Genomic DNA, 110735 nt, shown 5'->3' on the forward strand with positions numbered 1-110735 from the left:
CTGTGCTGAATGTATGTCTTCCCAGCTGACATAGAGAGGAGAAAATAATGGTTGGCTCAAGTCAGCAGGAGCAATCTAAATATAAATAAAAATTACAACAACACAAAATTGTTAGGTAATTATACTTAAATTTATTTGCACTTTTTTACATTGAAAATGATTTACTAGAAATAAGGAGCAAGCAAAGCCTTGCAAAACCCAGGGAGCTGAGACTCAGGGTGAGACATTGCAGGGAGTCATCAGTGTTACCTATAACTGTGCATTTAACCACCATGTGATATGTACTGTATGTGGGTAGACAAAAAAAAAAGTTGTCTGTGGAAACTAAACTGAAGTCACTCTGCAGGCAAATTGAGGCAAAGCAATTTGTCATGACCAAAAAATTCAAGAGTAGGCTGAGACCAGATGCTATTCCCACAATCTTTGTACATCGTCCTGTGGTCAAAAAGAGGAGGGCCCTGCTCCACGATGCACCCCTAGACCTGTGAACATACAAGAAATGGCTGCTGATTACAGCTGTTATTTCAGGTGATTCATATATAATATGTACAAACTCGTACTAGTTGAAGTAATGTGATATTTTCAATATTTAAAATTAGCAATACCATGTATTCTGCCTCTATCAGTTTCAAAGGAAAAGAAGAAGGAAAAAAGAACGAGGACACTCAGAGAAGGTAAAGTGACAGTGAAGAAAAAGGACATGGCTAGAGAGGAGAGACAGGGACAGGTGACACTGCCCAGTCAACCAGCAGCAAGTCAATCAGCAGCCAGTCAGCATTCCAGTGAACCATCAGCCAGTTACCTGGGTCTATTAAAAAAATTAAAGAGACAAGAAAAAAAATATCAAACAATGCAAAGGCAGCACTAAGAAAAATAAAGATCATCACTGATGCTCCATCCCAGAACAGTCCAGTGGCACCACTAATCCAGCCCACCAGCACCCACAGTATGTTACTTTTATAAACAAGTTTAAGTATATAATACAGTTATTATATTAATTATTATATACAATTATTATATAATATAGACAGGTAATAGTCAATGAATCACAATGACTAAAAACACTCCACCCATGTTTTTGCAAACTAAATTCACTCTAAATTTATATCAATAGGGTGTATTTTATTATTAAGGAATTTAATACGTGTAATAAGGAACAAACGTTATAACCTCATTTTTACCACTTCCACTCACCGCTGTCACACGTTATATTGAACTAACGTAATAGGCTATGTAACGTTAGCTAACTTTCCCCACCCTGCAAAAAAAGATGTTTATACTCCTTTTTTTCTAATTCCAAACACGATGGATGAAACTGAATTGAGAGAACAGATTTTACAATTAATAGGGTGTTCGTTACTAACTTTATTCAGCTCCAATCCTAGCCTAATCTGTTATCTGTTATCTGATAACATCCCTTAAATCTACTCATTTAATGAGTAATAATCTACTAGAAGGTTTTAACTTACAATTTATTGTTATTTAGATGTACTGGTAATATACAAGCGTATTATTTTAACGTCTTACCTTTTAAAAGTGCGTCGCAAACGGTTTGTTCTGCTGCATCTCTACGGCACGGCATCGGTTTGCTGCTACTTCCGGGAACTATTTAGAGGCTCCACGAGCCGCCATTGCTGTAAAAAAAGCATTCCATTGGAGTCAATGGAGTTGTCGCAACTCTCACTCTATATGGCTCTGGTTAGGTCATAGCACAAACAGGGGTGCGGTAAAACCTCCTGGAGATTGATTTTTTTGTCTCTCTGTAATGGGACCATTGGCCACTGCTCATTATCTGACCGCAGGCCTCTGGGAGGGATGCACAGGAGAGAGCTGTGGTAGGGGTGTGGAGCCCATGGCTGTTCTAGGCTCTAAACACCAATGATATGGGCTCTTTTGGGTGCAGTGAAAACAAGATGTGTTGCCTCATTTAAATCATCTGCAGAGGTCTGATTGCACATATTGGGAGTCCAGACAGAAGAGCACTGCAATAGTCCAGTCTAGAAATGACAAGGGCCTGGCCAAGAAGCTGTGTTACAAGGTCTGTTATGGGTCAGGTCTTCCTGATGTTGTGTAGTGCAAACCTGGAAGATCCTGCTGTGTTCCAAGCAGGTACCATTGGATCATCTGGTTGAAATGAGAGGCAGAGCTGCGTGTCATCAGCATAGCAATGGAAAAACCATGTGCCTGAATGATGGTTCCCAGTGCTATATGTAGATATTTGTAGAAATCACATCAGTGACAAGAAACACCAGAGCTGTTGGAGGATCATCTGTGGCAAGACAGAAACCTCAAGGACCAGAACAGCTTTAGCAGGAAACTCTGAGACCAGGGAGGCTGAGGAAGGAGCTCTGGGACTGGAGCAGCCTTCGACAAAAAGCTTTGGCTGAGGCTATGACAAGAAACACAGGAACAACCATTGATGAAACTTTTTTGGCAGTGTAGCATGAATTTCTGCACCATCATGAAAGGACGCTTAGTGGTAGACATGATGGGCATCAGCCAGTCATGTCAGGAAACTAGAGCTGCTAGGACCCTCTGGAACTGTAGTGGGTTTCTGGTGTTGCAGCAGCAGGAACTTTTGGGCCATGGCCAGAAGCTCTAGAACAAGGACAGCTCTATAAACCATGTACCCTATCAGGTAACTTCTATGGTGCCTATGATCTCAGACCTCGATGCCTATTACTGTAACTCTTTGTACTACAGTATACAGTATTTAGAAGATGCATTTAAAATTAAACAACTGCCTCTTGATCTTGGATCAAGACACAAACCAGCATATCTGAGAAAGAGAGCATCACTTTGTGTTGTCACTGATACCAAGAGAATAGCATCACATTTGATTTTACATTATTATAAAAAATGTGAAACTGTGAATGTCCCGCTGTAGGATTTCACTTCTCTTCTGCACAGATACAGATTCTCCCCAGATCTCTTCAGTTTATGGCATTACAGTGGACAACGAGGACCAAGAACTTACCAGAGACCTTCTCAAACTGCTGAGACCTCTGATTTCTCTATACACCCTATATGTTTATATGTTTCATTATTTAATTCTAATACATGTATTTTCTTTATTTAAGAAACTTGTTCTATCTTTATTTTAAATAAATGACACTTGATTTAATATTTTTTTAATGCAAAGACATATTCCTATGTGACTTATGGTTTTGGTTAATGTTGTGTGAAATATCGTCAAATGATGGGGTTTCAACCACAAATGGAGTCAGATGGGCTCTCCCCTGACAGTCTATGTCTGGGAACCACTGAGAAAGTCAACAGGGTCAACAAATCTTGCAGAGCACTCGGAAACAACTGCTGAAGGATCGACAAACTGCACATCATCATTCAACATAATTCACAGAACAAGCAGAACTATCCAAACACAACAAAGGAAATGGGAAAGGAAATATAACACAAGGAAGATAGTTCTTATGGAGGGAGGATAACAAGACACCACAAATATTCAGAGAAAAACATGGGAACAAATTAGAGAACTCACTGAGATTGAGAAGTTGTCAAGTTTATGGGAATTTCAATAGAATGTTCAAGGGAACCAGCTATGACGCAGAGCAGCTCCTCTTAACCTTTTATTGTATGCATTAAGAAAAGCAATGATGCACTAAAAAGGTTTGATTTGGTTTTCTTGCGCAAAATAGACCTGGTTATTTAAATGAGTTATATATACATAAACATATATAACTCATTTAAGTAACCAGGTCTATCTTGCGCATATATATACATACATATATATATATATATATATATATATATATATATATAGTGAATGAACAGTGCTCTCTTCCACCCTCTATACCCGTGGCTGAAGTTCCCTTGAGCAAGGCTCTGAACCCCCGGGTGCTGGATATATAGCTGTCCACTGCTCTGGGTGTGTGTTCACGGTGTGTTCACTTCTCACTGCTGTTTGTGTGTGCACTTGGATGGGTTAAATGCACCAATTCTGAGTATGGGTAACCTTACTTGGCAAGTGTCATGACTTTCACTTCACTATATATCTATAAAATATCCATATATATTAGTCTTTCTAATTTCACATTTAATTCAATATATTATACTTGCCATTTCTTTTTAATTGTGAAAATTACTAGATAATAATGTGATTGTAGTATCATCATTCTTTTATTCATTATTCATCATGATCATTCTTTTCTTTTCTTTTTTCTGTGAAATACGTTAAAAACAGATGTGCTGTAATAATGTTTGTTGCTAGTTAGTGTTTTTAGAGAATCAAATCAAAAGGGCCTTTTACCCAGGGGGCCCTTTGGTCCTGTTTCGCTTTCTTACAGTATGTATCTGCAACATCTGTCCCCATTATGTACAAAACTGTCATAGTCGTGAGAGTTAAGACAACAAAACCAATTCATGACAAAAACCAGAAGACATTTGTTTCCATTTCTCAGGTTCTTTTTCTACTCTTAATTTGATCCAAGGGTGTCTGAGAACATTACTTTTTTTCTGTACAGTAATAAGTATTGCTATCTGGTTGCAGTTTCAGTATTTTCTGTGCTGTGTAAATGCTTTTAAGCTGTCAGAGTTATCTAATGGGATGTTTTCTCTTTTCTTTCAGTTTTATTCTGTTTTAGACTAATTTAGTGTGAGTCTGGAAGTAACTAACACACTCTGGTCTATAACAAGAACAAGAAATGTGTTAAAACACAGATGTTTCATACACTCGTTTAGAATTTATGAAAGAACAAGATTCACTATTTGGACTTTCGTTATATATAATTGATACTTTGTGTATTCTGGAAATGCACATTTGACCTGATTTTGCATATACATTTCTATTTTATTGTATTTTGATAAAAAGAAAAAGGAAAAGATAAAATAAAGCAGCCAGATCATAATGGATGCTATTGACCCTGTGACTGCATGGAGAATGATATGAGACAAGAGGTGAAGCGGAGGAGAAGAGGAGAATGTTCCTCAAGCAGTGCTCTGTTCATAGAGATGTTGAAGGTGAGAGGAAACTAGTGTCACTAGTGTGTGTAAGTGTGTATGTGTAGGTGACACCTGCTCTATAATTGTGATAAGATACCAAAAACCCACACACACATGCATGATCTTTCCAACCAGTCCACAGTTATCAAAGGCATACTGTTTACTGCATCAATATTATGGGTGACTTCAAGAGCACATTGTCTTGGGTGTGTTTGTATGCATGTAAGAAAAAGACAAAAGGAGATATGGATACATTTTAATACTTTAATGTATCTGTAAATGTACATACAGCCAGCCTAAAAAGCATAACAATACTGTAAAGATATCAAAGAAAAAGTGACATCTACAAAACAAATACTGTTTGTTTTAGTTTTTTTTTTTTTTCAATTACTTTAACCCTTTTTGTAATTGTATCATTGATTTTTAAGAAACTAGTGTTTTATCATTTAAAACCCAACATTTACAACCTAACCTTACAATCTTAATATTTTTCATGTACGCACAAAAATCATTCTATAAAATAACTGATAAATAAAAAACATATTTTGATATTTTGTTTTCTAATGCAATGACATTCATATGTTTTGGGGTCAATGTATGCATCTGAAGTATTTAGATCAGTGTCTGCAGGCATTTTAACCATGCATGTGTGTGTGTTTGTAGAGGTGTGTCTGATATCTGCAGGTGTACACAGAGTTTATAAAGGTCTGCGCACTTTTGTGAGGGGCTGTGACAGAGAATATTGCTTGAAAAGTTGGGTCAATTATTGAATACATAAGGTAAGTGCAATTAGTTTCACTATTATTGCTTTTAAATGGTAATTTAGTTGTTTTGTTTTTGTCATTTTTTTATTTATTTTAAACTGGGTTATACTGTTATAGATATATATAGTAATATTTATAAAATTATATCCACAGTAACTGCAATTACATGTTAAAATGATATGTTTTAATTTTACGATGAATTTTCATTGAATGCTTAACAGAACTGAATACAAAATGCATTACCTAATGCATTACCTGAATCCAAAACTAAAATGATAATTGCTATAAAACTATGCAAATAGCATACATAATGATTTATAAATGACTGTTGTATCAGTTTTGAGCACAAAAACAATAACACAAATTATTGACTAAACATAAATGATTATTCTTGTTCAATTTACTTTATTTACATAATTCTCAGGTACAAGGGTCAACGCAAACTAACCCCAGACACACACACTCATACACACACACACACCAGATTTAATGGTTAAATGTATCACTCAAGATATACAAACAGCAACATAATGCTAAGCCTTTAACAACAGAAGTCAGAAGGTTAAGTATTGTACTTTTTAAATGATTGAATAATAATAGCTTATACATAGTACATTAGTTTGCAGCATTGCTAGATCAAAATTGCTTGCATGTTATAAAAAAGTTTATGTTGTTTTAGCTATCTACAGTAATGAAGAAACACAAAATTAATTAGGTTTATTGTTGGGGTTTTCATTTCACCTGCATGTTTGCTTATAAATATTATTTCTAGGTGATACATTTCATACATTGTGTTCACTATTTTGCATGCAGTATCAAAGAAATAAAATGTGGAACACACACTTATAATAAAAACAACAGATTTGAAAGGTTTTAAAGATTTAAATTATTCATTTGTCAATTGTATTGTTTCATGACTGCTCTGAATGGGAACATCTAGAAAGGAAACATGCCCGCATACATCCATATTTCAATTCAATTACAGTTTACCATGATTCTAATGTGATTGTTTGTGAAGTTACTTTGACGTGACTTGATTAATATGACACACAAGCACACAGACACGCTCACTGATAAGTTTCCACATTTGCAGTCTGGCTTGTGCCACTCACACTCCTGGTGTTTAAAGGGTAAACATAAACTTTAATTTATCAGTCATCAGTGAACAGGAAACACATACTGTACACACGGTCACACCAGAGGTCCAGCCATCATGTTTAAATTGTCTACACCTCTGCTTTGAATTATATCCTTCAGTAGAGCAAGAAAGACACTTACAGATATTAGTACATGACATCAAGTTTTAACATGCTGTTGTTACCTAGAGAATAAATTTTAACCTTCAAAATATGCAGACATAATTATTAATCAAACTCCTATACTTAAGATTCATTGTGATGTTTAGTGTACTGTACTTACATATGATAGTAACACAATAGTAATAGTTTATTGTTATCTGTGGTCAGGCATATGTAAAAATGAATGAGTCGGTGAAGAACCCAAACCAGCAGAGTTATTGGCAGGAGATGGGACGATGGGTGGGCTTTGAGGAGACCTATGATGTCGAAGCGGGCTGCTGGGGCCCGTCACACATCTCCTACCTCACCTTCAAGAGCCTGGTGCAGATACGCAGGACAATGAACACGGGTAAGGTCATGAGGTCAAATCTCAGCTCAGACTTGCTTTCAGTAGGCTGTAAAGACTGTGTGTAGGCCATACCGACCCAACTTTATTTAAGTAATGTGTTAAGTTTATGAAGTTTATTTTAGTGTAATTTAGTGTAAATAAGTGTCATTTTTAGAACAGCTGAATTTTCAGCATAACTCCCGTCTTCAGTGTCACATAATTCTCCAGAACTCATTCAAATATATGGTGAAACATTTGTTATTATTATAAATTATCAACATCAAAATCAATGATCAAAATCAGGAATATTTGATGAATAGAAAGATCAAAACAAACAAAACAGATTTTTTTTGTAACAATGTAAAAGTCTTTACTGTCACATTTGATCAAATGGATGCATCATTCATTTTTCTTATATAAAAATAATAATAATAACTTACTGACCCCAAACTTCTACACCTTAAAGTATCTTCATTAAATAGTTTATAGACCGGACACACTTCTATTTTATCCAACATTTTAGTAGCTTCCATAAACGTAATCTGTCCAACATAATCAACAGAATGATGTATATGTGTTTGCTAATGACTTATTAATGAAAGTTAATGAAGGTCCCAGTCCTGTTCTGACAGGGTTAGCATGGTTATTAGCTAGTGTGGAATGTGAGCAAAAATGTAACTTCACGTGCACGCTCAGATGAGATGGTCTCACAGTCAGATAGTTAGTGTCCTGAAAAACCAGCTCAACCAGAGCTCTTTAGCGAGTCCTTAGTGTTTATGTTTACTGTAGTATAGCTCAAGCTCAGAGTCCTCTTCTTCTCTTTTTTGGATCAGGTTTAATGATGCTAGACAGAGAGGAGAAGACGCTCTCCAGTGTTATTGAGAAGATTGTGGATACCCTGGTTAGCAAAAAGGAGATTCAGCCAGGGGACAGAGATAAGGTTCTTCAAGCATTAATGCGCAAACAGAGGTACTACACACACCACACATTTTGACATAGAAAGAAATACTTAAATACTGAGCCCTAATACATACATAAATCAAGTCCATCTTGGAGAGTATTCATGTAAATGCAGTTGGTTTTGTCTTAAGTGAAATACACTTAAAAAAATAGTCATCAAAATATTTGATCTGTGCATCAGAACTTAAAGCAACAGCATAAACCTGCAGCCACCGACTGTCATAATAATAATCATCTATATTTAATGTATACAGTGAAGCTTATTTTTACATTTATTACTTCATGAAACGTCTTTAGTAGGTTATTTCTAAAAGCCTTTACCAGGCTACTATCTAAAAAAAACTATTTAATTGTTATTTTTAAAGTAATATATGTATTTACCAATTAGCTTGTAAGTAATACTTGGAGTGTTTAATTGAACTCAGTAAGCTTGAGAATGTTTTATTACATTAGTTTATAATTTTTTGCTTTTGTATTAGTGGCAGTTTCTAGCTTCAAAGAAAAATAATTTTAATTTCAATTAATGTTTTTATGGGTCCAGTATCACCTAGGGTGTGAATTGTTTTCTAATAATTCAAGGACCCATCATCATTTATTCCTTAAATAATGTAATTTATTGTAATTAATGTAACTAATAAAACTAAATAAGACATGTGTGAGTTGCCTGTGACTTATGGAAAGTATAGGCTAAATGTAGGCCTTTTATAGACAGTATGTGCCATTAGACTAGGTTTATTGTCATAAACATCATTATCCTCATTTTCCTCTAAGAAAAAAAATTCAGAATTCGCTTTAGTTCTAGAAATGGGTTTTTAAAAAAACAAAATTTCACCCTTTGGAGTTTTTATGTTTTATGTCCATACATAAACAGTACACACTGACTAAAATTCAAAAAGTGTAAGAGCATATGGGTACCCCTTTAATGCATTTGAGACCTGTTTTCGCTATCGTTTCTGTCCCGGTAAATGTTCGAAAGTATTTCAGTTTTGCACAAAGGTTTGATCCTCCTGAAATCTAGCAAGTCTCTATTAAACTAGAAAGCACAGAATAAGTTGCTCTTTTGGCTATCAAATTATGCCACCATATGTTTTAATAGAAGGTAGCAAAATCTGACAGGGTAGCAGAAATCGTCAGAACATCGACGGAGCACAATAATTGTGACTAAAATACTGGCTACATTTTTGTTAAATATTTTAGATCCAAAAGTTCTCCCATTTACAGCACCATTAACTGTAGGACGTAGAGTGCTTTGCAGTCTGTTGCAGCATGACCGACATTATTAAGACAGAACTATAGTTAGTTCAGTAGCCTAATCAAAAAGAAACAAGAAGCAATTTTGTGTTGTTTTCCCCTCTGTTGTACTGAAGACAATGAACCGTGACCAAGATACGTATCGAATCATAATTTTTGTGCAGGCCTACACTGCACTCCTATTGTCAAGTAGCCAATGACGTACAAGAAGACTTTCATGTACTGTACAAGTGTAACATTACCAAAAAGTCCCACATTTTATGAGGTGTCTTTAACTTAAAAGCCTGTTCAAATTCAAAACCAAGATTTTTTTCTTTCTTTTTCTCTTTCCAGCCAGTCTGTAGAGACCCAGCCTCTGACCTCAGGTGTGGAAATTGAGAAATTCTCTGTCACAGAGAAAGTGAGCACAAGTTTTTTTTTTGTTTTAACTGCTCTGAGTTTAACTTCGACATGTTCATGTCATTTTATTTTATAATACAATAATACAATACAAATATAATAAATAAAAAAATTAGTAATACAATAATACATGTCATTTGACATTTTTTGACTATATTCTCAACTGAAGAGGGACACAGCTGGTACTGCAGAGGCCTCGATGGTGCTTGTAGGTGAGAATAACATCCGTTTCCAATGCATATTTTAATGACGACACTGAGTTTAACATTTTATAACGTTTACATTGAAAAGTCTGTTTTTCGTATGTTTGTGTTAGCAAGCATTGATTGTATTTTTTACTCTATAATGTGCTGGTTTGTGTGTGTAAGGTGCTCTGGAGTTCCTGGAGAGGCCTACGATAGCATTTGTGCGTCTACGGGATGCTGTGGTGCTGGAGTCTGCTCTGGAAACTCCTGTGCCTGTGAGGTTCATCTTCATCCTGATTGGCCCAACCGCAGCTGACATGGACTATCATGAGTGTGGTCGAGTGATGGCAGCACTACTTGCTGACAAAGTAAGAGAACTGACAATTTCAGCCTAAAGGAAAAGAGTGATAAACACTGCATTTTCAGATTTATTTTAAATATAAATTTTTTTGTTTTGCCTACACCTGTCTTTCACAGAAATTTAACCAGGCATCCTTCCAGGCTCAGAGTGACGGGGAGCTGAATGATGCTGTGGGAGACTTCATGGACTGCTGCATTGTGATTCCACCCACTGAGATTCAGGATGAGTCCATGCTAACATCACTCATCCCCTTCCAGAAGAAACTACTGCAAGAGAGACTCCATCCATCTGACCCCACACTCCACCTGGATGTCAAACCTCGCACGCGTAAGGATACATACAGTACAGTACACACACTCCAACACATGCTTAATATAAGTATATAATAACTGTATAAGTGAATATACTTGCAGCAGGTCTTCTACAGCACATGCAATAGATCAGTATTTTCAGTTAACAAATGAAAAGAAGTGTAAGTACTCAAGTGCTTTCAGGCAAACACAAATTTTATGATGATAAATGTGTTCATTATGTAAGAGTATTAAAATTTTAAAATAAATTGCTAAATAATTGTAGTATAAAAGTAGTGAATTTTATTTTCTTGAAATAAGTGACTAGAGAGGTTTTTTTTTTTGTTTGTTTGTTTTTTTGATAAGGATAAAATTGACCATGATTATTCTGGCTTTCATGTGCACACAATTTTAAGCTAGATGTAGGACTGTGGAAATATTGCTACAACCAATAAATTCATTGGCTCATATCTTCCAATTGACCCAATGGAACAATACAGTTTTTGGCATGACTGTATCTAGATAGTACATTTGAATTTTGTGTAAATTGGACCTGTAAGCTAGGGCAAGTTTGGAAAAGTATGTAGATTTCAGGAAAATAAAAAATTGGCGGAAATATTCCCCTAGCAAAAACTGAAAAGCTTGTTATTCAGGAGTATTAAATATAAATAAAAAAAATTTGATCATAGACAGGCACTGTATACACTAACAGTACAAACATTAAGTGAAAATGTAAATTAAATTTGGATACAATAAAAATTTTACTAGATTATTTCATTCTGCAACATTTCCACTATTTTTGTATAACGACACTACACTATAAATCTCCCAGAATTTTTTTTTTATTTGGTTGTGCTAGTTTCTTAATGAAAGCTAGACAATAAAATACTCATATTTATATTGTGTGAAATAATGTACAGTCATTATCACAAAATGAACCCCTTCAGGTTGATAAAAGTCCCTTCACTGTCAGGGTTTATTTTAGGGGGAAAAATCTCACTGGTCACAAAAGCAAAGCACAGACATCTAAAATTAATCGATCTTCCCACAGCTTCAAAATCCTCAGGACCCCCTCCAGAAGATCCACTAGCACGTACTGGTGTTCCATTCGGTGGCATGATTAGAGACATGAAGAGACGGTATCAATACTATGTCAGCGACATCACTGATGCTCTGAACGCTCAAGTTGTTGCTGCTATCATCTTTATCTACTTTGCTGCTCTCTCACCAGCCATCACCTTTGGCGGTCTTCTTGGTAAGTTTAGCCTAAAGAAGGCTTTGTTCACGCTGCACACCAGTCCCATTCATTTCCCAAATCTGATCTTTATGACTGAGCATTCACACTGTCAGGCGGTCACTGTCACACTGTCAGTGGAAATATTGTAAAGCTTTTAAATTCCAAACTCAGAAATCCAGGCTGAAACAAAAACTAGATCATATTATAAAATGTTGAGGAAAAAAAATAAAAAATAAAATAGCTATACAATATGCCAAAAAAACAATTAATTTTGTTACATCTAGATATCTTATTAATTCAAATTTGACAAAAGACTTGAGAAGGTTGCATTACTGGATTTTACTGTTTGTTGTTTGACATTTCTATTTTAAAACAGTTGTCAAATATTAAATGTTTAGCTACTTACATCTCGCACCTTTTATTATTTCATACCTTAAAATGTAAGCACTGTTATGTCGGCTGTCTGTGAATATTTAGGTAATAATGAAAAATTATATCTTCAAGTTTTCCACTCCAAATACAGATACTTTTAAATGGCTCATATGATGTTGCTAAAAAGAACATTATTTTGGGTATTTTTGGTGTAATGTATTTCTAGTCTGATTTCTAGTCATGTCCTCTTTCAAAAGGCCAAAGTAGATTCGCTTACACAATGAAACAGAGCATCTCCACGAAATGGTGGCAACAACAATACTACAGTAAGAATAAAAATGACGCCTTCTTTCTTTGCGTGAACATTTGGGCGGTGTTATGCAAATCTTCCCACATAGTGATGTAGACATGGGGGAGCGTTAGAATGAGACATTTTAAGTAGTAGGACTTATTGACTCTTAAATTAATAAAGAATATCTTTTTGGATTTGAGACTTAACTCTTTGCAACTTTACAGATCTTCTTTATTCACCAAGAGCTTGTAAAACTCCAAAGAGAAAGGAAAATTGAAATCGCATCATATGACCCCATTAAAGATATAAAATAATTTTTCATGTGTAGTATATACTCACATTATATACTTTTACTTGGTTCTCTTATGCTTTTCTCCACAGCTGATAAGGTGGATAACATGATGGGGGTTTCGGAGCTGATGATCTCCACGTCAGTACTAGGAATTATCTTCTGCCTGATCGCTGCCCAACCTGTACTAGTTATCGGCTTTTCTGGGCCACTGCTGGTGTTTGAAGAGGCTTTTTTTAATGTTAGTGTTTCTCTCTCTTTACAACATCTATTTGAATACAGCATCAACCTTGTGTAATTGCTGGTCAGTTCATTTAAATTCTCCCATCATGCCTTTCCTCCTGACTGTAGTTCTGTAAGTCTCAGGAGATTGAGTACATCGTAGGCCGAGTGTGGGTTGGTGCTTGGCTGGTGGTCATTGTTGTGGTCATTGTTGCCTTTGAAGGAAGCTTCCTGGTCCGCTTCATTTCCCGCTTCACTCAAGAGATCTTCTCCATCCTCATCTCCCTCATCTTCATCTACGAGACCTTTGCCAAACTTGGCAGGGTACACACTTTTTTATTTGATATTTTCATCTGTATTCTACTGCATCTTTAACATGCAACCATTTCTGTACTTTTGTATCTTTTGGCTTCGTACGTTTTGCCTCATTTCATTTATTTATTTATTAAATTTATTTTTAGGAATTAAGTTAACCAGAGACAGAGACCATGATCAGCTCATATCACATGCAAAATGCAAACGACCTAGAGAATATAATTTAATTTACTTTATCAAAATGTATGTGTCCTAATAGTTTTTCAACAGTAATTACTCTAATACTAATACTAATATTACTCTGGTTTAATTGGACCAACAATTGGGATCTTTTGCCTTGGGGTAGTAATAACCACCTAGCAATTTGTAACCACTCAGAACACTAAAGCAACTACGTAGCAATGAGTTTGCATGGACAAGCGACTTTCACAAAATGATAAACTTGAAATATTTTGAGCGTACAGTACTGGTTAAAAAGTTTGTAATCAGTAAGATATTTTTATGTTTTTCTTATTTTCTTACATTTTTCTTTGAAATTCACCAAGGCTTTATTTGATCAAAAATACAGCTAAATATGAAATGTTCTTACAATTTCAAATACCTGTTTTCTGTTTTATATACATTAAAATTAAAATCCTTTGATACAAAGCTAAATTTTCTATAGTTATTTCTCCAGTCTTTAGATCACGTAAACCTACTCAATTTTTGTTGCTGCTCAGTTATTAATTAAAAACCTTTTAGCTGCTTAATGTTTATGTGGAAACCATAAAACATATTTTTTAGGATTCTTTTCACATAAGAAGAAAGTTCAAAAGAACAGTATTTATTTGAAATGGAAAACATTGTAACTTTTGATCGATTTAATGTGTCCTTGCTGATTAAAAATATGAATTTCTTACTCCAAAACTTCTGAATGGTAGTGTATTATGGCTTCTACAAAAATATATGACAGCTAAAACTGTTTTTAATATTGATAATAATAAGAAATGTTTCTTAAGAACCAAATGATTTCCGAAGAATGATGTTACTTTTAAAAATAGCTCAAATAAAAAATTTATTTGAAATTGTAATAAAATTTAACTGTGTTTTTAATTAAATAAAGCAGCCTTGGTTTACTTGGGTTACTCACTCAAGACATTAATTTAATATACTATAATACTGTATAAACTTTTATCTCCATTTCATCCTTAGGTTTTCAAAGAACACCCTCTTATCCTGAATTATGAGCATGTAAACACTACAGCTGAGGACCCCTGGAACTATCAGAGACTCCTGAACAATGTTACAGGCAATATGTCTGTTTTGAGGACCATTACACAGCGGCCTTATCCCAACACAGCCCTTCTGTCCATGTGTCTCATGTTTGGCTGTTTCTCTATTGCGTACTACCTACGCATGTTCAAGAATGGCAAATTCCTGCCAGGCAAGGTAAACAGACTGTAGCAGACTGTGATCAAAATTTGACAAACTGACTTTATGGCAGTCTTCACTAAGTTCGTTCCATTAATATAAAAAACGGAATGTTTGATGAATAGATTCGGCGTTTGCTTGGTGACTTTGGAGTTCCCATTGCAATTTTTCTCATGGTTGCTGTCGATATCAACATTGATGACACATACACTCAGGTATGCTTGTAAATATGATTTAATTCTAAAAGAATTCTAAAAGAGAATTCTTATTTTAATTTCAGATTCCTTGTTATTTTTGGTTGATGATGGGTAATGGCTGGTTTTAGACAGATGACACTTTTATGATACCAATTCAGTTCCAATCTTATAAAGTTACTGTCTTGACCTCTCTGACCTTTGACTTGTGCCACAGAAACTGGTGGTGCCTAAGGGTCTTCAGGTGTCCAACCCTAAGATGCGTGGATGGTTAATCAACCCTATGGGTGAACACAAGCCCTTCCCCATATGGCTGATGTTCGCCTCTGTTATCCCAGCTGTGCTGGTCTTCATCCTCATCTTCCTAGAGTCCCAGATAACCACGTGAGTGAAGTTTTCTGAAGGCAAATGACTGAAGGTTCCATGAAGAATCAACGAAGCAAAGTTGAAACAAAAGAAATTGTCTCTGAATAATGATATGATTTATTGGTAACACTTCAGGCACAAATTCTCACTGTTAACAAGTTGCTCATTGCAACATATTGGCTGTTTATTAGTAGTTTTATGAGGCACATATTCTGCATGACCACATTCTACTTCCCAAATCTTAACAACTACTGGTTACACTTCATTTGAAAGTGTCCTTGTTACAGTTTAATTTTACATTGAAGTACTGAGTAATATTAATTGACTTCATCTAGTTATATGATTGGGTTAGGATCAGAGTTTGGCTTAGGGTTACTTGCATGTAATTATGCACAATGTATTGTTATAATTATAGTAAGTATGTGTAACAAAAACACCTTAAAATAAAATGTTACCCAACAACCTTACTATTAATGAGCAGCAAATTAGGAGTTTGTCGAGGCAAAAGCCATAGTTAATGGTTTGATAATAGTGAGAATCAGACCTTTTAATATTATGATTATATTTATAAACAAATCTTTTCACTTGTCTCTTGTTTTTCAAGACTAATTGTGAGCAAACCAGAGAGAAAAATGGTCAAGGGTTCTGGCTTCCACATGGATCTCCTCATCCTGGTGAGCATGGGAGGTCTGAGTGCCATATTTGGGATTCCTTGGTTGAGTGCTGCAACTGTAAGATCCGTATCTCACGCCAATGCCCTGACTGTCATGAGCAAGGGCCCAAAACCTGAGATTGAGAAGGTTCTGGAACAGAGAGTCAGCGGTGTAGTGGTGGCTTTGCTTGTTGGTATGTTGACTTCTATACTTCTTCTAAACATGGTTCTCACAATCCTGCACTTTCTTAAGGTACATTAACATCTTCATTGTCTGTCCTTTTGCAGGTCTGTCCATTTTAATGGAGCCCATTCTCAAAATGATTCCAATCACAGCTCTGTTTGGAATCTTCCTCTACATGGGTATCACATCCCTCAGTGGGATTCAGCTTTGGGATCGAATGCTGCTCCTCCTTATTCCCAAAAAGTATCACCCAAATGAACCTTATGCTACAAAAGTATGTGTCTCACAGGAGTTCTCTATTACTCTGTTGGAGTACACTGCATTTCAGTTGTCCTTCTTGTAAATGTTACATTCTAGAGGTTGTTAAAAAACCAATTGATCCTGGTCTCTGTCTCCCTCTACAGGTCAGCACCAAAAAAATGCATGTGTTCACTGCGATCCAGATGGTGTGTCTGGCAGCCCTGTGGATGGTGAAATCGAGCCCTGTGTCACTGGCTCTACCATTCGTCCTGATCCTCACCATCCCTCTGCGCATGTTCATGACCGGAAGACTTTTCACTGAGCAAGAGATGAAATATGTAAGTATGCACTGACTGAAACAAACACAGAAGTTAATTGCAAGTTAAAGGCAAAGTATTCAAGTATTCTCTGTTGAATAGAAAGTTCACCGGAACAACAGTATATATTTAAACATTAGAAATGAGTCCCAGATGCATATACAGTATTCGTTTAATTACACATTCACTCTTATTCAAAAGCCTAATAAAATGTTTAGCTATCAATTAACATATCTCAATATTTTCCTTTCTACCTAATATCTTCGATACAGCTTGACGGCGATGAGACAAAGGCAACATTTGAAGAAGAGCCTGGAGTGGATATGTACTCTGAAACCAAGATGCCGTTATAAACCATTTTCCTGGAACCAAACTCATTTTTCACAATCAACTTTTTAGAGTGCATCCAATACAATTTTGAAAAGATGATACCAAACTTCAACCCAATTTTTATGCAACTTTGACCAAATTAAGTTTTATCGTTTTTAGTGTTTTTTGGGAGAGGGGCTCTCTGTTAATTGTCGTTACAATGGTCCATTACAGTTCTTACAAGATGACATATCAGCATGACATGCAAAATTGAATGTATATTCAAGTTCCTTTTATAACATTTGCACTGACCTTCATTAGTGCATTATGAAAATACACAGATAACCAGCACATCACAAAGACATGATATTGTTCTTCCATTATAAAGAAATATTTTTTTTAATAAATACTTTGTGTTTTGGAGGAGTAGATACACTTCTCCCTAAAGATGTGCTATTACCAAGCAAGCAATATCAAACAAGCTTATTTCCTCCCCATGTTACAGGCAAATAAGACAAACAGCCAAGGTGACAGCATAAATGTGAAATATTTAAAATATATATATTTAATAAATTCTGAAATAATATGCCTGATAGTTTGTTGTTTTGCTGTATTATCAAAACAGTCAAAAATGATATAACTTATTGGAGCCTACAGTTACCTCAACATTTCAGGTGCAGCTTGTCATTCACACGAACAAACCAATGAATTTTGTATTGAAAAACCACAACATTGTACATTCTTATGGTTGTAAAAAACATAGAAATGTATGGTAGGGTACTTTGATGACCAATAATATTTAGAAGAGCTTTAACCAATATTATTTAATTATCTACCATATGCAGAATTATAAGCATTAATGATAAACTAATTCATGTAAAAATCAGTTGCATATTATACACAGTTATATACTATCCCAAGCTTTGACAGGCCTTTACTGTAGCTGACTTCAGTAGTTGTTTGTTTCTGGGTCAAGTGCAAGTGATGTAAATGAAATGCATTCTCAATCGGGTTGAGATCAGGAGATCTTTATATAACTGTAACTTTAATATGTTTTGGGCAGCAGCTGTAATAATTAAAATTGTGCCTTTGTCCAAATATATATGGACACTTACTGTAGATATTCTCCATAGGTTGCCAATACAATAAATAAATAAATAACAAGATAAAATAAATTAGCATAATGCAAATCAATTTTTAAAGGAAAAATCAAATACAAATCATTGAAAATTTTTAAAAAGTATACATTAGTGAATAAATAAAATTAAACAAACAAATAAATAAGAAAACAAACACAAAAAAGTAACACAAAGGCATTTTCAAAGGACAAAAACAAATCTCCTAATGTAATTATTTTCAATTAACTTAATTTGAATGGAAATTAGATTTCAGTCAGCATGTTTGATATGTTGTTAGTATATTTGATGTGCTCTATGTATGCGTATTGTTCCAAATGTAGCTAATTAAAAGGCTAAGTTAAATCTGTTCATTAGGCAATTGTGTCCGTGAGACATTAACTGATCGATTCTTAGGTCTTTTATGTCTTTATAATATTTGTGTAATGGTCTTTCAATAGAATGACAGAAGTTTTTTTTTTTAGGGTTCATTTAAAATATTTAACTTGTGTTTTTCGAAGATGAATGATCTTTTTATGTGGGTGGTTTGGAAAGACATGAGGATGAGTCTTTGAAGAGAGGTTTTTTGATCTCTTTTAATTTCAGATAGTTCCTTCGATTATTTACTACAAAACCTAAATACACCATGTTTCGATTATAGTTTTACATAGAACTCGACATTATTATGTGTATTGTTATATAATAGCGAACAAAATAGCAAATTTTGTGCAAATTCCGAATTAAACCTGGCCAAATTACGAATACAGGTCAAACTTTTATGAGTTTGTTTCAATTTTCCTTCTATCAGACCTGGCTAGGAGATTAATCGGTGAGGCGTTCGGAATAAGTTGAGCGGGGATCGATTGGTCAGGTCTGGGTAAAGGGAAATGGAAGTCCGCAGACGGGGATAAGAGATTGAAATCCGAATGTGGAACTTTTTTGTTTTTGTCTGTGAGGAAATACTTTTAGGGAAATGTCTCTTCGGACCTTTTGTGTGTGATACCTTTCATGTGCAGACCATTAATTGGACAAAGAACTAGTAGATTCCTATCAGATTTGTTTATTGATTTGATCAGATGAGCAGCCTCAGTAAGTGCAGTGAACAGACCGACAACAGAAACAGCCTCCATTCCAGAGCTGGTGAGTGACAGTAGTGAACATATAATGCAGATAAAAAATATAGATCACGTCAAAGCATGTGTTGGGATTTTCGTAATCGTTTTTTTTAAGTATAAATTCGTACGACTTGATTTCAAGTCCGCTAAATCCACTAACGTTAGACGCAAACCTTACCTTGTGAACTTCCTCATAATTATACAGTTTTTGCATCAATCATCTTTAATTATCTTATCTTGTTTTTTATTATCTTATTCCATTAAAGATCTTTAGTTTGTGTTAAAGCTACTGAACGGAACCTGATATTTCAGTATGTACGTTAGGCGAGAGACGGGGTGTAATCTTACATGTTATTGTGATCTGTTTGATTTATGATATGATGTTTCTTAAAGCTTTTACTATGAAACAGAGTTTATCATTGCGATAGTCGTGTGTTTGCAGTGTAAACGTCTGTTATTCAAGGCAATGCAATGATGTATCATTGGTTCCTCTAGCTGCAGTTGGTTTATACAGTAGCGTGTATCGTTGATATATTCGGTTATTTATAATATCACAAGCAAATGCAGAACTACATGGTCTGGACTTTCGTTTTCTATTACTTTTTAAAGCCAGGCGGAATCATACATTGCTGTCTCATGCCCTGCCTGCGTCTTCCTTTGTTTGGGTTGTTGTTGTTGTTTCAGCCTCTCCTCAGCCCAAGACTGCTGCACTACAGCATGTAGACTGCAGTGCTTTCTCCTGGAGCTTTTGCAAATGAAAATGGAGGACGTGTCTCTGTCCAGTATGGACAACAGTAAGATGGAGGTGAGTGGGTATGCCTTTGTTTTCCATATGCTATGTTCTGCATAATTAGATCTGTGTTGAATAAACGAACACATGTGGGTGTATCACCTCTGTGTCATGAAGCCCCGTGTCCCGTGGTATACATTTTACACACATTTCATTGGTGTCCCCAGCTGAAGTGTCTTGTGAGCGCATTGTGAATGTGATGTTTATCCTTCTGAAGGTTACAGTGTGTTTCAGTGTGTTGTGGCTTCTTCCACAGGGCGTTGCTCAGGAGATCCTGTCTGACCTGGTGGAGGATGCCTGTTTGGGGCTCTGTTTTGAAGTTCACAGGGCTGTCAAACAGGGATACTTTTTTCTGGATGATACAGACCAGGAGAGTATGAAAGACTTTGGTGAGAATCTCACGTTTCTTAAATATGACATTGAATTTGCATTCAGGGTTAGTTCACCCAAAAATGAAAATAAGCACATAAATTACTCAGCCTCAAGTTATCCCAGGTCACCTAGGATAGGTGAATATAGCCCCTTTCACACTGTGATTCTGGAAAATTACACGGGTAATGTGTCCTGGCAATTGTTCCCGGGTCGCTAGATTTTGCCCCTTTCACACTGACAGTGATTATGCAGAATATGTGCGTGCGTTCACACACAAACCGTAAAGATCCTGTAAAGACACGTGACATCAGGATGTTACGTGTACAGGGCTTCAAGCTCTCTAGTACCGTGCCACATCTCCTGCGTGCAGCGTTTGTCTGTGGAAAAAAATAATGCTACGTTTAAAAAAAAAAACTTTTGAGGCCATGTTCGAATGGTATGAGAGAAGCAGCTTTCACTCTCAACCAAACTAACATTACTAGCCAATCAGAATGTTTTGCTTTTATAAACACGAGACGTGCATAATTGTATCCAACTGCACAGTCGCGGCCCTGATGAATGGAGAAGTGTGACAAAAAGCTGCGAGGCGCAATCATTAAAGATGTCCATCTAGTGCATATTTATATAGAATAACTAATTAAAAGGCAGCAGAGCTTGTAAACAGCTCAGAATAATCATGTCATCTCCATAAAAAAAATATGATTGTCAGAACATATTTATTGGGATTTTTTAAATGGTCCTGTTCACAAAAGATCTATTAATAGTAATTTACCATAGACTGTATAATCGAAAATGGGCAAAAAGGTGGGAGCTGGTTGCTGAAGCCACACCCACTCTGTCACTCAAGTGACCACGCCCTTAATTACGCAGAACTTTAAGGCTTAATATAATTTAAACGGATGAGTTATAAAAAAAAATCACACTCCTCACAGTTGTCATCTAAACATGTTTTATCCTGCTGTAAAGCTGGCCATTTTAACATGGGGAGTTTAACAATAGGATTGACTCCCTTATGCAGCCAGCCTCAAGTGGCCAGTCGATGAATTACAGTTTTAGCCACTTCCTTGTTGGCTTCAGAGAGAGAGCAGGAGGTTGCTGCTTGTAACTTACAGGCAGCTAGGAAGTCGACCGGAAGTTGAAGTTGGCCGGGTGCCGCCATCTTGTAGCAGAACTTCACTTGCGTTAGCATCCCATTGACATCCTATTCATTTTGGCGTCACTTTGACAGCGAATAACTTTACATCAGAGGCGTTTAAAGACTCAATTTGTCCATTATTTATTTCTAAAGATGCACAACAATGTATAAAGGGCTCCATTACCTTCTATGTTACATTATGGCCCCGTAGAAACAGTTTTTGTAAAAATAGGCTAACGATTGCGTCATAACCACTCGACTCTCTGTCGCACAGTAGAGAAATTACCGTACAGACAGGAGGAGAAGCTCGCAGGCAATTAACTTAATATGGCGTACTGGCGTTACATTTTAAAATACTATACAAAATAATTAATCAGAATACTTACTCCTGCTCACTCACGCCAAATAACTCCCCGCTCAAGCTCGCCGTCTCTGCAAGATTAACGATGGCAGTTTGCACTCACAGCCACTTAGAAGATTTACATCTGTCAGACAGGTTGCTGACGTCATCAAGCTTAGTTTGAGTCTGCGCGTCAGAAACGGAAGTGCTAAAAAAACGCCGTGATTTAGCTCATAATTTTCCATGTGTATGATACAGTTTTCATTCTTCAGGTCAACCATATATTCATGAAAAAGAAAATCAGTTTGAATAAAGAAACCAATAACTTTACCATAGTATCCTTTCAAATGTTAAAGTGTCACAGTCATTGCATGTATTGCATATGCTGCCCCACCCCGTCCTGCACCCGGAGGAAAGTTCAGGCTCAGGACTTTTTTTTTCTATTAACCCCTGCGTGTAATGTATGAGTCGAAAACGCTAGACATGTTAACGTTCACATAAGCTGTTGAACGATCTCAGCGTCAGCGCAGTAAGTAAGGAACTAACTGATCTCTGCTTCATTTTAAGTTTTCACATTTTTTTTTTTCGTCGCGAACGTTGCTCGATCCCGGAATCAATCCTAAGCGACCCAGCAATTTTCCGGGTCCAACATGCAGTGTGAAAGGGGCTTATGACTTTCTTCTTTCAGACGAATCCAGTCAGAGTTACATAAAAAATTGTCTTTGATCTTTCAAGCTGTTAAATGCCACTCAGTGGGTGTTGTATGCATCTGTCCAAAAAACATTAAATAAAAAGCGCCCATCCATAAAAAGGGTCTCGCACAGCTCCATGGGGTGAACAAAGGTCTCCTGTAGCAAATCAATGCGTTTTCGTGAGAAGAATATCCATATTCAAAACGTAATAATCACTTTAATAAGCTAAATAAACTTTGCTTCCTTTGCTCATGTTAATAAACATTGGTTTTCATGAGACTCATCAGCACATGTGCAACGCTGACCTCAATACGTCATTTCCCTTGAGCTGCTTCCATGTACAGCTGTTAATGCTAGATTAAAGTGCTTATGATTTGAATATGGGTATTTTTATTACAAAAATGAACCGTTTTGCTACTGAAGACCTTTGCTCACCCACGGAGCTGTGTGAGACCCTTTTTTTATGGATTGGTGCTTTTTATTTAATTACTTTCGGGCTGATGTATGCAAAAACTGGCACTTAACAGCTTGAAAAATCAAAGACAGTTTTTTAAATAACTAATGCCTGGATTCTCTGTAAGAAGAAAGTCATATACACCTAGGATGACTTGAGTGTGAGTATTTTATGGGCTCATTTTCATTTTTGAATGAACTAACCCTTTAAGGCCCGTTCACACAAAGAATGCTAACTAAAACAATAGCTTTTAGTGTTAACACAAAGACACAATAATATCCCATCTATTATAAGCACTTTGCTTGAGCTCTTTAAAGCAGGACGGATTCTGTCAAGTTCAGTGATATCAAGTTTAGTTAAGGTGTGATCACAGCTAAATTTTTCATTTAAAAATGTCCATTGTCTAATGTCACTATTATTCTAGTGTGGGGATGTATAAATCACAGCTCACACAGAAGTCACTTTCAAACTAGTCTTGCGTAACCAGACCATTAGACTGGCAGCTTTCATTGGCCAAGTCCCACCCATGAGGCTGTTTGACCGACATGTCAAATAACCAGTCACAGTTAGTTTCATTCAGCTGAGACTATTTTCAAACTAAGCAGCTTTCAGTTGGTCAAAAAACAAAGTGTATTATTTTATTTTGAGCCTATTACTACTATTATTCTGTGAACCACAAAAACGTTGTTTTGAAGAATGTTCACGCTGCTCTTTTCCATCAAAAGAGTTGTGCATCCGGGTTGGTAGGATGAAGTGAATACTTCCGTTTTTCAAACTCTGATGCACACTTGTAAACTCAAAAACTGTTTGCCAAACTCACATTTATGGCATATTGACATTAACAACCCCATAAACATTATCGTCAGATTGTGTTTAAAGGCATATATTTCATATATTAGTTTAGCCAATATGTATGTGCAGGACCAAGGGCAAGTACTTTCTCCTGTTCATTGGAATATGAGAGAGCCATCTTGGTATATGCAGCTTTTTGGAAGAAGCCACCTTTAATCTTGTTTCCCACTATTATTTGTAGAAATCGTGGACCAGCCTGGAGTAGACATTTTTGGGCAAGTGTACAACCAATGGAAAAACAAAGAGTGTGTGTGTCCCAACTGCAGCCGGAGCATCGCTGCCTCACGATTTGCTCCTCACCTGGAGAAATGCCTCGGCATGGGCCGCAACAGCAGTCGTATTGCCAACCGCAGGTATTATGACTGAACATTGCCATAAGAAAAATTGAATGTAGATGTCACATGAACTCAAGGCAAATGTTCATGAAGGGTTGGTGCTTGCCTGAATGTCTGGGATCCGTTTTTGATAATGCTGGTCATGTAACTGCTATTTTGGAACATGTGAAGGTAATATGCGTAAATGTATATTTAGAATTGCGAGCGGCAACAACACGAACAAATCAGAGAGTGATCAAGAAGACAACGATGATGTCAATGACAATGACTGGTCTTATGGGGCAGAAAAGAAAGGTAAGTCTGTTATATATCACCTTTCTATGCAATATTTTTTATATGATCAGTAAACCACTCAAGTGATTTCACTGCATAACTATTTATGAATGTATGCATGTTGTATTATTTTAACATTTAATATTTTGCTTTCTAGCCAAGAAGAGAAAGTCAGATAAGGTATTTTTACATTGTTTGAAACAACCTGTACACTTGGTAAGTTTGTTTAATGTTACAGATGTTCTGTTTGCTCTTAGATGGCCTCTCAGCATTTGTAGCCACAGGATCTGGTGCAAGTTAGATGTAGAATTAGTTTATTAAAGGACGTAGAGTTCTTACCCACAATTCCTGTCAACAAGAATGCTTTAGCTACTAGCTGTTCATAGATTTGCTTTCTAAAAGGTGTTGGACTGTAGCATATTGTACCTGCCTTTTACCATTACTTTGTCCTTTTAATTGGTTTAATTTGCATATCCTGGCTGCAGGCTAATGTTTGATTGTTATTTTTCTGCTCAGAATCCAAATTCACCAAGAAGATCCAAATCCATGAAACATAAAAATGGTAGGTATCTGTTTTTCTTTCTTGTGTGAAATTGGTAATATTACATTCAATTTAAGGGCCCGATATACTCACTGCAAAGTTCTTTTTCATTCTTCGGTTAGAGGTTAAAACAAGTTTGAAAAACTTGAGCAGCAGTGGTAAACTGTTATCAAACATGCCAATGCTGCCCACGCTGCTGCTGATAGTGGCATTTAGATCAATATGTAAATATGTACTGCATGCTTTTCTCGCAAATTAAAAAAATAAACACAACAAAAACAACAGCAATGCAGGGAAGAAATCTGATCATATTTACGTGAATGTCAAAAGTCAAGTAAAATCAATTATAAAGCATTTTATACAACAGATTGAAGTGAAAAGCTAAGCGTTTGTAAGAAATTCGTCATTAAGACATTTTAAACATCAAACTTTTGCTTGTGGCTAAAATATGAGTCCTTTATCTATAATATTGCTTTCTCTATTGAAAATATTGTCTTTTGTGAATCAAAAGAGAAATATGCACTAGGGATGCACGATACTCGATTTTGCCGATATCTGATATACCGATATTTTTCAACTAATTTTGACCGATATCGATATATTTCCTTTTATTTGGAATTAACACCTAGTCTCTACTTTGCAGAAATCAAAAGCAGAATATTTTTTTAATTTTGGTTAGTTTTTTAACAAGAACTTATTTGTTATAATTAAATAAACTGTAGCTATGTTTCCATTCACCTATCTCTATGCGTATTTTGGATTATTGCACAAAATAACGCTAAATGGAAATGCCAATATGTGCATAAATTCTAAAAATGTGCATAACTGAGTAGGATCATATTTTTAATCCGATTAGAAAAAATGTGCATAAACTACGATGGAAACACATTTACCAATTTACACATTTGGACCGCATTTATTGATTTATATCTCTCTGAAGAGAGATCATAGAGTAATCTATTACATATAAAAAATATTATATTCAGTGGCTTCTCCTAGTTTTCGTAGAGATATTTAGTGCCAGTTTATCAGGAAGTGATGTTTTTGTTCTCTTTAACTCGTTGGATGGAAATGGTGCTTAATTCACAAAAATTCACGTTTTGCGCATAAGTTAAATTTGCATATTTGGATGGAAACATAGCTAATAATGAAGTTTTTTTTTTGTTTTTTTTGACAGTACACTGAAGCTTTGAAAATAACTAAAAATAAACTATATATCAATCGCTGCATTTTTTTCCCCCAGAAAGATGCAGTGTTTACCCTAACATTTTATTTTGATTTAACATTTGTAGATGGTGTAAAGTAAGAGTTGTAAAAATTCTGAAGCTATGATTTGTTTAAAAAAATAAAACGTATTACACGTAAATGAATAAATCGGTATATATAAAATTATTTACAATTTACAATTGTCATGTTTTTTTTTCATGAAATATATAGCTTTTGACCTTTTAAATCAAAACATACTCATTATTTTATGACATTAATTACTGATTTAAATAATCATAAACAGTTTAAATGTTATTTGTGTAGGTTATTTTAAGTTTCATTTAATTAGAAGTTGGCCAGCAGCGCAACCTTCAGATTAAAGCTTCAAGAATGAGTCACACTGCTGAAATGATCTAATCATCAGCACACCCTGAGCACATATGAGTTAACATATTGCTCTTATCAGCAAGACATATCGACACAATTTTAAATATCTGGCTGATGCCAATATTTATATTATAATGCTTATATCTGCTGATTCCGATATCACACAGATCAAGTACCATTTGCAACAGTTCTAAACATTAATATCAGTGGGTTTTGATTGAAGAGGACAACTGGAAATTGACTTTTTTACTGGAAGAAGAGTTATGAACTTTTGAATTATGAATATTCTTTGGTGAACTATTCCTAAAACGTCCACTGTGTCAGTGTTGTTTACAATTTCTGCTATAAAGCAGCTCTCCAGTGTGATCATGTATTTACTCACTTCTAACCTCGACAGACTGAACAGAAGAAAACAAACCGGAGAAAATTTCATCATCAAAGATGGCGGAGCAGCAGAGTGCACCTACTCATTATGTAATCGTCACGGACCATTGGTAGTTCGAAGGTGTTTACCAGCCTGAGCAAACTTTTCCAGAAAGTTGACTTTGGATTTTGTTCAAAATGGCATCACAGCAGTGCGTTCTTCAATTTCGCTTGAAGTATACGGGGCCTTCAGGGGCCATTCACACAGCGTGTGTTTTTGCATTGAAAAACATGAAGTGGGAAATGGGGAAAACGCAAAGAAGTTTTTCTTTAGCTCAATTATCAAATATCCATCTAGTGCATGTTTACAAAGGAAAACAGTGGAACGCAAAAACACAGTCCGTGTGAACGGCTCCTTAAGTTACATTCAGCAAGTTCGAGGTCCATTTTAAATGATATACAATGCCAGTTAAAAATATTATAAGCGATAATGTATGCTAACAGTCAACCGTCTTTAAGACTTTTAAAGTTGACAATAATTTAAGACATTTTAATTAAATGTCTGGTGAATGGATTTCTTGAAGCTTTGCTGGGTCCTAAAAGATGTGTGGAGAACCAGGACAGTTTGTGCGTGTTGCTAAGGGAGGAGACATTCTCTCAGTAACACTGTGGGTATCAGGAGTCACTCACTACCCACAATGCCACACTGTTCACCTTATCAAGGGATTATGCTAATCAGTGGAGGAGATGTGGACTAATTCTTCTGTCATTCAGTTTACATAATTTTTTTTTACATTTTCAACTTCAGAATTTTTTTGCACAATCTCTCATATCCTGCTCGTGCAGCTTTAATGGCTGGTTTAAAAAACGACACATCTAGAATAGAGGAACTTGCACGATTCTCTCAGGGAGGAAGTTAGAACTCATCATATCGGCAGACAGACGCTGGGCCAGTTGAGCTCTCCCATCACTAAGGTGCAGGATTCTTTCTAAATGAAATTGAAATGAAATTCTCATTCTGGGAGGATTTTACAGCAGTTAATAATGAAATCGTTAAAGATTTAATAGCAAAAAAATTAAGATCATAAATCAGTGTGAACAGTGTTCCGTCGGGTAATTACTACACAGTTTCTTATTACATTGTTTTGGAGAATCATGATCCATTGAGTATTTTCTTTTCTCCGTAGTTTAATAGCCAAAGTATGATACAGTTGTACTGTATTATGTCACTAGTTCTATAGCACATTATCATACTACATTTTTTTTTTTTTCTCAGTAGTAAGTTATTGGTTACAAAGAGAGGACAGACAGTTTAGCATAGACCTCCAAAAATAATTAAGGCTTCAGAATATGTTTATCATTGTATTTTTTTTTTTCTCAATTTTTCTATGTATTAGATGTTTACAGTGTAAGGTGTCCTGTGAGGTCTCACTTTGTGACAGTGTATATTTGACTAGGTGAAAGATGCTGCTATCCTGACCATGAGCCATACGCTTATGGGCATGTCATCAATGTAATAAAATATCAGAACTCTGAACATGCTTCAAGTGTGTGCTGCAAATAGTTATTTCTGAAATATGGGTGTTGTAAAGGCAAAAAAAAAAAAATGTTCCATCCAGTCACTTCATTTGGTAAAATGCTATGATTGAGGCTTTGGCTTCTTTTGGAACCTTCATGTGTTGGCCGATAAGGAATATATAATTAAGTGTACACTTTTTGTCAGTTAGTTCTTATTCACAAAACTGACTGTATGAGCTACCATCCCAAGACTCCTGATATTTAATACAAGATTAGGGAAATTGTAGGAGGAATGCAATATGTCCCAACAATGGCAACATTGCAGATGTCGAACATCCGTAATTCATTACTACTACTCATATGCATTTGTTTTAGAATGTATGCTTTTTATCAGCCACAAAAGTCTTTATGTAATGTAGTACCTGCTCTGTCTGTGATTTTGAATGCAATGTGAAACTTTTCATTGATCAAGGGAAAAATGTAATATGGAAAAACATCGCTTTTGAGTAAGAAGAGTAGGACAGATACCCTTAGGAAAAATGTGTTTGTTTGTTTTACTGGTCCCAAAATATATAATAACCACTACAAATTAGGAAAACTTAATTTCTTAATTATATTATATTTCTTTACAATATTTAATTACTTAATCCTTGTGCGAATATTTTTGACGATGTTTTGAGTAACATTTGAGTAAGTACATACTGAAATAAATGGTAAAACACCTGTTTATTCAACCTCTTTATGCCAATTTTTTTTTTTTAATTCTGCATAATTTTGCATGCAATAAAGAAAGAAGCACAGTAAACGCACAAGAACAAAAATATTTTGTAAAATAATTATTTGAAACCGTTTGCCAGTATTTTATTTTAAAATAAGCACACATTTACACTTGTTCATATCCCTAGAATGTCGATTCTCTAACTAAATTAAATAGATTTACTTGGCACTGAGACAGACCAGATTAAAAATGTTACTCTTAAAAAATTGTCAACAAATTGAGCAACACCAAGAACTGAGCGAGGAAACTACACACTACACAGCCGCGTTTTCATGTTCAAAATATCTTTGTATACTAAATTAACCCGTTTACGAGTATAGAAGCCTGGAGGATTTGAGGGAAAGTTATTTGGCAACCCAGAGGGAGGAGATCTGAGAAGGCACACACACTGATGACTGTAGACATTGGTCAGGATTTTAAAATGTTGTTGAAAGGAAACCATTATGATAAATGGGTGGTTGATATGCTTTTTGAGGACGAGTTGACACACTCAACCGACATCGACCGACACTTAGCGACAGAAGAATATATAGAAATTTGAACGCTATGCGGAAACACGGAACTTCAAAAAAATAATTGAGTGGCAGTAACAATTTTGGATTAGTTTCTTAATTATTAGCGGGGCGGAAATAATATAAAATGGCTTCTAGATCGGTTTTGTCAGGTTTCCCCGTTAACCCCAGTACCCCGATAAACCCCATGACCTCGGGTCACAGCAGCGCCATGAGAATGCCAGCAATGCCGCAGAATTCACTCTTCAGAGTGATGGGCAGTACCCCAAACCAGTACCACCAGGTAAGTGAAGGGACCATTCTTTATTTGTTCTTTGAAGCGTTTAGCATCACGCCTTAGCTCCAAATCCCTTCTGCCATATATAGGAAGTGTCATTGCATTAGCAACAATGACGATATTTATGAAAGTAAACGTTGTCATAAAATATAAGGATGCTCCTTTTGTTTTTTTTTACAGAAATATAAAGAGAAAATACTGAAATTTTGAATTCTTTTTAAGAGCTCGAAGAACAAACATCTACTTCCGCGTTTGAGTCACACCATGAACACAACACGCGTGCTTTACTTTGAATATAATACCTGCAAACTATCGGTTCAGCCACTGACAAAAAATTGGCATGGTAATGCTATTACATTTTGTAATATAAAGTGGTGATACTTTGGACTGGACATTGTAATAAGGTGTTCGAACGTAAACCATGTAATAGTATTTACTGCATTGAGTACCATGAGTATCATTAAAGTTATCTAACTATCCCATTAACTTAAAAAGTTAAAAACCGTTTGTTATCATTACTGTACCAACCAGGTATTTTGTAAGTTTCTATTACTTAACAACTAAAAAATCAACAAAAGCGTATTATGTTTCTTACAGTATTACTCTTTGTTAAAATTTGTAAATTCTATAATAACTTTGTTCTTTGTTAGTTCATGTTAGCACAAGTTTTACAGATACAACATTTGATTCTAATAATAATTTATAAGAGGCCTAGTTCACTCATACATGAAAATGTTGCCATCATTTTTTTCACCTACCACTTGATCCAAACCTGTATAAGTTTTTTCCTTTTTCTGTTGAACACAAAAGAAGATATTTTGAAGAATGATGGTAATCAAACAGGTGACGGTAACCACTGACTTCCATATATTTTAAAGGGCTCATCGGATGCACATTTTCCACAAGTTGATATGATTCTTTAGGGTCTTAATGAAAACTCTGTAACATAGTTTGGTTTAAATTTCTCAATGGTTGTGTAAAAAACACCTTTTTTACCTTGTCAAAAACAGCTCTCTTCATAGCAAACAGTTTTTAAGCTTTTTCCTTTAAATGTTAATGAGCTCTGCTGGCCTCGCCCCTCTCTTCCAAGCTGCTATCAGAGGCACGGTTTACTTTAGCTGCATTCATTGTGAAACTGGCTAATTAGCACATTATTAGGAAAGGTGATTTGCAAAGATGTATTTAAAAAAAATTATACTCACTTAATTGTATTCAAAGCTGGACCACGAATAATTTGCGCGAAGATAGACACATTTTGGTAGATCAGGGGCGCATTCCCTTCAGAAACCAATATAATCCACTGCATCTTCAGCGACTCAGATGTCAGGAGTCGATGATGACTTCTATGTTCATTATTACATTCAACAACGAAACACCTCAGTCGCTTAGCAGACATTCTGGTCTACATCTGCTCTGGCGGTGAAACAATGGCAATATAATTTAAACTGAGGAGTTATAAAAAAAAGTTCACCCCCCTCACAGTTATAAATTAGCTATATAGGGCAAAATTAGCTGGGGGGGTCTTTTGGATTGACTCCCTCTATCGGCCAGTTCACTTCCGTGTTGGATTCACAGAGAGACCAGAAGGTTGCCACTTGGCTACAACGCTACTGTAAATCAAATTATCGTGGGAGGGGCCTGTCTGTGTGACATCATGACATGAGATCGGCTCAATTTGAGAAAGGGGTAAAGAATTTAGTATATTTTAACAAAAAAAAAAACACTGGGTGGATTTTTAACATTATAGGGTGGTTGTGTTCACACACTGCCAACACATATTTCAATTTAAAGGTGCTGTAGGGAACTTTTGTAAAAAAATATTTTTTACATATTTATTAAACCTGTCATTATGTCCTGACAGTAGAATATGAGACAGATAATCTGTGAAAAAAATCAAGCTCCTCTGGCTCCTCCCAGTGGTCCTATTGCCATTTGCAGAAAGTCATGCGCTCCCGGTAAAAAATAACCAATCAGAGCTGTGGTCCGTAACTTTGTTTGTGTTCAAAATGTAGAAAAATGAACATAATAAGCGAGTACACCATGAATCCATTTTCCAAACCGTGTTTTTGGCTTGTCCTGAATCACTAGGGTGCACCTATAATAAGTGTTTATATTCGGACTATTTTAGATTGCTTCTGGGGTACCGCGGCGGAGTAACCCAGTACCATTGTGATTCTTCATAGACATAAACAGAGAGAAGTAGCTCCGGCTACGATGTTCTTCCGCAAGAAGCAAACAGTTCTGTTTATTAACCGCTAGAGCGTCAAAAGTTCCCTACTGCAGCTTTAAATAACTTGTAAAAGTGCATGTAGCATCCGATGACCCCTTTAAGTCAGTGGCTACCATCAGCATTCTTCAGAATGTCTTCTTCTGTGCTAAACTTGATGGTGAGTAAATTACAGAATTTTCATTTTTTTAGGGGAACTATCCCTTCAGGTAAATTATGTAATTAGCTAATTTAGTTAGCTCTTTCTTGTTAACTTAATGTTGGCAATGTTAAAAATGGAACATTGCAAAATTATAGGTGTATTTGTCATACTTAAACTATAATAAGTCTGCTATTTGTTAGTGTCACAGTAGTAATCACAATAGTAATCCTCAAATCCTACAGCCGTACCCACAGCGCTCGAGTATGTCACCCAGCCGAGGAATGCCAATGGGGGGCATGGGGTCTATGGGTTCCCCTCTGCCCGGTCCGTCTTATAGTGGAGCCATGCCCATGCGACCCGGGATGCCTCAAGCTGCGATGGACCCTGCACGGAAGAGACTCCTTCAGCCGCAACAGCAGCAACCGGGGGGTCTTATGGGTCCAAGGAGGGGGTTAGTACATTTTGTATCAATATTTGTGCATGTAGGACCACACATTTAAAGATACAGTATAGGGCCGGGCGATGTATAGAATATTAGCGATAATATTAGAATAATTTTGATGATGATGAAAAATGTGAAAATATTGTGAATATAGAATATTTCAAATTCAAGCATACTTTCCAAAAAGAAAACGCCAAATGTCCAAAAAGGGGAACATGTTATTGCGGACTGCTCTTCACTCCTCTACTATGTGAATGCTCATACGTGCGGTTGCCAGATATCAAGAGTTAAAATCCCTGAATCAGAGCTTCGCTGTTTTGCATGTTTTGCTTCTTTTAAGCAATCTGGCAACCATGCGCACACAAACGCTCGTCCCTCACTGCAGAAGCGCTGCCGCTATATATATATATATATATATATATATATATATATATATATATATATATATATATATATATATATATATACTTATCCCAGTTTAATTATTTCCCCCAGTTTTTGTATTGTTTAAATGTAAATGCAAACATATTTTGATAATATTTGACAATATCGAGATATAATTTGTTTTCATAAATCGCCCAGCCCTAATACAGTAGCATTCATATCACTTCAGAGTTCCCATTGAAGTCTGGGTAATGAGGCCTTATAAACAAAGGAAGGTTTCAGTTTTGGAGCCCTCAGTAAAGTTTGTATTAGATGATGTTAATAATGTGGCATAAAGTGGTCTGGTTCTACTATAGAGCAGGATGTCAAGTATGATATTAAATATAAGCAATACTGAAGCCAAAAAGTGTCATCTGCCAGCGCGGTTAGGCATTTGTCTCTGAAGACCAAAGACTTCTTTGTCCTTCTCTCTGAGAGACTCATTTGTTTCGTTTTGCCAAAGAAGCATGGCATAGCTGTGAATTTAAAAAATGGTTTAAAGATTATATTAGAAAAAATGCTAATGCGCAGGGCAGATTAATTTCATATTATTGATGTTTGCTGAGGCATTTTGAACACCCCAAATGGTAATGTATTAGTTGCTCACTCTCACGATGTTCCAAACCTGCATGACTTTTTTTATTCTGTCAGACATAAAAGAAAATGGTTTGAGAAATGTCTCAACGTGGTCACCAAAACTGTTTGGTTACCCATATTGTTCATAATATAATCTTTGTGTTCTCCAGAAATAATCATAAAGGTTTGGAAAGACATGAAGGTGAGGAAATGATGATGGAATATTTATTTCTGGGTTAATCATCCCTTTAACCATAAATATTAAATTTGGGGATTTGCGATACACACATGAACAACTTGCATTTCAAATTAGTATCAAGTTGAGGAAAGATGGGCTGTTGTTGATCCAAGCAGTTAAATGATTTTTGGTTTCCACAGATATAAGGAGCATCTTGAAAAAATTTAGCAGACAAAATAATCCGGTCACTTTAAAAGGAATCCATGGGATTATCAATTTCGCATAAGGCCAAGGAAGTTGCCTACCAAATTTTGCTCATTCAAGTTGGTCTCACAAAATCTCTGTATTGACCAACATAAAAATACTTGTTTTGAAAGAAACATTTGTGAAAAGTGACATGCATCACCACTTTAGTGAAAGTGGCAGTGGACCACTATAGAGTAGATGTGACCACACCTTTACAATTATGGGTGGACCTGAGGATCAATTGTTTTACTTTTTTGGTTATAAGCAGGCCAAATGGAATTGGTTAATTTGTCTCTTTCTTGTTTTTTGTTTTGTTTTGTTTTTCTTGGTCCGGAGAATTATTTATAGATACAAAACATTACTAATTTAGACCAAAATATTTAATAAAGTATTTCTGCACATTTAAGCTCAATCAGAACTTAAGGAAAGATGCAGAATAATAATTGTTTCACTGTTAAACTTAAGAGGACAACATTATATTTGTTTAAGAGTATTCATGTGGCAAACATTTCAGTACTTTAAACTGTGCACACTGTAATTGAAATAATGTTTTAACATATGTTGTTGTTGAGTCATGTTTCTTACACATCTGCTCTACATTTTCAGGGTGAAGAGGCGTAAGATGGCTGACAAAGTTCTCCCACAAAGGGTGAGTTTAACCAGAATAGTACAAGTCTGTTTTTTTGTGATGCTGAAGTACATAGTTTCTCATGATTTTGGTGTTTTTCAGATCAGGGATCTGGTCCCAGAGTCTCAGGCTTATATGGACCTTCTGGCCTTTGAGAGAAAGCTGGACCAGACCATTGCACGCAAACGAATGGAGATCCAGGAGGCCATCAAAAAACCCATCACGGTATATGCAGTGTAGTAATTCAGAAACCCATTCTTAGTTACATTATACATTATAGTTGTTCCAAAAACAATTTCTGTCATTTACATGTATGCCTCACATCACTGTCATTATATACTCAACCTCATATCATTGCAAACCTATATGGTCTTCATTCTTCCGTGGAACATAAATAATTTAAAGAATGTTGTTAACCAAACCACATTTTAATGACCCATGACTTAGAGTGACATGGGTTGAGTAAATGATGATAGAATGTCCTTTACCACTCACATTTTTTTAGGAAAAGTAAAAATCTATTTATTATTTCAATAAATAGATTTATTATGTATTTATTACCTCACTGCTCTTTGTTCTACTCTTCCAGCAAAAACGCAAACTGAGGATATATATTTCTAACACCTACACGCCAGCCAAGCCAGAAGGAGAGGAGGCTGAAAAGGTTGCATCCTGGGAACTTCGAGTGGAAGGCAAACTCCTGGAGGATGTATGTAATGAGTTTGATTATGTGTGTGTTTATTTGCATGTGTGTGAAACAAGGTGAGGATCACACAGTAAAGAACTCCATGTACAGTGTTTCACGGCTAGTTAACAGTGTTCGATAAAGCTGAATGTGCCGCCCCTATGCTTAATGCCTTTTATTTGGCAGTCTTGAGTGTCTTGGTCTGTTGGCCCGCTTAACTGCACTGGCTCATGTCCTCTGCTCACTCCTTCAAACCAGATGTACTGTAAGCTGTTCCATGTTCCCAAACTCTGAGGAAAAGCAATTGAAACTTTTGGCCATTTCGTGAAATTAATCCAAAAAAGGGAGGGACAGGCAAGGCATTGTGCAAGCACCTACTGATGCAATAGCTGTTTGTGACTAAGTGTGTGCTGCTTCTAAAATAACTTCCTCCAGTGCGGTCAGCTCCGAACAATGCAGTATCAATCAATAGCATGAACACATTGAAAAAAGATCTTGTGTTCTCTCTCCCCTTTTCTCTACTTATTTATCTTTATCTTTGTCTTTATCCTTAGCCTGGAAAACAGAAAAGAAAGTTTTCATCCTTCTTTAAAAGCCTGGTTATTGAACTGGACAAAGAACTTTATGGCCCAGACAACCACTTGGTAGAGGTATGATATAATTGAGTTATATGCTCTTATTTTATATATTACAAGTCTGAGTTAATATGTCCCACAATATGAGTAAATCTACTTGAATCACCATGTTCATGATGACCTCATCAAACACAACATGAAAAATCTGGCATTATTTACTCACCGTCATGTACTTTCTTACAGTAACTTCAGCCGTTACTTCTGAAGTCATATCTTTTTCTGTATGTTTTAGTGGCACAGAATGCCTGCGACTCAGGAGACAGATGGATTTCAGGTGAAGAGACCAGGGGATGTGAATGTGAAATGTACTCTCCTTCTCATGCTAGACCACCAGGTATATCATACACACACACTTATAAAGTCTATTTATCAGGCTTGGGTCTAAAGATGCCATCAAAATGAACACAAATGCTACCCAAATTCAAGATAAGGGCAAAAAGGCAAAATATGCCCATGCATAGTTATATGACATGAAATGTATTAATAAGGTTCGGGAGGAGCGCATCAGATGCTTAGCCTAATTAGCACAGGGGGAGCGCACTTAAAGGGTCACTTCATCCAAAAATTAAAATTATGTCATTAATGACTCACCCTCATGTAGTTCCAAACCCGTAAGATCTCCGTTCATCTTTGGAACACAGTTTAAGATATTTTAGATTTAGTCTGAGAGCTTTCTGTCCCTCCATTGAAAATGTTTGTACGGTATACTGTCCATGTCCAGAAAGGTAATACAGATATCATCAAAGTAGTCCATGCGACATCAGAGGGTCAGTTAGAATTTGTTGAAGCATCGAAAATACATTTTGGTCATTAAAAGTCATTAATGACAATTTTAATATTTGGGGGAACTAACCCTTTAAGTTAATCAACACCATGGTATAAATACAGCTGACTTACCTCTATCCATTGACGGTTTGTCAGTATCCATCCTCCGCCCCATCTTCTCACTTCGAATTCATATTTCACTTATATGGGGGGTACTCTAGGTTCGGCCATTCCTAAGTTTGGAGCCCTTTGCAGACAGCACGCCAAATATGCATTACCATACTTCAGCTAATTATATGTAAGTGTGAACTTGTGAAATTTATTGTGATGGTTGTGCTTGAAGTGAAATTTAATGAAAATTGTTGATAACGAGATTACATTCAGTTGTAAGTTTTTGAAGTATAATTTTGACCATTAGAATACAGTTAAAAATATGAATGCAATGGCAAATCAGAGCTATGTCGTTTAGTCATCAATTATGATTTTCTATTTGAGGGATTTAATAAATGTACATTTTAACAGCTAGACAAACTCTTTAAAAAAAAAAAAAAAAAAAAGTTACTTTTGCAGACACAGACTAAAAGCCAAAAAACTAATGGGGACTTTAAAAGAAAATCAGACTTCAGTTTTATTCATTTCCTAAGTTTTTTTGTTACAAAGTTTATAGCTACATCTCTACTGACATGATGAACTATCATCTTACTTCTCCTTCTACTTGACTTAGCCTCCGCAGTATAAGCTGGATCCACGCCTGGCACGACTGTTGGGCGTGCACACTCAGACCAGAGCCAGTATCATGCAGGCCTTGTGGCTTTACATCAAAAACAACAAGCTGCAAGACTGCCATGAGAAAGAGTACATTAACTGCAACCGATACTTCAGACAGGTACCAACATTTTTAGCCCTCTTAGCAAGAAAGTACATTTAGCTAATTAAAAATTTCTTCACAAAACCCAAAACACTAAAGCTCAGTTTAAAACTTATGAGAAAAGAAAAACTCTGCTGAAACCCTATATTTAAGCTTTTTATTTGGCACTGTCTGACACAACTTGCTTTCACTTGCCTCTAAGCCATTGGTATTACTGGAACAGCTGTGCACTGGTTCACATTGTACCTAAGTGATAGATAGCAATTTGTCTTTTTCCAGAAGTAGAAACTTTCCACTGCTACTGTCCAGTCAACAGAGGCATCCCCCAGGGCTCTGTTCTTTGCCCACTTCTCTTTGTAGTCTATTCACTTCCACGTAATCAGAATTCCTTGAAACCAAGGAATCTGATTACTTGTTTTCACTTTCCCATGTTATGTTTACACTCAAATCTGCAGTAGTTCTTGTGTTACCAACTCCTAACTCAGAATCTTATTTATCTTTAGAAACCATGATCATTTCCCTTTATGAATTTTTTTTATTTTTTAATCTTATGTAAAGTGAATTATGATAGGAAGTTTCTGTAATACAGCTCTTGAAATTAATGAAGACTTGGTAGGTCCCACCTAGCAATTCCCCCTTCTACTTTATTGAAACACCTTGTTTAGTGCCAGTAGTTTTGCTCCACTCTCATTGTCTTCAGAATTCCGTACCAGTTTGGCTATACCCGCTGTAGAATAGGTCATTCCAGGATGATATTCTGTTTTTAATACTAGCAGTAGATCCTCAAACATGTTCTCTCTGCCAAAACCCTTTATCTCTAAAGCATTTTCTATTAGATTGTGCTGGTTTTAACCCTGTGAGAAATGTTTGGTTTTTTTTTTTTTGTGAAAATTAATTTTGAAAACCTAATATAATTTGTTATCATTTTATTTCTCCATGAAAATAGCCACAGAGGCTTGCATGGCATTAAACACAAACAACCAGACAAACTTCAGAATCAGGTTTAGAACTTGATATGAGATTATTATTGCATTCCTTATGCAGAGGCAACAAAGGGAAGGGTGGTTATACTCGGTGGTTATACTGCGTCATGAAACTGAACCGAACTGCTGTAATCCTGCAGATTTTTGGCTGCCACAGGATGAGATTTTCGGATATCCCTATGAAACTTGCCAGCCTCCTTCAGCACCCTGAACCCATCATCATCAATCATATCATCAGGTGTTTGTACAAAATATCTAAATATTTAAGTCCGGTGTTCGTTAACATTAATGTTTCTGAATACAGTTTATATCTCTATATGAATTTCTTATAAAGAGTAAAATTTTGTCTATTTTAAATGGGTGAATTTACCTGAATAGGAAGGGAAAAGCAACTTGTGTCCAGCATACATGTGAACTCTTTTAAGAAAAAACTTTGTAAGAAATGTTTATTTGTTTAACAGTTTTGGTATAAAACTGTCATATAATTCCCATACCTTCATCTCATAGTTTTAATGACTATTCTAAAATCTAAAATGTGTAAAATTGTTAGGTATAGATTTGTAGATTGATCTGAATGTTGTTGTTTTTTGTCAGTGTGGATCCCAATGATCAGAAGAAGACTGCATGCTTTGATATCGATGTTGAGGTGGACGACCCTCTGAAGGCTCAGATGACCAGCTTCCTGTCGTCCACAACTAATCAGCAGGAGATCAGTGCCCTGGAGATGAAGGTGTGTGTGCAGGGACATAAAATAGACCTAATGTTAAATATCTGACACCAATTCTGATGTTACTAACATATATAGTTTTTACCTAACTTTTTCATTCTCATAAGATCCATGAGACCATTGAATCCATCAACCAGTTGAAAACCCAAAGAGACTTCATGCTCAGCTTCAGCAACAACCCACAGGATTTCATCCAGGACTGGCTCAAGTCTCAGAGCAGAGACCTCAAAGTACTTTCAGTTTCCCTCAATGGATTTCCTTCAGGCTTCTTTTATTTGCCATCTGAAATTCATGGATGTTTTGTCTTGGTTTATGCAGTTAATGACAGACATTGTGGGAAATCCAGAGGTGGAGAGAAGAACCGAGTTTTACCACTCACCCTGGGTCAAAGAAGCTATTGGACGCTATGTATTTTCAAAGGTGAGCATTACAAGACACATCAGTGGTCAGTTGCATAACCTGCTTAGACTAGTCTTAAAAAGTTGGTCATCATTTTTTACAAAGTAGATTGGTGTAATGTGACTGGTCTTAACATAGTTGCTGTGTTTATGCAACTGCTATAGCATCTATAATAGTGCAATGTTTGATTTCCAGGTCCAGCAGAGGAGACAGGAATTGGAGCAGGTACTGGGAATCCGACTCACTTAAGAGGACTTAAGATCTCAAATCCGCAGTCAGCCGAGGAATTGGCTCAACAAATACAGATGCGAATGAAGCTTTCTGTTTGAAAACCAGTGGAGGAACTTCATGTAGAAGTTTGAGTGCTGGCATTGTTTAGTATGTTGCTTGTCAGTTTTAGCACTTGTACTATTACACATATCTGGCCATATACATTTCAAATGGTTTTACAGTAACCGGAACTTCAGTACATACTATGTATTTTTCTCTTTGCATTCATTTTCTGATCTTTTCTGATATATTATAAAATGAGGCATCATTTTATATCACACTCATCTTTGCTGTTATTACATATTTTGTATATTTTACAGTAAGATATACAGTACTGTAGCTTGTTGGCTAAAACCCGTATAGGTAGCTAATGCAACACAACTCTTTGTTCATAAATGTTGTGTTTATAGTAGTAATTGCCAAACTCAATTAACATTTGCCATTTAGTTTTTGAAGGTTTCCAATTCTGACTGCAAAGGGTATTTTTTACAATTCAATTGCACAGTTTTTGAGTTTAGATGCAGTTACTTTTAAATAAGTATACTAGTAATGAAATGCTGTTTTTCTTCAATTTTCAATATTGTGGAGTGTTCCATTTGGTCTCTCAGGAAAATATGTGCTGCACTGCATTCAAGAGCCATGTTTTTGTATTTCCACCCCAGCGGGAAATCCAGCACATTTGGTTGTCCAGATGTTTTAGTTCATTGTACCAGACTTTCTGTCTTCATCTTGTTGGTGTGTTTACAGATTTTTTTTTTTTTTGCGTTGAAAGTCCACTGAAGTTGCAGAGGCCATACAGCAGTGACCAAATTTGTGCCATTTAGTGCATGTGAACCATCAGCATATTCTTATTTCTTTCAAGTATTCAAGCCATAATTTAACTTTGCTAGTAAGTAGTTCAGTTCAGTTCAGTGTATACTTCTACATTCCATACAGCTAATGGAAAGTTTCTCTTTAAGTTGGATTGAATATGTGTATTCATATTGGTGGAGTCATTTGTGTTTTAAAGTATCATTAATGACAGCAAATTAAATTTTCCTTTAAGTAATATAGCAGGTTTAAGCTGATTACCACAGAAAATACTTTCAGTTCATAAAGCGGTCAAAAACAAAATGTGTTGATATTTATGTTTTTAAAATGAAATTCTAACTTTTAAATGCATTTCTAAGGAACGGGTTGAAACAATTCTGTGTTAATTGACAGCATGTCACAGGTGTCGTCCGTAGAGCTGATCTGAAAGGCAACACACTCTTGTTCCTTTGATTTTTGTATAAATGCATTCTTACAACTTTAGTTCTGTTTTATATTTTTGTATCAATCAAATGCTTACCTTTTGTACTGGGAAATCAAAGTATTTTAATAAAGTTTCCATAAAGGGGAATTCACAGGTGAATGCATTTTTTGTATAACATATTTTTATTATATGTAATGTTCTGAAAGACTGTTAACTTCAATGAATTTTAAATGTTATCATCAGATAAAATATTTAATTCAAAAGTAAGAAAACCAGGTGTGTTTCTGTCTACTTGAAGGTAGACCATTTGCTGAAGCCGAACACTGATCATGTTGATGCATGTAGCGTCTGGTTAATCTGGTAATACCTGTCTCCATTAATACCTCACCTTTTCTACAGATTTGGAGTGGTGCATTTTAGAACTGTTTGGGGGGGGTACTCTCATAGTTACTGTACATCTTGTAACACAAAACGAATATGGGAGACTAATTTTGCCCTTACCTCATTCAGATTGATATGTCATGCACTGGAGACAGTGAAGGTAATTTCACCAAGTACAACATGTTGCGGTAAAGGATTTGTGTGTGTGTGTGTGTGTGTGTGTGTTTGAAGAGCCGAGAAAAGCATTTGACATCTATTTGTAGACAAAACACTTTTGTAGGTTTTAAATATCCTGTGCATGTAGTGCTTCATCATTTATATCATGACATTTGGGCCAAGTGTATTAAACAGCACCCATAAACAGTAGCTATAAGAAATGTTACAACTTGTAAATTGAGGAAAGCATAATGCTATGTACTTACTGCCTCAGCGCTGATCAACGCGATGATTGGTTACGTTCAATAGACAGCATGCACATGCTGAATGTAAACAATGCTCAATATATTGATTGTTATATATTCAGTTCAGTTCACACACAGAGATTTTTGACAGATCCCCATAGAAGTCAATAACAAACAATGGAAGTACTAGTCACTATTTACTAATTAACTACTATCTAGTAGTAACTAGATACCATTTCACTATTGAGTAGCAACTAATTACTACTATCTACTGTACAAAAACATATTTAAAAAGTAACTAATAAAAATGAGCTCTGCCTTAAGAATAAGCACTAGTATCTATCTAGTAGCCTACCCAATGAAATAGATAAGCAAAAAATAAGTACTAATAGTATAAAATAGCATGCAAATGGAAACTAGTACATTTCAAGAATTAAATGTTAAAAATGCATGCCATAACTCTGACTGGCCCCTTACCGTTACCAATTCTGCATTATCCATCGTGGTTAATGAAACGTCAGGAAAACTCTCCAGCGTGACGATGGCGCTAGAGGGCACATCCTTCAGTCGGAATTCTGCCCGAGGAAAACAAAGCGGAAATAGCGCAATTGACGGACGGAAGTTTGTATGTTCAAGATGGCGCTGGACGGAACCGAGCAAGTAAGTGATATTTTTCTATTAAATCGTAAAATATGAACAGCAAAGTTAACTGTGTTTTATAAATCAGCATCAAATATTACATATTAGGAACCTGTTATAATTGTAATGTTTGGAAATGTAAGATAAAACGGCTGACGTTCAGACGCGTTGAAGCAGAGTTTGCTGTCTCATTGTGTCACACTGACTGAGACTGATCAAAACATGGTATAACTGGTTATAACATAACATATGTTTGATGCATGTTTTGTTATATCACGCGAAATCACTAATTAAAACAAAAGAAATACGTTATGTCTTGTGATAAGAGAAGACATCTCCGAAAATCACATCTTTGAGTCTAATCATCTTCACACAGAATCGAAATCAGTTCATAACATCATAACCGAAATCTCGAAATTACTTTCGAGGCATAACATGAGAAATCTCAAATTACTGATCATAACATGTTAAATGGATAATTTCTAATAAAACGTCGTGAACAGTCAAATTACTTTACCTGGCACTGACTGTTAATAAACCGATGTTTATGTTATTAATATTATTGTTAATATTTTTTTACAGATGGATATTGAGGACAGTAAAGGAGGATCTGGTCTCCGACAGTATTACCTCTCTAAAATTGAGGACCTTCAGGTAAGAATTTAATCTGTAGATATTAAGGGCTTTTCTTTTATGTTTATTACGAAAATAGTGTAATTTTAAAAGACTTTACGTTAACTGGATGTAATGTTTTCAGACACTTAATTGCATGTTATTTTCAATTTAAATGAGAATGTTTTATATTTTAAATTTTTTAAGCCCAGTTAAGTATATCTATGTATTTTCATAATTATATTGTTTTAAAATATGGTTAAAATGTGTTGCTGAATGTACTAACTAGCATTTATGATAAACTAAAACATAGTTCAGTGTCATATATTTAAATATTATTGTAATTGCATGTTTGGTAATGATGAACCTAACATTTAGAACATTTAAAATATTACTTTTCAGTGATGTATCAAATAAAATGCTAATCAACAGCTTTACATGTGCTTCGTTATTCAACACATTAAAGTTCTTTAAAGCACAACAGTGATTTAAAACAAAACAAAAACTTTAAAATCTCCTTAAACACACTTAACTGGCCTTTTATTTAATTTTTTCTACAACTAAAAAATATACTTTTAAGATCTGAAGTATACAATTAAGCACATTTCTTTTTCACGTGGGTATGTTATGTCTGAATGTTCCTTTCTCTTTACTTAGTTGACAGTGAATGATAAAAGCCAAAATCTCAGACGTCTACAGGCTCAAAGGAACGAGTTAAATGCCAAGGGTAAGGCCTTTTTAACCAACTTTCTCATGAATGTCACTTTGTGGGGTTCAGTTGCATAAGCCGAATAGAATATGTTAAGACTGTCACCAGTATGACATGACCTGTTTCTTTCAGTGCGCCTCCTGCGTGAGGAGCTTCAGTTGCTGCAGGAGCAGGGCTCTTATGTAGGAGAGGTGGTGAGAGCCATGGACAAGAAGAAAGTGCTGGTCAAGGTTGGACAGCCATTGTTTACTGCTTAATCACATGAGTATGATTTGTGTTGACATGTTGCAGTGCAGTTTTGTTAATAATTCGTATTTATGCTATGTTTTAGGTGCACCCTGAAGGAAAGTTTGTGGTGGATGTGGATAAGAACATTGATATCAATGATGTAAGTGTTTTGTTTTGGATTAGCTGTTTAAACTGATGACCATGATTATGTTTTATTATGCATTTATAATCGCAATTATTAATTAAGTTTATTCTGATTTGAGACATCTCTTTTTGCGTTTCCTCACAATTATTGCACTTTTACGTAAGCACAAATTAAGAGAGCATCAGCTTGTACACAGGGTTTATTTGACCTCATCTGTTTTCTTTGTGTGTTCTTTTTTATCATATACATTAACACGTTGTCTACATTTTAAAACCTTGAAAAACAGTAAGAAATATCTCTCAAAAGATAAAACCATAAAATTCCATTTAATCATTTATTAACAAACTATGTTAGCATTTTTCTCTTAAAATAAAGACTTTATATTGTGGCACACTGAGGTTGCATAAGCATTTATTCAGCAACAACAATTGCAAACAATATAGTTGAGAATCATGAAAAACAATATAGTTGAGATTAATATATTGTATAAATTAGTTCATCACTTTTGCTTGCAGATTTAGTCACCGCAAAAAGCATGTGGTGGGCCGAGACTCTTATCAGGCGATAAAAAAAAAATATTGCCGTTAATCTATTCTCAAAGTTGGGTTGGGAGCTGGGTCTATACTAAGCAAGCTGTGATGACTTTCACGTTGATATTTTATATAACCGACTGGCTGAGGCCAGCCTAAAAAGATGCTCAGGACAGTTGACGGGCCACTGCTGCGCATCGCCACGAAAGCTTATCTTTTTCACGTGTTGTTAAGCCTTGTCGATTTAAACATTAAAAGCATCCAAACACAAGATTTGGAAAAGATGAACAGAGTAGCTGTTACTCGCGTGCCGTGTTAGGTGCAGAGAGAGAGAGCCGCATATCACTGACAGCAACACTGAACCGAGCTCTCTAATATATATATATATATGTGCCTGTATGCCTTTTATTAGAGCAGAACATCACAATTTGATTTATTTTTATTGTATTTATTTGTTTGTTTTTTTGCAGTGCGATAAGATTGCATGTGTATGGTTGTCAAATTAAGAAGATAAAGTAAAAATGTGTCCATTTGGACGAAAAGTTCTAATTGGAGAATTTAAAATCTTAACATCTGGCAAACCCAGTATAGAATAATAAGTATTAATTTATCATAAACAGCCAAAATCTTAATGTCAAATTACAGTTTGTGCATCCTAGTTTTTACAGTCATACACAATGCCTCAGAATTTAAGAAGAGGATGCAGTTTTTGCCTGGTGGCTAATAAAATAGAAAACAAATTCAACCTTTACTGATATTGTAGCTATTTTGTATTAATGTTGATAGTAAACTGAATCCTCACTTTCAACAGGTAACTCCAAATTGCCGTGTAGCACTTCGAAATGACAGTTACACACTTCACAAAATCCTGCCAAACAAAGTTGACCCGCTCGTCTCACTGATGATGGTTGAAAAAGTGCCAGATTCAACGTATGAGATGATTGGAGGGCTGGACAAACAGATCAAAGAGATCAAGGAAGTAATTGAGCTTCCAGTCAAGCACCCAGAATTGTTTGAGGCTCTAGGAATTGCACAACCCAAGGCAAGTGGCACAAATGGCATAATTAATTATTGTCAGGATTATTATTATCATTTATTATCATGTAAAAGAGTGCAACCTTTTCAATAGTTGGTCTATTGGCCTACCAGATCTGCTTCATGTTCTGTGATGTGGTGATCTGCAGGGAGTGCTGCTGTATGGACCTCCTGGAACAGGAAAGACTCTGTTAGCCAGAGCCGTGGCCCATCACACTGACTGTACCTTCATCAGAGTGTCTGGATCAGAGCTGGTGCAGAAATTCATAGGAGAAGGTTTTTATTTATTATTATTTTATTTTTATTTTTTATTTTTTTGTGTAGCCCAAAAAGAGATGTTTAGTAGAATGTTCCTACTGCTCTTTTTCTTATTATAAAAGCATATATTGACCAGAGCCTGTCATGCTCCAAAAAGCTTTGAAAGCTTTTTTTTTTTTTTTTATTGTTAACATTTTTCAAAATTGTTCTGATATGTTCTGGTTTGTCTCTGTGTGTATTCCAGGAGCACGTATGGTGCGAGAGCTGTTCGTCATGGCCAGGGAACACGCGCCCTCCATCATCTTCATGGATGAGATCGACTCCATCGGCTCATCTCGGCTGGAGGGAGGATCAGGAGGAGACAGTGAGGTGCAGAGAACTATGCTGGAGCTCCTCAACCAGCTGGATGGGTTCGAGGCCACCAAGAACATCAAGGTGAGAAGCAAACATCTGTAACCTATTTGCTGATGCTAACATGAGAAGTCTCTCATCTCTGGTTTTAGAAGTTGGTAGCTTTTGATTGAATTCTTAAAGTCCATTTGGTTTTCTGTTAGAAATAAAATCTCTGTATTTCAACATTTGAAAGAAATTTGCAAGTTATAAAAAAGTATTATAAATAGTGTTTCACACAGACTTACAATCTATATGTGGCGGCATTTCACCCGGAGGAAATATATATGTACGTAATGTAAATATAAAACCACAGGCTTATTGAAAATGCAAGTTCATTCTCTGCCAGCAGGAGGTGCTTAAGAAGCGGTAGAAATAGTGTTTTCTCCTATAACGGCTGTAATCAAAACAGCACTGCATTACAGGAAAGATGAAAGGAAAATGACATCAAAACTTTTGTGAAGACAGTCAGTTCCCTTCAAAGATACTTTCAAATAAAAACACACGTGCCGCGTTTTGAAACGTGCAGTGCTCGTTTATTCAATGAAGCCAAAGCATTTTGGAAAATTTATTTCTGGCTGACAGTGTTGATATTGTGGCAGGCCGCCACAAATAAATCAATGTTTAGAAATCACTGAAATACTTAATTTACCATTTAAAATGTATATCTATAATAATAAAAATAGTATTTATTATTATTATATTACTATTCAAATATTATCATTTAAATAAAAAAAAAACTTGAGCAGCAATTAAAAACAATTTAATGACAATTATTATTAAATGCTCTGAATGAGATTTGTTTAGAATTTACTTTTTTTTTTTTTTTTTTTTATAGTCATACTAAATAGAGAGCACTAAGCATGCTTTCCTTCTTTTTTTTGTCTTTTGCTGATTACATGTCCTAGTACTATATAACGTTGTTTGCAGTTAGCACCAACTGGTCAAAGGGTATGATTACCATTGCTAGGTATGGTTACATTGCTCATTCAACTGCCTTTCCAAACATCACCAGCAGGGGTGCTGTGACAAATCAAAACTACTCGATCTTCTATTAATACTTTTTCTGTGCTTGGCTCCAGTTGTATTTTTATCCTTTTCTTTAAGGAAAGTCTGAGTTTTCCGAATGTTCTTTTTCCCCTCAGGTTATCATGGCAACAAACCGTATTGACATTCTGGACTCGGCGCTTCTTCGACCAGGCCGCATTGACAGGAAGATTGAATTTCCCCCTCCTAATGAAGAGGTAGGCTGGAATTGTTATATATTTTTACATTTTCAGCATCTACTTGATTCTGAATTACACCCGACTGTATTAGTCTGACTCTCTATTATTGAAAGTGTAAATGCAAGCATTAACCTTGTAGCATTATGTTGTTCTGCTCAGGCCCGTTTGGACATTCTGAAGATCCACTCCCGGAAGATGAACCTGACGCGTGGTATTAACCTGCGCAAGATTGCCGAGTTGATGCCAGGAGCGTCTGGTGCTGAGGTCAAGGTGAGGTCACAGTCTCAACCTGCGCATATTTCCAGGCATTACGTATTCAACAAGCTGACTTTATTTGTGCTTGTCTGACAGGGTGTCTGCACAGAGTCAGGGATGTACGCCCTGAGAGAGAGGAGAGTCCACGTAACCCAAGAAGATTTCGAAATGGCAGTAGCAAAGGTACTAAAATCATTTTCTTATTTGTGACCCTGGACCAGCAAATAGCCAACTTTACATTGTATGGGTCAAAATTATTGTTTTGTTTTTTTATGCTAAAAATCATTAGGAAATTAAGTAAACCATATGTCAAAGGAAAACTTATTTATTCAGCTTTCAGAGGATGTATAAATCTCAGTTTCAACAAATTGACCCTTATGACTGGTTTTGAGGTCCCGGGTCACATTTGATTGTGCCCTTGGTACAAATGATATACAAACATACCAGTTCTTATAATGGGAGAATGTTTGTTTTCACTGGATATCTCTAATTTATAATTTCCTGAATGTTTATAGGTTATGCAGAAAGACAGTGAGAAGAACATGTCCATCAAGAAACTCTGGAAGTAAACATTACTCCATAATCTGTTCTTTTTTTGTGTCTTTAAGTTGCTTTGTCACCCAAATGTATTCAGAATAAATTGATTCTCACTTCGAACTATCTGTTTTTCTTGCCACTTATTGTAAAAACACATCAGTAGAAATCCACTTACATTAACACATGTTGATTGTCACATAGACAATGTATTTTTTAAGACAAAGGACAAGAAACAAAGCGCAGAATCACTGAAGTGAAAGTAACCTCAACCTGAATTATAACTTTTTTGGAAGTTTTGTGACTACATTTGATGATTAGGAGTATGCATTCGTTATGATTTAGTTTGTTTCTGCTCTCTCTGGGGCATCATTTTTGGAATGATGCATTTGCTGGGCTTCATATGAAAGCATCTATGCATTTATCAGAGAAGAGGAAACATTACCCTTTTTCAATTAATTGGTCTGAATTGTTTCATTAGTCCAATGCTAGTTTTATGGTAAAACATTGACTATTTGTTCTCAATGAGTTCAAAATTGTGTAAATCATTAACACTGTTCTCCAAACACATTTTTATTTCCGCATAGAGTAACAGAAATGCCTTTTACTTGGATTTCAGATTTTAAAAAGGGTCAATATTGATTGCATAATAACTAAAGCATTGTGGGAAATGAAGTCTCCTTTAACCATAATGCTTAAAACTGAAAGAAATGTTCATACAATCTAAGCGATACATAATTACAATTTTTCATGGTTTAAAACTGTTATATAATAGAAATTAAAAATTAAAGGTATTATATGAGACACCAGATGTATAACTTAGTTCAGTTGATTCTAGTTCTATTGATTTGAATTAAAAGTGCACTGGAAATGAGGTGGAATTGGAAGTCGTTGTCAGTTGTGTATGGTGTAAAGCGCTGTGTTTACAAACCCAGCCCTGGATGACGGCTGCCAGTCAGTGTCCAGCTCAAAGTCCTCTGCAGAAGTTCCAGTCACTGTTAGAAAACACGTACAGTCTTCCACTTCCCTCTGCTCTGGGTCTGATGACATAACAACGGTGAGTATATCATTTCTACAAATACTACAATGTGAAAACCTAGTACGTACTTTTACTACATAGTTTTAATTTGACACATCTAAGTTCTTGAGGGGAAAAACACTTTCGAATAAATAGAGGTTCGGCTGTAAGGAACTTGCTGGAGGTTATGTAAAGCACATGTAGATTTAAAATGTTTGTTAAACTGTATTTGATGTCCACACCAACTCATTCATGTGTTATTTAAATTAAAATGTTAATTTTATGAAACATTTCTCCTGTGGACAGTTTATGTTCACCGACAAGCTAAAATAAAACAGAAGCCTTTTGGTCAAAAAGGTTTTTCAGATCAAGACACAAATTCAGTCATGTAGTTATTTAGTTTAAAACACTTTTTAAAAACATATTTCTGACATTTGACAACCTGAACTAAATGGGCCCTACATATTACTGTACTCTGTGTGTGTGTGTGTGTGTGTGTGTGTATATTATAATTTTTTTCCATATATAAATATATATATATATATATATATATATATATATATATATATATATATATATATATATATATATATATATATTATTTTGTAACATTTATTTTTACTATTGGATCTTCACAATTGAAAATATATAGCTGCCTTTTCAATTTCAATTTTAGGATCCTTCACACAAACATTGATTTAGGATTGATTTAATTTTAATAGTTTTTTTTTATTAAAATATTAATTTTAGGGATGAAAATTTGCATTTGTTGGAAGTTAAGGTAACTTGTCTTGATCATTTACAGATGCACATTAATATAGCATTTTTCTCTGCAGAGATTCCTGGCCACTTCAATGGCTGATTATATGTTATATTATATCCAGTAAGTACGACATTCATAAAATCTTCATAAGATCTTTCTATACCCTAGTAAAAAAGTAATATACTTCAAATACGTTTACTTCATACTCAGTAATGTTCAAGTCTATTACTACATTTACTGACATATTGCTTAAGACTTATTGATATAAAACGTACTTTACTGGCCTACTTGTGCACAATGCACATTTATTAATATCAAGCCTTAAATGTGTTTTAATATCACTATTGATAAGGATTGTATGATCTATTAATAACATCTGTCTTTAAATGCTAAAGTGTACCTGAAGTATAGTTCCACTTTAACACAGTCACATATACTTCAGCACTACCTCCACACAGTTACAGTGCATTAAGCCCAAAATCAAACAGACTTTAGGTAGCCTATATTCCTACCAGTTTACTATAGCAGAAGTACGATTGCAGGGTGTTTTTATTAATGTTAATGTATTTGTAATATACTTCGCTTTAAATAAATGTATAGTATATTTATTTTTCACTAGGGTATGTAGGTAATAGACTGAGGTAAAGGTGGTATGTCTGATGATGTGCAGGACGTGGCTGACGCCGCTGCTGGTTCTGACTGTGAGTCTGTGCTTGCTGAAGTACTGCTGCAAAATCTGCAGTAAATTCTCAGACGCTGACTCCGATCTGGACCTGTCAACCAGCGACCATGTCTATGTGATTCCCAACCCCATTCACACGAGAGAAGAGAGAGACGAACAAGATGAGATCAGCTCTCACGATGATTCTGAGTTCACACCACCACCATATGAACTAGTGTGTCCACCACCGTCATATGAGGTAGGCCCACATCTATCTAAAAAAGCTGAACTGCTCTTAACTAGTCTACTGACTTATTTTTGCAATTTTGGGTACATTTCAGCAGGTCAGAGTTGCTCAAACCAGCTACGACCTGTTTAGGACAGCTTCAGCTAGTTTTATCTAAACAATATATCACTCTATGTATGCTGAAATGTTGTTTCAACGGTCTTCTAATACGGTTGTTGTTTTGTTTGTTTTTTTGTTTTTTTATAGTCCAGCTTTAAATTAGATATTTCTGACGTTCGAGTGACTCCAGGCTCAGAGATGGACTCTTCCAGCATGCCACCGCCACCGTACTGCCCACCTTTGCCCACCGCATCCAGTCATCAACAATAGACACTTCTGAATATATATTTTTGTTGGTGTAATGACTAGTATTGATAACTAATTCATGTTTCATAACTGGAGTCGTGTATGTGAAAGTTCATACCAAATAGGCAGGGCTATTAGGATTTTCCCTTGAACTTGGAACTTCAGTTTTCCAGAATAATCATTCAGCACTTTCAACATCGGACAAGATAAGATGCTGCTTCGTATTAATGAGCAAATGAACCTAGGTCTGTCATACAGTTATTCAACCGTCTAAGAGCTTTACAGTTTCTACGTCAGAGATAAATCTTATCATAAGAACAAAACGTTTACTGCTTTTGTGAACCATGCGAAGAGAAGTGGCTGAAATCTAACCATATTTCCATTTATCTATGTAAATCCTGAATTACTCCGAGTTAGTAAAACGCCTAAAGTGGACTATTGGAATAAAATGCAACCAGATAAATTCTAAAATGATTGCTATATATTAAATATACACCTCGTGGTTAGTGCATCTGTAAAGCAAACTGCACTCATGGCGACCCGAGCTCGATTCCCGTCTCGAGGTGCTTTGCTGATCCCTTTCTCCTCACAGTAATTTATCCTATATGAATAAAAAGGCCTAAAAATAACTTTTTTTAAATAAATGTAGCACCATGTTAAATTATGTACAATTGAAGAAATTCTTTTAGCTTCATTTTGGATATATTATTTGTTCCAGGACTGAACAGAACAGTGCTTTCATCTAATTAGGTATTGCTTTGTTTGTATTAATCATAACTTGAACTTCATAAAATACCCAAACCATTCTTTGACACACACAATGTTGAATGCAACTTCTGTAAATTATTTTGTATTGTTAAATCACTATGTGAAAAAAGTGAGGTGAGAGGAGATGTGAATACATGTATTGTGAATATTTTGAAAGGTGTTTTGAAATATCTTCAGGAAGACAGGGTCTGCTCCATGCACTTAAATGTGCTGCTGATTTTCAATAAAATATTGTATCTTCTGTCAAATTTTTGGATGACTGTGTGAATAACATTCTGTTACAGTAATTGAATAAGATGATCTTCGATCCTTGGGAAGAACTGACCAATATGTCCTTGTGTCTTCTACTACTGCATAGCAGTCTCTCACACAAAAGCTCACAGAAACAAAGGCAATCATGGAATAAAATAATAGGAAAATGTTTTTTTTGTCTTTCGCTATGGAAGCATATGGGTAGCATTATTCAATTTGGGATGTAATATGCAAAATGACAATGCAATATGTAAAATGACAATGTATGCTTCCATATTTCGCAAAGTATCTAGTTTTTTAATACATTTTTATTATAAATATAACTTGAAACTATATAAAAATCTATATGTGCACATACTTGTGAGGGAAAATACTTTTAAGAGCACTATAACAATTTGGCTACTTGTCAAATGAATAAATAACTAATGATTTCAGTTGATAATATTTTATTATGTGAGGAGAGTGTGGAAGTATGAAACTAGTACAGCCACGTCATAAATCACTTTCCTGGGCAAAGGTCAATTATACGGTGTACCATCGCTATAGAAAAATATATGACTGCAGGACGCTGCGATTGATTAGTCACAGTGAAACATTTTACAATCCTTGTACTGGAATGATAAATTAAGTCGTGTGAGTGTGTGTGTGTGTGTGTGTGTACGCGCACGCTCTTGTTTTTGTGACATATCAGGACACAACTCTGTATAATGACATGGGTATGACACAGGTATTACAAGGAGAGGGTGACTTATGAGGAGGACACAACCCATGTCCCCATTTTTCAAAATGCTTATAAATCATACAGAATTAGTTTTTTTTTTTTTTTGAGAAAGTAAAAATGCACAAAGTTTCCTGTGAGGGTTAGGGTTAGATGTAGGGTTGGTGAAGGCCGATAGAATATACAGTTTCTACAGTATAAAAACCATAGGCGTACTTTTCACAAAAACAAACGTGTGTGTGTGTATATATATACTGTATATATATATATATATATATATATATATATATATATATATATCCTTATATAATGCAAAAAGATCAATCAACTTCAAATGACATATATCGTGACACATTTGTCTGTTTTCATTTTCTGAACTGAAATGGATTTTGTACTAACGAATCTTACAAGAAGTAATGCAAACGAACCGAACATGCACAGGAATATGACGCCATAACACTCATCAAAACTAAACAATCCCTGCAAAACACTACATAATCATATAGCATTGATATATCCAACATTATTCTGAATAGCTTTATTGTAACGTAGGTGTGCTAAAACATATTCTACAGCTTCTATACAAATATACAGCCCTACACTCACAGGTATAACCAACGTACAGCACTGTACAGAACTTCTTCAGAACAAATACAGATATACAGATCAGCTTCGTTTCTTTACAAATTAATAAACTAGCTTTGTATCATCGTGTTTTCTTGTGCAAAAATCTACAGGACAGGCAAGTTCACATAGATTACAGCAGACTCCTAGCCACTTTGAGAAATGCAGACTGAAGAAGCCAACTGCTCTCAGAAGACCCAGCTGACAGGAACCCACTGGTGGTCTGTGTTGAGTCTGTCCAGCGCCCTCCTGAGGCTGCGGTACGCTCCGTCCAGGTTGTCATTCACAATGCTCAGGTCAAAATAGTGACTGTACGCCCTCTGGATCCTCTCACTCTCATCCACTGTTCGTTTGAGCTCTGAGTCCTAGAGAGAGATTAAATGAGAGAGACTTAAGGAATATAGTCAACATTCAAGGAACTAATCATTCTGAGAGTGTCAAGAAACAAATTACCGTCATCTGTTTAGTCACAACACCAGCCTCGATGGCAGATCTGTTCATGTCTTTCAGGACCTCAAAGTTTGGGGCTTCGATGAATACCACATATGGAAGAAACTCAGCTGTTCGCAAAACTTTGAGCGCCTGTAGGAGAACAATGAAACAAATGAAATGAGGTGATAACTGTAGAACTAAGTATTTGAATAGAATTTGTAAAATTGCCCAATAGACTTCCATTTAAAATACAAATAATCTGCATCAGGTATTAGTAGTATTTATATATACACATAGTCAAATTTTGTAACTAAAGTGCAATAGTTGGGTTCCAGAAGTGGAATGGACATAAGGGAGATTTATATGTCACAATTAAGCTGAATAAATAGGCTTTCCATTGATATTTGGTTTGTTAGGATAGTGGCCGAGATACAACAATAAAAATCTGGAATCTGAGGTTGCAAAAAATCTAAATATGGAGAAAATCTATTTTAAATTTAATCTCTTAATTTTGGCATAAACTACTTATGACTGGTTTTGGGGTCCAGGGTCACAAATTGTTTTATATTTCTCCAAAACACCCAAGGAGGCTTGAAGAACACAGATTTGTTGTGTTTATTGTCTTCGTGTTTGATCAGTTACAACAGTTGGACCCCTTTGTCCATATTAGTGATTTCCTGGAACATCATAAGTTATATTACTTTTGTCAGGTATATTTGGAGTTTCTGCACAAGGACGCATTACACTATGAATGTAACATACATTAAAGGGGTGGTTGACTGGGTTTTTTCTAGGCTTGATTGTGTTTACCGGGTGCAGTCTAACTTGTTAATGCTTAATTTTTTTTTTAAAAACAATGTTTTTCACATAATTTTACCTTTATTCCACACCGTTCTGTCCCTTCTCTTACAGGCGCCTCGAATATTTCCTGTTTTTATGAAGCCCCTCCCTCAGAAATATGCAATGGGCTGAGATTGGTCAGCTGGCTCAGTGTGTTGTGATTCGCTAAACCGCCTTGAGCGCATCTGAACATCCCGCCCCCCTCAAGCTCAGAATGTGCTCCAATGACATCCTCTGTATTGCTTATCAATTTGAGCCAGATTGAGACGCAGAGAATATTAATGAAGAGGATCACTCAGAACCTGTGCAAGCACGGCTCTTAATGGTATGTTTATTTGTTGTTGTCTTATACTGTTAGATACACTGTTGCTTGTAAAATTCAGGGCATCTTTGCTTCCAGACAGAACGTTAAAGAACGTGACACACGTTTTTGCGTCCCATATGCATCAGATGTTTAGCCAACAGTCCATGGGCGTGACATCTGAGGCTGAGACTAGGCAGTCCCCAACAACAGGTTGCCTTTCATGCAAGTTCAAAAAACACTCATTGTATTATAATATGCCATTATTCTTACCTTACTTGCTCAACGACTCTTAAAAGATTCGCTCAATGATTCATTTTTCTAAACCCCTCCTTTGCGTGATGCTAATCGGCAGTAATTTGTCCGATTGGTCTCATTTTATTGTCATCATGCCTGCAATGCCTTAAAAAGCAGCATTTGTGAGCGCAGTGCTGCTTTATGTACAGCATTACCAGGGAAACTGCTATTTTTAACGCTTTAAAAGCATCACCTAGTGGCAAAGAATGAATTTGCATTTTCAATCAGACCAACACAAAAAGACTAACAAGTGGGTGGGCAATATGCTAATGTTTCATGTTGACATCAACATAAAACAGCTTGGGATTCGTTATAAAAATGACTCGTTTCAATGATTCAGAGTCGACTCTTTTTTTTGAGAGACAATGTGTACTTTCATATTTATAACTTTGCAGGTTGAAAATCCATAATAGGAGCACTTGAAAAATCTAATTTTATGCCCTTAATGTTATGGCAGTTTTTCCCTTTGGTATTGAAAATGGTATGTAATATACATATTTTTATATAGTTAATTAGATTTGTAAAAATCTAGTACTTTGTTGCTTTAAATCAAAGTTTGCATGTGTTTGAATGTTGCGATTCACATTTCCCTATGGGAAAATAAAACGGAAAAATATTTCAGGAAGCAGCACAGTTGAAAAAGTGGCCACTAATGCCCTCTTTAGGATATTAAAGAGCACCTGCGGATTGACATCCAGAATGCAAATCTTGCCGGAGTCCACAACTTCATGAATAGAGTCGATCTTGGTGCCGTACAGGTTTGCGTCATATTCCCCGTGTTCAAGAAAACGGCCACATTTGATGTCGGTTTCCATCTCGCTGCGAGACATAAACAGGTACATCTGCCCCTCCTTCTCGTCCACCTTGGGTTTACGAGATGTGTCTGTCCAGAGGGACAAAAAGGTCCGATTAACATTCCTACTGCAAATAATCAGATGTATGTTTTATTTCTTAATTATACAAACATTTTTAATATTTAAATGTAATTTTTGGATGGTTCTGAGTTGGTTGGTTGTTTCTGATGGGATTGCATTACTGATAAAATATAATAATTTTAATAATAATAATAACAGTGTATGTGGCCCGACTTTAATTACATCCAACATAAAGTCAATTTGAATATTTAATGCATAAATATTAAATAAAAATATTTAAGGTGTGGCACTGACATGGTGTGGTGGTTCCGTAACGGTGTGGGTCCGACACCAAAAGTTTATTTTTCAAGCTGCGGCGGCCCACACCCTGTGCTCCAATCAGAACCAGTGTCTTCCTGCGGAACGGAGGCACCTTGGCCACTTCCTCATAGATCCTCAACTCATGTCGGTCGAACTCTGGTATGGTGAAAAGATCTCATCTTTTTTTAGTCTGATTTAGTCACTATATTGAAATGTACTGTATCATTTGTCAGTTCCAGTTCAGCGTGTCAGATAAATATGGCTTTTAGTGAGGTTCCATTTACTGTATTTCCCTGAAATGGAACTGACTACAAACTCATTATACAAACAAACGACTGCCATTTATTAACATGAAACAAACTCAGAGAACTGACTTCAACAACAACATTCACAACAGAGAGCAAGAGTACTGGACAGCAGCCATCTTTACCGGCATTCTTGGTGGTCAAGTACATCATCTTCTTTTTCTTCTTACCCCCAATCCCTGCACACAGAGGCCCTGCGGACATCAGCACACATCCTGGTAGTATAAACACGCAGAATGACTCCCGTCTACTACAGGAGACAAACACATCACTGTCCATTTAACCTCAGGTCATACTTATGAAATCTTTTAGATCCTTCCAAGGTAATTACTGTATAACAGCATTTGGAATAATTTGAGGATGAATAAATAATGGCCTTTTCCTATAATTAACAGCGAAGGGATCTTCTTTATTACGTCAATCATGCTGATATTCCTCCAGGGTGCACTACTCTGTAATAATTAGGATTAAATAGGACCATTTTAATGAACCTTTAGACAAAGCATAAAAGAAAATCTTTTTTATAAGTATGCATATGTGTTTTACATTTGTTATCATATTTGATATACCAGGTTTTTATGATTCATATAGTAGGATACAGGTGAATCTGGAGCTCTTACTCAAGGAGAAAAAAAAAAACAGATTTCTTCAAAGAATAATATTCTATTTGGTGCATATGTCACTATTTATATGTCAAAAATATTAAAATTAAATTTTTATTTGTAATGTAAATTAATTAGTTCTTTACAGCAGTGTAACGGACTACTTACATAAAATGCAAATAAATTTAATTTGTCGCTCTATATTTCTCAAAAATATGCCTTATTAAGATTACATTTATTTTGTAGAGCTCTGTAAATTTTATTGTGAGGGCAAAACATATAATGCAATGCAATACAATGATGACTGCGAGAAAAACCCTCCACAAACGCCTCACTTTTTAGATGATGCTCATGATTTTAAAAACAATTTATGATAATAAATTAAACCTAAGTTGCTTCAGTCCAAAAAAATGTTAGCTTAAAAAATATTAATACTACCAATGTAAAAACTATTACAAATTTTACAGCAAAAAGACATGAATTCATTATATATGAATATCTTTAGTGCCCTGTGTCCTACCTGTGCTAGAGAGCTCCAGGTCTCTCTTGACAAATGCTTTTCTCTTCTCCTCTAGCAGCTGACTGGGGATCAGGCCTGCACTGCCTCCTTCCAGATGACAAGCCTGCAGGTGAGACCAGAGTCAAGGAATCACACCATACAGAGCTTAAAGATCACCAACATATATTCACACACACATGTGCACGCACCTGCCACCAGTTGGGGTCCTCCTGGTTGAAGATCTGAAGGATGTCTCCACTGCTGAATTTGAGTCCAGCTTCTTTACAGGGGATCAGGTTGTCGTGAGAGGGGTCATAGTCAAAGTGACACTTTACATAGGCCTGCAGATAAACAGACAGAAGGAGAGAGAGAGAGAGAGAGAGAGAGAGAGATTTTAATACTTTTGTACTTTTTTTCCCTGTTACATGAAGGTCACAAAAAAAAAAAAAAAAAAAAAAAAATATATATATATATATATATATATATATATATATATATATATATTTATATATATATCATGCCATAATACTAATTATTAATAATTTATAACAACAATTTATAAAAAAAATTTTTTAAACATGAACTATGAAAAAAGTAAAATTTTACACAAAAAGATTAAACATCTCCTCATTTGTGCAATCGTTTGCTAATAAACACACACACACACATACACACATAAATATTCCCAATGAAATTATGTCCCATAGAAGGGATGTTTTTCCCCAAAAGTTAGTAGACAAGAGTGTCAGTATCAGCATGAAATGAAATCTAATTTGTCTGAGGGAAAAATAAATCGATATCATTAGATATTTTATTGCCATTCAAACTGTAATCTGTCAAATTAATTGTGAAATATTATGTTCATAATTAGAAATTATAAAGTGAATACTAACCCTGGTGAAAAAGAAGTGGGCTACTCTTTAAAATGTACTGCCAAAATACACTGACAATCATTTATATTAAATAAAATAAAGGCCTATATTAAATGTAATTTTTCAAATTACACACTACAGTTAAAATAATCAAATATTTACAATTGCTTTAGAATGCCAGTCAGCGCATTAAAATAAGTGCACTTCTGTAAAGAACAACAAAAGATACCTAAAACGTAATTATTTCAAATGTACTTTAGGGTAAAATATTTTAATTTGACATTATTTACAATTAATAATATAAATTACTTTTTTTTTTCTTTTTTTTCGTATATACAGTATACTTTTCGATTTGAAGATTTGACGTACATACAATACAAGTAAACATTCTATATAAATAGGCACACCTCTTTGTCATGTAGATGTAGGAGGAGAAGACTTTCAGCAAACAATTCATAAAGAAACTCACATGGGTTTAAAATAACAAGCAGGCGAGTAAATTAAGATAGGATTTTTATTTTTGGTTGAACTATCCCTTCAAGAGACATTTCAGTGCCTAAAATCCTGTTGTCATGGCAACTGTAGTCACCTGCAATCCAGTGGAATGTTTCTATTATGTGCTGGAACGTCAAGACACTGAAAATATGCTTGGATTACATCATTCAGACAGTCAACAACAAGCATCCTCCACACACAACACAACACAACACATGCCAACAATACTATCTGCCAGCACAAACACCTAAAGCAGATCTCAAAAACATGAATATTCACATCATAGAAGCGTGCATCACATTAGTAACATGACACTGTGATGTCCAGTCCCATATTGGCAGCAGGCACAGGAAGCTGTTCATTTATTTTGGGATCAAATAAAGACGGAACGCACAGATGGAACGCTCTGAATATGGCACCATATGGGCAGAGAAACAGAGCTTCACTCATTTGATTCTCATTTAATAAGATGGAGATCTCAGAAAAGCAGAAGGCGGGAAAGATACGCAGTATAACACAGCTGAAAATGTGAAAGGACAGACTTGAAGATTGTCAGTGTCTCATCTCATTAGGTGAGGTGGCACAGCATCAAAAACAGGAAGGGCTATGGCACTATGCACCAAATCTCCCAGCATGCTTTGGCAGAGAGACAGGTACACGAATCCGACAGTTTGATCTCAAACATGTTGATATAGAGGCATTTTGAATCAAGGTTATTGCAGTAGATGTTAGTTACATGTGTGTTCACATGTTTGTGTCAGCATGTGAGTAATTTGGTTCCATGACATCAGGTATTAACATCCATCTGGGTCAGATTAATGACTGACAGCCTAAATGGCCAATCAAATCACTGTGACAGGTCTCGTTGTTATCCATCATTTTTTCCATCAAACTTACTGAACTGTTAGACACATACAAACTTACAAATTTTAGATTTTTTTGGCAAATTCCTTTGACTGTTCTAAATACCTTTGTAATGGCACATTCATATAGAAAATATAGCAGGATGGATTCAGATTGGCTGTCAAAATCTGCTTGAAAAAAAACAATATAGTTTCTCTCTGTCTTCATGGTTATTGTTGTGGTGTGAACTGCTATTCTTTAATACTGAGTATGATTTTTAGAACTACATATTTATCATTATTTTTATAGTTATCTTGCTTGGTGTGAACAGGGTTTAAGGGGGGAGGGGGGTACAATGCTGTTTCATGCATTCAGAATTGTTTACACTGTTAAAGTGTTAAATTTGGATTCTTATACTAAGCATGAAAAAATTTTCAAAAAAAGAAAAAAAAACTTTTTGGATGTGTGATGGAGTATTTCTTGCCAAAAATCTTACTTATAATTTTGTTCTAGTTTCAGAGAGTTTTTTTCGACTGTTTCTCTTCATGACGTAGACAAGGGTGGAACTCCTTATATGGGCTTTTCTCCTGGAAACACGTGCCCGCGTACTCATTGACCAGAGTTAGAGCGAGCGCGAAATTGCACCCATCAATCGCTTCATCCGGCGGTAGCAATGCAAGGGACTTGCTCGGGAAGAATATATATCCAAAGAAGTGTGTTTTTGGTTGTAAGGGAAAGATAACTTTGTTCAGCTTCATGAAGAACCCAGTGTAATGTAAACAGTGGATACAGTTAGTTTTTCCGTGGCAGCAGTGGAGTTTCACAAATGTGTTTGTTTAAGAATGCTGGATTTGCCCATTGTTTTATACTGAAAGACGGATCGGTCCCAGCTATAAAAAGATTCCGGTCATGATTCAGAACTGCAGACAGTAAGTGATGATCAAATGTCTGTTTTGTTTTACATTGTTTTTGGATTGTTTTTCTGAACCATTCTAGTTGTAACATTCGTCTAACATTTTTAAAACATAAATTAGAGAACATTCAAATGTAACATTTCATATTTGCAAAATAAAAAATTGATTAATGCCTTTCTGTTGTCTTTAACATTCACATTAACAAGTAAAAAACATTTAAACATTTAAAAACTGGACATTTTAAGCATTCAGACAACATTCAGAAATAACTGGAAATTTAGGTGATAACAAGAATTTATTTAATAGCGGTGTGCTTCATTGTAAGAATATTTAAGAACAATTTTGGATTTTAGATAGGGTAAACATCTGTATACTAAATGCACATGGGCTTCATCAAGAGCTGTTTATGACAAGTCGAATGTCTGACTTGACTGTGAAACTTAGGTAGATTTTCCCTTTTATTTTCTCGTCTTCTACCATTATAATTAGTGTTTCAACATAATAACCTGATATACAAGCTTGTGATTTCTGATTTATTCCAAATCATTAGGTACATCAGCAAGTGAGCTGACTCATATTATCATGTTTTTGTTTGATGGCCAAATATAGAAAAGTGGTAAAGTAACGGCTGTTTACACCTGGAAGTACAGTACAGTTTCTCAAATGTGTCGTGTGACCACTTGTATTGTGATTGCATTGAAGGTCTCCGAACATTTATTAACAGTCACTATGTTTTGTTGGTTATAGATCAAAAATAGATCTGAATTTTGCTCACCCGTCGTGGTGTGTGTGGTTCTTGGTAACTGGGGAGGATTTTGAGGACCACGCTGCCGCTGGACTCTTTTAGCATGTTCTGAAGTACCTTCGGGTCACTCCCCACCTCTTGTCCATTCACCTCTTTGATGATGTCACCCACATGCAGCAGGGCCTGCTGATCTATCATGCCTCCGTGCAGGATCCGAGCAATCACCAGCTCCCCACCCTCCACCCGAAATGTCACACCCTGGTAAAGTGAAAAGAATGTGATTCAAACAACATCATGTTCAAATGTAACATTTTCATATTTGCAAAATAAAAAATTGAATGATGCCTTTCTATTGTCTTTAACATTCAGATTACAAAGTAAAAAACGCTTTTTAAACATTTAAAAACTGGACATTTTAAGCATTAAGACAACATTCAGAAATAACTTATTAATAGTTAGTAAGGTAGTTGTTAAATTTAGGTATGAAGTAGGAATAATGGATCTAAAGTAAAGTCATGCAGAATAAGGCACTAATAATTTTTATTTATTTATATAAAAATATAAACATAAAACTATAATTATTAAATTTACAATGATTGGCTTTGTCACTGTTATTTTAGTATACCTTCTATAATAATATAGTTTTTATTAATATTTAGAATTAGATAAAATTTTTATCTTTTCTTTTTATACTTTATTCCTTATGCTTATAATTAAAATCCCATAATAATTGTAGTTTTTCTTTTTTTTCAGTTTTAGTTTTTATTTATTTTCGGTTAGTCATTTTTGAACTTCAACTTATTTCAGTTAGTTGCCAAGGCAGCATTTTTAATTTTTTTCTTTTAGTTTTTAATCTTATATTCATATTTATATTTTGTTTCAGCTTTATTTCATTTAACAATGCATTGTTTTTAACCGATTTAGTTAATAATAATAACCCTGGCCCATGTACCTGGCCATGTTTCACTGTGTACAATATGTACAATATCTATTTTATGAAGGGTAAATCATTCCTCACTTAATTAAATATTCAGTTTCAGTTCAATTTAACTACAAAGCACTTCTCACATGTCATGCAGGTATAAAAACAGAATAAAAACAAATAACAGCAAACAGCCATTTTTCTGCAGTTCAGGTCTCACCAAGTGCTCTCCAGACACTTTGCGGATGCCCACCATCCTGACAGCATCCGGAGGCACAGGCTGGTTGTTGAATGCAGGGTCCATAAATGCACAGGGGCTGGGAGGTGGAGTCTCATAGCTTTTGGAAGCTACAGAGTCATGTGTTTCAAGTAAAGACTGTAGAAAATAAAACAGGCATTGAAAGATATTTTAAAATTTTTTGAAAGATATTTTATATTTTTTTATTTTTTTATTTTTTGCTCAACTGTTTCTGCTTGTACCTGAAAATGCGGCTCTTTGAGGATACAGACGAGCTCATTTGCTGCCTGACTGTGAGATGTGAGAGTGGTGAGGTCTCTCAGGATATCCTGCACTAACTCCACATTATTGTCCCTCACCGCCTCCAGCTTCGGCTCTTCATAGTGCTCACGAGACTGCATGCACAAAATATGGGGGGAAAACATGAATTTGCATGAACATGAGGGTGGGTAGATAAGGTCTGAATTTTCACATGACCTCTCAAGGTGTGATTTGATTGGACAGACCAAATTCAGACATGAATGATTTTTGCCATTGTGGTGAACATTTTTAAAACATTATGAATTTTTAATAGCTTTAACACAGGTAAAGTTGAACTAAATGAGTTGAGCTACTAACTACTGTACATTTTTCAGTAGCTTTTCTAGTTTTTCTAGAAATTATGGAAGCCAGCAGACAGAGTCCATGGTGAAGAAGGGCTGACGACTCTAGGGAGCCAGCCAACAGCGGCGAAGGAGGTGGCAGAGGAGCCTATGGTGGAGACGAAGAGCCCATGAGCCAGGGTAATGAGAAAGATCCAGAGGGCCAAGGTGGAATAAATTACTCAGGCGACTGAGGTGGAGTCAGGGGTCTGGAAGGCCGCAGTGGAGCCAGAGCGACAGAGGAGCAAGGTTGAGCTGAAGGGAAGACGATCCAGACAGAGCCAAAGAGGGGAGGCACAGCCGGAGAGGTGGAGTCCTGAGGTGACAGATGGTTGACAACAGATCAAGGCGGGGCCGTAGGGACAAGGAAGTCTGGCGGAGCCAGTGGACAGTCGGGCCATGGCAAAGAGGTGGGAGCTACGAGCCATGCTGGAGTCGTTAGGTCAAAGGATCAAGGTGGAGTCCTGGACTCAAAGGCTGAAGATAGGGGAACCTCCAGCCACGACACCGATGGAGACTGGCAGACCTTCGATGATCGCACAGCACAGATGGTGGGCTAAGGGTGAGAAGAGGGGCTGCCAGATGACAGCAGGGGAGGAGGCAGGAATGGACGGACTGGTGGCTGGGCATTTGTGAGTATCCAAGCTCTCAGTGCTGTACTCCAGAATAAAAGCCCTTCCTGCGCTGCCCTTGGGAACAGAATCCCTCTCCTGCCTGGAAATGGGGACACAAGTCTTGTCGTGGGGTGGACTCGGGAACAGAACCACTTTCTGGACCGGGCATGGGAACAAAAGCCCTCTCCAGGCTATACTCGGGAATGGGAGCCTTGTCTTCGGCAAACTCAGGAACAGGAGTGCTCTCTGGCCTGGATATGGGAACAGGAGCCTTCTCAGTGCTTAATGTGGGAGAAGGAACCCTCTCTTGGCTGAACTCAGGAACTGAGGCCCTCCCTGAGCCATACGTGGGAACCGCAGTCCTCCTTGGGCTAAACTCGGGATCTGAGGTTTTTCCTGGGCCAGATGTGGGAATAGCAGCCCTCTCTGGGCTGAACTCGGGAACTGAGGGCCTTCTTGGGACATATGTGGGAACTGCAGCCCTCTCTGGGCTGGAAACGGAAAAAAGAGCCCTCTCAGGGCTAGCTCTCGGGCACTGAGGCCCTCCCTGGGCCCTCCCAGATGTTGGAACAGGACTGACAGAGGGCTCCTACGAAGGAAGGAGGAGAGGGTTCAAGTCTGTCCATAAATCCAGTTCGGGATCTTATTCCGCTTTCCACATACCCAGATCCACAAAAAGATCCACCCTCATCCATGGTGCAGTGGGCAGAGCTCCTCTCGGCAATCTCGCTGTCCACTGCTATTTTCCTCGTGGCAGCCATTGTAGCTGGCTCTTGCACCTGGTCAGACATCATAAGCAGCTCTGGCTCCATGGCAATCCTTAACTCTGTAGCCCTATACTACTATGGTTCATCAGGTGCAGCAGGCTTGGGCTCTCCGTCATTGATGGGCTAGGCTTTAGCTCCGCGCAGTGAGGTGAAGGTGAGCTGGGCTTTGGGTCTGGAGTGAAACTGGCGGGATCATCCTTGGAACAGGCGATGAACGGCCATGCCAATATCCAATCCAAAAAGACTGCAAAATCATCTTTGTACAATGGCAAAGCAAAATATCCATATTCAAAACATAATAATCAATTTAATCTTGCTTGCACTCACTGTTGTAAATGGAAGCAGTTATGGGTGGATGATGTATGAGTTTGGCTTTGCGCATGCGCCGCTCAGAAGTGATGCACACGGAATGCAGCAGAGAGATTAAACAAAACAAGACAAACATTGAACATGGAACTCGAGCTGCGTCGAGCACTTTTGGGGAACGCCTTTGGCAAGAACAACTCTGAATATCGTGTGCAATCAGTTCAATGGAAGAGCGTGACGTCACAGACGGGGTGACGTAGCGACCAGGAAGCTATAAAGGCACGTGCCACGCAGCTGGCCTCAGCTTCGCGTCTTTCAGTAAGCGCTCTGTGTGTGCATGTTTATAAGTCTGTCTTGTAAGTCTTATTTACTGTTGTCTGTCCAGTATTATTAGACTAAGATGCCTAAGTCTAAAGCGAAGACCAGACATTTGAAGGGCGAAACCAAATCGCACTATAAACTGTGTGTTCCTCCATGCCAGCGCTACATCACGGCTGGAGACAAACATGATTTATGCGTGGTTTGCCTGGGGTCGAAGCACGCTGAGTCGGCTCTCCAGGGAGCCGACTGTCCGCATTGTGAACGATTGCCAATGCGGACGCTTCGATCCCGGAGGGCTCTCTTTGAGGAGGGAGCCTTCGCTAGCGTTCCCCGCGGCTTTGGCCCCGCTTCTGCTGAGTCAGAGCGGCTGCTGCACTCGTGGGGTTCGCAGGTGGATCTGGCAGAGGGAATGGAGACGGGCCAGTCCTTATCTCCTTCCTCATCTGCTAGATCCGGCGCCCAAACCCTGGGATCGGAAGCACACTCGTCCGTTTCTTCCCCCCAGGGCGAGGGGTCGACACTCCACCTCTCTTTGTCTGATGAGGTGGATGTGGAGACAGTTGGTAGGGATTCGCCACCCCTTTCGCTCCAGTATGAGGATCTGCTGGAGGTGGTTACGCGCGCAGTCGAGAAGTTAAAAATAGACTGGCCCCCAGAGAAAAAACATGAACCGCAGAGAAGTAAACTCGATGAGCGGTATCTCAGGCCCAGACAACCACTTCCAGCCCGGAGCATTCCCTTTTTTCCCAACCTCCACGATGAAATAGCGAGGTCGTGGAAACGACCCACGAGCGTCCCTCCCAGTTATTTCCGCCCGTGAGCGTAGCGGAGCTGGGAAGCTCGCCTCCCCTTTGGGGGCCTCTTACACCACAGATCAATCTCGAGAGACTGATTCCCTTAGTACATTTTCGAGCAGCGTGGAAACTTCTGCCAAATGTATCTCAATGGGTCCTGCACACAGTAGAAAGAGGCTATGCTATTCAATTCGGCCGTCCACCGCCGAGATTCAATGGGGTTACACCGACAGTCGTCGGCCCCCAGCAGGCTCTGGTTATGGAACAAGAAGTGAATATCCTATTAAGGAAGGAGGCCATCGAGGTGGTCCCTACTCTAGACAGGGAATCCGGGTTCTACAGCCGGTATTTCATAGTTCCAAAGAAGGATGGGGGGGTTGCGTCCGATCTTAGACCTACGTCAGTTAAACCTCTCAGTTATGTCACTGAAGTTCAAAATGCTTACTGTCAAACAGGTTGTAGCTCAAATCAGATCCGAGGACTGGTTTGTCACGATAGATCTCAAAGATGCATACTTCCACATATCCATCCTTCCACAACACCATAAGTTTCTGAGGTTCGCTTTCGGGGGCAAAGCTTATCAATATCGAGTACTTCCATTCGGCCTTGCACTCTCACCCCGCACGTTCACGAAATGTGTAGATGCGGCTCTGGTACCCCTCCGTATGCAGGGCATCTGCATTCTAAATTATATCGACGATTGGTTGATTCTAGCTCAATCAAAGCAGATGGCGGTTCGACATCGAGGTGTCGTTCTCGCCCATATGGGGGAGCTGGGTTTGAGACTGAATGCCAAGAAGAGTGTACTTTCTCCAGTTCAGAGAACCACCTATCTAGGCGTAGTTTGGGATTCGACCACGATGCAGGCACGTATGTCTCCTGCTCGGATCGAGTCGATCCTCACATCAGTCAAGAGAGTCAGAGAAGGCCAGTCACTCACTGGGAAGCAGTTTCAGAGACTGTTAGGGCTCATGGCAGCTGCGTCCAACGTGATACCTTTTGGTCTCCTGCACATGAGGCCCCTTCAGTGGTGGCTCAAGACCAAGGGGTTTTCCCTGAGGGGAAATCCTTTCCGAACTATTCAGGTCACGCGGCGATGCCTTCGTGCCTTAGACATATGGAAGAAACCTTGGTTCTTGAATCAGGCCCCGGTGTTGGGAGCTCTTGGTTGCCGTGTAACGCTAGCGACAGATGCGTCCCTCACCGGTTGGGGTGCGGTCATGAGTGGCCACCCTGCCCACGGTCTGTGGAGCGGTCGCCATCTGACATGGCACATCAATTGTCTAGAAATGCTAGCAGTAAATCGAGCTTTAAAATATTTCCTCCCAGACCTGAGAGGCTGTCATGTGTTAGTGCGCACCGACAACACAGCGGTAGTCTCTTATGTCAATCACCAGGGGGGTCTGCGTTAACGCCCCTTGTACAAGCTGGTGTACCAGATCCTCCTGTGGTCCCAGGGCAAACTCCTCTCGCTAAGAGCAGAGTATATTCCTGGGCGATTGAATGTGGGAGCAGACATGCTGTCGAGACAGGGGCCGAGGCCAGGGGAATGGATGCTTCATCCCGAGGTGGTGAAGCAGATATGGCAAATATTTGGCAAAGCTCAGGTGGACCTCTTCGCGACTCGAGAGACATCGCAATGTCCCCTCTGGTTCTCTCTAGTTCACCCAGCTCCACTGGGACTAGATGCCATGGCACAGACTTGGCCGAGGCTTCGTCTGTATGCCTTTCCCCCCATCGCTCTGCTCCTGGGAGTTCTGGCGAGAGTACGCCGGGACGGGGTCCGTCTGTTGTTAGTAGCCCCATTCTGGCCGGGCCGAGTATGGTTCGCAGATCTGATTTCTCTCCTCAACGGCTCTCCATGGCAGATTCCGATCAGGACAGATCTACTCTCTCAGGCGCAGGGCAAAATAATTCACCCTCGCTCGGAGTGGTGGAAGCTGTGTGTGTGGCCCCTGAGGGGGCACATCTGTTAGCAGCTGGTCTCTCAACCGAGGTTGTTGAGACCCTACTCCAATCCAGAGCTCCCTCCACGAGGAAACTGTACACCCTGAAGTGGAAACTCTTCACTTCATGGTGCAGAGATCACCACCTTGACCCTGTTAACTGCCCAGTTGGTACAGTTCTGGAGTTTTTACAAGCTAGGCTCTCTCCGGGGTTAACCCACTCCACCTTAAAGGTGTACGTGGCGGCCATAGCTGCTTACCACGTCCCTTTCAGTGATCAGTCACTGGGTAGACACTCCCTTTACACGTTTCCTCCGAGGTGCACTGAGGCTGAGACCTCCAGTATGGTCCCGTATTCCCCCATGGGATTTGGTTGTGGTGTTAGAGGCTCTCTGCAAAGCTCCATTCGAGCCAATTCAAGAAATCTCAGACAGACATCTGACACTTAAGACTGCCCTATTACTGGCTATTACCTCTCTAAAGAGAGTTGGAGATCTTCAGGCCCTCTCGGTGGCCCCTAACTATCTAGACTTTGCCCCTGGTATGGCCAAAGCATTTCTATACCCTCAAGCGGGTTACATTCCTAAAGTTCCCTCTGTCACACCACAACCTGTCGTACTGCAGGCCTTCTGTCCTCCTCCCTTTCGGGAGCCAGACCAGGTGAAGCTAAATTGTATGTGTCCAGTGTGAGCATTGGACGCATACATCCACAGAGCTGCCCTGTGGAGAAAGTCTGACCAATTGCTTGTATCCTACGGTCCTCCTAAAAAGGGTTCTCCTGCCTCTAAGCAGACCCTTAGTCGTCGGATAGTCGAGGCTATCAACGTCTCCTATGAGTCCTCTGGTCTTCCCCTTCCTTTGGGAGCCAAGGCTCACTCTACGCGGAGTATGACTTCCTCTAAGGCCTTTTAGCAGGTTTGTCCCTCTTGGACATCTGCAACGCTGCGGGGTGGTCCACACCCTCTACATTCGCCAGATTTTACAATCTTGATATGCGAGCCGCTGCTGGTTCTTCTGTCCTCTCGTCCTAAGCTGTGCTCTTCGGATACACACTAGGCAGGGGCTTGGTAGTCTGGAAGCGTTGGCACATCGTTCCCCAAAAGCGCTCGACAAAGCTCGAGTTCCCGAAGAGGAACGTCCCTAGGTTACATATGTAACCCTAGTTCCTCGAGGGAACGAGACGCTGCGTCGCCGAGCCATACTCCCGGCACCCCTGCCTGCGCTTGCTTCCCAACTCGAAGCTGAGGCCAGCTGCGTGGCATGTGCCTTTAAAGCTTCCTGCTCGCTACGTCACCCCATCCGTGACGTCACGCTCTTCCATTGAACTGATTGCACACGATATTCAGAGTTGTTCTTGCCAAAGGCGTTCCCCAAAAGCGCTCGACGCTTATTGGGCGTGTTTGCATTGGGAAGTGACGTCACTCACAGTCGATGGTAATAAGCAATTATTAATAGATGATTTTGGAAGTAAATGGAAGTAATTGGTGAAATTGTGGAGGACATTTTAAAGGGGTGGTAAAACACGGTTTTTCGAAGGCTTGATTGTGTTTGTGGGGTGCACTGTAACATATGTTCATGCTTCGTTTTTTAAAAAAATGCATTATTTTTCATATATTTTACCTTTACTCTACACTGCTCTGTCCCTCCTTGTAAAACGGTCTGATGGTTTCCGGGTTCTATGAAGCCAGTCCCACAAAAATAGCAATGGGCTTAGATTGGTTAGCTGCCCCAGTGTGTTGTGATTCGCTAACCGACTAGCGAATCACAACACACTGGGTGTGTTTTTCGGTAACGTCATGCCCCTTACCTTTACCAGTAGTCAGTGCTTTGGGGGTATTAGAAACAATGGCGTCAATAAAACCATACCAATTTGAGCCCGAATCGGACCCAGAAAATTTTGATGAAGATGATCGAGCATTTCTGAACGGCTGTTAAATGACGTTTCAGAATGTTATGTTTTTTATTGTTGTGATCTAATACTTTTTTAGATACGCTGTTATTTAATTGTACTAATTATAATAGTTGATGTTGAATTTATAACAATAATAAGTGTTTGTCTATTAACAAAAGTATTCAAGAACCTTTTTTATTTAAAAAATATATATATTTTATTAGGTGTACATGTAATAACTGTGCAAAAATGCCAACTGAAGAGGAAAACATCTGCTGCAAAGAAATACAGAAGGTAGTGTAATAAGCTAGTACCAAAATTATGCATAACGTGTTAATAGTTCTGTATAATCCTTTTTTCATATTTAAAAGATGAACATAGGTTAATTGTACAGTATGTTCTCATTGTCTTACATTACTGTTTAGGTTGTAAAACGAATGATGGAAGTTCCAGACCCTCCTAAATATATGGTTGAGCATCCAGGTTTTGAACCAAACTGCTTAAATCCGTATACTTTGCAAAATATCAATAATATTTAGAGCCGACTATGGACCAGTGAGACGCAGAAATGAAGAGGAGTAAGTATTTATTAAATTTAATGAAATTATGTTGTGTAAAATAATATAAATAAAAAACAAATATATATAAATATATATTTACACAAGACATGTTATTCAAAGACAAAAATTAAATCAAAATATCAATTTTTATCAAACATATTTTCACATCACATATACATGTTTTCAATATACCACTGGTTTTATACACAATATTGAGGTTTTCTGTTCCTGCCATAGGCGCTTCCGTTATCTGGCCTATCGCAGCTTTGTCAGCTGGTGCTGGGGCTACCTAGGACGTAGTGTGAGGGTTGTCATCCCCTCATGTGTTGTTAACCGGATCCGCTTACAGTTTCCTGATCCAGCGGGACAGTATGTTGGGTTCCGGCCACCCCTCGACTGAATCGTGACACATGCTGGGCAATCACCTCTTCTTTGGAAGGTTTTTCATACTGTGATGACAGAGGAGGTGGAATGGGGATTGCATGCAGCTCTTCCGCATATGGCTTGGGGTCCACAAAGACTTTATGTAACAGAAGGCTCATAAGGTCATCGACATAGTCTGTAAAGAACAGAATACTGAGTCCCTCTATGGGTTTATATAATTACTGATAAATAATCTACCTTTGTTTTATAATTAACATTTGTGTAATATTTATAAATATTTTTTGTAAGCTTATATTTATTTCATTATAGCTTTTGTTATATTATTGTTAATAAAACATTTTACAACTTACTGTATGTTGGTTCTATTTTCACTGGCTTTGCTGTGCATTCCCCTTTTTTGGACTTTGGAAAAACGAACTTATACACAGCCTGTCCTTCAGTTGTTGTTGCCTGCTCACGGTTAGCATTTTCATTATAGTGCATTGCTGCAAGATACAGCCTGTAATCAGTGGACAATCCATAACATATGAAAAGATTAGTAAACTGTGTTGTGACAAATAAACAAACAATTCAGAATAAGAGACAAATGTTCAATCAATGATTATAATGGTTTCTTTCTTGCAAGAAAGGCTCACAGTCGCACAGTCAGTCAAGAGAATGTGAGAGTGCTCGCCAAGATGGGAGGCTCTCGATCTCTTTATATCTCTGCTACTCATAACATAGATAACATAGGGCCACAGGCAAGGCTCCTAACCAATTTTACCTGTTTCTTCCTTATTAGGAAAGAACATTATTTATTATAGGGAAAGATTATTAATATTAATAAAATAATGAATAAAAAAAACATTTCCATAAAAATTGTTAGGAACAATGTTTATAAATATTTCTGAACATGTCAAAGATTATTACCTGCACAACATTCCTATGAAAGGGAAAATCACGTTCTTTGGGGCAAAACGCAAAATCAGACTGTGGAAAGCCTCCAGTGATGACGTCTGAAAGTTGTGGCTGAGCTTTTCTATATCCTTGAGAACCCTCTTGTTGTATAATAGCTTTTCCACTTTATGGAGCGCTATTGATCCTGTAGCCAAACAGATAAAATATGAAGAAAATCTTCATAATTTTACTATTTTACTGTCATTCTATTGTCATTTGTCTCTCTATACAGTCATACCTGGTTGGAACCATTTTTTTGGATCCCTGGAAACTTTGTCAGGGTGTTCACACTTGGGGAAGAGGTGGTTCTCATGAACATGTACATTTTGTATGTGGTTCTGCAGTGAATTCCACTTCGCCACCTTTTCTGGCCCAGACTCAGAGGAAATCGCACTCCAGTAAACATGGTTTTTGATGCTGTGCAACCATTTTTTCAGCACCTCGCAGTCCTTCATTTTTGAAAGTTTGTCAAGTTTCTTAGATAAACCTGTACAAAGTAATAGCTTGGTTGTACAATCATTATTTCAAGAAAATCTAATTACCCCAAAAATATAAATGTACAAGTTAGGTTTAACAATTAACTGAATAAGTATCAATTAATAATACAAAGATAAATAATTACCTTTCTCAAAGTGCCACACGTCATAGAACTGAGTGATATTGCGGTCCCTCAGGTACTTCTGAATCTGCGGATGGCGATCGGTGACGATGTAGTCAACAGCTAAACCATGAGACTCCAGCTTATCGAGACAACGCTTCAATCCCTCCTTTTCCATATGATAACTTCCACCAACCTCATTGCTCTGTTGTTGGGTACACAACATTTCAAATGTATAAACAGAGTAGAGTATAAACAATAACAGATAAAAGAAAATTTAACTTTTTTTTAAATGCTTAATTACTAACCTGAACTAGTTGAAGATCCAGAATTTTGTTGGTTTCCATGTGCATAATGGTGTAGCTGCCAAATTTTGCTGAGTGTCCTATTGTAAACATCATAATCAGATATAGAACATTACTGAGAACATCAGTATCATAATATTTTAGGAGAACTCAAAGACTATAAAATAAACGGTGTGATGTTTTAAAATATACTCTAAATGTACCTGGCGTGTCAGCACGCATATCTCCAGCCACAGCAACATTTCCTCCCTCTTGCAGCTGTCTTATAAGATTCAGTTGATCTTGGTTCCACTTGTGTATTATGGTAGGCTCAATGAAATTCCTGGCATGAATCCTAAAAGTTACGAAATGCATCATCTGGAGCTTCATGGCTTTGGAAATCTATTAACATAGAAATCATACAGTACATACATACAGAAACAACACAGTATTTTTTTGTGAATTTTATTGTAAATTGTAATACCTTCTCTAGTTGTTTAAAAGATCCACCGGTAAAATACGTTGCAGCAGACAATAGCAGGTTTCCAAGTGGGGTACTCCCAACAATGGGCTGGCTCTGCCACTGTCTGTAGTAGTTACACTTTTCACAAAGCTGGGTGAATGCAACAAAAGTCCCCCTTCGTCTGCTCTGGACAACACACTTTGTCTTACAAATTGGACAGGACACAAACAGCTCTCGAAGACAGCTTTCAAAAACAATGTATTTGTTATCGCTGTGGTCGGGCTGTGGATCTATCCTAAGGCAATATAAAAAGAATAAATATTAGGAAGTTGCTTTCATGTTTTATATATATTTTTAAACACAAATGTATTAGTAAAAAAGTGAGTAAAAATATGTATTTATATCTTACGCCAATTCTGATTCTTCAGTGACAACAGAATCTGGGTTATATGTGGAATCAGTGGGTTCAACATTTAATTCTGATTCTTCTTCCTCATCTAACACCAGACGAGGTCTCTTACTGGGCCTGAAGACTGAGCCCCTTACTGGTGTTGAAGACAGCTGCACATCAGGAAACATGTCAGTTGTTTGGGTGCCCACATCATGACCATAATATGTTGCCTGAATGCCTACAAGTACAAAAAAAAAAAGTAAAAATACAATTACTCATAACCATCGGTCATGCTATTACAATTTTTTTTACAGTGATAAACATAAGCCACTTTCTAATACACATACGTTTCAGTAGCCGGTATGACAATTATAATAAAAAAAAGACAATATGTACTAGAACTGCATATGATAAAGTAACACAAACACATTTAATGTCTGTATTTCATACCTTTGCTCCTTAAGTGGAAACTGCTCAATGTACCCATTGAAAGTTGTGTGCCCACTGATCGCATCTTCGGCTTTATCTCTGTGGCTACAGTTTCGGTCTCTATAGGGTCTGACTGACATCCAACTTCATGAAGTGTAGATGTAGTGGGGAGCTCTTGGGAACTCGCACCCTGCTGAGATGTTGTCTGTAAGAAATAATGACAATATGTAATCAATGATCAAATTACAGCTTAAAACATACATTTGACATGTAAAAATAGTAAGAAAAAATTACTGGATAATAATCATTGGACCACAAAAAATAAGCTTCATAACCAAGATTTTCATATAATTGTTCTGACAAATTGTATTAGTCCTCAAAGGGATTTTTTTGATTAAAGAGTGAAGATCTATAGTAATCGGTACTGAATGGAATCGTTACTTTTGTATTTTTAGAACGCTTATAACCAAATATCTGTCGCTATAACTATTAACCAAAAACATTGGCTTTACTATAGTAGCCAAATCAAACACAGAACCATGTTTAGCATGCTTGCAGATAAACAAACATGTAGATAAACAATACATAAACGCTCTAATCAAAGAATAATATACACTAATTCCAAGTTCGTTCACTTCCTTGATACAACGCACAATTAGCAATACAGCCAATAGCAATACAAACCAATACAGTAAAACACATCGACGAAAAATAAGTCATACTTACAGCTTGTGGCCCGTAAACAGCTTCTGTTTTTAAAGTTGGAACTGCTCCATCTTTCAGGACAAGCCGTTGGGCGAATCCTGCATTGAACTCGCGAAGATTGTGGAAGCTTTCCTCCGTAAAATGTGCAGCACAGAGAGCGAGATTTGGGTAATAATTTTGAGGGACCGAGTTAAAAATAAATTTTAACCATTGATCCCTAACTTCCCCGTCCCTAGGAAGGCTGAACAAAGTGGACCTGCAATCCGGATGAAAATAACAGCGTTTCGTCGGCATCGCGGCAAAAATACTCCAGCATACAACAACTCTTCTCAATCTCCACAGCAATATAAAATGGCCTCGCCCCCCACCTAATCTATTATTCTCGGAGGAGGGGTTTATGTAAATATTGGGCTTAGTGACGTCAGCAACCCTGAAGGAATGTCGTGTAGTCCCTACCGGCCGTTTGCTGTAGTCCTTAGAAATGGATTTCTTTAAAAGCAAATATCTCCCTTTGCTTAAAACTTTGAACGTTGTAACTTTGCAGATGTTGTTTATGCTCAAACAGGAAAATTACACACTAGCTAAAGTTAGAAAAGTGAAATCATGTTTTATCACCCCTTTAACACTCGCACAGCAACTTGACGACAGTTCATACGGTACAGATTTCCTTTTACTCAGAAGCCATTTGGTTTTGGACAACAGCTTTTAATACAACAGCTGAGGTAGTGATAGCAAATATTATATTTTTCTCTCTTTTGATCACCGTAATCAATCTCTTGAATCTCTTATCGTTCACTGCTGTAGAAGTTTGATCATCTATGACAACTTCTGAGAACCCCAGAAATTTTAAAAGGGTCCATAGGTTTAAATTTTGATAAATGGATTAAATATAACTTTCACAAAGAGGGTCCTGTTGACAGACTCATAATTAAAGACCCATGTGGACACCTGGACATCAAGTTAAGAAAGCCGATAACTCACCACTGGACTCTCCATGATTCCTTTGAGGAAGATGAGGTCCAGGTCATTGGCTGTGGTGGAGCTAGTGCTGTCACTCAAGGTGTCTAGAAGACTTTGCATTGCTGAGGACGAAAAGACAAAAGGGTTCACATATTACAAAGAAGACATTTCTCCATCCTTTCATAAAGAAACAGGCCACTCAAATGTACAGTAGAAATGAGTCCATCTCAAAAAATTGAAATTGTGACAACCAAAAATGCGTGAATAAAACATGATGTTGAGATTATCATCTTTATCATTTCAGAAGCACTCCGCAATAAGCTGTTCAAATGACAGAAATGTTAATGGGAAATAAATGTATTGTTTTCAACTTTTGCCCACTGATCAGGACAAATTTTTTCTTTTCAATGCGAAACAAGCAAATTATCTTTTAAAAGAAGCCTCGTTAAAGCCCGTTTTACATCATGTTCCGGAGCAGATCAGAGAGACAGAGGATGATTTATAGTCTTCCATAAATCATTTTGCAAAAATAATGTTTTTGGATTGCTTGAATAGTCCCCATTATTTATCCATCGAAGTGCTTGTTTGTACATATTTAAGATTGCTAGAAAAGAAAAGGTTATTTTCTTACTTTAGAAGCACTCAAATATACATGAGAAAAAAATCAGAGTAGTGGAGAAGCATCAAAACTGAATCTCCTAAAACTCAAACAGAGTTTCATGAAAGGAAGTTTCTAGAAAGATTCATGAGTCCTCCATGGCTCCTGTGTAATAGTTCTCTTAAATTCCCCCTGCAGCAATCTTCATCACTCGCACAGAACACGTTCATGTATTCCCTTGTATTGTATTCCCTTGTTCAGTTTTCAGACATGATGCATAGTCCTCTTCCAGCCAGAGTGTAACATAAAATGATGTGTGACAAAGCAATGATTGCTGGATAATACAAAAAACAGATTATGAGGAAATCCAGAGATGTACACATTATTTTTTTAAAGAAGAAATTAAGGTGAAACTTTGGATAAAAAAGTGGAACCTACTTCAGTTTCTCGTAATAATTTTTTTTAAATAAAAGCATAAGTAGGCTAATTTAATTGTTTGTTGTAAGGAATTTAATATATAAATTTTTTATTTAAATTATAAATTGTTTATGTATTTATAATTATAATTATTTTTATTTTTTTGCACAAAATTAGGTATTATTTGAATGTCAATGCCATCATAAAATATTAAGCATTGGAATTTAAAATATTACTTTTAAAAATTCACACCCGAGTCTCCCTGCACATATTTTATTCTTCCCTTTTTCAAGGACACTGAAAAAAGTATACCTTGAAAGCTATATTGCTTTGGGTAAAAGAAGCTGCTAAAAGCATAACTATCAAAAATAACATTACTTTCAATGCAAATAAGAAATGTGAAAGAAAGGTGTCCATCCTAAAAAGTTATATATTTAAAAATACATTTATTTTCAAGTACAACATATTTACTGACATATTGCTCTGATATACTTACTGGGATAAAAATTATAATTACATTTATCTGGAGCAGTGGTTCCCAAACCTGTCCTGGCGTACCCCCAACACTGCACGTTTTCTTTGTCTCCCTAATTAAACACATCTGATTCAACTCATCAGCTCATTAACCCATGTGATAATGAGTTGATGAGTTGAATCAGATGTGTTTAATTAGGGAGACAAAGAAAATGTGCAGTGTTGGGGGTACGCCAGGACAGGTTTGGGAACCACTGATCTGGAGTATTTATTTATTGCACAATACACATTTCTTAAGATTAAGCCTAAAAATGTGTTTTGATGTAGCTATTGATGAGGACTTTATGATCTTCGAATAATTGTCTTTAAATACAAGATATTTAAAGTGTACCAGAAATATACTTGCAATAATTCCACTTTAGCACAATAAAAAGTATACTTCAGTATGTCTTTAGTTGTACTAAAGCACTACTTCTGCACAATTAAAGTGCATTAAGTACAAAACCTGTTGCTGCAATTTAGCAGACATTAAAGGGGGGGTGAAATGCTATTTCATGCATACTGAGTTTTTTACACTGTTAAAGAGTTGGATTCCCATGCTAAACATGGACAAAGTTTCAAAAATTAAGTTGTACGTTTGAAGGAGTATTTCTGTTCCAAAAATACTCCTTCCGGTTTGTCACAAGTTTCGAAAAAGTTTTTTTCGAGTATGGCTCTCTGTGACGTTAGATGGAGCGGAATTTCCTTATATGGATCCTGAGGGCACGTCTGCCGGAAGAGCGCGCGCTCCCGTATAGCAGAGCACTGAGAGCACAACAGGCATTCACTGATCAGAGCGAGAGCGTCGCGAAAAGTCACAAAAGGAGTGTATTTTTGGTTGCCAGGGCAAAACAACCCTGCACAGATTACCAAAAAAAAAAAAAAGCATTAAGGGACCAGTGGATGGAGTTTATTTTTACAGAACATCAACGGAGTTGTGCAAGTGTTTGTGTTTGTTCCCTGCATTTCGAAGATGCTTGTTTTAAACACAAGGCCCAGTTTGACGACGGATTTGCGTATCGTTTATTTCTTAAGGAAGATGCAATTCAAGCGAAAAAGGGTCACGATCGTGTGTTGGAACCGCAGGCGGTGAGTAAAACTGCTTCAAATATCTCTGCCTGACTGTTAGCCATGGTTTGTTTTGGATGATGGTTTTTTCCTCAAGGTAATGTCACAGCTTCCAAACGCTTTCAAGCCTACTGGCGCTTGTGATTCTTTAGCTCCGCCCACACATCACGCCTCCAGCGGCTCGTGTTTTTCCGGGATAAATCGGTACTGACTATCTTTCTCTTATGAATATAATAAAACTAAAGACTTTTTGGAGTTATGAAGGATGCAGTACTACTCTATAGGTACTCAAGATTAACAGGATATTGAGTGAATACGAGCATTTCACCCCCCCTTTAAGTATATCAGTTTAGTATACAAAAAGTAGAATTTCAGGATATTTTTATTAAGTACATGTAATTGTAGTATACGTAACATGAAATATATGTATTTCAAATACATTTTAGTATATTCATTTTTCAATGATGGTCTTTTGAGTCTTCATATTGTGTTTAAAGGAAAAGCTCAGTGACTATCAGATAAGCTAAAACCTGTGTTTGACAATTAATATGTAATAATTACAGCATGCAGTAAATATGAATTTATAGACCTTGTAACGCATATGCAGGTCATCGATTCATCGGTTAAATTCAGGCATATAACATGAAACCTTTTTCCACTAAATACCTGAAACCCCCACCCAAATTCCTTAACACACACAAAAAGAAACCTTTCTTAAAGTTCCTTACTTTTGTAAGTCCTTATTAATATGTATTGTGAATGTTTGTGTATTGTATAAAAATGGTTAATCCTGGGTAAATGGTTAAAAGTGCTGACTTATAAATTGGAAATGTTTCTCCTCATTTTAACTTTTTCAAAGAGAGCCATGTTTCTGCAACCCCCACTCCTAACCAGGTCGTAAAGCTTTATGACCCCACTGGGCAACAGGACAGGAAAGAGTCCATTCACTGGTACCTTTTTCTCAATGTATCCTAAGCTATTACTTATTCAATGTGGTCTCAATGTGTGAAGTATTGTTTTTGGTGTATTAGAGATTCCCCATATAAATTGGAGAATCTGCAGTTTTAATCGTGTGCTAATCAAACGTTAAATGTGTGTAATTCTGCATTTGAATGTAACTTCGTGTTTCTATCAGTTATATATGTACTGCTTGGTGTTTTTGTAATCGTCATGCTTTGACAGACCCATTTATCTAAAGCAAAGTAATGAAAAATGTATTAATCTTGAATTACGAACTTGCTAGAATATCACTGCTGAAGTCTGATAAGGCTAAATCATTAGGGTGGGTGTTTCCACAGAGACAAAGGAACTTTTCCCCGCTTCAGATTGCGGACGTTCATTGGTTGTTCACGCGAAAAGAGGCGTGAACCATCCCAACCCATAAGAACCGACCGAACAAGGTCCGCCTCGCTCTTCTTACGCTGACTCCCTTCCCTCCTGCATCGACCCCGTTCACTCCCGCTCGTATCTCTGCGTGGACTTGGGCCTTTACTAAGTTTATTCAACTATTCGCCTCCCCACACAAGGAAGACGAATTCTGGAACATTGTTTGTTGAACCTTTCAAATACCACGCTGACGCCAAGATCCAGCGCTGCTCCAGCGCGTGCCGGTCTCCAGCACGCACATGCAGGTTTTAAAAGACCTGCGCACAAAGCGTCACGAAAAGACCACACTCACCGCACTGGACACTTTGCAAGTATAATTTTTCTATGGAGATTTAAATGCTGCTTAAAGTGTGTCTATGATTTGAGTCGTTGTTGGCTGAGAAGGGTTACTGACTGTGATTTCCATACCTGAGCTCATTCTGTGATCTCATTCATTTTCTCTCTCTCTCTCTCTCTCTCTCTCTCTCTCTCTCTCCTTTATTTGGATTCCGTTATGTCTTGTAAAAAGTTTACTGTCTGTATTGTCGTACGCATATTTACTCTGTGTGATTTGTAGTCTGATGTATTATTAGTCAATTATTAAAAACCCATATATTCATGATTCTTGTCTCCACCACCCGCTCACATTACGCGTCACTGAGATGTCTGATCTTTAGCTACAAACTTTAAATTTAGAAACTAAATTTATCATAATGATAGGATAATGTTTTCATGGCCAAGAGAATATTTTTCCTTGAATTATAAGAAGTGATAACTTTATTGAAAATTGATTGGTCAATCTTACGGCCGTTTGCTGGACAAACCACTGTTCGATTTGCAGTAATTTACAGTAAGAGATATCACAATAAAATTTAGTGTAACTTTCATATGAGATAGATATTAATCATATTCCTGATTAATTATTCAAATTCCCTATATATCATTATTATTCTGTACAACTCACTGTTGTTACAACCTATACTGTAGTTTTATTAAAAGTGTTATTCCCAATCCTGGTCATGGGCATATTTGGGATGCTTGGATATGTCTAGGTGGGTTCACCTGATTCATCTCATCAGTAAAGTGCTCTCAGACTGAATTGGGAATGTCAAATAGGGGACATATACGAAACAGTGCTGGAGGAGCTCCAGGATTAGAATATTAAAGTGTATGCGTAGGTGTCTATTCATTCACATGAATACATTTCAGCATTGGAAAACACAAACAATCAAATTTTTTATTTCATGGAATTAAAGCTGCAGTAGGTAACTTTTGTAAAAATATATTTTTTACATATTTGTTAAACCTGTCATTATGTCCTGACAGTAGAATATGAGACCGATAATCTGTGAAAAATATTAGAGCCCGACCGATATATCGGCCGGCCGATATTATCGGCCGATATGAGCTAATTGCATTTAAATCGGCATCGGCGTTTATAACGGCCGATGAAACATGAGAAACAGTCTCACGCTTCACTCATGTTATGAGTGTTGCATAGTTTGCCCACCAGAGGGCGGTCTGCAGCTCCAGAGTTGCAACAGCGCCAGAAATCCACAAAGAAGAAAGCGATCAGCCAGCCACCCAGGTGAGTCTGTCGTTCGTCATGTGAAATGATTGTAGATTTAGTTCATACACTGTATATAAAAACGGTGTGGTAGTTCTAGTTAACGGTCCTATCATTATCACTTCTAAATATTCTGTAACATCAATTAACAGCCGCTAATGCATTGCTATATTAGATTAGCCACAAAGCTAATACCATGTTTATCAGTGGAAGAGCGCGAACGTTAATAAGAGGTCGAATTATAACGTTAGCGTTTAACTTATTCTTATTCTATTGCGGTGTGTTTCCCACATAATGACCGCGTAATGGGCCTTTCACACAGGACACGATATGCACGGCGCTTGCCCGCTGGGTTTAGCGTTGCCCTTCAGTCACAACACGATTTGCACTGCGCTGCGCTGCGCTATGGCGTAGGCGTTGTTTTAAAAACTTTTAGCGGGAGCTCTTTCATAGTCTGTTGTTCCTCCTTTCGGTCAGCAGCAAACATGTATCTCTCCAGTTGTAAAAAGCGAGCGATAGCGCTAGTCCTGCTGATGAGAATTAAGAGAGAAGCAAGGAAGAAGAGGCTATACCCTCAGGTCCAGGGAACAATTTGGTGAATTCAGGCTGGTTACGTTACTCTAACGCTAATATAGCTTCCTTTTTAGCAGGCCCCTTGAATGCTTGCTATTAACTTGTTTGAAGGTGGTTCCTCTCAAAATTGACAGCGGTGTGTTCATGACACTAACGTTAACCATTCAACTTCGAATTGATTCCATAATCTTCCGGTAACAGTAGGCTAACTTTACGTTCGCCAGCGCATGACGATGTTTTGATTCAGACTGCACAAAGAGAAGAGGAGAAGATATACGGGTCCGTTGTGAATGTGTCTGTGAGAGCAAATGTAGTGTAGTTACAGTAACTACAGTAGGTGCGTCAGAACAGATTAAACCAGAAGGGACATGTAAATAAATGTGAGCTGAACAAGCGGTTTTTTCTTTTCTTTTTTTTTTCTTACATATTGTTTCAAAGCAGCTTTACAGACATAACAGGAAAATGTTGAAATAATATTGTTAAATATAAGGAGGTTAATACCTATTGCTTGACAAATAAATATATATATATATTTCTCATTTTTGCCTATGTAGGAGATCCCTGTTTATTCTAATTCTAATTCTAATGATGGCATGAGTAATGATACATGGTGATATTATTAATACATATGCTTATTCTTTCTATGTCTCTCTTTCTGCCCTACAGATGGCTGAAAAAGGTGAATGCTGTAGCAGCAAAGTGTGGGACTACTTCTGCAAATACTTTAACTTTAGTATTATAATTTATTTACAGTACACACACAGACTGTTAAAACCAGCTTCAACTGGAAGAAAGTAAAAGTGTTAAATGGTTAAAAGCAGACTGTTTTTTGATCATTAAGAAATATATACTTTTGATGTGCAATTGTTTAGTGATTTAGACCGTAATCTAAGGCTTTTTTTCTTAACATAATCCCTTCTAGAAAATGGTTTATACAGCCCACATACATAGAGCAGGCAGATATTTTGCTATTGAATGTTGTGTAAGTGCAGCTTATAGGAAATGGGTCTAATATCCAGTTTATTTTCAAAATCAAAATATCGGCTTATAAATCGGCTCTTTTCGAGTTAGCATCGGCATCGGCCCCCAAAAATCCATATCGGTCGGGCTCTAAAAAAAATCAAGCTCCTCTGGCTCTTCCCAGTGGTCCTATTGCCATTTGCAGAAATTCATCCGCTCCCGGTGAGAAACAACCAATCAGAGCTGCGGTCCGTAACTTTGTTTGTGTTCAAAATGTAAAAAAATGTATTTAATAAGCGAGTACACCATGAATCCATTTTCCAAACCGTGTTTTTAGCTTGTCCTGAATCATGCATTATAATTTTTTTCCTTCTTGTTTTCTCGTTATCTCGACATAACAAAAGTCATTTTCTCATTATAATGACTTAATTTTCTTGTTATCTCGACATAACGAAAGTCGTTTTCTCGTATAACGACTTAATTATCTCTAAGAAGTTACAAAACTGCGCCAGCAGGTGGCACTGTAGAACTGAATATAACTGATGGGGTACACTATCTATGGGGTACACTGTACACTATCTACTTTACTGTATGCTGACCTTCCTCGTGATCGCTATAATTTGTGCAGTGTTGTTCATTACTGATAATTAATTCATAAATGTTAAATGCTTGAATCAATCTGATTATTTTGTATATTAAGTTCTTGCTAGATGCATGAGTTTCACCAATGCGTTCTGTGTCTGTGTATTCTGTTTGCATCTATATCTTTATTTGTGCTTCTTTTAGGCACATGATTAGGTAGATAATAAGCGGAGATGTTCTGTTTATCTACAGTAGGACGGAATTTAACGATGCAGGCTATTTGTGATCTGCTTCTTTTCCTTATTATTAATCTTTATTGTTAATCATATTGATGAGAAATGTGATGTATATGTAAAGTGCATAGGCTAATTTAATTCAGTTTTGTTCTATAATGTTGTAATACACACACACACACACACATACCATGTTGCCATTTAAACATGTTAATTACAAAAACAAAACGTTTGGTGTACTGTCTCTGGAAAAATCAACAGTGATTGGTCAGCCTTTATTTATGTACAGTATTGTAGATGTTATTACCTAGGCGAAGCAAAATTTGCTGAAATATAGGCTACAGTAAGAGCACCTGCATGGTTGTCCATCAGATGCCTGTCAAAGTTGAGTTGGTTACTATAGCAACAGTAAAAACTGTCATGTCGTTATAATGAGAAAACAAACTTCCGTTATGTCGAGATCACGAGAAAATTAAGTCGTTATAATGAGAAAACGACTTTGGTTATGTAGAGATCACGAGAAAATTAAGTCGTTATAATGAGAAAACAACTTTGGTTATGTCGAGATAACGAGAAAATTAAGTCGTTATAACGAGAAAACGACTTTCGTTATGTCGAGATACCGAGAAAATTAAGTCGTTAAAATAAGAAAACAAGAAGGAAAAAAATTATAATGCATAGCCGCTTAGAACTTCCGTAGAATAAAAGAGTTATTAAACAATTTATATTTACGGGAGGCGGGGCTGATCATAAAGGGATTATTATTTTTAGGGCGCACCGTTTTATCAGTTCCTTTTAATATAAACTATTATAGCAATTAACATGCATTTTAACATTTAAAAACTTCAAATCAGTTAATTCAGACTGCTCTATAGTATATTGTAAAGTACATTGTTTCCATAATTAGCATTCTTTTAAAAGTAGCTAAAGTGTAGCAACTGATTAGTCTTTGAAACAGAGTTTGTGATCTTGCGTCAAATAAGACAGTGATGCAGGAAAAAAAAATCTAAAGCAGCGATTGGAGTTTTGCTATAAACAATTTTTTATCAATTGGTGCCACATACTGTGTTTTGTTGTTGTTGTTGATATTAAAACTAAAAAATCCCATAAAAAGTATGCCCATGAGCTAAGAGGTGGCAAGTAGGTTGCATATTTCGAGCAACTACCACTGGGATGAATGGAAGCGCTAACGAATAGCTCTCTCCAGGTATTATAGAACTCCTTGCTACAATTAATACCTCAGGAAGCTTTATGTATATCTCTATGGAAACACATGTACAACTGGTCTATCTCTGAGCAGCAGGATTAAGCTCATTACTAACTCTGTGTCGACATCCTGTCGAGACTGAGTGACATTTAAGCTGAAAGCACACACCAAAGATACACACAGACATGTTTTTGAGTCTGACCCCTAAGACCTTTAAGCTATGATGGATTCGAATTCTGAAACATTGTTTGCATTGACTGTATATGTGACTAATTTTGCCACATGCTCTGATGTTCAGCAAGCATCTGCCACTGTATATGTCTGTTTCACACTGAAGCAGCTCATTGCTGGTCACATTAAAGTCTCAGATTCCTGAAGTGCTTATCTTGACATAAGAGCTGCATTACTGTTTATTTTCCTAGCTCAGGAGTCAGGACTACCGCTGAGTGTTTGGCTTCTCACTCATTTCCATTCCACCCCTCCTTTAGAAACACTGAAAGCCTGTAGTATTTCATTTTCACTTGAGTACAACACTCATTTCCTGAACATCTAACACTAATTCAAGCTTTGCATGAACCCTGTTTGACAAAACAAGTTTAGTTGCAATTTGACATTTGTTACTTCAAAATCTATTTCTTCATTTATTAAACTGAATTATCCTATGACTTTAAAATGTCAAATTGTGCCAGAGACCTTAGTTTACCATAATTTTGGCCTTCATTTGTTTTTCATTGTGAGGAAGTTTACCCTGCTGTCACACTCATTTTCTCACCTGGAGCTCAGTCAGACTCTGTGACTGATTGTTTCTCCTAATAATATACAGCCAGTAATGCTCAACTCATTTCCGAGCATATTAGCTCTTTATACTGCATAAGTAACCAAAGTTGAGCTTAGCAATCAGTTAATGATATTTAATATATGTATACATTTTTAATCTTAAATGACTAAAAAGTGCAACTTTTAATCCATTTATTGCTACCAATCTTTGCTTAAAGCAAAAGTAAAATATAGTAAAAAAAAAAAAAATATATATATATATATATATATATATAGGGTAATAATAATGGCTTGCTATCAACAATTTTAATAACAGCTTGGTTTTTTATTTTATTCATAAGTCTTTAATTCTGACTTTGCTACATCAATCAGGCGCTTCTGAGTCAGCTACTTTAAGTATGTTGTTAGTTTACGTTTTTGTTATTGACTGTTCAAATGCAGAGTTTTGCGCATTGTGTGTGTGTGAGAGAGAGAGAGCGAGAGAGAGAGACAGGGTCACACAATGGAGTCAGCTGTCTTAACGGTCCGTGGCTTGTGTACTGCAAACACATACGAGCTTCGTCATTGTGTCTGTCACACCACGCTGTTCCCCTTTCAGACTTGAACTGATGGTAAAAATAAGGACATTATTATCTGTCTTTACATTTATTTTGAAAGAAGAAGCTTGCGATTATGGAAAGGGGAGTATTTCCGACGAGTGCTTGCGGTGTTCGGCCAATCACAATCCACTGGGTCAGTTGGCCAATCAGAGCAGACTGTGCTTGTCGGAAGGAGGGACTTTGTAGAAAATGACACGTTTCAGAGAGGCTGGGCATAGAGGACCTACAATACTGTACAGTATTTGAAAAATAATGTGTTTTTTTAACATTTAAACATCGAATACACAAAATAATGAGATTTAAAAAAGCATCATATGACCCCTTTAAAACTGTCAGAGAAAGATGCAAAAATCATTACAAGCACCGACAGTGAGAGACCATTTAATATGGCATCTAATGTCTCAGATGAAAAATGGTTGTTGTTGGTTACTGCATGATGATTAAAATGGCCTTAAATCAGACCCGTAGCCAGCTATGAGGCCAATGAGGTCTGGACCTCAGTAAATTTTTCATGTTCAAAAATAAAATTTGTTCTCTGAATGACTAATTTGCTGTTAAGCTCCTCATATTTAGCTCCTCATATTTATTCAGATTTAGCTATTATAATCATTTTTGGACTTGCCTTTTCCACTTAATTTAACCCTTTAGAAAGTTAATAAAGTAGGAAATTACAGTTTAGAGTCAGCAATATCTTTATCTTATATTTGCCTGGAAACTCTGTTGGTATAATGTCTGCTAAAATGTAAAAAAAAAAATTCAGTGCATTGTTTTGTATTGGTGTACAATTTTAAAAAATAATAATTTATTCAATATAGTGTCCATTCATTTCACATTTAATATTGGAGGCATGTAAGTTATTTGAAATATTTGATTATTTATTTATTTATTTTTATTTTTTTAAAGTAATGCAATAGCTACTTTCACTGGAAATTGGTTACTTTTATAATGATGTAACTCAGTTACTATTTGAGAGAAGTAACTAGTAACTATAATGAATTACTTTTTTTAATTAACTTGCCCAACACTGGTCACTACTACTGCACTATAATGCTGCTTCTGCCACATTTTGACAATAGATTTACACTTCAAGTCATTAAGGATGGAAAATGCACTTCATTGTGTTTGCACTAATAAATGCTGCTGCCTGCCAACTGCAATCATCAATAAAACGTTGTTCCATGCTTTTTTCTGTAACGTCATAAATATCATCACAAATATTCTTGGAATATTGTGATATAATTTTGAGGATATATCGCCCACCCCTATTCAGCATATCAACAAAGTATATTAAAACTCAAATAACTTAAACCTGCACCTCATTTCTCCAAGTGATCTATTAACTGCAATCTGTTCATTCCCTGGAGCCCAAATTATTTCTCAGAAGTTTTCCTGTTCTCATTTACATAAAGATGCCTCAACTCAATTTCTAATTACATATTTCCAAACCCCTCATGGGTTTTAATGGACGCCTTGTAATCTTTCGGGCTTATCAAACGTTTCTTTGCTTTAATGGTTTCCGTCTTATCTTTTAGAAATGATCATATCTTAGTTTTTGCATTTGGTCCTGTTCACAGTACACACTCATTCATAACAATGCCTACCTTTAAAAATCTCAGAAAAGCCCTGAAATTGCATATACTAATATCTATCTATCTATCTATCTATCTATCTATCTATCTATCTATCTATCTATCTATCTATCTATCTATCTATCTATCTATCTATCTATCTATTTATTTATCTATCTGTCTATCTATCGAGTTATCTTACATGCAAGGTTACAGTCATTCGGAATGTTTTTATGCATTTCTCCAAAAATAATTTCAAAATCATTCCACAAACTGTCCAACAATGCAGAGACAGACAACATGGTAAAACAAGGGTAAACACTGGCTGTGCTTTTAAGATCTAATTTTTTTTGTAAAGTTTGTTGTGCTTTTGGGAAATAAAATAATATTTGTACATTTTTTTTCTACGATCTGCTTATGATGCTTTTGGGAAACTCTGCCCTGTCAGTCTTTCCTCTCATATTCTCATATTCTCAGGAAATGAAGCATGTAATCAACCTTCTTCTAAATCCCTTTTTACCCTATAAACCTCATAGCATACAAAAATGTCTGGAGAATATTGCATTATAATTAAAGTAATGCAAACATGGGTAGATCCAGTCATCTGAATTCTAAATATACTATAATAAAATTTTACACTGCAACGGTGGCATGGGAGCACTTCTGAAGTGGCATTTAGGCATCTTTTCAGAGGTCAATGCTACTGTGCCTGCTCAAAATTCAGTGTAAATGTGCAATCATGCATAAAGCCAGACTAAATTATGCCTACTTTGACTCACATCAACCTTTAGCATCAAAATACGCAGATATAACTGCAACGTAATGCATTTATGTCACCTCTGAACAGCAGTCTGTGTAAAGACACATAAATAACACTTCAGAAGCACTTCTGTGCCACCTTTGCAGTGTAAATTTGGCAATGGACTATTGAATGCTAATCAGAGGTACAGTGGCATAAATACATTTACACAGCAAATATAAATGTACGCTTTGATGCTTCGTGGATCTGCAGGCTTAATTTAGTCTGGATTTTGTGCTGCATTACATATAATCAGGCAAAAAGCAGCATTTAATTGGCTGTGTAAACATGTCTTAATTCACCTAATCACAGACCATTACAACTATCCTTACTTGTTTTTATTTTTTCTTGTTTATAAATCATTCCATAAAAGCATGTGCTAAATGAATAAACGTAATGTAAAGCCCCATTCACACTGACAGTGATTTTATCCACTGAATAAAACACACACAAGCCTTCCACACAGCATTTTGTTATTACATTTCTGCAAGTGTGAAATCACATATCACCACTAGAACTGATCAAATCACCATCACTCCGTACGCAATCTCACTGTAGTAATGAAATACAATCTTTGCGTTCCTTAGACACAATCTGTTATTGCACCCATAATTCTCTCAACAGCTTGTATAAACAAAGGACACATCGCACCAACAATATTAAAAGCTAGTCTCTCTTGCTCATGTTTTGGATTGGAGATGTCATCCCTGCTTTTTTATTGCAATATACACAGCTGTCCTACAGGTGTGTAAGAGTGTGATTGAATGTAATCATGCATTATTCAAAAAGAAAACTGAATATTCATGAGGCTGACGTTGCTTACTGTGTTCAGGAAAGATATGTCGTCGTTATATATTGTCAGCCTCTCAAGTGAAATGGGAATAGAAGTTGAGCGGACAGTCCTATGAGACTGCATTATGGTCAAGGAAACTGCGCTTTTGTGAAAACATGCAATGGAATGTATTTCACTTCACTGTAGTTTGAACCTCAAAGAAAGGGTGCCGAGAGAGAGAGGTGAAATCTGAAATTAAAGGAAGTTGTCAGACTCATTCTGTCCAGGCAGCTGTAACAAACACAGGATGTGCACTCATGCACAAAGCTAATTGGACACTGGTTTGTCACCTCTCTTTCAGTGCACCCCTCCTCATCTCTTCTCTCCACATGCACACACACATTATGTGCTGGAGGTATGCAAAAATAATAATTATGAAGCCTGTATGTATAAGTTTATTCTTAGTGCATTCTTAATGTCAGTTGTATGTTAAAACCACACAATATACTTTTCAATTTTAAAATTGCTAATTTTTTAATTAACACTGGAAATAGTATTCCCTGACCATGCTATCAACTACAGTGATAATATGATGCTTTTTAATAGGCATATCTAACAGTTCTTCCATCATTACATTCTGTTCTAACTGCAAAACCACAGTAAAAATAGTCAAATCACAGCATGCTTTTAAAGATCTTCTGCTCTCTGTGTCTTACCTCCTGGACCCTCTAGAGAGCTGATCGATCCAATCTCCTCCAGGGACATTCTGTTATAGATACTCCCAGCCATAGTTCAATCTCTCTGAAGCCTCTTTTCCTGCCTCTAATTCACATGCGTTCCTTCCCTCTTTTCTGTTCCTTCACTTTTTTCACCTCCTTGACGTCAGCATCAGTTTCCAGAAAGCCACCCCACCTCTCATTCTTCCTCTCGCGTGTCCCTTCCTAGATCTTTCATTTCTTGATTGTTCCCTCCCTGTTTTGTGACACCTCAGGCTTCCTTGTTATTCCCATTTTTGTCTTCTCTCTTCATCCCCCCTGTTGTAAGTTTAAAGGCAGTTTGAGGCAGTATAAATGGCTGGGCTTTCTGCCTCCTAATTTTCTTCTATCTGACTCTAACAACACAGATTCCAGACACACAGGTTGGCAGAGAATTTCAGCCTCCTCCCTATCATTCCCTCTCAGCTGCTGAAGACTGTGACAGACTCACCAAGAAAGCTCAACATAACCATAAGATCGAACACAGAGACCTAATAAGAGGAGACAATGAAAAAGAGAGAGAGACAGTATGGAGAAAAAAGGAGGAGGAAGAGAAAATGTCTCATGCGAACAAAGAGTGAAGAGGAAATTCTCCTTAGGAAAGAAGAATCACTTGAGAGCTCTCTACAATATCTAATCTCCTTAAATGTGTCTCCTATGAAATTGAAAGCTGAGGCTTATTTAAGACTCTTGGATCTCTGTGGTTTTATTCATGAGAAAATGTTTTAGATGAGCTTTAAACAATGTCTCAAGCCCTGCCAAGATACGTCTGTAATGAGAGATCAATATGAAATTTCTATTTGAAATATTTCTTGTGAGGTACCTCCAAGTTGATCTGAATGATCCTATGCACAGGTAATATATTCTTTTATAAACAGTTAAAGTGGTGGAGTGTTTGCAGTGGTGGTTGTTATCGCTGGTGACCTTTTAACATAAGCTCTTGCATGCAAAAATACCAACACCAGGCATTGATTTAAATAAAAACAATAACTGATGTTAATTTATACAACTTGAAATATTTAAATTCCATAAGTAAATTAGTATGCATTGGTCACTAATGTCAAATATACCTTGTTGTAAACTGTTACCCAAGTAACTTAAAGCGACAACAAAAACCGCTACAATAAAATAAACCAAGAGGCAGAAAACTGTGACTGTGTACTGTATTGATCCTGCAATGCATTCTGGGAACCCAAGTGCCAGTATGGTACTGGGGACATCACACTATTACAGTTAATCTGTAAATAAACACAAGATGTCCGTAATACAGACACAAATAAACGGTAACACTTTAGAATAAGGTTCCATTAGTTAATGTTAGTTAATGTATTAATTAACATGAACAAACAATGAATAATACATTTATTGCTGTATTTATTCATCTTCGTTAATGTTAGTTAATGAAAATACAGTTATTCATTGTTAGTTCATGGTAATTCACAGTGCATTAACTAATGTTAACAAGCACAACTTTTGATTTAAATAATGCATTAGTAAATGTTGAAATTAACACGAACTAAGACTTATAAATGCTGTAGAAGGATTGTTCTTGCTTAGTTCATGTTAACGAAAGTAGTTAACTAACATTAACTAATGGAACCCTTTTCTAAAGTGTTACCAAATAAACAATGAGATTCTACAGCGCAATGCTGCTACATCAATTATTCCCTGTTTCTGTTCAATGTCAAGACACAGTAAACTATTTATTTCATTTTAGATTTAATTGTAATATAGAAATAAAACAAGTACAAGAACTATAAATTCATGCAAATGTTATACAGTCTGCTTTGTAAACACACACACTGTAAACAAACTCTGTAACTCTAACCTTGTAATAATGAATAAATGCAAAACAGAGTGGAGAGTCCCTATTTGTGCACATTTCTAACAGCTGGTTAAAGGAGTTGTATGTATGATGCTCAGTTAGCTGTAATAATGTCTGCAGCTTGTGCTAACCTGTGGCTAACTGGGCCTCATTATCACAAGTGTCAACTGAGGTAAAATGAGCCTTGTATCCTTTAGACAGATCTAGATGTGTTCATGTTCTGCTAAATTAGGACTCTGGATGACAGTATTGGCGATCGGGTCAAGAAAATGCATGAGATGGAAGCTAGCACGTCTTAAGGGTGATGATGTACTGAAGTCCTGAAGGTCAGTGCTCACAAGCTAAGTGGAAAGTTGTTTGGGCTCTTGAAAGGGCTATTGTAAGTCCTTGCTAGTGCCATTGACCAAGGACAGGCACCAACAACTGGAGTCACTTACATTCCCTATAATAAAGAGCCTGGACAGTCTTGTCTAAACCCACTTTAGAACCTGGATCAGCTCAAGACATTCTGTCCAAGCACCACTTCACTCAGTAATTGAGTAATGGAGCAGGCCTTCTGGATCAGCATGTTTAGGTGCTTACAATCTGCTGAAATGGCACTGCTCCCTCAGCAGAAAGGCAGGCAGGATACTACAGACTAGTAAAGCTACAGGTTCAAAAACTAAGAAGCCAGCATCTTAAAGTACAGGCACATTTCTAGAACAGTTATTATTCTAACCTGTCTGTTCTGAGAGCTGTAGTCACTTTGTCACTTTGGATAAAAAGCATCTACCTAATGGGCACTTGGGTCAATGACATGCCAAGTTCTTAAAAATGTGCACTTTGTATTCATCTTGACTTCAGATTGTTTCTAAATCTTTTATACCATTTTCAAGTTTAAAAATAATGACTCTAATGTCATATGTTTTAATTATTAAGTAATTAACATATTTTCCTTACAACTTGATGTGTATCTTATCTCATCTAAAAGTCTTTACATATATTTTCAGAGGTAAAATATATATTTTTACACAATTCTTACATAATTGTTATTGTGTGTGTTGCACCACTTGAGATTTTACTATCTGAACTAACCTTGCTTTGTTATAAAAAGGTGTGAAATGATCTGATATTTTAAGAGACTAACTGACCTTAACACACAGTCATGGGGGTCTGCTATTTTATGTTTTTCTGCATGATGATGAAAGTTATTCTTTAGTTTGTATACTTACAGAAGCATTAAAACATTTTTTATTATATATTTACACTTATATATTTAGAAATGTTTTCTTTTCAAGAAGCTTTTTTCATTTCCTTATGATGTTATTGTGACAGGTTGTATCAAGCTGACGTTTTTTATTGTATACCTACAAAATGCATATTTTAATTCATTTTAAGTCAGAAAGGTTGAAAAGCTCATCACATAAAGGGTGAATTCTGCTATAGGAACTGCACCAATATCATGTCTAAAGTCCTTTTTTCTCTTATTTTACAGTCTACAAAACAATCAGATGAGTAGACATCAGAGGACAGATAGCACATGGCCAAAACAAACGTCCTGAGGTACTGTAGGTACAGTAGTATGGCTGCAGCCCCAGAGGGAGTAACTCAATATTTGGGTCACTAACCTATGAATAAGAGTCCAGGTTGCACCATATATTATTCATGTGAGAAGTTCACATAATTTTTCTTTTTCTTTTCTCTCTGTGTGCACAGTCCATTCAGTGCCATCAAAGAGCTGAAAGTAATTTAAAAAATCGTACAAATGTATTAGTATAAATTAACATTCAGTTAAAGTAACGCTCATTGTTAGTGCATTACACATAATGCATTAACTAATGTTAACAAATTAAACTTAATTGTAAAATGTTGCAAATTAAACTTTTAATTTATAATTTTATTTTCTCTATTCTAAAGTCCTTTGATGTAATTAAATGGAAGAAGAAAACAATTAAAGTGACATGTAATATCTGCACCATTAGAGGCACAAACTGAGCTGAAAAAACACTTAACCATCTTTCATTGTTTAGAAAAATACAATCCCACCTCAAACTAAACAAAAATTGCACACTACTCTTTTAATTGTGATAAGAAATCCTGGCTACACTTTATTTTAAGGTGTCCATGTTAACAGTGTAATTATACATATAAGTATTGAGTAGTATTAATTAACTACATGTACTTACTATATGTTTAGGGTTAGGGTTTGGTTAAGGATTACTGGCATAATTATTATATTAATCATAATAATTAATTTAGAATTTCTAAAATCTAAATCATTGAATACCTATATACGCTTACTGTATAATATACATAATCATAGACAGAGAAATTCTAAAATCTAAACTATTGAATACCTATTTACTTTTTACTCTATAATATACATAGTCTTTATACTTTAATATACTTGTTACTTTTTCATCATCCCTTCTCAACACCAACTCCCCTGTTCTCAGAATAGTTCTTGTACAGGAGGATGTGATCATCTCTCAGATTTTGTCTTTGTTTCAACAAAAGTTGTACATCATAACAGAACAACGCATTGATTTCAGTCTGTGTAGCTGTCCAGAGAAATACAATGATATTGACTCAAATGTCTCTTCAGTGAAAGCTAGGTCTGAAGCTTGGCAGATATGTGGATGCTCAGTGAAGCACAAACATTTAATCCCGGTTCATTGTGGGGTTTCAGCCAAAAACGTCTGACTGGCTTGTTATGGTTGTCACTGACATTCCCTCCTCATTATATCACAAAACCCTTTTGTGGATTAACAAGGTTTTGGACTGATAACAAACTCTAAATTCAGTAAATCATTAAGATAACGCATCTTACCTGAGTCAGAGCTGGTGGATGCTACTGGCATTTTCGTTTTCTTTGAGCGTCTGTCCACGTACAAAATTTGTCAGAGGAAACTAGAGAAAGAGAGAGAGAGAGTTTCTGTGTAAAAATCACATGATCAGCCCAAGTATTTACTCCAAATCCACCCTCTCTGCAAAGAGCGGCAATACATTCAGTCCTCGTTAGATTACTAACAAATTGTAGCTCGTTACTGAATACAAATTACATGACAAAAACTGTAGTTAGTGGCATAATTGTCACGGTCAGTGAAAGAAACAAGGAGGAAAGATCTAAATGCAGATTTTGTTTTAATAATCATCTTTAATAAGCAAGATACTCCAATAAGACCAACCAAAAATCGCTTGCGGTAGGATTGACAAATACAGGAAACATAAACATAACATGAAACCAGACTAGAAATGGAATATAACCATTATGGTAATATAAACATTTTAGTTAATGTATTCTGACATTGTGATTTGATAATAAAGCTTACTATTTCAGTCGTGCAAATGTAAATTTAAAAATAAACATTTTTAGAGTAAAAATAATACTTGAACACTAAAAACACTGACATTAGAAAAACATGAATATGCTAATGCATATAAGGTCATCGTGACTTGAAATATATCTTTGAGGTCAAAATAATGTGTAAATATGTAATTATGTTATCCATAAAAACACAAGTGTAATCTAATTACAAGCATTTTATAGTCTAATTATAAATGTTTTGACAAAATAATTGTTAATTCTACATGAGAAACTATCAAATCATAATTTGAAGCAGAAGGTAACAAGCATTTATTCTAGACTTTCACATAAACATAGTCTCTTGTTGTCTCTTAAGAAAGTTTTCCTAGTGGGAAAATATATGTGTGATGCCATGGACAAATTTGGCAACTCTTTCACACTATTTTAACTCCACACGTGGATACAAACAAGGTTAAATGGCACTTTATACAGAAGAGTTTAAAGGTGCTATCTTACGGCGTGACACATCTACACACACAGTAAGTTAAATATAGCTCTCACTGAAACTGTTATACTCTGACTGTGCACCTCAGCAAGACTTTGCATAACCCAGCTGAATGTGCGTAAAAGATTGTGAGATTGTGTAAGTGTGTGTGTGTGTGTGTGTGTTATGCCCCAATGCTCTTTACCAGTCTCCTTAGCTTATTGTCAAAACCAAACCCTAAGCACAAAAACACGACAGCATTTGAGCATGGAGAACTACTAACACGGTAATACAGAGTTTCTGGAGACCATGACCAGGGTGTAATATTAATGATAACATCAAAACATAAATAAAGAGGTTTCCCTTTGGTTTACAGGCCCACCAAAAACACAAAATCACAGTGTTGCTCTCATTGAATAGATGCTATTTTTGTTTTCTTTGTGTATTCTTGTAGCTTTATAACATCACTGTTAAACCACTGATGTCACATGCACTATTTTAACAACATCCTTACTACCGTTCTGGGCCATAACATTTTTCAGTTTCATTGCTGTCTATGCAGGGTCAGAAAGCTCTCGGATTTCATTAAAAAAAAAACATATTTTTCCTGAAGATGAACAAAGGTTTTGAACGACATGAGGGTGAGTAATTGACAGAATTTTCCTTTTTGGGTGAACTTTCTCTTTAAGACTGAGTGATATACCTCTAAGTTATCTCTGTTCCCGTCTCTCTCTCCCTCTAACTTGTCTGTTGTGACACTGGCTTCCCTCAGTGGCAGATAACCCAGCAATCAGCACAGAAGTCTGAACACAGCTGTGTGTGTTAGTGACAAGTGAGAGATAAGACACAGGAGTGATAGACAAAATTACATCTCTTAACACAAGAGAAGGACGAGAAAAGCATCTCTTACTTAAAGCAATGAAAGGACCCAAAATAAAGGCTTCGTCCTGAAGCAATTCTCATTTCAGTAAAGACAGGCTCTATTCATTCGTAACAAAGCTCTGTTATCTCTACAAAAATGTTGAGGTCTGTGCCAACAGTGTCACTAAATGAGATTCCTGGTCTTATTGTTCTAGATAGATTCATCAACGTAAATATCTTGCTTAACACAATCTTATGGCAATTCATCACTTTTTTACCTTTTGGCCAATTGGTGGCTATTTCGTATTAATTCCTACAACCTCATTTTCATACAAACAAGTTGAGCTCCACTGATGTTAATGTTTAGATATAGATTGTGGTGAAATCTTTTTCCAAAAGTCCTACATTTTCTGTACAAATTCCATCATACATATTGCATAATAAATCACCACCTCTTAAAATATATTTTCTTAACTAACTAAAACCATAAAAAGCATTTTTTTGTACTTAAAATAAACATTAACTGAACAAAAATGTAAATAAACTTTTTTTTTCATTTTCTTGTTTAACTTAATGCATCAAAACTAAAATAATGAATAATGAATAATGAATAAAAACTATGTATACACATTTCATTTTAAAACGGGAAAGGTTCCAAACAGTCTACCCAAACCGACCCCCTGTATTAAAAAGTATTTACTTCACATTATGTAAAATGGCCAAATTTCACACCATTAACAATCAATTTTAGCTCCGTTTAAGAACACAACTCTAAGAAGCCAACATTCAAAAAAGGCACAAACCCACAGGTATGATGAATCTGGGCTAAAAATAGCCCCTCTCAGCTCCCTCAGGTTGGGCTTCTCAGTACTTTACATGGGGGAATGGTTGTAACCAAGACCATAAGCGCCTCTCACACACAGCCTCTATTTTTTTTGCTTTTCTCCTTTGTGCCGGTTCGGTGTGGGGTACAGTTTCTGATATAAATAAGTCCCTCCTTCTGATAAGCGCAGTCTGCTCTGATTGGCCAACTGAGCACTCGTCGGAAATGCAAGGCCCCTTTCCATAATCGCGGCCTTCATCTTTCAAAATAAATGTAAAGACATTTAATAATGTCCTTAGATTTACCATCAGTTCAAGCCTGAAACAGGAACAGAGTGGCATGACAGACACAGTGATGAAGCTTGTATGTGTTTGCAGTTCACAAGCCATGGACGGTTAAGACAACTGACTCCACTGTGTGACCCTGTCTCTCTCTCACCCTGTCTCTCTCTCACACACACACATATACACACGCGTGCATGTGTGTACGCACAAAACTCAGCATTTTAACATTCAATAGCAAATACTTAAACTAATAACAAAACATACTTACAGTAGCGGATTCAGAAGCATCAGATTGTCGTAGCAAAGTCAGAATTACCTCCTCTTCTAGGTTCATGAAACAGTTGTCCATCAAATACATTGCTGTTCTGTTGTAAGTAATCTTAAAGATTCCTAAAAATGCATCTACTTTCAGAAGGCCAAATAAAGTGCTTTTGCACACAGCAAACAGCATCTCCCTGACATGACTGCTTCAACACTAACTGCGGTTACTGAAACCACGCCTTCTTTTTGCACTAATATTTGGGCAGCATTACGCAAATATTTCCACATAGTGATGTAGACATGTGGGGGCATGTTGAAATGAGACGTTTTAGGGGTGTGTGGCTTAACTTTGATAAAGAATATCTCTGGATTTGAGACTTTAGTCTTTGCAACTTTACAGATCTTCTTTATGCACAAAGAGCTTGTAACACTCCAAAGAGAAAGTAAAAATTGAAATGGCATCAAATGACCCCTTTAAAGATTGGTGTTCCAAAAGAACACTTATTCCTAATCACAACTCAGGAAGGAGTTTGTCAAATTTGGGACAAGTAACCAAGATTAATGTTCAAACAGATGCACATCATGACCATCACATGTAAATCTGGGATAGAAATCAGGAGCTGAAGACTTCCTCGGATTGGTTTCCAGACCTTTTAACCTTATTGTTCCTCACAAAGCACATCCTCACAATATCCCCAGAACTACAGAGAGACGTCTTTTACAGATATAAGTGCACCAAAAATGATCTCAAAAGGACTTATAAATGAATATTAGTCTATTGCTTAACTCTATATCATGTATGCAACTCACACATTTGACTAGCAAGTCCAAATCGCTTATTGTGTATTTATTTTGAATAACTATGGTATAGTTTATAGGATTATATTCATGTTGGGTATGTATGAGTTGTATGAATTTTTATGCTTTAAATGTTTATTTTAATCAGCACTTTGTAAAATGTATTTTATTCTTGTTATAGAAATCATACCCAAATTATACTCTGCAAGAGAGGGAAATTTTGGACCATGTGACTGATAAGATAACATGCTGATTTATGTATTATGAGGAGAAACAACACCCCAATCTAAGACGATGTCTAATTGGTCAAGACACCACTTGGGATGTGTCCAACACCCCGGTTTAAATAATCAAATTAGGCTTTTAGCCATGCTTTTTGCCTTGTCGGCTTTTGGCCATTGCTTTTTGTATTAGGGCTTTTAGCCATGCTTTTTCCCGTACATTCTTTGAGCACCGTTCCAGCGTGTTCTGGCTTACATGCCCGTAGTTCCTCTAAAACTATGAGTGGAAACACCAGTCTCATCAAACTTTACTTTTCTTTCTTTTATTTTAATTTCTTTATTCTCCCATTGAGAGTTTTGTGTTCAGATTTAAGTTTTGCCACAAGGCTGTCTCCGAGTTCACCTCAAGTCTGTGACCGCCTCAAAACTTCAACCAGTCCACAACTCCACATCTTCAGCCAACGCCCAACTATTGGCTTCCCAAGACATCACTTCAATGACTACTTCCAGCTAATCAGCAACCTTGGGAAACCCCTTTCTGCAAAGACTACAAAAAGGGAACCCCCTAAACAAGCAATGCAAGCACCTTCAGATCCTAGCTGAACTTAATGTGAGGGTTAATTAAGTGATTGACGGTTGTAATAAATCGCTGGCTGATTCAGTTGATCAGCCGTAAATTCCCTATTCTGTTCAAATTCCCTTTAAAATAAAAAATAATTCTCTTTGAGCTAAATTGACCTGTTTCCTGTTTACACACACACACACAAAAACTTTTTTTGCATTTGGCCATTTATTTACTTGACAGCGGTGTTTTGGGGGCCTGAAAAGGCAAGCTCATCACTTCATATAAACTACAAAAGTGGCAGTTTTTTTTAAATGGTGCTGTCGTGCCTAAACATATTACATGTTCAGTCTATAGGTATATGTACATGTGCAGGTGCACAGTGTTTCTTTACAATGCAACATCACTAACTGCTTGCCTGGCATGCATGATACAGCATTTTTTATAATTTTCACGGATATAGGAATGCAACGTACACTAGATTCACTTAAATATTTAAATTCACATGTTTTTTTGTTGTTTTTTTTTACTTTACAGTATTTCACCAATATCCTGATGTGATACAAATCACATTCATACAAACACATTCAGACAAGCACTGATTTCCTACAGTAGTTGTGTTTCATCAATAAGAAACACAGATGACATATATCAAAGAACTATAGTTTGTAGTTTAGAACACTAATTGTTTTATTTTAGAACAGTAATTTAGAACGTTACTTGATATTTTAAATTTGAACATAAAAAGCAACATCTTATCAACCAGCATATTGCTGGAAAATTACATAATTTATAAACTTTTGAGCAGCCAAATACACAATGACAACAAAGGATTTTCTACTAGCTGCTGTTAGCCAAAGGTAGGGTAGTATATATCAATAGGTGTCCGATAATTTATTGTGAATTTACTCATGACTAGTGCGCAAGTGCTTCTGAATTACTCAGATACAGCTGTGTTAAAGATACACAGTTACACACATAATCTGAATTAGCTTAACCAAAGGCAGTCAGGACAGCAGATGACAGTAGGAGGTCAGCACTAACAGCACTGTAGCATTAGCTCTCCGGCTGCGCAGCTGCAGTGATGGTTGCCAGGCAACACACAAAATCTCAAGAGCCTCTACAGTAGGGTATTTGAATGGAGCAAAATAACTAGGAAATTGGAGAGTAAATCTTGTTAATAGTGCTGCTCTGTGTTTAGGGCATGTCATTTAGAAATGTAATTGATGTTCTTTATTATGTTCTTGCGATGTACATTACTCAAGTAAGCGGTTTCAGGACAAACTGCGGTCAGAAGTATTCATGGTTTGGCTCTGTGTGTTTACACACAGATAATTAAATAAGCAAATTTTCTTCTTGGGCAGCTGTTGTGCCACCTGGTGTACAATAATGTGCCAAATGAGTGACAGAAAGCCTCTTTTCATTGCACATTGATGTGTCACAGTATAGCAATATTCCAAGACGTAGACGTAGATTCGAAGACGTATAAACCATAAATTACCTTATGGCTTAACTCAGTTTTCAAATCAAAACATAAACTATCGAATCAGAAATATGAAACATGTTAGACCTTTTGAGGTCAAAGAAGACGTCTTACAATGTCACTCCTTTTTATTGAGTGCACAGATACAACACTGGTTTTCATGGAAACAGTCCCTGGAGCTGCACACATGGGTAAAGCTGTCACACACAGTGAGTGGAAAAGAAGCTGAGAGGGCATGCCATGTCTTTGAATGAGAGACACAGAAATGAACGTGGGAGTTGAAGAGGTGTCGACTTTCCCACACAAAAGCCAGAAAACACATGTTAAAAGAATAAGATATCTAGGAGAGGAGCTACAACTAGCAATCAGATAAAGATATACAAATCAAATAATAAGAATAATAAATAATAAGAATAAATTAAATAGTAATAGTAATATAGTAATAGAAAAACAAATCTGTGGTATTTTAGTATCAAAGACCAATCATTGTTATTTTAGTATCACTGAAATATTAGTAAGCCTATATATATATATATATATATATATATATATATATATATATATATAAATCTAAGTGGTCGTAAAAAAAATAGTCACACTCATGATCTTCAATCAACGAATGGGAAATGGGAATGACTAATCGAAAATAGTTATATTTGTTTGTGTACAATCTACAAGTCCCTCACAATGCAGAAAAAAAATCTAGAAAAAATAATGCGCTGATTCACACTTGTACTTGTTAACACGTACACACACACACACACTAGGGCTGTGCGATATGGACAAAAAAAAAACCTATCACAATTTTTTGCTAAATTTTGCGATTTCTTTTTTAAATCGATTTTAAATCGATTTTTACACACACAGGCATGCTTTACAGTCATAAATGCATTCAGTATAAATTTGAAACATATTTCCAAAAGAAAACCATTGAGAGCTTTATCAAAAAGTTGTAACATGTCTCTAGAACAGACTTCTGTAGTCAAAATAATCACTAAGTAAAGATGTCAAACAATATCTAGACATATGGCAATTAAAAAATTAATTAAAAAAATTAAATAAAACCCCTGTTCAGGGAGTTTTTTTTTTGTGTGCCTTGCATAAACCTCACTGTAGCAGTGCTTCAGGTGTTATGTTTTGCCCAATATATTTATTGCCCAAGGTTCACACGTACTCTGTCTGCAGTGCATATACAGTAAGTTATGTGTACGCGGTTCAGAAGCAGCAACGTTACTGAATTAAAATAATGCATGAGCGCGAATCTATCCGCTCGCACGCAGATTTCCTTTGCTCTGCTAACAAAACCAGATGCACATGTTTAGATCATAGACTGTATAAGGCTCAGATACACGCTGCCTTACAACATGCCTCCTCTCGCTCAACCAGTGTCCTTTGCCCACACAACTCTCTCTGTGCTCATGTGCAAGATATTAAATCTTTTCACACCATTCTATTTATAACCTTTTCTGTTCTCATCTTTTACCATGTGCAGTGTGAACGTTCTGTTCCGTTAACATGGGCTTAAAAAAAAAAAGGCCACGCATCACAGACAGAGTGTGTGTACCTGGAGTTAGGCTTATGCCCAGTCTGCTCTGTTCTCGCGCTCCACTTAGGTGCGCTGCATCCTGATTGGTTCAGATATCATAGGTTGGGGCTGCGGAAATTCGTGCTATAAAAGAAATCGCACACACTCTAATCGTGATTTTATTTCGATTTCGATTAATCGGACAGCCCTAACACACACACACCTATGAACTGGTGTGACTGTAAACTATGTGCAACTATGTAAAATAAACACAATAATTTGACTACAATGCAGTAAAAAAGTGAACAGCAAGGAAGAGGTTACACTCTAAAACATCAAGTGTAAAACGGGTAGATTCACCCCCACACACTTACTTACACACACTCACAGACACACACATACAGAATTATACATACTCTGAACTGGTATGGCTATAACCATATAGGCAAGGCAAGTTTATTTATATAGCACATTTCATACATAATGGTAATTCAAAGTGCTTTACATGAAATAAATTAAAATAATAATAAAATAATCACTACAATAAAACAAGAAATTAAAAAAAATTTGAAAATGATTTAAAAATCGATTTAAGAGGTTTTAAATGAGTTTAAATCAGTTAAGAATAGAAAATGATTATACATAAAATACAGTGCAATCAGTTGGGACATCGCACAGTGCTCATTCAGTAAATGCACAGCTAAACAGATGAATTTTGAGTCTGCAATTAAACAGCGAGCGGCATTAGAACTAAAAGCAGACTCCCCTTGTTTAGTGTTAACCCTTGGTATGTTTATGTTTTAGTTAACTAATAATAATAATAACTAGACAGAAAACTTCGTTAAGACAAACTTTAAGTTTTTTAGAAAAAAAAAAATCCATCAATAGAAACTTTGGACTAAGCATCATGCATTGGCCTACAGCTGCATTTTTGCCATTTACAACAGCTCATCGTTTTCTAACCACTTGTGAAGTGAAAACAACTAAAATATAATAAAAGCTCATAAAACCAGTGTGATAAAAAGAATCTGACAAAGTCTTCATAATAGGTTACGTCATTCGGAATTATTCGAACTGTTAATTAGCCAACTGCAAAAATATAGGCCGATTATATCAATCTACTCAGCACAGCATGATTTTCCTTTAAAAATAACCTAAACACATTTACCTATGCAAGGTATGGTAATTTACAGTGATGGAATCAGACAGTAAAGCACATATTTCAATGGTAGCCTACTGAATAATTTCCATTTTCTAGAAACGTTAGTCTTCTTCTTCTTCAAAAAAAATATAATCTAATATTATTACGGTACCAGAAGAGCCAATGTAATAGCCTACCATGGTATTTTTGTGCGAGCATCTTAGATAAGCACTAATATTAGTAAAATAAGACTGAAATTCAGTCCAAATCAAACTTAAGTTACTTGAAGTACGTTATAGCCTACGTTACTTGTTTGTCGCGTCGCGTCTCATCGCATCGCGTCGCTCGCAGAAAGGGCTGTTATGAGCTGTTTAGCTTTCATCTGTCATGAACGTATTTGACTCACCTGTGATGTCTGTCAGGGAGAAATAAACCAGCAGTGCACGTCTTTCACTTTTTGTAGACGGTGGTCATGATGCTGGTCGCTGAATTAACGCGTAACGTTATAACGTTAATCCATCTGCTCTCGAACCGTTAATAAATTTAATAAATTCACGTCTTATTTACCGCAAACACACCTGATAACACAGCAATCAGTGAAATAGTCAGCAAAATTATCAGAACAGAACACTGTTAACTGGATAATCTACTCAGTTATTATCTCATCACCTGATGACTAAACGAAGATTTAAACAATCTGTGTAACCGCTTTACATCACGTCTCTAACCGGCGGCGATGCGCTTTTGTTGTATTGAGAGGCTGTGAGTCTTAAAGGGGCAGCACACTCCACGCCTCTCTGCGGACCCCACCACATCACCTCTTCTACCCAGTCTCAAATCACTCAGACCTTTACAGCTTTAAAAGCAATTCACCATATACCGCAATCTCTGTCTTTTCCCCTTACTATTACATTATATTTATTCTATTAGTAAACACTCTAACCAACAGCAAGTTTGATTCTTTTTCCAAAAATATACTCTTGAGGCGGCAGACTTCTTGAAATAAAACCATATATTACCATATATGTCCAAATATATGATCATAGCATGGAAGATTTTTAGTCCTGGACTATTTTTATTTATAAAACTAGTGTGTGTGTGTGTGTGTGTGTGTGTGTGGGCATGTTTTTGTGATATATCAGGACACAACTTTGTATAATGACATGGGTATGACACAGGTATTACAAGGAGAGGGTGACTTATGAGGACATAACCCATGTCCCCATTTTTCAAAACGCTTATAAATCATACAGAATGAGTTTTTTTGAGAAAGTAAAAATGCAAAAATGTAAAAATCCTGTGAGGGTTAGGGTTAGGGGTAGAGTTGGTGAAGGGCGATAGAATATACAGTTTCTACAGTATAAAAACCATTACGCCTATGGGATGTCCCCACTTTTCACAAAAACAAACATGAGTGTGTGTGTGTGTTTTTTTTTTTTCAGCGCAATATGAATAGTATAGCTAATTATATAAATTATTTTTATTAATTATTATATAACAATAAAAAACTAAAGGTTTCAAACCGTGATTCATGAAATAATGAAGATGGCCAAATATTTCAAATATTAAAAATATTGTTGATTTCCCCCATCTAGTGGTCTACATATGCACTAGTTTAGACACAATCTCACTTTATTTAAGAAGAGGTATTTAAGAAAGAAGAAGAAAAAAAAAACATGTAAGATGTATAAATGAAGACAGGAATCAAGAGTTCAACATCCAGTAATTTTTTTATTATTGTCAATTTTGTCATTGAATAATAAATTATTTACAATTGTCTTTCACAAAGCATAAATCAACTCATAAGAGAAAGAGAGAGAAGAAAGTAAAGAAAGAAAGAGGCTGATAGAGATGTATAGATCATGAGGTGTTTTCGGAGCCTCATTTTGATGAGGGTTTGGCTTATGCTGGTTTCTGCTGTTCAGTAAACTCATTTATTATCATAGAGATTAATGAATGAAGAAAGCCACTGCACCAGCCACAGAGAGGAGTCACGTCACCATAACAAGTCTTCCACACTGCACAGAAAAAAGAAAAAAAAATTATAATAATTTTAATATCTCCACCAGGGGTTTGTCTGATTCTCTCGCGACTGACATTTGTATCTATGTGACTAGATATAACATGCAATGATACAAAACTTCAGAAACTAGATAGATATTGTAGTATGTTCTTTCACTGCTCACCGGGGCCTGACGTCCTGTTCATTTTCACCGAACAACAGTTCAGCCACGGCTTCCTCAGGGGTGGATCGCTTCCCATATCTGAAGAATGAGAAGATGATTTAAGCCTGTAGCACATTACATGCTTAGTGTTTGTTAATTTCCATTACTCTAAGTATGAACATTAGTATTAATGATGCTGGCTTGAACAAACAGCACCAAAAAGAATTACAATGCATCTTCCCGATTTAACTAAAAGAAACTGATCTTCCATATAATTGTACATCAATTCACAAACATAAGGAAATCAACAAGAAACAAACCCAAAATAACACATGATCGTCGTTTAATTGTGGCCTTTTAAGGTTAAACTTGTTGCAGAAAATATCAGGGTACATCTCTAGAATGCATCATCAGAGACAAAACCAGACATGTTAATCCCACTTAATAACAATCTATCTTAAGGCACAGCACAATAATGAGGGGTTTCATACAGGTTGAAGGATATCTGGCAACTCAGCCCACCCCTCGCAAACATGTGAGTGTTCGGGTAAAACCAAAGCAATGCACAATTTGGTAAAATCATTAACACACCCACTAAAGTGATTTTGTTTAAACTGTAAACTAGAATGAGTTCATTCGCCTGCATGGGAACCTTTTTGAATTGCTCACTGGGACTAAATGTAAATCAATTCAATTTATTTGTTCAGGGCTTTCGCAATACAGCATTCATAATAGCAGCTTACAAATAAAAAAGCCTTATAAACAATTCTAATATATATTTAATTAATTTAAAGTTGTTGTTTGTTTTATTTATTTTAGTACATCAACTAAAATAAAATTTATGTCTCCTTGGCAGCTAGCTGAAATAAAACATATTTATTTGTCTCTAAAATATAAAAAAAGAAAAAGAAAAAAAAAGAAAGAAAAAATGCAACACAGTGTTTCAGGAAATTACATCAATATGAGAGAGATGTGCTAGAAATAGTGCCATTAGTATAGCCATCATACTCTCCATTATCATCTGAGAATCATGTTTCAAGAATCATCTGAATGGGCTTCAAACATAAAACATGAGCAGAACAAATTTGTGTATAAATTGTTTGTAAAACCATCCTTACATGTTTTGTCACATTCAGTCCAGTGTTGTCATTTATGCAAGATACTTTTACAAACAATTTACACAGAAATACATTCTACTGACTTAATAAGTATTAATAACTTATAATGAGACACGAACAAACATGATTTATCTAGGTTAATGTTAATTTACACATACTATTTTTCAACGTTTAATGTTTATATTTAGTAGATTAACTCATGTTAATTTATAATATAACTTAAAATGTACATATTTAGAATTTATTATCAGTCTATATTAACCAATGCTGTAAAAGGTTTTTTATTAATAATTCATGATGACTAATGTATTAAATAATGTGTTGCCAAACATAATTAAATAATAAATTATGTAACATTAGGCCTTTTATGGCTGTGTTATTAACATAAGTTATTATTAAGTAATCAGTGCTACCATTAGCCTCTAATACTGATATATCTGACAGAATCAGCCTCACCTCTGTCGTGTGATGAGGTTGATGTAGTGTCTTAGAGCCGTGTGGTAGTTGGCCATCTCCTCTGGACCCACATCTCCTGCTGGAGGTTCTGGTTTGGGCGGGTAAGCTTCAGCCAGGCTGCTGAGACACACGATGACACACAGCACAAGAGCCAGCGGCACAGTCCAAGATCTCAGTGCACTCGCCATCTGATTGCACACAAACAACAAACCTTTGGGAATAGGGATTCATACATGTAGATTGCACTTTTGATTCAGATGGACTTTGAAGAACAAGTGCCAAAGTCTACAGAACCTTTAAACCAATTAATAGACGGTAAACTCAATGCTAAACAGTTCTGTCAAGTTCACTCGATGCACTTTGTTATGGAGCTATCCATGGTTCTGAATCCAATGTCATTATGTTGAAGTTATCATCTACTAAAGGCTATTTGCTTTAAAGAGTGAAAGAAGCAGAATGCTACTTACTCTGCAGTAGACGTTCAGGCCCAGAAGGATTGTATAGAGCTGATGTTGGCTGTTGGCGTTGATCTGCTCCTCTCTCACTAGACCAGGATGCTTTTATAGCTTGTGAGACCCCAGAGGGAGGTCCAAACCCCACCCAGCGTTTACACACAACCGGAGTGTTAATGATAAACTAATGAGTCACTGGCACAAGCCATCCAACCATATGACCACAATGGTACTCTGAACATTAACAAGACTACTGCAGAATATGGATTAAAAATTGAATGGACAGAGAGTGCAGCCAACAGTTTTATAGTTTAGTCAATTTAACACTGCTAAAAAATTCAACAAAGTTAAATACTGATTATCATTGTAATGGACACTGGTTAAGTACAACACATTAAGCTCAACATGCATAAGTATATTCATAATACAGCACAGCCTTAAGTGCCTTATTGTTGATATAACATGCTTGGAAAATAATAAACACACTACTAACACAAAATTTCATTCAAACTGATTGGTTCAGCTGTGTTTTAAGACACACATCAGTCGAATTTTACAATAATGTAGGCTTTTTGCTATGGAAACAAAAAATTTACTACAATTTCAATACTTGTTTATTCTGATTATTACTAGAAATTAGTACTGTCGAACAATTAATTAACATCCAAAATAAAAGTTTTTGTTTACATAATATAATGTTTGTGTACTGTGTATATTTATTATGTATATATAAACACACACACATACAGTATATATATATATATATATATATATATATATATATATATATATATATATAGATAGATATATATATAGATATATATATATATATATATATATATATATATATATATATATATATATATATATATAGATAAATATAGATATATATATATAACAGTGGTGGACGAAGTACACAAATCAAGTACTTGAGTAAAAGTACAGATACATATGGTAAAATATTACTCCAGTAAAAGTAAAAGTACTCCTTTTTCAATTTTACTCAAGTGAAAGTACAAAAGTACTCAATTTTTTATGTACTTAAGTAAAAAAGTACAGCAAGATAGATGTTTGCAATTTTACATAGGCTACTTAATTTAATTTTATATTAGCACATTTTTTTTTATAATCCTACTGCTCAAAATACCTTGGATTTTTTTCCAAAATAACCACTATATGGAGTCAAGATATTTTTGTTGTTGATATGGACTACGCTGATGAGAGTAATGCTCACTGTGAAGCTTACACTGTGATGTACCTGAGAGAAAACAGAGATGACCATCTGATTTTCACCAGTAAGAAAAAAGTATTTTAAAGTTAGTTGTTTTACAGAACATCAAAGTTACAGTACAGACCAAAAGTTTGGACACACCTTCTCATTCAAAGAGTTTTCTTTATTTTCATGACTATGAAGATTGTAGAGTCACACTGAAGGCATCAAGGGCTATTTGAGCAAGAAGGAGAGTGATGGGGTGCTGCGCCAGATGACCTGGCCTCCACAGTCATCGGACCTGAACCCAATCGAGATGGTTTAGGGGTGAGCTGGACCGCAGACAGAAGGCAAAAGGGCCAACAAGTGCTAAGCATCTCTCGGGGAACTCCTTCAAGACTGTTGGAAGACCATTTCAGGTGACTACCTCTTGAAGCTCATCAAGAGAATGCCAAGAGTGTGCAAAGCAGTAATCAAAGCAAAAGGTGGCTACTTTGAAGAACCTACAATATGACATATTTTCAGTTGTTTCACACTTTTT

General features: G+C 36.5%; 7 protein-coding genes across 13 annotated transcripts; 4 read left to right on the plus strand and 3 right to left on the minus strand.

The window, feature by feature from the left end:
* Positions 1–5692: 5692 nt before the first annotated feature.
* Positions 5693–17720, plus strand: LOC127969252 (band 3 anion exchange protein-like). Its single transcript, XM_052571096.1, has 17 exons — positions 5693–5738; positions 7190–7370; positions 8183–8318; positions 9894–9960; positions 10129–10171; positions 10328–10512; positions 10622–10832; positions 11847–12050; positions 13078–13226; positions 13337–13531; positions 14714–14950; positions 15058–15147; positions 15344–15510; positions 16097–16338; positions 16433–16602; positions 16733–16906; positions 17158–17720. The coding sequence occupies exons 2-17, from the start codon at positions 7202–7204 to the stop codon at positions 17236–17238; spliced, it is 2520 nt and encodes an 839-aa protein (XP_052427056.1). The 5' UTR covers positions 5693–5738; positions 7190–7201; the 3' UTR covers positions 17239–17720.
* Positions 17721–19157: 1437 nt separating this feature from the next.
* On the plus strand, positions 19158–28701 carry LOC127969260 (ataxin-7-like protein 3). 2 transcript variants are annotated; one of them, XM_052571109.1, is made up of 8 exons: positions 19158–19449; positions 20109–20229; positions 20471–20603; positions 24241–24412; positions 24591–24688; positions 24825–24847; positions 25184–25229; positions 27199–28701. In XM_052571109.1, the coding sequence occupies exons 2-8, from the start codon at positions 20179–20181 to the stop codon at positions 27201–27203; spliced, it is 528 nt and encodes a 175-aa protein (XP_052427069.1). In that variant the 5' UTR covers positions 19158–19449; positions 20109–20178; the 3' UTR covers positions 27204–28701. The 2 variants fall into 2 exon arrangements, with proteins under 2 accessions (XP_052427069.1, XP_052427068.1); XM_052571108.1 differs by having other exon boundaries at positions 19159–19449; positions 24825–24883.
* A 1095-nt stretch (positions 28702–29796) lies between these two features.
* Positions 29797–41824, plus strand: LOC127969255 (SWI/SNF-related matrix-associated actin-dependent regulator of chromatin subfamily D member 2-like). Of its 2 annotated transcripts, XM_052571100.1 has the most exons (14): positions 29797–30255; positions 32861–33069; positions 35090–35132; positions 35214–35336; positions 35701–35820; positions 36351–36446; positions 36664–36765; positions 37418–37494; positions 37921–38082; positions 39109–39285; positions 39642–39777; positions 39882–40004; positions 40093–40194; positions 40369–41824. In XM_052571100.1, exons 1-14 carry the CDS (start codon positions 30100–30102, stop codon positions 40420–40422), a joined length of 1680 nt encoding a protein of 559 aa, XP_052427060.1. In that variant the 5' UTR covers positions 29797–30099; the 3' UTR covers positions 40423–41824. The 2 variants fall into 2 exon arrangements, with proteins under 2 accessions (XP_052427060.1, XP_052427062.1); XM_052571102.1 differs by lacking the exon at positions 37418–37494 and having other exon boundaries at positions 29800–30255; positions 39188–39285.
* A 1207-nt stretch (positions 41825–43031) lies between these two features.
* Positions 43032–49143, plus strand: LOC127969257 (26S proteasome regulatory subunit 8). The gene is made up of 12 exons (XM_052571104.1): positions 43032–43119; positions 43681–43752; positions 44368–44437; positions 44552–44649; positions 44751–44807; positions 46134–46368; positions 46511–46633; positions 46860–47050; positions 48151–48249; positions 48391–48501; positions 48583–48669; positions 49002–49143. The coding sequence occupies exons 1-12, from the start codon at positions 43087–43089 to the stop codon at positions 49053–49055; spliced, it is 1230 nt and encodes a 409-aa protein (XP_052427064.1). The 5' UTR covers positions 43032–43086; the 3' UTR covers positions 49056–49143.
* A 4360-nt stretch (positions 49144–53503) lies between these two features.
* On the minus strand, positions 53504–105545 carry LOC127969254 (MAGUK p55 subfamily member 2-like). Of its 3 annotated transcripts, XM_052571099.1 has the most exons (14): positions 105463–105545; positions 105200–105371; positions 95874–95953; positions 76908–77008; positions 64139–64291; positions 63879–64034; positions 62767–62994; positions 59077–59208; positions 58889–58991; positions 57892–57960; positions 57456–57617; positions 56967–57169; positions 54870–54998; positions 53504–54781 (listed from the first exon to the last, which is right to left on the minus strand). In XM_052571099.1, the coding sequence occupies exons 3-14, from the start codon at positions 95902–95904 to the stop codon at positions 54605–54607; spliced, it is 1644 nt and encodes a 547-aa protein (XP_052427059.1). In that variant the 5' UTR covers positions 95905–95953; positions 105200–105371; positions 105463–105545; the 3' UTR covers positions 53504–54604. The 3 variants fall into 3 exon arrangements, with proteins under 3 accessions (XP_052427059.1, XP_052427057.1, XP_052427058.1); XM_052571097.1 differs by lacking the exons at positions 95874–95953; positions 105200–105371; positions 105463–105545 and adding an exon at positions 91201–91622; XM_052571098.1 differs by lacking the exons at positions 95874–95953; positions 105200–105371; positions 105463–105545 and adding an exon at positions 91201–91620 and having other exon boundaries at positions 57892–57945.
* LOC127969258 (uncharacterized) lies at positions 71756–76546 on the minus strand. 3 transcript variants are annotated; one of them, XM_052571107.1, is made up of 11 exons: positions 75948–76546; positions 75276–75426; positions 74811–75030; positions 74423–74696; positions 74163–74293; positions 73963–74039; positions 73679–73859; positions 73295–73543; positions 73030–73201; positions 72471–72619; positions 71756–72295 (listed from the first exon to the last, which is right to left on the minus strand). In XM_052571107.1, exons 5-11 carry the CDS (start codon positions 74179–74181, stop codon positions 72066–72068), a joined length of 1077 nt encoding a protein of 358 aa, XP_052427067.1. In that variant the 5' UTR covers positions 74182–74293; positions 74423–74696; positions 74811–75030; positions 75276–75426; positions 75948–76546; the 3' UTR covers positions 71756–72065. The 3 variants fall into 3 exon arrangements, with proteins under 3 accessions (XP_052427067.1, XP_052427066.1, XP_052427065.1); XM_052571106.1 differs by having other exon boundaries at positions 75243–75426; XM_052571105.1 differs by lacking the exons at positions 74423–74696; positions 74811–75030; positions 75276–75426; positions 75948–76546 and having other exon boundaries at positions 74163–74329.
* A 970-nt stretch (positions 105546–106515) lies between the features above and the next one.
* On the minus strand, positions 106516–109159 carry LOC127969262 (peptide Y-like). The gene is made up of 4 exons (XM_052571110.1): positions 109000–109159; positions 108533–108720; positions 106980–107057; positions 106516–106811 (listed from the first exon to the last, which is right to left on the minus strand). Exons 2-4 carry the CDS (start codon positions 108718–108720, stop codon positions 106790–106792), a joined length of 288 nt encoding a protein of 95 aa, XP_052427070.1. The 5' UTR covers positions 109000–109159; the 3' UTR covers positions 106516–106789.
* Positions 109160–110735: the final 1576 nt, after the last annotated feature.

Source organism: Carassius gibelio, chromosome B12 (genome assembly GCF_023724105.1).
Source record: "Carassius gibelio isolate Cgi1373 ecotype wild population from Czech Republic chromosome B12, carGib1.2-hapl.c, whole genome shotgun sequence".
NCBI classification, from domain to species: Eukaryota; Metazoa; Chordata; class Actinopteri; order Cypriniformes; family Cyprinidae; genus Carassius; species Carassius gibelio.

Excerpts from the sequence above, each read along its gene's own strand:
- LOC127969258 (XM_052571105.1), bottom strand. The coding sequence starts at position 74,328 with ATGAAGCTCCAGATGATGCATTTCGTAACTTTTAGGATTCATGCCAGG. Across the intron at positions 73,544-73,678 it reads CGTGTGGCACTTTGAGAAAG|GTTTATCTAAGAAACTTGAC; the intron begins GTAATTATTTAT and ends TACTTTGTACAG. Across the intron at positions 73,202-73,294 it reads AAAAAAATGGTTCCAACCAG|GATCAATAGCGCTCCATAAA; the intron begins GTATGACTGTAT and ends GTTTGGCTACAG.
- LOC127969254 (XM_052571097.1), bottom strand. The coding sequence starts at position 91,273 with ATGGCTGGGAGTATCTATAACAGAATGTCCCTGGAGGAGATTGGATCG. Across the intron at positions 64,035-64,138 it reads TCAAAGAGCCGCATTTTCAG|TCTTTACTTGAAACACATGA; the intron begins GTACAAGCAGAA and ends TATTTTCTACAG. Across the intron at positions 59,209-62,766 it reads AACCACACACACCACGACGG|GCCTATGTAAAGTGTCACTT; the intron begins GTGAGCAAAATT and ends GTTTATCTGCAG.
- LOC127969257 (XM_052571104.1), top strand. The coding sequence starts at position 43,087 with ATGTTCAAGATGGCGCTGGACGGAACCGAGCAA. Across the intron at positions 44,650-44,750 it reads AGAAGAAAGTGCTGGTCAAG|GTGCACCCTGAAGGAAAGTT; the intron begins GTTGGACAGCCA and ends GCTATGTTTTAG. Across the intron at positions 46,369-46,510 it reads AATTGCACAACCCAAGGCAA|TGCTGCTGTATGGACCTCCT; the intron begins GTGGCACAAATG and ends ATCTGCAGGGAG.
- LOC127969252 (XM_052571096.1), top strand. The coding sequence starts at position 7,202 with ATGAATGAGTCGGTGAAGAACCCAAACCAGCAGAGTTATTGGCAGGAG. Across the intron at positions 10,172-10,327 it reads GGCCTCGATGGTGCTTGTAG|GTGCTCTGGAGTTCCTGGAG; the intron begins GTGAGAATAACA and ends TGTGTGTGTAAG. Across the intron at positions 12,051-13,077 it reads CACCTTTGGCGGTCTTCTTG|CTGATAAGGTGGATAACATG; the intron begins GTAAGTTTAGCC and ends TTTTCTCCACAG.
- LOC127969260 (XM_052571108.1), top strand. The coding sequence starts at position 20,179 with ATGAAAATGGAGGACGTGTCTCTGTCCAGTATGGACAACAGTAAGATG. Across the intron at positions 20,604-24,240 it reads GGAGAGTATGAAAGACTTTG|AAATCGTGGACCAGCCTGGA; the intron begins GTGAGAATCTCA and ends TATTATTTGTAG. Across the intron at positions 24,884-25,183 it reads TGAAACAACCTGTACACTTG|AATCCAAATTCACCAAGAAG; the intron begins GTAAGTTTGTTT and ends TTTTCTGCTCAG.
- LOC127969262 (XM_052571110.1), bottom strand. The coding sequence starts at position 108,720 with ATGGCGAGTGCACTGAGATCTTGGACTGTGCCGCTGGCTCTTGTGCTG. Across the intron at positions 107,058-108,532 it reads AACCTCATCACACGACAGAG|ATATGGGAAGCGATCCACCC; the intron begins GTGAGGCTGATT and ends CTCATTCTTCAG. Across the intron at positions 106,812-106,979 it reads GAACAGGACGTCAGGCCCCG|TGTGGAAGACTTGTTATGGT; the intron begins GTGAGCAGTGAA and ends TTTTCTGTGCAG.
- LOC127969255 (XM_052571100.1), top strand. The coding sequence starts at position 30,100 with ATGGCTTCTAGATCGGTTTTGTCAGGTTTCCCCGTTAACCCCAGTACC. Across the intron at positions 37,495-37,920 it reads CATACTTCAGCTAATTATAT|CCTCCGCAGTATAAGCTGGA; the intron begins GTAAGTGTGAAC and ends TACTTGACTTAG. Across the intron at positions 39,778-39,881 it reads TCAGTGCCCTGGAGATGAAG|ATCCATGAGACCATTGAATC; the intron begins GTGTGTGTGCAG and ends CATTCTCATAAG.